At 44.5% G+C, this 144179-nt stretch overlaps 1 protein-coding gene across 1 annotated transcript; it reads left to right on the top strand.

The window, feature by feature from the left end:
- Positions 1-68152: 68152 nt before the first annotated feature.
- On the top strand, positions 68153-119606 carry LOC126427230 (uncharacterized). The gene is made up of 5 exons (XM_050089467.1): positions 68153-68258; positions 80582-80709; positions 91786-91961; positions 106217-106425; positions 117088-119606. The coding sequence occupies exons 1-5, from the start codon at positions 68201-68203 to the stop codon at positions 118563-118565; spliced, it is 2049 nt and encodes a 682-aa protein (XP_049945424.1). The 5' UTR covers positions 68153-68200; the 3' UTR covers positions 118566-119606.
- The last annotated feature ends 24573 nt before the right edge of the window (positions 119607-144179 follow it).

Below are 144179 nucleotides of genomic sequence, written 5' to 3'. Positions count from 1 at the left end.
CAGTGAAGAAATGACGCACTTCCCACACACACACACACACACACACACACACACACACACACACACGTAAACGCGTCGAGTATTCCTGGCGCACATCCGTAATGGTCCAAATACGCAAATACTACTTGGAGGCGAGAAATCGCGATCCTGCGTTAGTAGCTTCCAGCAGATCGAGAGATTTATACCAAATATATTAATAAGCGACGGTACTAATCTCCTATTGCACACAGGACATGTCACTATTCAAGAAGAAAGGAAAAAAATCACGGGAAACTTAAAACAATAGAATATCACCAAGATTGGCAATGTTTTATAAAAGCTCAAAATTTTGCGCGGACTTTAATGCGAGATGCTTTTAATAGTGTCCACAACGGAGTTTTGCCTACACATCTGGTAGAAAAACCCAGAGAGATTCTGGTCGTATGTAAAGTACGTCAGAGGCAATACACAATCTGTGCCACCTCAGTATGATGACAGTGTTTATGTTACTGATCAAAGTGCCGCTAAAGCGGAGTCACGAAGTGCGGTAAATATTACAAAATTCGGTCAATAACAGCAGCCGACTTGAGTAAGTTAGAAGTAGATATCCTCGATGTAGAGGAGCAACTGAAACCACTTAATACAGGCAACTTTTCCGGCCGAATTGTATACCAGTCACGTCCCCCTTACGCGTATGGTGGTATATATTTAGAAATCATCTACAACCACTAACTCGACAAAATACAAGCCCCTAATGAATGGAAAGTTCGACACGTCACACCAACAGTCACGAAAATAAACAGGAGTAATTCCCTGAATTATTGCCCCATACCAGTAACGTCGATCTGCAGTAAGATTTGGAACATTCACTGGGCTCGAACATTATGAATTGTGTCGAAGAAAACGGTCTATTGAGACACACTCACCAGCGATTCAGTAAATATCGTTCTTGTGAGGTACACCTAGCTTTCATAGTAACGAGTGCTATCGACAACGGACTTTGAACTGGTTCTTTTCTTGATTTCCAGAAGGCCTTTGATACCATTTCTCAGAAACGGCTTGTAATCATTTTGCAAACCCACTGAATTTTGTCCTAGTTGTGCGACTGGATCCGTCATTTCCTGGCGGAAGGGTCACTGGGCCTACTAACTGACGGAAAGTCATCGAGTAAAACAGAAATGGCATTAGGGGTACGAAAGGGAAGGGTTATAAACCGTCTGCCGTCCCTAATCTATATAAATTATTTAGGAGACAATTTGAACAGCTTTGTCAGAGTTTTTGCACATTATTCTGCCGTTAACCCTCTAGTAAAGTTGGCATAAGATCAAAACCAATCGCCAAATGCCAATTTATTTAGCCAAAAGTGACAACTGACTCCAAACAATGCACAGAGGTAGGTCATGCACATGAATACGAAAAGAAATCCTTCACGTACCGGATACGTAATAAATCACACAAATATAAAAACTGTCAGTTCAACTAAATACCTAGGAATTACAGTTACAAACTATTCGAATTTGAACGATGTTACAGAAAATGTTGTCGGAAAAGGAACCAAAGACTGCGTCTCGCTGGAGTCCCTAATCTTGTTAGTATTTTTGGTTCATCTACATTCTAACTTATATTTCTAATACCCAGTGTCAAATTGGAAGTGCTGTTACTGTTGATGAGATTTGATACACATGCCTGCCTGATCCTGGAGCGCGGCGGATCTCGGCCGTAACGGCGGCCGGCCATTCCGCGTCCGGCGGTATTGGGTAGGTGCCGCTCAGCCTTTGTTGGTTTGTTTGTTGACTATTTTGGTCCCTAATAAATTCCCTTATAATCTTGCGTGATACCTCGTTTGACAAACTATTTAGGCTACGATAGGTGTCAGCACGTCGTATCATGGAGAAGATGTCACCTAACTGTACCCCCATGACAGCCCTGGTCTTTTTGATCTTTCCTTTGTTTATCCAGTACCATGCTGCCTGCTCCTGTATATTGATGTCTAATGGATACAGCACCAGTAACACCAACAACGCCCCCCCCCTCCCCAGGAGGAGTTCGATAAGCCCAACAGAGAGTGACAGCATATTCCTCTGCACCCTTCTCACGGCCATGGCAGGCCTCATGAGCCTGTGTGCCCAGACCCCACACCCATATTCTACTATTGATGTTGAAATACTATTCTGATAGAGTTTAGTGAGATTGGGTTTCAGATGGAATCTTTTATGACCTATGTTGATGAGACTGTTTAAAACTTGTAGGGCTCATTGAGATATGGTGTCTATATCTGATGTATAATTCCACTTTTCATCAATTACAAGCCCTAGATATCTGGCCCCGCGGCGCCGAAGAAGTGATTCTTTCACTCTAACGGTTGGATTTCTAATCAGGCTACCTTTCAGCAATAGATACGTGGATCTGTGTGGTACAATCCTTATTTTCGCTTCGTGGCACCATTCTAAAAGTGATCTTATTGTTTTTTCCACTTTCGGTTCCAGGTCGTCACGGCTATGGCCACCAACAAGCAGGAGGTCATCTGCGTAGGCTGTCACGTCTAGTACGTCCTAGGTGAGATATAATTTCTGTAGCAGCGGTTCTATATTTACATTCCAAGAGAGTGTCCCCAGAACAGATCCATGGGGCAACCCTTCGTGATGGTTTTACTTATTTTCCCGCTAGGCGATGATAACCAAACCTCCCTGTCCTCTTAACAGCTCCTCAGAGAGCCACAGTGGGGCCCTGAGCACTCCTTCTCACACAAGGGGGAGAAGAGCGAGGGCCACCACAGGTTGTCGAAGGCGCCACTGATGTCCACCATGATGCCTGTCACATACTTGCGTGGGGCTGAGCTGCAGACCTCAACCGCCAGTGCAGTTGCGTCAGACACTGATCGCCCCAGCCAAAAGCTAAACTGCGTCTCACTCATCCCGCGCAGTATCCTGTGTATCGCCAGACTGTCAGCCAAAAACTTCTCTATTAATTTCCACAGGATATCTAGGAGACATATCGGCCTGTAGGAATTGGCTTCCTTATGGTCCTTATCTTTTCCTTTCTTTATAATTACCAAATTTGCCCTTTTCATAATTTTCGGAAATTTACCAAGCCTTAGGCATTCATTGAAGAGCCCTGTCAGAGGTCCTATTAGCTGAGGGGGGAGGAATTGTACAACCTCTGCTACTATGCCATCTGGGTTTGGAGCCTTCCCTCTTCTGGAAGATTTAGTTTGTACTGCCACTTCTTCCTTCTAACAGGGATACACGATGGTGTTGTTGCTCTACTCTACATGATGTTCCCTACAGATATGGCATTGAATCTCATTGTCCTCATTCTCTTCATCATCTGGTAACAGAATCTGTAGAACGACCTTGCAGACTCCTGCCAGGACTCTGTCATTTGGTCGCCATCTCTGATTGTCGAGAGTACCTTGAGAGATCTTTTTTTTTTTCTCTGATCAACTTATAGGGGCCTCCCCTACGGGCAGTGGCCAGTTGGTGCAGCACATATCTTTCCCAGTTTTTAACCCTAACCCCCTCAGTTCTTTATGGAAGACCTTTCTGGCTGCCCTGTATCGCTGCAGCCAGAACTGTTTTTCTTGCCAGACGACACTTCGCTGGTAATACTTCCTCGTCTGTCTCACAGACTGGTGCATACGTTGTAGTTCGGCAGTCCATGGTGATGGGAGGCCGCAATGGCTCTCCTCCTGGATGGTACAGCAGCTTTCACCGCTCTAACTACAGACCCCACCATCTTTTCAGCATACCTATCAACGTCTACATAACCCTCAGGCAACAGATGAATGTCACACTCCTGAGATAGGCATTACCAATATGTCTTATTGAAGTCGTATTGGATCTCCCACCCCAGGTCCCAGTGGCACTCCTTGCTACTAAGGCTAAACACAATCAGATTATGGTCGTTGTGACTTTATCTAGGACTCTCCAGTTCGATGTTGCGGATGGAACTGGGTGTTGACAGGATGACATCTTTTTTTTTTCCAAATCCACCTCCACCTCTATTGGTGTGGGGATTCCCTCATCTGTTTGCCACAACTAGTTCTGAGGCCATGATTAACTCTTCAGCCTTCTCCCCATTTGCATCTCTAGTGCCGCCCTAACATAGGGGCGATTTGGCATTCATATCGGCGGTTACAATAATCTTTTGCCCCCACAATGCCGTGGTGACTCAAGTGAGATGATCAAAGAAGTCGTCAAAATTACCTCTATATTGGAAGTACATGTTAATGATGTACACTAGTCCTACAGGTGATTATAATTCCACGATGTTGCAGTGGCTATTTGATAATTGTGCTACGGTAGCAACTCGTAAGGCCTTAATTGCTACAATTATAGCTGCTTTTGGCTCCTCCCCAGTGTACATTACGTGCCAAGTGGCAACAATAAAGGAGATTTGTCCAGCTTGGGAGTATGGCTCCTACAAGCAGCCTCCATTCCTTCACTGCCCTTGGCACTTCCTGAATGACCTAGCGACTATTGTGTGTGTTTATCTGTCCAATCATTATTTCACTTGACATTATGGAAAGTAAGTATGTACGTTACAATCAGGTCAGGTCTTTTTCCAATCTAACGCAATGTGTCCGTTTGCTAGGACACACTGTATTTAAATTTCCTCCAAATCAAATCTTTCATCTCGTCTTTCAAAAACCTTTTCAATGAGGTCACGCAGGGATCTGAAGTCAGTGGCGAGATTCATCGACTTGAGTTCTATCCTGTCTACAGACTCCATTGCCGAGAGGGTGACCTTTCTACCATATTTGTACCCTATGCATACGACGTGCATTTCAAGCTCTAAGTTTGGGTACACTCTTCTTGGGTCTGCTCCCATAGCTCTTTGTGCTGCCTGCAGCTGCATCGTGCTGGTAACAGTGCTTTCCTGTAGTATTTGTTATGAAAGTCCTTCTTGTACGGGCATGGCACTGTTTATTGTACTAGCATGTGGGCTGTTGTCTAATACTGGGCTGCGTTGGATTATGTCTGGTCAGCCACTGCCACTGGTCGCCCAACATATCTTTCCGCTTCATCAGTTTGCGTTGGCCCCCAGATGAGGGAGGCGGAGAAACCAGTGGGAGCCTGAGAGACTTTCTTTTTTTGGCTCTCCTGGTCTCAGTGACACCATCAGCCATAATCTATTCTGGAAATTAGGTGCTGTTCCAACATTTTATATGTTGGGCAATTTGTACCAAATGCACCACAGGTCTTTTTGCCCCTATGCATGCATGGTATACAGACGCCTGGTTTATTGTAGTTTTTTCTTAAGTGGTCCTCAGCTTTGACTTTGAGCATGCAGGCTTCCTGCTACAGTATTTGTGTATATGATCTATGTCTCCGCAATTGTGGCAATGAGGTACCACGAGGTATACCAAGAGGTAATTTTTGACGTGTATGGCATGGAACTCTACCTAATCCTTTTCCAGAGCTGTCAGTTTCTTCCACAGGGCCCCTGAGATTGGGAACCACTTCTCTTAACCTGGACCGACTCCTCTGGCATGGGCGGGGAGGACTAAACTGCAGCTCCACCGCCGGCCTCGCCCCTAGACCAGGACCCCATAGCTGCCGGGTTCAATGCCTCATTACCAGCACACTTGTCCCTTCAGTACTTGGTCACCGCCGATTTCACTCGTCCTGCATCGGCAAGTACAGCCCGCAGTCCGTAGAGGCGGACGCACCTCTCACCCTTCGACCCCTACTGGCCTGAGCTTCCACCTTGCGGCCAACGACCCACTCCTACTCAGGTGGTGGGCTTGTCACGCAGTCGTTCGGGGGTGTGGACCCATTTAGCCTAACCCTGGCTGTGTTACCACCGCGTGGGCTTGGCAGAACACGCCTGGGGACAGAGGAGTGGCAAGGCACACTTGCCGACTTGGGGTAAGATTTCACGACAGCAAACCAGGCCACCAGCAGCAGAGACACAGATGGTGGCACATCCCTGTGTACTGGGGAGCAGCAGCGCCGGGCGGGCGCAGCACGCCGCAGCCAAGGCCAGCAACGTGCCGCACCGGCCCTACGCTGCCACTCAGCCCAGAACCCAGAAGTGACAGATGTTGTGTCCCTTTTGCGCCGCTCCCCCAGTGCCACGGATCCTTTGCTTTCGCCTTTGGTTGGGAGACTCTTAACGTCGTCCGGGACGTGAGGAACGGCAGCAGCCAGGCCGCGGGGTTCCGGAATCGTCGTTACACTTACCCTCATATCCTCGCCCAACTGCCGCACTCAACTCAGGAGAGACAGTAGGTGTGCCTCTCGCAACGCAGCCTCCCCTCCATCACGCACCCTTTGCTTTCGCCTCAGGTTGGGGGCGCTTAACGTCCCACCATGACGGGAGTTTTACATCCTTCCTTGATATCTCCTGAAATTTTGCTCTGCGGTATGGGACCATCTGCTGACTGAGTTGGTGGAAGACATCGTAAAAGTTCAATGAAGGGCAGTTAGTGTTGTACTGTCGAAAAATAGTAGAGAGTGTCATGGATATGATCTACGAGTTGGGATGCCAGTAATTTGTACAAAGATGATTTTTCTTATGGCGAGAACTTCTCATAAAATTTCAGTCACCAACTTTCTCCTCTGAGTATAAAAATATGTGTATGATGCAGCTGTTTGCAATCCACAGAAATACACTAGGAAAAAGTAAAGAACGTTACAAAACTAAAATGTATTTAATACAGATGAAGAGAAAGGAACAGGTAATTCTCAGAAAACGGACGTAGATGTTCTACATAAAAATAAATGCGACACACCATTCATGTCTTACATTCTCTGCTGTGTAAGAGGCTATAGACATCAGAATGTAAAGCAATAACTTTCACCAGAATGACGGTTATTATCTTATTCCTAGGAGACGATAAAGGAATTCGCCAAATTATTGCCGGCCGCTTTGGCCGACCGGTTCTATGCGCTTAAGTTTGGAACCGCGTGACCGCTACGGTCGCAGGTTCGAATTCTGCCTCGGGCAAGGATGTGTGTGATGTCTTTAGGTTAGTAAGGTTTAAGTAGTTATAAGTTGTAGGGGACTGATGACCTCAGATGTTAAGTCCATTAATGCTCAGAGTTATTTAAACCATTTTTGAGCCAAATTATTAACATCACAACTTGTGGAAACAGCATTCGAGATAGGTCGGCAATGTACAGAGTGGGGCAGCCACCGATCCCTCGTCTGGTAGCACAGTGGTAGTCAGTTGCTTCTGAAAACGACGATGGAGATATTTCTTGTGAACTGGAACTTTTTTTTTCAAAAATGAACATGGACGAAATGTCGAGAACGTATGACACAAGAACGTCATCGTCAGGAACTTAGTTGCACGTTGTAACGGAGTTTGAGACCCAGAGCAGTTTTCATGGCACATCATCAACTTTCCATCACTTTAATTGTTAGGTATGTCATGCTGTCGACCTACAAACTAGTGATCTGAGGATAAATGTCGTTACGATGAGACTCGATGAAGAATTTAGCCTCCAAGATAGTTCAGCAGCTTATATGGTGAGACAAATAAAAGTGGTCCACAGAACGGAGTTCCAGGGTAAAAAGAAACACAGCAGGGGAAAGGAAATACAGCACTAACCAGACTGTGGCAGATACCACGAGTGGCCACCGTCCACCTCTTGGCACTTGTGGGTTCTGGTCATTCAGCTGCTGAAGGTGGACCGAAGCTGGACCGCTGGGATTGCTGCAGTATCATCCCAAATGCTCTGCTGCAGTTCTTGAAGACTATGACGGTTGTTGCAACACACCCTAGATCAGGTGAAATGGCTGACCTGCGCTAACAACTCTTTCACACGTGACTCCTAGAGCTGGATGGCTGTATGGGCAGCTGCTCCATCCTGTTGAAACAAACTGTGGGTGTTTACCTCCTACGTTAGTGCTGCCTGAAATGATTTCAAAATGTTGGCAATGTAACGCCCCGAAGTCAGACTCTGATGAAAGCAGATGGGGCCATAACGTGGCGTGCAGACACTGCACACCTAACCCCATCGTTGTGATGATGCAGCTGTGTTTTGTGGAAATTGTACGGATTCTCTGCTGCCTAGAACCTGTGATTCTGTGAGTTGACATAACCATTCGAGTGAAACTCGGCTTCGTCAGACATAAAGAACGGATCCATGTCCAAGTCGTTCATTGTTATCTCATCCAGTCACAAAACTGGAGGCACTAAGGAACGAGTGCTGGTTATCATGCGCGAGAAACAGATGCTCAGTAAGGATGCATGTGCCGAGGCAGGTAGAATATTCGTCAGCATGCTCGATGTGTCATTCCAGTCTCTTGCAACAGACGCCGGATTAATTTGGTAGACCATTAAAGTATTTTCTGGCGCATTAAAATCACATTTCCAGGTGTCCGGGCATCTTTCAGAATGTTTTTGTTACTGTCTGACGCCATTTTTGGACTATGCTTAGCGTGGCGTTTCTTGCTGGCACTTTGACACTATTAAAGTTCTCGACAAACCACTGACCACACCATTCCACCGCCTATTTTGTCACGTAACTTTCCACAACGGACACCAGCTGCTCTTCTGTGAGCACCGTCGTCTCTTCTGCACTGCTCCACTCGCACTGACCCAGCTCGCACTGCGCTCTTAACTGGTCTGGATCACATGGCCGGCATATACGTCACAGGGTGTTTTTATGTGACTCTTGAAGTTTTCCCGGCGTATCGAATGTTCCACAAGATTTCGGGATTGCAGCCGGATCTCATCGACTTCTTTCCACGATATTTCGGCTGACAACCTTACAGCCATCTTCAGGGGAGTGTTTGTGTCAAACGTGGAAAGAAGTCGATGAGATCCGGCTGCAATCCCGAAATCTTGTGGGGGTTTTTATGTTTACACATTCACGTCCAATCGCATCCATTTGTCCTTGCTATTTTAATTTGCACCTGCCTGTGTATTACTGCGCCTGCTAGCATTTCACGTATGATACGCAGACAGGAATGCAAATGACGTTAACTAGCGGCTTGAGGATGAAGTGAGATGGAACAGCTGGAAATTCACGGCCAGTGATTGAGAGAAGGACATATGGAGACCGCAATTTTATGTCGATTTCTTCCCCCAGGTTCCAGTTCTGGAAGTCATACCGTATTACTCGGTCTACCCCCATCCCAGCCACAGATATGTTACTTGCCGTACTTTTCCTATTGTGTGCGAGATTATTGACAATATTCGTTGCAAGAGTCTGATATAACTTTAAAGGTGAGAGTGAATATTATTAGTTTCTTTTTTAATTTTACTGTCAGATCAAGGGCAGTACTGCTGTTGGATAAAGGAAATGAAACAAATTTTACTTCTGTTTACTTATTGAATGGAAAGAACTTGCGTCCTCATGCGTGACCTTTTGTGTGACAATATCGTGGTGCTGTTTTCCAACAGGACAATGCTCGCCCACATGTTGCAAGTGTCCCTCTGAACGGGCAGTGTCGTGTTGAAGTATTCCCTGACCCCGACGGAATGTGTGTGGGGCAGCCTCGGACGCCGGCTTCGTCCCAGTGTAAGCATCAACAGCTGTGCACCTGCTGGCCCCAGGTGGGGACAGAGCGACTCCATGACACCCATCCCAGCAGACGCGGTGGGACTTCACGCTGATAACTGGGCTCATATGCCCACATCTCTGTGAATTTGACTCGATCTTGCAATTACGGAAGTTACACCGATTATCTCCCTCTACTACTGAAGTTTCAATTCGTTTTCTCCTCCCCTTCTCGACATTTAATGTTTTTTGTCAGGTAGCGTATTTTATTATAATTGTCATTATTAAAAGTGCAGGCTTCTGTGGCACATTAAAAGTGAGCTCAGATACGGCGTGATGCTAATGGCAAGTAATATATCCAGGGCTGTGGAGAGGGAGCTAGAGACAGTAGTAAAGCACGACCTTTAGAACTGAAACCTGGGGGATGTAATCGATATAAATTTTCTGTGGGAGAAACAAGGAATAGTTCAGGTAAAGCGCTAGTTATCGCCTTATTTATTTAAGTATCAAGAAACCGGGCATGGTGTATTTTAAAGTACTAATTAGACCTTAAGTCTTGGATATAACTGATTTGCATATTCAGGAAAAATTAGTAAGGTTAGCGAAATGTGGTGACATCTACAACTACATCTACATCTATACTGCAGAAGCCGGCTTGCGCTGTGTGGCGGAGGGTACTTTGCACAACGCTGTCACCTTCCCCTTTTCTGTTCCAGCCGTGTATGATTCGCAGGAAGAGCGACCACTAGTTACCCTCCTTCTGTGCTAAGATCTCTCTACTTTTATCTTCGTGGTCTTTTCGCGAGATGTATGTAGGAGGAAACAGTACGTTGGCTTCCAGCCAGTCTCACTCTGGCGTCTCCCTCACCCGAAAACTATTTTGTGTGTTGTTCCACTTCAAATCACTCCATAAACATAACTCCTAGATATGTTCGGAAATAACTGCTTCCGGTGATTGTTTCGCGCTCATGTCGTCATACAATAAAGAGTCTTTCTGTTTACGTATTGCCAGTACACTACATTCGTTTATGTTGAGCGTCAGCTGCCACTCCCTGCACCAGACGTCGATCCTCTCCAGGTCTTCCAGCATTTCGCAGTAATTGTTTGAATTCGCGACTTCTCTGTATACAACAGCATCATCCTTGGAAATCTCATGGAAATTCTGACGTTATCTACTAGGTCATTTATGTGATAAAAAATAAGTTATTTAGCACTCTTTTGGACCATACTCGAAATTGCTTTAACGTCTGACGAATTCTCTGTGTTTAGAGTGTCATGTTGTGTTCTGTTTGCTAGAAACTCTTCAGTCCAGACACACAGTTGGTCTGATAGTCTGTACGAACGTAAAGCGTGGTTATAACTACAGTGCAATTACTCGTAGAGGTCCAGTGTGGGCCGTAATTACCGTATGGTCACGAAAGTTGGCAGACATTCTAATGCCTTAACACAGAAATGATTTACACTGGCAAAAAAAAAGTAGTTCCAGTTTTGGCCATCAGGTGCAGCTCTGGTGCTGTGAATGCTAGAAAGAAGGATAGAAGTTTTTCTTTTATTTTCTTTAGGGCCAGCAGCATAATGAATGTGTGATAACGACATGATTATTAGAGCAGATGCACCGAATAGCTGCTTATAATGAGTAATCTTTATTTACGATAGACTGTTTCGGCTCTGTCGCATTTTCAAGTACGTCTAGATTGACGTGACGTCCATATTGCGTCGTTAGTGAACTGTTTTAACTGCAACTGTTTTAATAAGGTAATAAATGATGTCAACATGTTGAAAATAAAATGTTAATAGAGATGACAGTGGTTTGACATTTCCACTCTTACGTTGATATATTAGCCTCATACAAACAATGTAAAGCTGATTTGCACCGGGTGGGCAAAATCGGAATTCCGGAGGCAGCGTTAAGCAGATCTTTCATGGGTTCAACGACTTGAGTTGTTGTCCCATCTTGCATGAAAAGAGTGGTTTCCGCATTAATGCATTAGCATATCTACCAAATTTCGCTGCCATGGAATAATTACAGCCAGTACTCGCCTCCATGAGCAGATGCACGTCAATTATAATCCCCTGGGATATTAATTTCTACTGACACCCACTGTGCAGAACTGTGGTGCTGGAGCCAAGTGTGAAGTTTACAGGTTGTAATAAAACTCGCGAAATTATTCATTTTCGGCAATTTCGGCACAAATCGTCGAACCAAAACGTCAAGAAAAGCTGTTACGATGTTTGTTATTGTAATATATACTCTGAAACCATAAAAATTAAGTGATATGCATTACAAATTCATTCTATTATATCAAAAAATAATCGACCCACTATATTCATGCAGTACCCAAATGGCGAAAAATGCAAACATCTATAGAACACGCACGTGTATGTAACTTCATATGGTACTGATTATATATAACAAAAAAAATCATGTTGGCAAGAAAGAACAAAATTAAATATTTCACTTGTAATGCTGTATTATTGTGTTACATACTGTGGTGTTGCGTCACAAGTGGCACGTGTTCTTCCAGCAGCACCACGCTCGATCACTCACTGAACATGTCACACAGCTCCAACCTTCCACTGGTTATTCAGTTTCCTGGACCATGTACAAAACATAGAGGGGACACCACAAGCAAACGTAACCCAAAACAAGCCTTATCGTCTGTTGAGGGATCCTTATGGTGCATTCTGTTTCCTCATCCACTACGTCGTCGCTGGAACGTGTGCTTCCAGCAAGACACCGCGACTGTACTCACTGCTTTCCACGCTCTGCTCTCACAAGTGTTCATTACTTCGGCAGGCGATGACATACCCGACCAAGACTGAGTACTGTGCTGTGCGAAATCACAACCTAAAATTGCACCAGGCGAATGCTGAAGTGACACAGTAGTGTGCTGTATACATGCTGTCGGTTCTGCTGAAGATTCTGCAACACGTTTACTTTCAATAAGACGACGCGCTTTTACTAACATACTGCTTGAAACTGATTCTCCCTCCCACAATTTTGTAAGATTTTATGGCACGGAGATAAAAGATCAGTCTTTGGAATCAAATAGTCAGCACCTCTTAATATAAAATGTATACGTACTGATTGTGGATGAGACGGCAGGAACCTTACTGAGTGTATCTGTAACCGACAGTCACATATCGTGGTTGTTGAGGTAAAACGGAAGTTAGTAGGAGCATCCAGCCAGCCCTGTGGCCGTTGGTACATTATCAGCCTTACCCCATCTCCCATACTCTGTCGCAGTGATACAGCCGACGTAATGCTCATTATGCCCCACCCTGAAGACATGCAAGACCACTTTAATATATCATGCTGTGCGGAAATGTAAGGTCAAACGAAGCTTGGTGTTTATTAAGAAGAGGCTGAATTGTGGAGAACATAAGAAGCGTTAGCCTGTACTGACCCTGCCACACTGGTATCTACCAGCACGACAATGTGCTTCACTGATAGGCCCAGTCGCGCTGAAGTATCTCAGCAAACCTAAGAGCTAATCCAGGTAGCGTGTCTTGTTCAGTTGTAGCCACAGGTACCCATGAGGCTTGTTCAGGGCACCCAGAAGGGAGCAGGTTACACCAGACCTGTTCCAACTCCATTCCTACAAAACCAGCTGACTTAGTCTTTGAACAGGACGACACCCATCTGCTCAGTTATTGTGTTTCACAGATCTGCTCTCCAAGGAGTTCACCTGACCCAGACATACTGATATATTGGCGTTTCATGCTGGACAGAATCATAACCCAAAATAACCAGTGGTGTTTGGTAGGGAATCGCAGAATTTGCTAGATACAACAAGCCTGGTCTACTGTCTTTTGGACAACTATACTGGGATGTGTTGTTTCAACAGGACAGCGCTTACTGACTAACTTTTTGAATCACACAGCCACTCTAACGGAGATGTTTCTCATATCCTGTGTCACTGGTTAAAGGATCAGTTTCTAAATATCCTTTGTGGCCAACTGTAACTTAAAATAACCCACGTTGTTCTGTGAGGGAACACTAAACTGTGCTGGATTCCTCCAAGCTGTACTACTGTGCTACTTTTGGGGGTGATCTTTCAACAGGACAAGACATTTATACACTTTCACTACTCTCCATTACGTACCACAGTTCCCTCGGAAGTGACAAATCAGATACACTCTCAGTCCGTTGTCTTGGGGAACTTTAACATGAAACGATCCTCGTGTGTCTGAGGATTTACTGAACTCTGCAGGTGTCCAGAGTGTTGTCCTGCCTCTGCTGGGTGAGTAGGAGACGATGTTCCACAAGAACACCGGCCTTTCCGTCGCTTTCTGCGATAAGTGGCACAAGTTGTTCTGAAGTCCATCAGCTCCCCTGGCAGTGACATTCAACCTCACTTTTGAGTATCATGTTTTAGAGGAACCATTAAGCAAACAATCACTGATGATTGATCAATGAATAATAGAGCATGGTTAATGGTACTTGGTAACAACTTTAACGAAAGTATCCACTGTTTCTTTGCCATATTTACCGAGTGTATGTGACAGAATAGATAGCATTGTACGCACATTAATCTCTCTTACTTCGTTCTCGAGGTTCCTACTTGAGACGTGCAATAGTTTCAACGTAAATGTAGCACATTTTGCCTCGAATTCCTTTTCTGTAAATTTACCTAATAGAATTTCACGCCAGCCGCTGTGGCCGAGCTGTTCTAGCCATTTCAGCCCGGAACCGCGGTGCTGCTACGGTCGCAGGTTCTAATCCTGTCTCGGGCATGGATGTGTGTGATGTCCTTACGTTAGTTAGGTTTAAATAGTTCTCAGTCTAGGGGACTGATGACCTCAGATGTTGTCCCATAGTGCTGAGGGCCATTTGAACCATTTTTTTGAGAATTTCACGAAAACAACTTCGTCCTTCTTCCAAACACTGCGGTTTGAATTCCACCACGACCTCTGTTACTTCTGCGTATGCTCAGTCCTAGCACTTCTTTTGATCTTGCTCCATACCCGCTGTCATGCCGACTTGACCAGGCCTCCAGCAGAAGTCTACATCGACATCTATAGTTACATGGATACTCTGCAAATCCCATTTAAGTGCCTGTCAGAGGGTTCATGGAACCACCTTCACAATTCTCTGTTATTTCAATCAAGTATAGTGCATGGAAAAAACAGCGCTTCTTCATATTTAGGTCGGCGTAAGTTCAGGTTCTTCATGTCGTTCAAAATCAGCATATCTATACATTGAAACGTCGTGCATTTGTGTATCATCCCCATTACATTTCTGAATTGTTACGTTATACACTGAAGAGCCAAAGAAACTGCTACACCGGCCTAATATCATGTAGGGCCCCCGTGAGCTCACAGAAGTGCCGCAACACGACTCATGTCTGAATGAGTTCTGGGGAGAAATAACACCATGAATCCTGCAGGGCTGTCCATAAATCTGTGAGGGTACGAGCGGCTGGAGATCTCTTCTGAACAACACGTTGCAAGGCGCACCACATATTCTCAATAATGTTCGTGAGATTTTTGGGCCAGCGGAGGTGTTTAAACTCAGAAGAGTGTTCCTGGAACCACTCTGTAGCAATTGTGGACGTGTAGGGTGTTGCATTGTCCTGCTGGAATTGTCCAAATCCGTCGGAATGCACAATGGACGTGAATGAGGTGATCATATAGGATTCGTATGTACGTGTCACCTGTCAGAGTCGAATCTAGACGTATCAGGGGTCCCATATCAGCCAATAACTGCACACACCCAACACCATTACAGAGCCTCCACCAGCATGAACAGTCCCCTGCTGACATGCAGAGTCCTCGGATTCATGAGGTTGCCTCTATACCCGTACACGTCCATCCACTCGATACAACCCTTACCTTTCATTTTCTTTAGTTGATAATACTAAGTTTATGACACTAGTTAAGTCATTAGATGCGAGGTATTCTTCGGCTTCCTGGAGGACCCTGACAAAAAGACTTAAATTAAGGACGTTTTTAGCAACATACTGGCTGAAACAAAATATCAGTAAAATGAAAAACCAGACAATGTGGGATATTTCACTTTTTTATTCACTTGATAGCTAGTTTCGAGCCAGGACGCATTATCTTCCTTTTACGAGTGGCCACCCGCTCAGGATAGATGCGTTGCTTATAACGACTATGAGACAATAGAGCGACTGCTGTTAGGTACGTAGGTTGTTCTTGAACGTTAGCCAGATTATCTGAAAAACAATTAGAACCAGAGGCAATTCTGACCGGCACGCATGAGAGGAATCAGGCATCACATTTGGATAAATAGGTAGGACATCTTGGCCACCAATCGGCTTAATGGCAGTAACAGGAGAAGGTCGTTAAGAGGTCATCGGAAAGGGTGACTTAAATGGAACAGACACATTTAGAGGTGTCTCAGTTTTTCTTTTGTTAATCATTAAACCAGAAATCCCAAAGACTCCCCCACGCCTGTATGTTTCTGGAAGATGCTAGGACACACACCAGCTATCTCAACTTTCTTTTTCGCACCATCGATCCCACCAGTAGAGCAGGAGTCAGCACTACGGTATATAACAACCAACAGACTCACTTCAGGGGGCGCTGTGTGAGGAGTAGGTGTATCCAACTCCTCTCTGTCCTGTATACGGCATCTCTTGTGTTGCACTGCGGACACAGCTAGTTTACTAATAACAGTTTCACGACCCTGCAACGAAGTTCAAACTGAAAAGTCAGGAGCAGGTAGATGTGCATTCATCTGTTGCTCCATTCCACCTGGCTAAGATGTGGCAACAATCTCGCGGGCAGTAGAAACGAGATCACCTAACGACAATTTCGACGCTGTTCCAAGGAGGACTTCAACACAAATATCCCCCACTAGCATATTATATCAGAGGTGGCCACTTTAGCTGAGGAGAAAGCACGTCGCTAGTTCCTCATAACGTGATGTATGAATGCGGAACTCACAAAACTGTAGATGGGAAGGAGTGTTGTTCTTTACTACCATCTCCACTGAACAGATCCTACTGTAACTCCGTGAAAGATATTGAGTGGACTAGCGTTCACATCGTATACCCCTCACATCACTCTAAGAGACCAAAGTAATCTGTTGTTACACACAAGGACACGAAAACGCTGAGAGGAAGCTGTCCAGGTATGCACGTTCTGTGGTGAGGCAGTAAACTGGCGACCCTCCCACCTGGTGCTCGATGCGAAATACCCTTGGACCACGGCTGCAGAAATATCATAGAAGAATGAATACCTTATGATGTCGTATTTGCAAATCAGATTTCTCTGGTCAATGTGTTGCATTGGAACTGTTCACGAATTTCTGAGTGACTATTTACGCAACTTGCCTATAGAATGCGGCAGACGAATGCGTTGGCAACAAATTTCTCTGAACATTATTCGACAGTAGTCATTCATTTGATGTTCACAGGGGGCGTTCATAGGAAATACGAGCTCTGGAAAACGAGACAAGTCAATTCCCAGGTTTGAAGGTGTGGAGTACAGTAGAGGGATACAGTTCCCATGTTTGGTCAGTAAGTAGCTACAGAAGTATCCTTCTGTTGTACACTTTTCTTGTATGATTTGTACTTGCAGTTTTCACGTTTCTTTACAGTCGAGGCGTAGTTCTGTATATTTTAAAAAAATGGTTCAAATGGCTCTGAGCACTATGGGATTTAACATCTGTGGTCATCAGTCCCCTAGAACTTAGAACTACTTAAACCTAACTAACCTAAGGACATCACATACAACCATGTCCGAGGCAGGATTCGAACCTGCGACCGTAGCGGTCACGCGGTTCCAGACTGAAGCACCTAGAACCACACGGCCACACCGGCCGGCTCTGTGTATTTTAGTGAGTTAGTAATTTGGACAGCATATTTCCATGAGGCAGTAGTTATGAGGATGAAGAGTGGTTGTTTGTCTTATACAATTGCCTGGCTTTTGGAATGGCTAGATTCAAGGTGTGTCTGGTTAGCATGGTTGAGGTGTGATGGTCAACACATTGGAGGAAATGGACAGGATGTCTGAACCCGGCCGCTCCTAATGTTTCCATAAACAGCACATCTTCTTGTCAATAAGTGTAGGGTTCACTTGGAACTTCTCCTTCATTGACTATGTTCTGCAACTTATCCACTACCTCAATAAGAACAAATTTGTCGTCTTTGCAGCTCTTAACCTTCTGACTATGTGTGTGTGTGTGAGTGGAACAGGAAGTACGAGCTAGTCGCACAGGGAAAGAAATGAAAAAAATGTGAAGCTTCAGTCACAAACAAACACAGGAATAAACGCCAGTGTCCTACCAACTGTTTAATTGACATTCAAATAGTTATGAAAGATATGGCGCATAAAATCTTGTCCACTAGCGTAAATTCACTTGCTTTTTCTTCAAGACCAGACCATGATTTCCATATGTCGTCAACCATATGTCTGCAACCCCTTGCACTCGTACTGAGACTAAATATATTCCCCAACAGGTGAGACATGTTAATTGACAATCGACTGCCCGGTATTGGCGGATAAATGCAATACTGCAGTTCCTGTGTTGTTCATAAATACGATGGAATGTTTCCTCGGACGTGCATGCGTCCGTATTTGCATGCATGTCCGAAAGGACATTACAGTGTACTTCTGAAGAACACAGGTGGAGCAGTATAGTACTGGCCCACGAAAAGCTCTCGTGCGAAGCAAAAATGTTGACCAATATTTTAGTCACACTCTTTAGTTCGTTTACGTCCGTAGGACATGTTTGAATTGTGGTCTGAGGGAAAGTCTGTATAGTTCTTTGTCGTTAGCAGAACTGGAAATTATGAACAATGTGCCGCAAATTGACTTGCGTACCAGCGTGTAACGTATGGATGCCAATATCTGTATGTAATGCTTTCAGGTGTACCTAGTGACGTAAGGAATTTCTGATACCTCCAACCATTCATTGCTTGCTTTTCAGATTTTTTTGCACTACCTAACACATCCTTCGGTTACCTACTTAACGATTCCTTGATATCTGAGGATGTATCCTGTCAATCGGTTCCTTCTATTAGTCAGACAGTGGCTCTATTGTTTCCTATCAGTTCGATCCTGTACCTCTTCATTATATATTCTATTTCACCACCTTATCTTCAGAATTATTCTGTATCGCATTTCAGATTCTGCTACGATGGGAGCATGACACTTGTATTTTCTGGTTGCCATCATCCGCCCATAACACCAACGTATGGAGGGCCGGTGGGCTAATGTTGCAGGGCCAGTCCTTCTGAAACTCATCTGGACTGGCCCCCTCTAACTAAAGAACAGGCTGCCCTCCTGTTCGGGAACCACATGTTGGTCTGGCTGCTGTATAGACGCCCCTTCCACGTTGTTGCACCTGCAGTACGGCTGGCTGCTTCACTGAGGCACGCGCGCCACCCCAGTCTTGCATAGCCTTGCTGCTAAACAGTGGAGGTGGAGGTGGGTCTGGAGTATTGTAGCCTACGCTGTCCAATATTTTCCTTGGTTCGTAAATGACATGAGGGTATCACAGGCTCTCTATATTGTCCCTTGCACTGATAATCGTCGGGTAAGATTGTCTAGACGTCTACTGAATCCTTTTAGTCTTCTGGTCTTTCTTCATATTCTTATATAAAATTTATAAATTACGTATTTGTATCTCTAGGTATATAGATAAAACAGAATGAAGCGATTATCAGTGGCTGTAGATATTCCGTACGGAGCAAATTTATTTTAGATTCTTTATAGATATTTTGTATGAAGCCCTTGTCGACACAGACAGTATGTAAGCGAGAACATTTCGTATCATACATTTAGATGCGTCTGTGGATGAATTGTTGCATCAGAAATGAGCGATTTGTGTTGTGTAATGGTTTTAGACATAGGTATTTCACATAACCCCTGGAAAAGAAATGAGTTGGTGTCAGGGCCAGAACTCTAGCGGGCAGGGAACGCAGTACCGTCGTGGCAAGGGCGACGGATTCAACGTTTTGGGAGGTGCTGATTCTAAAGTGTGCAGCGGCTTCGGATTCGCAGCTCTTGCATAACGATGGAAATTCTGAAGTTAATTTTACATTCTCTGTACTGGCAAGTGTTAGCTGCAGTCATGTGTCACCGCTGTAGTGATTTTGGGTTGGCCCGTACGGTGGGCCCCAAACTGTACGGTCCCGGTCCGTGTCGCCAGCCTCCCACGCCCTGCATTATAACGCCCACAGCCGCGCTGTCGCAACCGGGACTCAGTTTGGGGCACAAACAGGATTTCAGCTGACCGCAAACCGCTAGCCGCCTGTGGTCACAGCTGGGATATGACGCCAGCACTCTTGCCTGCTCTTCCCACACACACGCACGAAAGAAGCTGGAGTATTCCCGGCGCACATCCGCAATGATCTCGTTACGCAAATATGCGTTCCTGCGTAAGTGGCTTCCCACTAAAGGATAAACGTGTCCTTAAAAGGCAAGTGCGTGTATACTGTATGGAAGCCTGTGTGTAACACATCCTGACACTTAACACTAGCTTTAAAATGGTTATGAATATTCCCAGCTAGGTTTGGAAAGTCATTTACCAGCTTCACTGACACATATATGAAAATGTGAAATATGCATTTGAGTATAATTAGTCCAGGACATTGTTCAGTTAAGCGAGTAGCAACAGTGTTTCTTGATCGCATCATACAATTGCAATCAGCACAAGTAAATTTTATAAGATTGTTTTGAGAAACATTGTACTCAGAAAATGGAAGCATTATATTATTATAATGATTTTTACTTGTTGCACCTTATCATATTTACCATGTTTTAAAATTTCACAAAGGTTCCAAAATTACTGTCAGTTTTATTTGTGTCCGTATCAAAATATCAAACCAGAACACACGAGGTTTTAACATATTCTACATCTGTTGACTCATCACCGAGAACACTGAATTCAGTGTGTCTCAGTTTTCTTCGAACTTCGTTCTACGTTGTTATGGCTCTCTCCTATCACATTGTTTACGATCTGGAAACATTCAGTTCAACGCAGTTGAGTAGCATCTGAAATTTTAGAAACAGGGAAACAACTCTCGACTACGTCCCGCAGCTGACTTACTACACTCAAAAGAAGACTGTTCTGCCACGAATCCTGTCAAGTAAACACTGGATGATTGAACAGTGGAAGCATGCTGTGTGGAGTGACGAATCACGGTACAGAATGTGGCGATCCGATGGCAGGGTGTGGGTATCGCGTATGCCCGGTGGACGTCATAGGCCGGCGTGTGTAGTGCCAACAGTAAAATTCGGAGGCAGTAGTCCTATGGTGCGGTCGTGTTTTTCATGAATGGGGCTTGCACGTCTTCTTCTTTTGCCTGGTACTATTATAGCACAGGCCTAAATTGATGTTTTAAGCTCCTTCTTGCTTCCCAATGTTGAAGAGCAATTCGGAGATGGTGATCGCATCTTTCAACACGATCGAGCACCTGTTCATAATGCACAGCCTTTGGCGGAGTGGTTGGACTAAAAAATCATCTCTGTAACGGACAGGCCTGCACAGAGTCCTGACCTGAATCCTACAGAACACCTCTGGGATGTTTTGGAACGCCGACTTCGTGCCAGGCCTCACCGACCGACATCGATACCTCTCCTCAGTGCAGCACTCCGTGAAGAATGGGCTGCCACTCCGCAAGAAACTTTCCAGAACATGATTCAACGTATGCCTGCGAGAGGTGTCATCAAGGCTAAGGAAGGGCTAATACCATATTTAATTCCAGCATTACCGATGGAGGGTGCCACGAACTTGTGAATCATTTTCAGCCAGGTGTTCAGATAGTTTCTTAATGGAAAAAATAAAAGTTATTCATATGATGTGGGCTATAAACTGAAAGTATATAGCGTATGCAGAAGAACATGGAAACAGAGCAGCTGAGTGGCATTTCGGCCATCCACCAATAGAAGTGGTGGCTGCGTCTTGGTGTGGGCTGTGTCTTCCATGGAACAGGCTGAGTTCTCTGGCGCAGCTGAATCAATCGTAGCTAGAGATGGTAATGCTCGGGTATTTGGTGAACATTTGCAGCCATTCAATGGACTTTATCTTCCCAAACAACAATGCGTCATGTCACCAGGACACAAGTGTTCGCTACGGATTTGAAGAACAATCTGGACAGTTAGAGCGGAGGATTTGGCCACCCGCACAGCCCGACAGGCGTCCCGCCCAACATTTATGGGACGAAATCACTCCGTGCCCAGAATCCTGTGCTGGGAACAAACACCATGGCTCAGTAGCAGTGCAGGGGCTTCCTACGTCCTGTTGAGTCCCGCCACGCCGACTCGGCGTACTACGCCAGGCAAGAGGAGGTCCGGCACGATGTTAGGAGGTGCCCCATGACTGTTACTGATGGTAAGTGGAAACCAACTGTTTAGCTGATTTACTTTCCGCTGGGCGACATTCCCTACATCTACACTTAATAATTACTGAGTAAGGCAGTGCATGGCGTAGGGAAAATCGTGTCTGTACTATTTATTTCCTTCCATACCCCATTCACGTAAAAATGACTGTCCGTAAGCCACCATACGCAGACTAACCTCTCTCATCTTATCCTCATTCTACCAACGCGAGATACACAATGAGGTGGGATACCTCATTACACCGTGTGGGGCCTGCTTTTGCCAGTGTAGTACAGCGACTTTATGTGGCATGGCCTCAGCAAGTCATTGGAAGTCCCCTCCAGAAGTACTGAGCCATGCTACCTCTAACAGCCGGACGCAGCGAGTCTGCTAACAACAGTTTCACGACCCTGCAACTGAGATCAAACTGAAAAGTCAGGAGCAGGTAGATGCGCTTCCCTCTGTTGCTCCATTGCACCTGGCCAAAACGTGGCAACAATCTCGTGAGCAGTAGAAACGAGATCAACACAAATATCCTCCACTAGCAATTACTTAATAGGCGGCCACTTTAGCTGATGAGAAAGCACGTCGCTAGTTCCTCATAATATGATGTATGAATGCGGTACGCACAAAACTGTAGATGGGAAGGAGTGTTGTATTTCACTACCATCTCCACTGAATGGATCCTAAGTCTGCGAAGGGTATTGAGTGGAATGGCGTTCACATCGTATACCCGTCACATCACTCTAAGAGACCAAAGTAAACTCTTCTGGCCAAGACGGTGTGTTACACACGAGGCCACGAAAACACTGAGGGAAAGCTGTCCAGGCATGCGCGTACTGTGGTGAGGCAGTAAACTGGCGACCCTCCCATCAGGCGCTCGATGCGGAACTACCCCTGGACCACGGCTGCAGAAATATCGTAGAAGAATCTATATCTTATGACATCACATTTCCAACTCAGATCCCGCTGGACACTATGCTCCATTGGAACAGGAATTCCTGAGTGACTGATTACGCAACTTGTCGATAGAATGCGGCAGACGAATGCTTTGGCAACAAATTTCTCTGAACATTATTCGACAGATACTCACTTTGTGCGCATTTGTGTGCGTGTTCCACGTGATGTGTACAGCTGGAGTGCCTGACATCCCCACGCTGTGGCCATACACGGAACGCCAGCAGAAACCAAAAATGTACAGGAAATGCTGTGGTACAGAGGTAATAATCAAATCACGGTCCATCTTCCCAGATTTAGGTTTTTTGTGGTTTCGCCAAACCACTGCAGAAACCAGTGCGGCCTTCCCTTGAATACGGGTACTGTTGATTTCTGCCCTCATTCTTCTGTAGTGAGAGTACATGTCCCTACTCGAATGGTCTCGACGTCAAGAGGAGTTGAAACTTTAAACATTCCTCCTATTCTTCGAGAGCAGAACTCGCCGCTTCCTGCGAAAACTTGCGTGTTCAGTACGGTTTCGCTGAAAAAGCAACAGACAGTGATCCGTATATCAGTTAGGGCACGTGCAGAGACTACATTCACAAAACCCTAGGTTATGTATGGGCGTATGCAGACATGTTAGCTGATGCTAACGACGATCTCATTTTCGTTAAAATGCATTCGTATCCAACAACGTTCACCTCCGTCTTAAGCGTTAATTTACGTCTGATGCATTCTATAGTAATTCGCTACTCGCCTGTTCTCTGTCAATATCACGAAAATGTAGTTGCAGTGGGTTGGAGCCTCGTCTTACGGCGCTAGGCAATCGACAGTAGTCATTCATTTGATGTCCACAGGGGGCGTCATAGAACATACCACCGACACTCCAGGCTCTGGAAAATGAGACAAGTCAATTCCCAGGTTTGTAGTTGTGGAGTACAGTAGAAGGATGCAATTCTCATGTTTGATCAGTAAGTAGCTACAGAGGTATTCTTATGTTGTACACTTTCCTTGTATAGTCTGTATGTGCAGCTTTCACATTAGTGTACAGTCTAAGGTTAGTCTTGGGTATTTTAATAAGTTAGTAAATTGGATAGGATGGTTTCTTAAGGCTGTAGTTACGAGTTTGAAAAGTGGTTGTTTGTTTTATACAATTGCGTGGGTCTAGGAATGGCTAGAGTCAAGGTGTGTCTGTTTGCACATGATTGAGGTGGGGTGGTCAACACATTGGAGGGAATGGACCTCTGAACACGGCTGCATTTAATGTTTCCATAACCAGTACATCTTCTTGTCAATAAGAGTGGGGTTCACTTGGAACTTCTGCTTCATCGACTATGTTCTGCAACTTATCCACTACCTCAATAAGAACAAATTCGTTGTCTTTGCAGCTCTTAACCTTCTGACTATGTGTGTGTGTGTGTGTGTGTGTGTGTGTGTGTGTGAGTGTTTGTATACACAGGGGCATGGACTGGTGCCCATACCACTGGTATAGACAGAACACTACCGCCTGTTACTGCTCTCACCCAGCGCAATGTATTAATTTTCATCGCTACAGCAGTCATTGCATTATCACACAATGGGTAAATAGTTCTTTATTTCTTTCTTTGTCAATGTGTTGTGTTTCTATCTAACTGCGGATGGTACACCGCTCTACTGTCTGCTGTTCTCATCTAAGAGTGTGTACCTGCCTTTAGTTTTTCGAACGAACGTGGAACGCCACATTCACGTTCAGCAGAAAGTGGAACAGGAAGTACGAGCTGGTCGCTCGGGGAAAGAAATGAAGAAAATGAAAACTTTAGCTCTCCAACAAACCCAGGAAAAAATGCAAGTGTTGTACCACCTACATAATTGACATTAGAAGACTTATGTGGCGAGATGGCGCATAAATTCATGCGCATTAGCGTAAATTCACCTGCATTTCTTCAAGACCAGACCACGATTTCCACATGTCGTCAACCACGTGTCTGCTACCCCTGCACTCTTAGATACATTATGTATATTCCCGTACAGGGGAGACATGTTGCCGGCCGGGGTGGCCGAGCGGTTCTAGGCGCTACAGTCTGGAACCGCGCGATAGCTACGGTCGCAGGGTCGAATCCTGCCTCGGACACGGATGTGTGTGATGTCCTTAGGTTAGTTAGGTTTAAGTAGTTCTAAGTTCTAGGGGACTGATGACCTTAGAAGTTAAGTCCCATAGTGCTCAGAGCCATTTGATTTGGAGACATGTTAACTGACAGTCGCTTGCCCGGTATCGGCGGATGAATGCGATGCTGCAGTGCCTGTGTTGTTCAGAAATACGACGCAATGTTTCTTCGGACATGCAAGCGTGCATATATGTATGCATGTCCGAAAGAACATTGCACTGTACTTCTGAAGAACACAGGTAGAATAGTAGGGGACTGACCGAAGAAAATCTCTGTCCCGAAGCAAAACTTTGACCATTATTTTAGTAATACTCTTTGCACAGTCGTTCGTAATGTACACGAGTGGATATCATGGGCAATGTGTCTCAAATTGCCCTGCGAGTCAGTACTAAACTTAGGGATGCTAATATCTGTAAGTAATGTTTTCAATTGTAGCTAATGACGTAAAGAATTCCTGATAGCTCCAACCATTCACTGTTAGGTTGTTTGCTTTTTCTGTACTACCGCACACTTTGTTCCGTTACCTGACCAACGATTCCTCGATACTTGAAGACGTTTGCAGTCAGTCGATTCCTTCTATATGTTTCATCCATTCGATTATGTAACTTTTCGTTAAGAACTGAATTTACCCATCATACGTTCAGCATTATTCTGTATAGGCTGCTGCCGCTCTACGGGAACCATATGTTGGTCTGGCTCCTGCTTAGACGCCCCTTCCACGTTGTTGGATCTGCAGTACGGCTGTGTGCATCACTGAGGCACGCACGCCACCCCACGGCGGCGAGGGTCTTTCCGCCAAACAGTGTAGGCGGAGGAGGCATTGGAGTAATTTAGTGTACATTGTCGAATATTTTACTTCGTACATAAACGACATGAGGGTACCACAGATTCTCTGTATTCTCCGTTGCACTGATAATCAACAGGTAAAATTTGCTACTCTTATATCTATATGTCTACTTAATCGATTTAATCTTCTCCTTATATTCTTATATAAAATTTATAAATCAGTTATTTATATCTGTAGATATACAGTTAAAACCTAATGAAGCGGTTACCAATGGGTGTAGCTATTCGGAACAGACGAAATTTATTTTAGATTATTTGTTGGTGTTTGGCATGATGCCCATGGAGAGACTCACATCATGTAAGTGACAAAGCGTGTCACGCCATACATTTAGGTTCAAAATCGCTCTGAGCACTATGGCACTTAACATCTGAGGTCATCAGTCCCGTAGAACTTAGAACTACTTAAACGTAACTAACCTAAGGACATCACACACATCCATGCCCGAGACAGCATTCGAACCTGCGACCGCAGCAGTCGCGCAGTTCCAGACTGAAGCGCCTAGAGCCGCTCGGCGACTCCGTTAGGTCTAGATGGCAGAGAGCGCAGTGGCGGCATGGCAAGGACGACGGATTCCGCGTTTTGGAAGGTGCCGATTCAAAAGTGTGCAGCACCTTCCAATTCACTGCTCCTGCACAACGATGGAAATTCTGAATTCCATTTTTCGTTTTCTGTACTGCTTCCTTCACTAATACAGTAAGGAAATAAGGTGAAAATAATACTGAATTGAGGCATCAACCCCGTATTGGGACTAAATATCTGAACAGCTATCATTTCTTTCCTTTTGGAACTTAGAATCAGTCAGACATAAATGCCCTTCCGCCACGTACTTTTAAACTTTGCAAGATTGTATCGACGCTGTTCACTTGATGAAACTTACTCAACACCGAATTCAGTACCTATGAAAGACAGAAAGGACAGACTAATGCTCTTCAAGTAATCAAAACGAATATTTTCATTAGAATGTTCATAGAACAAATCAAGGTCAAATATTTTCGTTGTGGAGTCCAAATATTTCCTCTACAGTCAGCCTTGAATCTAACTAGTCAGCTAGATAATTTCTGCCTGACTGTCTGTTGACCATCTCTTGCTTTTTTTTACCAGACCAGGATGTTTCGTAATATTAACCAACCAAAAATCTTATATTCTTTTCACAAAACTCAATTTATCCCCAATCATGTTCATAACTATTTCATATATTAGTACACCTGGAAGGGGTCAAATTGTCGTCCTTTCACAGAACTGCCGCATAAGCTGCACGTGCTGCGCCACTCTGTGCGGCTGTCAGTGGTCACGTGATCACTCTCGCACTCGCAGACGAGCTCCTGCACGCCCACGCAGCCCTGACGCCCGCCAGAATCGTCTTATTCCAGGGGCAGCGGCGACAGGGCGTACAGCTACCACAGCACAGGTAACACAGCTCGTGAGACCAGACACAAACTGTTGCGAGCCACCTATTAGCAGTGAGACTGTGGGCACCCACACTTCTAGCTCCTTTCCCCTCCCCCCCTCCCACACACACCACAGCATCGACGTGGAGAGGTCGACTGCTGCCGCCAGGGCTTCCTTCGCCTCGAAGAAGGAATGGCGCGCCCTGGTCTTCAGCGACGGCAGCAGATACTGCCTGCATCCAAGTGACGGCCGTTTGTGCATACGACGAAGAGCTGGTGAGTGCTACCTCAAAGAGTGAACACACTGGCCTTACTGTGCCGTTCCTGGAGAGGACATGCAGAATGTTGTTAAACCTGCTCTTTTCCTTTTCTTGTAACAGGAAGATGGTGTGTTGTTCCAAGAGGATAATGCTCGCCGACATACTGCTCATCGAGCTCAATGTGCAACTTCCCTGGCTGGCAAGACCTCTGGGCTCCTCTCCAGTCCAGCAGGTGTGGGCTATGATGGGACGACAAGTGACAGGTGCGACGTGTAAAGCGAGGACTCTTACACAACGACGTGACATCAGGTATCCCAGGGCTGTATTCGCCAGCTGTACGACCCACTGGATCACAGAGTCAGCGCCTGTGTTGCCGCCCGTGGTGGCTACGCCACGTGCTAGTATGGATGTCTCAGGTTGGGTCGATGCCTGGTTCGTCCAACCGCGTGTGCTATTCGTCCGTATGTGTTACCACTTCACGTACTGCATATGCACCATTGCAACAATAAATCTTGAGTGACCTATTAACCTCCAAAAGCACCATTTTTTTTCTGGCAGTGTATTAGCAACCATGAGCGGCAACATTTGCAGACAATAATCCTATACTATGAGATCATCAGCGTCGATCTTCCACCTCTAGTCCACGCTCGCCATAGACATTAAATCACGAGTAACTTGTAGTTAAAATAGACAACTTCACACAGAAATGTCCGTGGAAGCCCTGTAGGCTTGTTATAGCTCTACTACTGATGTGGCGACAATGGTTTGCAACTCAAACAGGGTGTGGGGTTACAAGCTCAGACGTCTAGGTTATAATTAATATGTATTAAGGAAGAATATTTAGAAAATGGCAGTTCAGATTTGCTGAAACTAGTCATCACTGTACCATCAATTGTGATTTCGGCAAATAAAGTTTTCGAATCAGAACACTTCATCATTTAAAGCTACAAGACTCTCTCTGTGCCACGTAATCCAATAGATGTGACTTGAATTATAATGAATGTAATCCAAACAGAGATCTACAGGGCGAGTCAAAAAGGAATTTGCTACTTTAGAATGATATAGAGATGTATGGAGATAACTTATAGAATCGGTAGGTGTATGATTATGCAGCAAACAACCTGCATGTACTTCAGTCCATCAGTGCCCCATTCCACCACCAGGAACGCCAGCGTTGTGCACAGTTAAGATGGCTGCTTTCACTGGTATGGAGCGTGCCCGCTGTGTGTCCTGGTACCATGAAACGAACTCTGCAAAAACTGTTCGGTGGTTTCATTAAAGACCGCGCGTATGTTCCTCCCGTAGCAAACAATTCGGCCGACTCGAAAATCGAATCTACGCTGCTGTTGCACAAGTTTCGTAATTTTTGCTACAGTGAATGTGGGAAGGGGAAGTCGACTACCAGTGGGATGTGTCCCGCATCACAGATGGTATTCACATCGAAATGAAATGAGACTTTTAGGTGAAAGTTGAGGTTCTCTGCTACAAACTAACACGTCAATCGACTCTGCAAGATATCTCAATGTATTTCTGTATTTCGAAAGCTACAAAGTCCTTTTTGACACACTCTTTATTTTTAGCGTCATCAGTACGCAGTTTTTCAGAATCCTACTGTTGACCAAAATAAGCTCCGTCCAAATGCAACATCTTTGAACCTTAGCCTCAGCCACACTCTTTGGTTTATTTACACCCTGCAGAACAAGTGGGAGTTGTTGGCTGTGCCAAAGTTTGTGTATTGCTGTGTGATCAGTCCAACTGGAGAACATGAACTACGTTCTCCAGTGTGGCTTGTGAGCAATGGATAAATTGGTGGATGGTAATTACTGCAAGTAATACCATCAAGCCGACCTTGGAGGGTAAGTAATTTTGGATACCTTGCCACATTCTGTGCTTCTTTCTATCGTCTTTTCTGTCCTTCCTTGGACTACATTTAGACTTTAGAACAGCTATGCCAGAGATGACTGGTCTCGTGACATTTTGCGAAATATCTCATGCGGTAAACTTATAATGGGAGGCGCCGCCCAGGGAGGTCGGGCTCGAGGACACGATCTGAGACCACATTCCTCACCAGCGTTGTTGAGGCCACAACTACCAATCATTCCTACTTTGCTTTTTTTCTCTTCTCAAAAGTTAAAAATGTTATAATTTTCGATTTGGAAATTTCATGTATTGTAATTTCGAGAAGTGATTACAGCTGTATCTTACACAAAAAATGACAAAAGACCTCCACGCGGCAGTGCACGGGCAGCGCTGCCCGTGACGTCAGCTGCGCAGCCAGACACCGCGGTGAGGCGGGGGCCGAGTGCACTGACAAGGGGAGGCCGCCAATTGTGAAATTCAGATTCGATTCATACTGCGCATAATAAAAGCTCATGGCCAGAGGTGTAATGTGGCAAAGCACCAAGATGCACTTCTCAGCCGTTGTCGAGAAAATCGACAGTTAAAAGAAACCGTTCCCGTGAAATACTCTCTAAGATTAGTAATGTTCTACATCGTTGTGGCAGAGCGGTTAGCGCTCGGGTTCGTAATCCGAAGGTCGCCGGATCGAGTCTCGAGCCATACAACCTTTTTTTTTTTAGTATTTGTTTTTTGTAATTCAAATGTGTGTATACACACACAGACACACACACACACTCAGTTGCAACAATTGTGCATATAATAAATCGTTGAAAGTCGTTTGTCGTGGAAAAACAAAGTTGTATTTCACAAACGTTATTAATTGTTTCATAATGTTAACCACGTATAGTTAACGGAAGACGTAGAAAGGGTATTCCGAAACGAGTACGTATAGCGTAAGTCAAACGTTCGAATTAGAACAGAAACCCCACGAACACAAACTTGCTGTGGCAAGTATGAAATATAAACTCCGTTACTCGCTCGTTACACTTGAAGGACAGATGTTGAATGGGCCGAAACGAGCCGCCGCATAACAGCGTAGTTGCCTGCTAACTTCGAAGGAAGGTGGATGCGGTCCCTAGCGCAACTTATAACATCGTCGAAAATCAGTGCGGACGTGAGAGCTTTGGTACATCCTGTTAAACAAACGCAAAAATGGAGGCGGTACAATTGGAGAGCGATCCGCCTTCACCAACATGCATAAGCAATTCATTAATAGTTTATGTGTGTGTATATATATATATATATATATATATATATATATATATATATATATATGTGTGTGTGCGTGTGTGTGTGTGTGTGTGTTTGTGTGTGTGTGTGTGTGTGTGTGTGTATATTTGAATTACCAAAAACTAATAATAAAAAAATTTTGCATGGCGCGAGATTCGATCCGGCGACCTTCGGATTACGAACCCCAGCACCTACCGCTGCGCCACGACGCTCTAGAACGTTAGTAATCGAAGAGAGTATTTCACCGCAACGGTTTCTTTTAACTGTCGATTTTCTCGACAACGGCTGAGAAGTGCATCTTGGTGCTTTGCCACATTACACCTCTGGCCATGAGCTTTTATTATGCGCAGTATGAATCGAATTTGAATTTCACAATTGGTGGCCTCCCCTTGTGAGTGGAGCACTGAGGTCCGCAGAAAGTTATCAGACGGCGGACCCTGTCTGTGCAAATGCGGGCTCGGAAAAGAAAGAAAGTGCAGCCTTTGCTGCAGTCACTGATAGCTCGGTTAGCTCGCGCCGGTATTCCAGGACGCTTAGCACGATGCCGCAGCCGTGGCGGCTACCTCGGCAGTGAGCGCTCAGCCCCCACTGCCTGAGAGGACAGCGCCGGCCGCCACCGTCAGCTGCCGTCAGCCTCCGAGGCTCCCACTACGTGTTTTCACACAGACAAGTTGTTGTACTGCATTTGCGGCATTCTTAGTGGCCTTCCCTGCACCGAAAGCGAGCTGCCAGTAGCTCGTACCGCTCAGAAGCCGGTGAGTCGGCAGTTTGGCGCCAACCAGCTTTTCAAAGGCTTTTTACAGAACATCCAGGAAACAAATAGATCTATCGGACTTCCTTGATTATAACTACCTCCGCGATTTTCCACGGCCAATTTCTAGAGATCGATTATAAACGAGACATAAACATGCAGCTACCTTTGGCGCCAAAAGTTATATAATTTCTTCTCATAATCCATTAGGACATTGACCTGTGCCTCAAACAAAACTATTTAAGGGTATGGAGACAGCCTTATGAATCCATGTCAGCAGGGGACCGACCGTTTGAGGGGCTGGAGGCTCAGGAATGGTGTGGAGCGTTTTCGGTTGCAGTGACACGGGACTCCTGATATGTCTATATACAATTCTGATAGCTGACACGTACATAAGCATCCTGTTTCATCATCTGCATCCATTCATGTCCATTGTAAAGTCCGACTGATTCGGGCAATTCCAGCGGGGCAATGCGGCAACCCACATGTCCAGAATTATTACAGAGTAACTCCAGGAACTTTCTTCTGAATTTAAAAACTGCCGCTAGCCACCAAACTCCCCAGACGTGAGCATTATTGAGCATATCTTGGACGCCTTGCAACGTGCTGTTCAGAAGAGATGTCCACCCTCTGGTTCTCTTACGGATTTATGGAGAGTCGTGCAGGATTGAAGGTGTCAGCTCCCTCCAGCACTACTTCAGACATTAGTCAAGTCTGTGCCACATGAACCAATTTCTTTTACTCTTCAGTGCCTACATGTGTGCACGTGTATATGTGTGGTTCTTTTTTCACCTACGCATATTATGTACAGACAAAAACAAATTAGAAACGAAAAAGTGGTTGACTGGGAAAACAGAGTGCTTATTATTAGTTTTTAATTTGTACATGGAATTAAATGCAAATATGGCACATAATTAAACGGAAAAACCAGGTAGTTTATTAATTTAAAAATGTATATGGAATTAAACGTGAAATTATATATGTGATTAAATGGTATAAATGGTTCAAATCGCTCTGAGCACTATGGGACTTAACTTCTGAGGTCATCATGCCCTAGAACTACCTAAACCTAACTAACCTAAGGACATCACCCACATCCATGCCCGAGGCAGGATTCGAACCTGCGACCATAGCGGTCGCCCGGTTTCAGACTGAAGCGCCAGAACCGCTCGGCCACACCGGCTGGCTTAAATGGTATAGAATATGAATATATTAAAAAATACACATCGATCATTTTTTTTACAAAAAAAGATTCTTAACAATATCGTTGTTATTCCATAGAAAAGAATCTAATCACTACAAATGACTAGCCAGATGTAAATGATGTAAAAGGAGGATTTCCTTAAATCAGTACTGTAACATGTGGCTTGTTATTTACAGTGTGCTGCATTACACATGTCTTTTTTTTTTTCAAAAATAGACACCTTACATATCAGCACAAAGTAAACTTCAAGGTAAAACAATAGGAACTAAGAGAAATATGTACAGTCACAGCAGCTTCGCAAAACATTACCCCTGAGTTACAGTAACTGTGTATAATTCAGCATTAACTTCGAAGTGCTGACTGCTGGGGCGTGCCACCCCTCTGGCTGCCCTCACCATCTGTGGAGGCCGTGGCTGGCTGGCTGGCTGGCTGGGTGGGGACCCGGCTGCTGGCTGCTGGCTGCGGCCCCGCCTCTGGAGGCGGGCTGGCGGCTCCCCGCCCAGCCAGCCAGTGGCCACGTGGGGCCCGCGACGGCAGCTGCCACAGCACTGCCCGGCCGACACGTGCGCCGCTGCCCCGTCTCGCGCACGCTGCTGCAGACTCCCGAGTAAGCACTGGCTCATGGCACGTTTGTGTGCAGTACAATGGTGCGGATTGGTACGCAGTGAGGCTGGAAGAACAATTTATTCTGCATTTTCTTTATTTACATATGCACGTTTTATACTCATTGTGGCTCGCTGGGGTTGCCAAGCGGTTCTGGCGCTACAGTCTGGAACCGCGCGACCGCTACGGTCGCAGGTTCGAATCCTGCCTCGGGCATGGATGTGTGTCATGTCCTTAGGTTAGTTAGGTTTAAGTAGTTCTAAGTTCTAGGGGACTGATGACCTTAGAAGTTAAGCCCCATAGTGCTAGAGTCGTTTGAACCATACTCGTTGTGTAGGGCAATGTTTTTCGAGAAGTTGCTTCATATGAGCCTTAAATTCAGCTTGTATAGTATTCTGTCCAACAGGTGCCTCAACACATATATGAGTAGACATACAATACCTAAATTCTGCTCGAATACACCTCATACTAATAGACTCTCCTGGCACAGCGACAATACATGCATTCATACACTGCTCCTCTTAAGCTCAGATAGCAGCACGTCTGTCAGTCTGTAGCAGTCGCTAAGATGCAGTATAAATCATCCAAATTCTCCACACTCGAATGTTTTATTTAAATGCGCATATCCCCTGAAGTTCATTCAGTCATAGCTTCCCTGTACATATGCACTGTTGAAACCCTCCTCCCATACATTTTAATGTCGGTTGGTGATTGAAATGCAACTTCATATGTTGTCATCTACTTCTGGGTACACTCCATCATGCTACGCACCACGTCTGTCTGTCTGTAGCCATCCCAAACTCACTGTCGCGTTCTGGACCTACATTCACGCATTTGAGTAGACTAACAGTAAAATTATATGTCTTGGTGATAAGCAGTACACTTAACTGATACTTGCCGCCTTGAGGAAGCTCTGATGTCTAAAAGTAGAAAGACTGCAGGTCTGATAAATGTGGAAGGTAGGCCGTGGCTTGCTGCTGCATTTCAGCTGGAGTTCATTGGCCTGGTGTAAAAATACATAGGTATAATCCAATATATCTGTTTTTTGGCCCATCCCTGGTGACAGCACTTTGCGACGTTCTTTTCACTACTCTATACTGACCTGAAATGATACTTATTGGGCGAAAGCAGTGTTGGGAGGGGAATGGAGGGGTATTGGAGTGGGGAGGGAGGGGTGAGCGGATGGAAGGCGACATAAGCAACTGTGTCTGCTGTAAAACAAAACAAAAAAAATATTGACAGATCGTGAGGCAACGATTTGCTCGCAGGCCACAGTGATCCCGTGGTATGGTCCCTCTCTGCAGTCTGTTAACGAACGAACAAGCATACAGAATAGGTTTCTAGATATGTGAGTGGTTGGAAAATTTCTTAATAACAAAACCCCTTACATTGTTGAGTGTTCACGAGAGACAGACATATCGCCAGGAGTGCCCCAGAACATAATCTGACACACAGGATGAGCTGATGATGCTGTGGTGTACAGGGAGATGTAATTGTTGAATTACTGTAGGAGAGTGCAAGTTGACTTAAGCAAAATTTGTTGGTAAGATGAATGGTAGTTAGGTCTAAATGTAGAAACATTCAAATACAGCAGTAGCCGTGCGCTACTTGACAGTCACGTCGATTACATGTCTAGCTGTGACGTTGCAAAGCGATATGGAATGGAATGAGCATGTAAGGGTACAGCACAGAAGGTGAATGCTCGGCTTCGATTGGGGGAATTATAGGAAAGTACGGTGAATGTGTAGAAGACATAGGACACTAGTAGAACCCATTCCTGAGTACTGTTTGGGTGTTTTGGATCTACACAAGGCCGTATTCAAGCAAGACGTCGGAGCAATCGAGAACTGTGCAGCCAGATTTGTTACCTCTAGGTTCGAACTCCATGCTAGTGTTATGAAGGTGGTTTGGGAGCCCAAATAGGAACCCCTGCAGGGAAGACGATGTTATTTTGGAGGAACACTACTGAGCAAATTTAGAGAAGCGACATTCGAAGCTGACTGCAGTACGATTTCACTGGCGTCAAAGTCCATTTGCTATAAGGAGCACTAAGATAGACGAATTAGGGTGTCTGTGGAGGCATACATATAGTCGCTGTATATACGAGCGTCATACGAAAGGAAATGACCGGCGGTGGTGCAGGGCAACTTCCGCCATGCACCATATTGTGACTTATAGAATATGTATGTAGATGCATATGTACCAGTACTCAGCATGCCACCTGGCGGTGTGTGGCGGAAGGTTCTTCAAGCATCCCCAAGTGACAGTCTCTTTACTGGGCTTGCCGCATCGTCTACGTGTTGTGCAAACAAAACAAAGTGTTTGGCTCGTCTTCCCTAGAAGATTTTCTATTTGATCGTTCCTATTTAAGTTGGTCCTAATTGTAATACCTTGGCATTTAGGTGAAACGGCACCCTTTCGATTTGTGTGACTTGTCGAGTAAAAGAAATATAACGGGTTCCTTCTAGTTCTCCTGTGGATGACGTAACAATTTTCATTATTTAGAACCAACTGCCACTTAACGGACCCCGCCGGTAACCTCTCTATATCATTTTGCCATTGCGTCTGATCTTCCGATGACTTTACTAGATGCTAAAAGACAGCATCACCTGCAAACAATGGCTGCTCAGATTGCCTCCTAAATCGTTTTTATAGATTAGGAACAGCACAATGACTACAACACTTCCTTGTTTTACTCGACGACTTTCGCGAACTCTCACCAGGCAAACAGGAATACGGCGGTCATCCGGAGGAGAGGCGTCACGTCACGCTTCCCGTGGTTTGGCCGTCCTGCGGCAGACTTCCGCTGCGCCCGCCGTCATATTGAGCGCGCGCTCCCTGCGGCGCGCAGTGCTTCTGTTTGCTCCCCAGTGTCGACAGCGGACAATGCAGCCGGCGGGCGTAATTGCCACAGTGGCAGCTCTGCTTGCAGGAAATGCGACATCGGTGCTGGATTGCCTCTGCTGGCACCTCACCAATGTTACTGACTCTGGCAGAATCTATCAATTGAGCCCCGTTGAAGATTTGGTGCGATGGAACTACTGTGCTGATAAATGTAAGTGCTTTTTCGTGCAGTACAGACTGACAATATGTTATGCACAGGGCAGTTTTCACTCACACAGAGGCGCCTTGGCTTTCATATGCTCTTATCAAAGGTTATACGTTTTCTCCCTGACAGTGAAGGACCGCCTTGGGGACAAATTGCACTTCATTTTCACCCTTTTCGGTCAATGTACTTTGTAATAACCTTCTGCATGTGAAAAATATCATAAAGTACGATTTGGAAAGACGGTAAATTAAGCATATATATTTGCGAATTGAGCCCAAAACGTTTTTCATATGTGTGAGAATAGATAGAAGTAAGATGTTGTGAAATACAACGAGTAGATTCTTTAAAACCAAAGCACCTTCTTGCATAATTTCTGCTGTACCTCGTCATAATAGCACCCTTTACGTATTTTCCATAGTTCTGTATTCTACATAATCGTGGACATTGATATTACAATAAAAAACAATTCACAATGAATATAGTGATGTCAAACGGATCTTAACTACTTAACGTACAGCGATACATCGATAAGAAAGAAAATGAAATACAAACTAAGAACAAAATTTCGATCGTTGCTAAGCACAATGAGGAGTGGAAAGTTCCGAGTGATAAGAGAAAATGGTGGGCTGCATTCTGCGCTTCAGAAATTAACATTCGCCATTGTGTCATCGCGGTGCAGAGGACGTATCGTTAGCGGTACAGCACAGACATCGGTGGCTGACGCCTGACGTGGCTGGGACGGAGTTCACTACCTTCACTGCAATGTTTAATTTCCTAAATTAAGTAAAATATTTTTGTAGTTGTAAAATTACCTTACAATGAGCCTGACAACGTTCGTAGGGTTGAATCGCCTGTAGACGTATAGAAAAAGACCATCCTCCTTTCCTTTTTCGTGATGGATCTATGACTCTGTCGTTGAAATTTGGAAACGTGTGAATCGTTTTCTTTGCAATAGATAGCATGGCAAGATGAGACAGCCTATCTTCATCTCTGGTACTTCTAAGAAACTGTTTGATCCGCGACAACGTGCGGAAACACGTCTCTGCTTCACAGCTTCTCATGGGACAGCAGCCGCTAATTTCAGCAGATTCCTGACGTCGCCAAAAGGTTCTTGCAGATTGTTTTCAATGACAAACTTTATAAGGGCTCCTGCGCTTTTTTTTCTTGAAACCTATTTCGAGAATAAATGGTCTGTAGCTCTGTTTTTAACTCAGCTTTACTTAAAAAATTGATAGGACTGCGTAACAGCAGATAGCACATTTTCAGGATACTAATTTTTCAATGAAAGAAAGAAGCGGTGTTTGAGTAAATTAGAGGGCAACAAGTGGCTGCAGAATTCAAACCTCTGTTTCTTCTGTGATATCATTAACATTGTTTCTGATTTTAAAAATTTCGTTTCGGAATGATGCTGCTGCTTGCTTTATTGAGACGCGACCAGTGGTATATTTTTGGAATTGGCTGTACTAGATGTTCACGTAGGGCATACATACATATTATAAAAATGGATGTGTGTGTGTGTGTGTGTGTGGTTTGCAGATGTACCACATCCCCTCCTGAACCGATTTCAACCAAACTTGCTACATACATCTCTTACTGCCAGCAATGAATTGCTGTGGGCGTAATAACTACTCATCTATCATAGTTCAGGACACATAACGTCGTAAACAGAGAGATGCACGACAGATTGCCTCACAGTGCATGACGTCTAAATTTACTGCTTCTCCCCTACCACCTCTGTTCGCAGCACATTCTGCACACAGTACCGTCGTACACCAGGGAATGTACCTGCAAAGTCGTGCCATTGCATGACGCAAGGATCAGGAGATGTGGCGTCATGTATGAATTTTTAATACATTTATTCGTTAGAGCTGAGACACACACAGAGTCGAGTCCACTTAAGAGAAATCCCCGATACCTGGCAGAGATTTCATCATCTTTCAGCTGCGAAGCGCAAACGGCTGTAGGCGAAAACAGCCACCTGTAGGGCTGTGAAGAGTCTATGCAGACGTTTACAGAATCGCGGTCCAGACATGAAAATAAGCTGTGCTTACACTTCTGGAAATTATGCATATTTCGTTTCGTAATTTTAAGTGTTTTCATGAATACATATAAATGAATTTTTTTCGATATTACAGAAAAACGCAGTTCAATTTTTGTTTTCATTTCTCATAGAAAATTGCCAAATGAACACCTGTACATTGCTGGGTTTGTCAGCTAGTTATTTTTATAAGATATCCCTAACCGAAAGGAAAATTTTGTGTGATAGAGTTTTACCCTTAGACCACATGTTTGATTCACATTTGTTGTCTGGCTGCTGGTATCTTCAATGTGTTTAAGACATTCTGGAGTGTCCTCTCTGTTCTCATTAACTATGAGCACTTTTCACGATTTAAAGTTCCATGTAATGGCTGATCCGTGTGGGATTGTTTGTTTCACAACTGCATCTGGAACAGCCACTTTTCGAGGTGAATGACAGAAAAGTATTGCTACCTCCGCAGTAGTCCTGAAAAACGGTTTCATTTTTTTTGTTTCGATTTGTCGCTTGGGCAAAAATTAAGTTCAGTGAGTGTTCATAACAATGTACGTAATACACGAAATTATGCCCTTATATTACAGTTGATTGGATTTCTGTATGATGGTCACGCATGACGCTGGCGCCATCATAAATTTCAGATATTACGTTTTATTTCGTTTCTTGGACAACATCGGCGAGTACATCTTTAATTGAATCAGCCAAGGAGGTACCACTGATAAGCGATTGATTTGAAAACATGCAAAATCTTTCAACCGGCTCTTCAGCAGATAACAGAAAACGAAATACTACCAGTAACTGAAATTTAGAAGCTACATCAGATGTTTCATCTGCTAACAGAGACACAAAATCTGTCTTCGTCCTGACACACATGTAACGTACAGTCCAATAAATTCTTCTGTATACCCCTGGGTGCACCTAAAGACAGCAGAATTGTTCACGTGCTCTTTCACATCCGCAGCTGACGCGGAAGTGAAATTTACCCGTTCCCTAAGTATTCTAGGACTGTTAGATTCTACTGTTTCATCATGTACACGTAGCGCAAGTTCAGACTCACTGCAGAACTTTATCTTGGAAAGAACATAGCGAGTTTGTCTTATATCGCCGTTCTGTCTTTCTGTATTTTTCCTGAAAGCTAAGATGTTGCATAATTTCTGTTTTTCCAGCGACTGATAAAGCTAAAAAAGCATTCTTATGTCCAGTAGATTCCCCACGCTTCTTAAACTTCTCTGTTAGATGACTTACAAGGAAACTGTTAAGTCCGACGTCGCAGGAACAGTCTTTAGTAAGGCTTACTCGAAAGTGAAAATTATGACCAGAAAAATATTAACTGGTGATGACGCACCATGTCCACAGAAAACGAGAGTCTGGGATGCGCAGAGATCAACCTTCTATGGGGTGCATGTATTACACCTCACAAAATGGACATCGTCGACATCCAAGAAATGTTAGAGAGAAACCATTAACTTGGACCATGGAAACCGAATAAAAATGGCGCGTCTCAATGATCACAAAGGTTCGCACCATCGAGATCAAAGACGAGCTCCTTGGCAGCTACGAAGCGTGCAAGGCATCCACTCTTGAAGAATGCATTCAGAAATCACATTGGAGTAACAGGGTGACGAGAACTGATGGAAAGTGATGGCGTGCAACCGAATGCGAAACAGCTTACCGTGAAACTGGCTGTCCTTTAAGGCGTTGATGCAGATAGTGCAATAATTTGTACGCACAGAAAAGACAAACATGTGGAGGTTGAATTAATCTGGTGGTTCCAGGTGGTATGAACTGCAATGTCACACACTTTCCAGGAGCGATAGTTTGTTCTTTAGGAGTATGACTTTTATACGCAGACTACGAATGAAACAAAAGCAACTTATTTTGACGAGCTATTAGCCAAATGCAGTGTTCATACTATAGTTGCAGTTATCTAACGCCCGTTCTCCCACTCTTGCTTGCTATGATGTAAATATCCCCTACTGCCCTTACCAAAGTCACTCACATGAGAAAGAATCGAGGGGCGCAAAGCAACTCTTAGTTCTTGCAGAGCAATGAATAGCGTTCCAGCATATATACCATCCGGTTAAAGAGTCAGTTAATTGTATACGAATTGATATTCCATGATCTTGACAGAATTCTCTTGATACCTTTAATTTCCAGGGTCCCTTTCATATGTGTTTCCTCTTCAAATGCAGACTGGTTGCAGTTGAAAACAAATTCCTTACTCAACGATAGGGTAAGTTTGAATACGCCCCTACAAATTTCTGGGCCGATTCCGTAGTATGCTGTGCATCGTTAAGTTTCGTTTGAAATTTCATTGTCCTACAATTCTGTAGCACAGTTTGACGTTAAGCAAGCATCCACTGCTCCTCTTGAAATCACTATATGTATGTCGCGCGCAGTTTGATGTGGATGACGTAGTAGGTCACCAGCATCTTCATCCCGTAAATTGTATCGAGCATCCTTGAAACGCGAAAACACCAGTTTTTGTGACAAGTGCGTCTTGTCTGTTCAATAACCGTAGTTTTTCTTATGCACTAACGGTCATATTTCTGCGAACTTCTTCAAAATACACTACTGGCCATTAAAATTGCTACACCGCGAAGATGGCGTGCTACAGACGCGAAATTTAACCGACAGGAAGAAGATGTTGTGATATGCAAATGATGAGCTTTTCAGAGCATTCACACAAGGTTGGCGCCGGTGGCGACACCTACAACGTGCTGACATGAGGAAAGATTCCAACCGATTTTCATACACAAACCGCAGTTGACTGGCGTTGCCTGGTGAAACGTTGTTATGATGCCTCGTGTAAGGAGGAGAAATGTGTACCATCACGTTTCCAACTTTGATAAAGGTCGGATTGTAGCCTACCGCAATTGCGGTTTATCGTATCGCGACATTGTTGCTCGCGTTGGTAGAGATCCAATGACTGTTAGCAGAATATGGAATCGGTGGGTTCCGGAGGGTTATACGGAACGCCGTGCTGGATCCCAATGGCCTCGAATCACTAGCAGTCGATATGACAGGCATGGCTGTAACGGATCGTGCAGCCACGTCTCCATCCCTGAGACAACAGGTGGGGACGTTTGCAATACAACAACCATATGCACGAACAAATCGACGACGTTTGCAGCAGCATGGACTATCAGCTCGGAGACCATGGCTGCGGTTACCCTTGACGCTGCATCACAGACAGGAGCACCTGCGATGGTGTACTCGACGACGAACCAGGGTGCACGAATGGCAAAACGTAATTTTTTCGGATGAATCCAGGTTCTGTTTACAGCATCATGATGGTCGCATACGTGTTTGGCGACATCGCGCTGAACGCACACTGGAAGTGTGTATTCGTCATGACCATACTGGCGTATCACCTGGCGTGATGGTATGGGCTGCCATTGGTTACACGTCTCAGTCACCTCTTGTTCGCATTGACGGCAGTTTGAAAAGTGGACGTTACATTTGAGATGTGTTACGACCCGTGGCTCTACCCTTCATTCGATGCCTGCGAAACTCTACATTTCAGCAGGATAATGCACGACCGTATGTTGCTGGTCCCATATGGGCCTTTCTGGATACAAAAAATGTTCGACTGCTGCCCTGGCCAGCACATTCTCCTGATCTCTCACCAATTGAAAACGTCTGGTGAATGGTGGCCGAGCAACTGGCTCGTCACAATACGCCAGTCACTACTCTCGATGAACTGTGGTATCGTGTTGAAGCTGCATGGGCAGCTGTACGTGTACACGCCATCCACGCTCTGTTTGACTCAATGCCCAGGCGTATCGAGGCCGTTATTACGGCCAGAGTTGGTTTTTCTGGGTACTGATTTCTCAGGATCTATGCACAGAGATTCCGTGAAAATGTAATCACTGTCAGTTCTAGTATAATCTATTTGTCCAGTGAATACCCGTTTATCATCTGCATTTCTTCTTGGTGTAGCAATTTTAATGGCCAGTAGTGTATATTCGTGATTGTTGTTTTCGTATGCCACGGATGATTGTCCAAATACAAAATTACGTTTAGTACCAACTCCTAGGACAGCGACTGTCCTTCAGTACGTTTCACTGGAAACGGCAACTGGGGCTCCCTGTCCGACAGTGTCGATGAAGTGCGCCACACCTGTTTCAGTAACACTTTCTTTCTATTGCCGTGCACGTATCATCAACACTATATGCCTTTTGTACATTGTTCGCACAACACCACCTATTCCACTGACTCATTTCCAGAAAGGCTAATCCCTCATCCGCCACTTCTTTCTCACTCAGCGAAATTTCTTGGGTTTCTTTCTGACGGAATCTCAACTTGGGCTACTGTTACTGGAGATATAACGCAATGTTTGCTTTGTTTATCGTTGCCATTGCTCTGCTTTGTATCAACACCATTAGCACTGTAGCACTACCGTGAGTTACTCGTCGACTAAGCAGTTCAGCTACGCTCCGTAGCCTCGTGCTGTCGACATCATTTGATAGCTCCAGTCCCACCCCCTGTTGGCATCTGCAGCCAGTGTTGTGTTAGCACGGTAGGCAAAATGTGGGGCGTCGAATGACGTTAGATCTGACATGCCAAAGCATGTACAGCTTGTGCCTTTACCCTTAGCTAACAGCAAACACGGAAAACAAAATGGGCTATTGGTAGGAGTGAAGCAGGCAATGCAAATGTTGCTTTTACGTCCATTTACATTAACACGGCTGGAGGATGCCTTACCTCGGCTTGTTTACGGTTGCCTTAACTCGAGCTGAGGCGGCGGCCTCTGAATTTCATAATTCCCTTCGAAGCTTTAAGGTGTTTCATCTAGAGATATGTACTCCCGCAATTTCATTACTTCACACTAATTATATTTTTTGCGCTGCTATTTTTTTCCGCCAGTATATTACTGGCGATCTTTCCCATCACTCCTGCCTGCTGTAGGAATGCCCATAAACTTCCTCGCGGAGGTTCAGAAGACGAAGTGAACCTTAACAGTCCCCGCGTAATGCTTTCAGACATACGCTTGCTATCTGAACAACTTAAAGTTTATCATACGATAAAAACTGAAAATGGAGATAAAATGGTCTCACACGAGGCAGAAACGGTGGACGATTGTTACATTCATTTGTAATTTGCACAACCAGCTCTTTTCTGGGGCTTGTAGAGTTTCCAGACTTACGGAGGTTCAAGGCTGTGGCGGAGTGTGTTCCCGCGGCGCGAGTCGCCCAGTGCGGGGGTGGGGCCCGTGGCCCGCTGCGTGGGAGGCCGGCCTGCCTGCAGCCAGAAGCACAGGCCGGGGAGTACGTGGAGGAGGCGCGCCAGTCGGCCGTAAACACACTTTCGCTTAATCACAATAGGAGTAGTTTCCTTTCGTTACAGAAATTGTCAGGGAAAGTCCCTGAGGCATTGGCCGTAACTGTAGCCTTATTCCAGTACGGGAAGCTTCAGGTATCGCTACACAGTTGGCGGGGACAGGCTCTCGCGAGAATATACGAGAAACACCGAGTCATACAATTGTACGTCGCAGGTTACGGAGAGCGCCAAGTGAGTCAGTCGGCCCTCAGACACGACGAGGCGGAGGTCTCCGTGTTGGGTCAGGAGCGTGGACTTCCCTCTGTACGAGTCAATTACGTTCATTGATATCAGGTGTGCATTACTCGAACGTTCGCAGTGGTTAATTACAATAGGCATACAGCAATGGCATCCCGATTTTTCGGTTAACAGTAGCAGCTGCCCACAGTCCTATCAGAAGCGACTGTTTGTATGTTTACAGTGCGGTAGCCACACCGACAGCGAGAGACGTGATCAGAATTAGCAGTCTCACTGGGCAGGTACGGAACTTTCAGAATGTTTACCGGCGAGGTCAGCTCACCGCCGAGGTAGCCTCAGCTGGGCTGCCTTAGCGAAGCGGATCTGACGAGTGAAGCTGCGCGGGCTAACCGTCTGTTCCTTCACAGAGACATTACGCTTTCTTCTTTCCTTTTGCTTCATTTTGCAGTCTAGCTCACTGCAGGTTTTATCACGCATTTGCTCAAAAAGACGTGAGCCTCGTGAGGGAATGAGCAGGCAGAATATCTTTTGTGTGTCCAGAGATTCTGCCGTAACCTTTCTGGCAGGTGAGAACAGATCAGCGCTTTTTAGTGCAAAGCCACTCTCTGCCACTCAGTGCCTTCATTGCTGCTTTATTTGCGGCGAGGAACCGTATGTCAACCGCACTTGCATATCGGTCGACAATTTCAGTTCGATTATTTCAAAAATGATCTCGACATTTGATGGGTACTTAGCCATTACATTTGTACATTTGTTTTCTCCCTGCTCCGTAAGCGCTGAACGTTCCCACACAAGTACAAAGAGACAGAAGTGCAACTACGGCCTCGGAAGTTTACAGAACAACGAATGGCAGCGCCTCTGCTGCTTACCTAACGAGATACCCTGGGTAAACTCGGCTACAGCTAAGAGGAAAATACAGCTCAGAGGCGGATCCCAGAGATTAAAGCGAGAGGAGAGTGGTATGCCGATTACATTATTGGGAATTCCTGCTTTTCTGGCTGCAGTTACTTGACTGTGACGCAGTACTTGGCGGGTAGTCTGTGATGAGACAGGCTAAGTGTCCGGCGCTCCAGGAGATGAGAGTACAGAATGTCCGGGGTCGTCATTCACGGCCCAGCCTGGACTGGAGATCTGAAGTCGCCAGGAAAGGCTCCCACCGGCTGCCGCTCCAGTCTGGAGCGCCCTGCCGCCTGCAGCCCAGCTGCCTCTCGGCCAGCCTGGAGTCCCCTCTCCAGCCCCGCACTGCCAGCTCTGACACCAACGTGAGACCATATGTCTTATTCCCAATCTCGCCAATCAAACCAGTTAACGATAAGTGTGATTTCGACTTAAATATTACTGTCAGCGCCTAGCCAGGTACATCGTACGCTCCTGTGGTAGCGGTGCTAACTCTGTCAAGCTGGGGCAGAACAGCATGGCTGACATGCGACATTAAATTATTTTGTTGAAAGGATGTCGAAAATATCGCAAGCGAGCTGTCTCAAGGACTCAGAAATGTAACAGCTGCGACCAGTGTAACCAATCACGTATTGTATACCGAGTGGCTCCCCGTGAGATGGGCGAGAGTGCAACGTGGCATTCTCCGCTCTGCTCAGGGCGTCGATGCACGGACCGCCCACACCGATGCTGCAGTCAGAACTTGGGCTCATACGGAATGACGGCACAGTGTCCAGTGTTGTACTGTCGGCGCAGCTCTGCCCGCTTCCTCGTCAAGGGGAGCCGCAGCAGTGGCCGCCGTGCAGACAGTCGGCTGACTTGTTGACCTTTTGCTTGTAGAAGTGTGCAGCACACCTCTCGCCGTGTCCATTATCGTTCGCTGCAGCTCTCTTAGTGTTTCACTTTCAGTAGCTGCTAGTAGTGATGAGCATATGAGTAGCCCGTGGAAGCTCGTGAGTCAGAGTGCAGACCTCGAGGTGACTGAAGAACGTTTTGCAGATTGGCCACCGCGGCTCTCAACGTGCGACAGCCCGGAGCAGCCGCCCCCCGCGCTCTCAGCTGCGCGGCGCCTGGCAGACCGCCTCAGGGACTCCGGACTGCCGCCGCCGCCAGCAGCTGGAGCGGCGGAGGGAGGGGGGTGCGCCGGCGCCCTGGCGCAGCTCCGCCGCCTCACGTTGGCCCAATCCTTGCAACTCGTTGAGGAGCTCGACTGCCAAATCGTTGACGACTGTATCGACTCCTGCTCTGTACCGAGGTATGTAGACCACTCGACGCCATTACTACTAACCGTACAACTAATTCTTTCCATAAATTTATTCTCAATGCTGTCACCTACTTTTCCTATTTTACGATACTAACTATCTGTCAATAAGGGCACGTTAGTGAGACCCAAAGAGGAAGCGCGGTAATACCTTATGCCGCCGCCTGTTCTGTTGACACTTTCCACCGAGCAGTCAATGGAATGTGCCTCGTGGCATACGTCTCTCTCCGCTCTCTGTCTCCGCATGTCGCTACAGCAGACAGTAAATGATCTGATGATGACAGTCAAAGACGGAAAGCGGTGACTAACAATAAAACCTTTTCATCGAGACTGCTTGCCTTACTAAAATTGAATTTATATTCCTATTTCCGAACCGTATTATCAAAAATCAATAAAAGTACAGCGTCGTTTGAGATGACAACAGCTGTAGCTCGGTATCGTTGTTAGTTGTAAATTAGTTCAAAAGTGAACCATAAACACTGCAAGTGGCTAAATTAATTACTTTTCGAAAGAAGCAATTATAGAGTCAACACCCTGCACCACCAGATTACAGTAATACTCCACAACATTTGCTGTACATACGTAATTAAAATCTCTAACATGGCAGCAGTCAGCAACAGTAAAATTATGGAAGCCATAGGAATTGAACAGCCAACCAGTGGCACGTCAGATGTTTATTCACACTTTTACCTTGCTTTACTGTTCATTAAGCCATGTGGCTATACCTTAGCATTTATATGGGTCATTTTAGTGTTGACTGAGCTTTATGACCTGTTTTCTCTTTTCACACAATAAGTTTACACACGTTACTACTTCTTCCAATGAAGAAAGGCTTATACCCGTTTAAACCTAGGTAAGGATTCGAATAAACTTGTCAAGTACAACTAGCTGGTGCATGATTCCCATTCTTTCCGTACGTCATTAAGTTATAGTAAGACAGTCACATTCAAGCCACCTTTTGCTTCAAAGATCATGAAATGGCATCACGGTATTGCCGCCTCTAGCCTCGAAGACTTCGTCAACTCGGCGGGGAAGAGAGTTCCGGAAGTTTCTTCAGATACGCAGCATCTGCCCGAGGCCTCCCACTGCTGCATCAGATCCCGCAGAGCTACCAGTGTGTGGGGATGTCGGCTGCCACGTCTCAGCTGCTGTTCCAGACAGTACCGTACAACGTCTGCGGCTCTGAGACCGGGTTGTCTAGTGGTCGCCTCGAGGTGCTGTAGGGCGCCCGAGTGTTCGTGAAACCGGGAGTGTATGCACGCAGCCCTGGGAACACGACTGTGTGTGTCATCTTCTACATCGCAAGTGTCCAGAGAATAGGGCAACACTTCGTCACCGACAATGTTGAAATAAACGTGCTGCTTCAGGTTCACATTAACCTTGGTGACTGAATCCAAGTCACGGCGACAGCAACACCCCTATGACACCATGCAACCACCAGTGGCTTGAACTGCATCCTCTATAGGCCGTCGGTCCCATCGCCACCTCCATAATTTCAGAAGAGGCGAAATCGCGCGGCTCGCGTGACGCACCTCCACCCAGCCACTGTCCGTCTCTGCGTGGTTTGGCCCACTCAAGACGCGCAGCTGTGTGTGTCTGTGTGAACGACGGCCGCCGACTCCAAATGTCTAGTCTGTGCAGCCGCCTTCCGAACGATTGCTAGGCGGCTGGTTCAGATGGAGCTGCTTTGCCAGGCATTGGCAATTTGCGTCTGGTTTGAAAGCGATCGCCAGTCACTTGGAGTGACAGTCGTCAACAGCCCTGTCAGCTAGAATCTTTTTACGCCACTGCCTCACATCACTACGAGTGGTTCACCATTCGTTGCAGATACTTGGACAGTCCACATTGGTAGACCAACAGATCGTGTAAGCCAGCAGTCTGGCTTTAGCTGTCGCCGCGGTCGCACGCTCCTCGAGTTTGCTCCGTGAACGTTCAGTGTTTACGCCAGTGTTTTCGTGTTTCGTGACTGTTTATTGGCTATTGGTCTTCGTTCATGTTATCTTTCTACGTAGTGCTGTTGGGATTTCGGCGTTGTCCGAAATTTCTTCGCTGCAGAACACCATGGCAAACTCCGTGAGAAAAAACACCGTGATTTTCACCTTCGACAAGTACACCCGTCGAGTACAGCCCTCTGCACTGGAAATACACGACTAGATTACCGAGGTATTTGGGCTTCATCCTGAATCTGCTCATACCATGCAGCTAGACCCTGATGAATACTGCATGTTTGTAAAGTTTAACGATTCCGTGAGTGTAGACCACTTTCTGGAAAAATTTGGTTATGAAACGGAATTTATACACCGTGATGGTACTACAAGTACTGTAAAACTCAGGAATTCCGAGTTTGTAATTAGAAATGTTAGGGTTTTGAATATTCCGGTAGAAGTAGACAACTCGAAAATTAAAGATGTCCTTTCAAAGTGTGGGGTTGTCAGGCAAATAGTCAACGAAAGGTGGGCTTCGCATTTCAAGCTGCAGTGCTTTAACGGCATTCGCTCCATGGAGATGGAAGTGAAGGCAAACATTCCCTCCCACATCGTTGTTGACGGGCACAAGGCGCATGTTATTTACTCAGGGCGAACCCCTACATGTCATGTATGTAACGAGTCAGGACTGCCCTCGCCGTGTTTTTGTGCTAACAAATAACCTTACGCAACGCCGGAAATTAACACTCAACGATTTGTTGCCAGCCAGTAATACAACAGAGGCGGCGGCTGTCGTCGATCCTGTTACTACCTCTGAAAATGTTGTACTTAATGTTAATGACTTTCCGCCTTCAAAACCTGCATTAACTGCTGAAATTCCGTCCCGTGACAGCGAGACTCCCACTAAAAAGCGTCCTCTAGAGGACACTGAAAAAAATGTTGATGAGGACTCTTCCTGTGAAACACCCGTTGCCAGGAAGCCGAAGCCAAGTCCTGTTGGAAGTGGTAAAAGGAGATGAAATGCAGGTCGATTTGGCTCCCACTCCCGCACAAGGAATTATACCGCCACGAGCAGATAGTGACGCAGCTGGTAGTGGCCTTTCACAGAAATGTGACCCTGAGCCTGAGGTCACAGCTGCAATAACCGTATCGAGTGCACAGCCCATACAGTGCGAACAGTACGAGGAAGTACCAAGTAAACAACCTGCTAGCTCCGAAGCGCAACACCGCGCCGAAGGAGGAAATAAACAAGCATCACCGCCTCGCCAGCAAGACAACGCAACTGACAACACCCCGGAGCCAAATATTGACGACTCGCAAGCCACAGCCGTTGCGCAAGACGGCCACCGTCGGAGGCTGCGACCGAAACAAGGTCTTGCTGTCACGCGTCATCGAGCGAAAACCACACCACAGAAGAAAGACGTCAAGAAAAAGAATATTAAATATGAAGTCATCAGGGCCACCACTGACGAGAAGAAAGAGAAAGACCACAGTGACTTATAGCAATGCATTGTCAGGATTTCAGGATAATTTTCTTTTCAAGCACTTTGTTTAAAAGCAGTAAAATTTTTTCTATGAAGTTAGTGCATGTAATGGGCACACAGCTTGTAAGGATCGTGACTTGTAGAGAAGGTCGTTGCTGCTATAATCATACCGATCCTCATCCCAAATACCTTCTTCTGGTATGTCTGTGATGCAAGTTTATAGCACTACTACTATTAACATTAATAAATACAGTCACCCTTCAAATTGGCATGATCAGAAGAATTCTTGTACTAGTCTGAGACAGATATCGCGTTGCTACAAGAAGTTGCGATGACGGCATTTCGGATCCCAGGCTTTTTTGGAATTGTTAGTGTTTCTACGGAAGCCATATCGGTACAGCCATTCTTATAAGGGAAGGCATTCCGGTGACTGAAATCGAACGACTAGAATCAGGAAGAGCCGTAGGCATAAAAATTTTCGATATGACCGTGCTTAACCTTTACGCCCCATCAGGAAATTCCCATAAATTGGATGGTGCGATGTTTTTTCAAGATGAACTAATTTATTTATTGAGGAAAAATCCGTGTTCTCTTATATTAGGTGGACATATTAACTGTGTTTTAAACCAGAAAGATCAACAACCCAATTTCAACTACTCGCCACAGTTAAAAAAGTTAGTAAGTGATCTACAACTCAAAGATGTATAGGAACTTCAGCACCCGACATCAGTCGAGTTCACGTATATAACCAGCCACTCCCGCAGCAGGCTACATAGAATTTACGTGTCACCAAATTTGCAAAATTTTTTATTAAACGTTGAAACTGTTCCCGTGTATTTTAGCGATCACAGTACACTTTTAACTTGCTTTAATTTAAGTGTACAGCCAACCCGTCGATTCAGAGGGCAATGGAATTTGAGTATGTCTGTTTTAACTGACGAAGAACTGGAACAGAAAATAAGAGTAGCGTGGACTATGTGCCTCCGCACAGCAGACAAGCACCCAACAGTCACTGACTGGTGGACTAGGAGGGCTAAACCAAGGTTGCTGAAAGTTGTCGTGCAGTATAGTGTAGCGAGGCGCAGGGAGTTGAGGAATACAATGGAGTTTTATTATAAAGTTTTAAGAGACTTTTATCAAGAGGCAAATTATGACGTAATTCGTCTGAATGATGTCAAAAAACAAAAGCCAAGTTATTAAGCATTAAACAGCAACAGATGGAGGGACTAAAAATTAAATAGAAAGCCACATCAGTAGCAGCTGGTGAAACTGCTTCTCTGTATCACTTGGTGCGGCATGCTGAAAACAGACGTCAAACTTTTATTGATGAAGTCCAGACGCACACTGGTACAAGATTCACATACCAGAAAGAAATACTGGACCAAGTCCACAGGTACTATGACAACTTATATGCCCCTACCACAGTGGACGATGCAGCTCTCGAGGACTTTCTCACTATTTTAGGTCCACAGTTGTCGGGAACAGAAAACGCTGACATCCTGTCACCTATTACTAAAGATGAAGTGCATGAGGCAGTGCGTAACTCACCTCTCAAAAAATCTCCGGGACTTGCTGGCCTCCCTGTGGATTTTTATGCCCGCTACTGGTCTGTAATTGGGGACAAGATCACTTCCATGGCGAACGTGGTCCTGACCGGAAAAGCGGTCCCTGCAGAGTTTAAGGAAAGTAAAATAGTACTGATTCCTAAGAGTAAAGGCAAAACCAACTTAAACAATTTTCGGCCTCTTTCGCTACTAAATTCTAATTACAAAATAATTTCGCGTATTATCAACAAAAGATTCCCTGCCTTTTCCAACAAAATATTGAGTCATCATTAATCTTGTTCTCCAACCAGAACGATATTCGAAAGTCTATCTGCATACAGAGACGTCATTGCAATTACATCAGTGGCAAGTATAAAATGTGCTTTAATCTTTATAGATTTCAACAAAGCTTTTGACCGCGTTAGTCATAGATACCTCTTTGCGACGTTGTCAAGAATGGCTTTCCACCCTCAGATTGTCAACATGCTAAGAAATATTGCAACAGGTATAAATGCGAAAATAGCAATCAATGGCCAAACATCTAAACCCATACAGATAAGGCGAGGGGTTCCACAGGGCAGTCCCTTATCTATGTTTTTATTTTCCGTACCTTTAGAGCCCTTTCTCCGCAGTGTCCACGCAAGACTAACAGGCATAGCATTGAGTGGTGAGAAAACCGTCATACGAGCTTATGCTGATGACGTGGGTGTTGTAATAAGGAATAAGGAGGAGACAGTTACACTGGAAAGATAAATCCAAAAGTATTGTCTAGCGTCGGGAACGACAACCAATGAGAACAAAAGTAAAATATTGAATCTGCGGGGCCTAGATCACCTCCGACTGTCATGGGCAAAACAAGACAACAAACACAAAACTTTGGCAATAACCTTAATGGCATGTCCGATGAGGATGGCTGCTTTTAACTGGACGGAAGCTAGGAGGAAAGTTCATGGTGCTGTAATGGAGAACATCCATCGAACTGTGGACCAGGTGCGAAAAGTCAGATTCATGAACTCCTGCATTTTGTCTAAAACGTATTTCACTGCACAGGTATTTCCAATCCCCAAACTAGTATCGAAAGGGATCATGTCCACTGTTACCAATTATTTATGGCGAGGAGATATATGTTAGTTATGTCATCAACAAACTTGGGTCGGACAACGAGATAGAATTCCGCGTTTACATGGAGTGTGAATACGCAAAAATCAGCACGTATCGCAACCACAAGAAGCACTACGGCAACATGCTGGAGATCATTTTTGAAAGAATGGGTGTCGGTTAAATATGTGGAACCACGACAACACCTTGGACGAGAACGAACAGAAGAAAATTAAAAGTCAGTTGTGTTATTATTATTTACTATTACCTTGCTTCCGAATCTTCTATGTTACACGAAGAGTTTTCTCAAAACATTTTGTTCAGAATTACTCGTGTTCGACTTCCAAAGTATTTGTGTGATTCAAGAAGAATTGTTAAGTTTTTATAAGTGTTCAGTTTCTACTCAGAGAAGAGGTTCCTTTGTGTTTCTTACATCGGAGAATGGGAATTTTGCGTTAAGATTTCTGCACACTTAGTGCTATGACCCAACTGGGGACGTGAGAAAAGGGGTGGGAGGAGGGGTTTGGGCCTCGACGCACACGCCCTGTGACCTTCTTAAAAAAAAAAAAAAAAAAAAAAAAAAAGTAGTTAGCGCGCGGGAATAGGACACGGAAGCTCATGGGTTCGCGCGTGGGTGGATGCGAAAAATTTTCTTTTCCTCTTCATAAAAAAAGAAAATAAAAAAGAGTTGGTAGAGCACTTGCCCGCAAAAGGAAAAAGTCTTGAGTTCGAGTCTCGGTGCGGCACACAGTTTTAATCTGCCAGGAAGTTTCATATCAGCGCACACTCCGCTGTAGAGAGAAAATTTCATACTATAAAGAATATATTGTTACACTGGGAAACGTATAATTTTAGAATTGTACATTTGCATTCAAAACGCTCTCAGAAAGATGTATGCGTTAATGGCACATGCTGTTGCTGATGTCCGTGTCTGCTATTTCCAGTTTGGCTGGTATCTCGGTATTGCAGATCACATGCAGCGACATGAACAACGGCATGTGCTACTATGGTTTACATGTCTGTTATAACGTTCTGAGCAAAAATAACACATTCCCAAAAATATGCGTATCCCAATGCGATAGTTTACTCTGCAAAAGAATAAAGGAAACCCGCTGGTGATAATGTAATATGGCCGAAATACGTATCGGTAAAAAGAGAAGAAACCGTGTTTGTTCAAGGTTGAATCTTTTCAAATTTTTGTTCTTAAATCAAAGACGAGATAAAAAGTGAGATTTCATGTCGAGAAATCACCTCAAGATGAATACCTACTCACAACATTCCAAGAAGCTGTATGAAGCGAAGAACCTGAGGATACAAGACGGACGCCTGGCTGTCGCTCTCGTAGGGCCGGCAAAGACGAGGTCACACTAATTACAGGGCGCACAGGAGCAAAGTGGCCGGGGAGACGGTCCAGTATGTGCTACTGCAGGAAAAACCCTCTACCACGCACTTCGCAGGGGTTTGTGGAGTATGGAAGTGGAAGTTGATTTAGATATTACCAGCATGTTATTTTTACAGCCTTTGACTGGGAGATGACTGAATATTTACTTTCGCACAGAAAAAAATAAATTTCACGAGCTAGGTGACTGATGCAAAAGCGGTAGTGCATGATATAGAAAAATATACTGTCCCAAATAATATATGATCTCAACCACATGCACTCTTATTTATTCTGTAATTACTGCTTCCATTTCCTTACAGTTTGCATCCTTCAGCTTTACCTTTAATTGCCCACATTAAAAATGGTGTTACAAGCAATTTGAGTGAGTGAGGCGCAGGAGTTTGACCTTTTTTCGACGTACAAGACTTTATTATTTAAACGTTTGCAAATCCCGTTAACGTTAGTAACGTCTTCACACTACGACATTCAGTAAGCAGATAACCGAAGATTTCCGCAGCTCGCCTGGCATTGTCCTAGTTGCATACCAGCGTAATTTGATGTTATTTTCAGATATGTACATACTACTCACACAGCTGATACAATCAGCTGGTCTAATGACATTTCTCAGTATATTGCAGTGTTCTCTGTAATTATCTCTAGTTGATGGCTCTTGATACTGCTGTATTCCTCGGCAATATTATGCTTTTAATATGTGTTATTCTGATGCGTTGTGTTTTACACGCTTGCTGTTTGTCACTTTTAAAAATGGACATATTTTTCCTGGAAAATATGAAACGAACATATGTGATCTTACATCCAACCTGTGGCCACCGGTGACGCCTCAGGAGTTGACTGAGTGACTTCGCCGCAGCTGGGTAGGGGCTCATAATGACGGCCGGCCGCAAGTCACGCGTGCAGAGTGTCTGGCCCACGGGCCCGGCCTGCCTGCCGCTCGGCTCCGCTCGGTCCTTGTCGGAGGCGCCCGGAAGAGCGCCGCGCTTCGTCCGGCGTCGCGGTGCGGCGTCTTCCGGCCGGCACAAGTCTCTCGAGTCCGGCAGACTCGCGCTGTCAGCGCTGTCTACCCTTCGCTGTGTGACCTCGGTACGATGGAGGTTCACTGGGCCAGTGGCTGTTTGCACGAAGGAGGCAGTCGAGCGGTCTACCGTCGCGATTCTTAAAATGAGTGGCAGTGACAGAAGAGAGCGAAGAGGTTTCTCAATTCATATACAATACAGGTAGTGCATATCTACTGTGAAACGACATTAGATGTACATGTACACGGATGCTCTGCAGATCACACCTAAGTGCCTGGCGGAGGGTTCATCGAATGACCTTCACAACGATTCTCGATTATTCCAATATCGAACAGTGCGAGGAAAAAACGAATGCCTATACCTTTCCCTGATAGCTCCCGTTTCCTTTATTTTATCACGACGATCGTTTCTCCCTAAGTATGTCTGCGTTAGCAAAATATTTTCGCATTCGAAGGAGAAAGTTGGTGACTGAAATTTCGTGAGATGATTCTGCCACAATGAAAAACGCCTTTTTGATGTCCATCCCAAATCCTGTATCATGTCAGTAACACTGTTTCCCCTATTTCGGGGTAATACAGAACGTACAGCTCTTCTTTGAACTTTCTCAACGTACTCCGTTAACCCTATCTGGCGAGGATCCCACACTGTGCAGCGGTACTCCAAAAGAGGGCATACAAGCATCTGTTTAGTAGATCTTACATTTTCTAAATATTCTGCTAATGAATCGCAGTCTTTGGGTTGCCTCCCCCTCAACATTATGTGTTCTTTCCAATTTAAGTCGCGTCTGCCCATTCTGATTTAGGTTTTCCGTGATTTCCCTAAATCGCTCCAGGCAAATGCTGGGATGGTTCCTTTGAAAGGGCACGACCGACTTCCTGCCCCATCCTTCCCTAATCCAATGATACTGATGACCTCGCTGTTTGGTCTCTTTCCCCCAAACAACCCAACCCAACCGCAACCCCCAATCTAAGTGGCTCGTAATTATAATTCCTAGGGTTTTAGTTGAATCTGCGGGCTTTAGATTTAGTGATTTATCGTGTAACCGAAGTTTAACAGATTCCTTTTAGCACTCATATGGAGGACTTCATTATCTAGGATCAATTGCCACTTTCCAAAATATACAGATATATTTTTTAAATCGTTTTACATTTTTTGATCTCAGATTGTTCCTCAGATTGTTACGAAATCATTTATATAGATAAGGAACAGCAGAGGGCCTATAACACTACGTTGGGGAACGCCAGAAATCACTTCTGTTTCACTCGATGACTGTCAGTTATAAGGAACTGTGACCTCTCTGACAGGATACCACGAACCCAATTAGCTAACTTAGATGATATTCCATAAGCACCCAATTTCAGTACAAGCCGCTTGTGTGGTACAGTGTCAAAGGCCTTTTCGAAATCCTTGTCGATAGCACTCAACACTTCACGCTTCACAAGAATGATGTTTTCTGAATCCGCCTTTACTGTGTGTCAATAGACCGTTTTCTTCGAGGTAATTCATAGTCCTCACACGCAATATATGTTCCAAAATCCTACTGGATATCTACGTTAATAATATGGACCTGTAATTTACTGGATTACTCCTTCCACCGTTCTTGAATATTGGTGTAACCTGTCCAGGTTTCCAATCTTTTCATACGGATCTTTCGTCCAGCGGACGGTTGTATAAGGTTGTTATGTATGGAGCTGTTGCATCAGCATACTCTGAAGGAAACGTAATTGGTATACAGTACGGACCGGAAGACTTGCTGTTATTAAGTGATTTAAGTTGCCTCACAAATCAGAGGATATCTGCCTCTAGGTTACTCACGTGGAGAAGTGTTCTTGATTCGGATTCTGGAATATGCAGAAAGAGTTTAAAGATTTGATTGACAATGAAACAGGATAAAATCACGAATGTCGACAGACAAGATTCCTTGTTTTGTACATCAAAAAGCACTTTGTGCTAAATTTGCAGGCCTTTGGCACATGGCGAAATTGGAAGAAAGCATAGTATAATTGCTGAAGTCACACGCATCTTCCGTTTTCAGCTGCAACGGTTTTCAGTGAAACTGAACGATTCCTATGGAGACTTCATATCGTACTGCAAAGTACGTATGTTATATCGAGACACATACCTGGAACGACTTAAAACTTGCTACAGTTTAATTTTTTGACAAAAAAAGCAATGCAGGAACGAAAATGAAAACATGTGTAATCTAGTGCAGATTTCACATTTTAACTGGACTTGACTGTACACTGCCCACAGTAATGCACTGCAAGGTAACTTTTTCCTCATTTGATGGGGATGCATTTAAAAAGAAAATCGCGTTTCTGGAACGGACACATTCTGACAAAGACAGTGAAGTTCCCTAAGATCACTCGTGTTAAAGGAAATACGGAGTTTGAAGAATACGTTGTGGCCTAGAAAGAATTACAAGGGTAGTTTTATGAAGTTTTTGAGATTTTTAAAAGTTTGTTTGCATTAGCGCTTCATTGCGTATTAATACATGTTACGTAACATCAGTGCTCTTGTGCCAAGTTATCCTCTCCCTTTGTGTAAATTTTTCTGTCAAAACATGTCTAGCAAATGTGATGTTTGCTGTAGGAATCTGAAGGCGGGGGTGTGAAGACTGTGTAGGTTATGGTTTATTGGGGCGAATGTAGCGGCGAGGAAACTGGGTAGATAAGACGCTCTCCATGGCAACGTACGTTATGTAGAAAGGACAGAAAAGTCGCTGAAAAGGAGGTAAAAATTTGTGCCATTGAGGCTGAATTACAAAATGAGGACTTGGAATTATGTAGGCTAAGGGAAGAAACAGGGACAGGAAAGGTAGAAGCAAAAAGAGAAACTTGAAAAAACTTCGAAATTCAGTTAGTAAATCAGTTTGGCTTGCTATCTGAAGTAATGGAGGAAGGGCCTCATCCAGATGTAGTTGAATGTATTTTGAAGCAGAATATTAGCCTCAAGAAAAAAAGACACGTAGGGATCAAATCAGAATAGGAAAAGAAGAATATTGCTTCTAGTTAACAGTCAAGGCCAGGAGCGTCAGGAGGAGTTAGGTGCAGCGTACCAGCTCACAAGTTTTGTGAAAACAAATGCTAGGGAGACCAGGAAATTACAGTTGGGGCAGCAGGAAACAGCCTGCGGTATGAATCCAAGCTGTACTATTGCGAGAGACTTGGATGAAATAGGAACATGAACTGGCCACACAAATGTGGTGTCTGTGGAGGTCTTTCAGCGCCGTGTTCGGTCCTGCGTAAACACTCCTGCAAGGCGTGTTAACACTCTGGTTTGCTATCTGAAGTAGTGGAGGAACGGGATGTTCCAGATACCCCCAAAACCTCACACACGCGACGTTCCTGTTGACACTACTGGTAGGTGAGGATACACTACGCATGGCCTGCACCTAAATAGGAAGGGGAAAGATAAGTCAGCTGTGGTTAATGGCACCAGGCAGACACGTTTTTTATGTCAAGGTCAAAGTCAAAACAGGCAACACTCAAGAAAAATAGAATAACAGAAGCTTCATGTACAGTAAATAGGGATGAAGCTAAGGGTAGTATCAACTTACCAGTTTCTCATTCTGGAAACATCCCCCAGGCTGTGGCTAAGCCATGTCTCCGCAATATCCTTTCGTTCAGGAGTGCTAGTTCTGCAAGATTCGCAGCAGAGCTTCTGTAAAGTTTGGAAGGTAGGAGACGAGGTACTGGCAGAAGTAAAGCTGTGAGTACCGGACGTGAGTCGTGCTTCGGTAGCTCAGTTGGTAGAGCACTTGCCCGCGTAACGCAAAGGTCCCGAGTTCGAGTCTCGGTCGGGCACACAGTTTTAATCTGCCAGGAAGTTTCAGTATCAACTTACTTCATCAGAATATCAGGGGAATAAAAATAAAGTAGATGATCTGTTAACATCTACATCTACATTTATACTCCGCAAGCCACCCAACGGTGTGTGGCGGAGGGCACTTTACGTGCCACTGTCATTACCTCCCTTTCCTGTTCCAGTCGCGCATGGTTCGCGGCAAGAACGACTGCCGGAAAGCCTCCGTGCGCGCTCGAATCTCTCTAATTTTACATTCGTGATCTCCTCGGGAGGTATAAGTAGGGGGAAGCAATATATTCGATACCTCATCCAGAAACGCACCCTCTCGAAACCTGGCGAGCAAGCTACACCGCGATGCAGAGCGCCTCTCTTGCAGAGTCTGCCACTTGAGTTTGCTAAACATCTCCGTAACGCTATCACGCTTACCAAATAACCCTGTGACGAAACGCGTCGCTCTTCTTTGGATCTTCTCTATCTCCTCCGTCAACCCGATCTGGTACGGATTCCACACTGTTGAGCAATACTCGAGTATAGTTCGAACGAGTGTTTTGTAAGCCACCTCCTTTGTTCATGGACTACATTTTCTAAGGACTCTCCCAATGAATCTCAACCTGGTACCCGCCTTACCAACAATTAACTTTATATGATCATTCCACTTCAAATCGTTCCGCACGCATACTCCCAGATATTTTACAGAAGTAACTGCTACCAGTGTTTGTTCCGCTATCATATAATCCTACAATAAAGGATCCTTCTTTCTATGTATTCGCAATACATTACATTTGTCTATGTTAAGGGTCAGTTGCCACTCCCAGCACCAAGTGCCTATCCGCTGCAGATCTTCCTGCATCGCCGGCCGAAGTGGCCGTGCGGTTAAAGGCGCTGCAGTCTGGAACCGCAAGACCGCTACGGTCGCAGGTTCGAATCCTGCCTCGGGCATGGATGTTTGTGATGTCCTTAGGTTAGTTAGGTTTAACTAGTTCTAAGTTCTAGGGGACTAATGACCTCAGCAGTTGAGTCCCATAGTGCTCAGAGCCATTTGAACCATCTTCCTGCATTTCGCTACAATTTTCTAATGCTGCAACTTCTCTGTATACTACAGCATCATCCACGACAAGCCGCATGGAACTTCCTACACTATCTACTAGGTCATTTATATATATTGTGAAAAGCAGTTGTCCCATAACACTCCCCTGTGGCACGCCAGAGGTTACTTTAACGTCTGTAGACGTCTCTCCATTGATAACAACATGCTGTGTTCTGTTTGCTAAAAATTCTTCAATCCAGCCACACAGCTGGTCTGATATTCCGTAGGCTCTTACTTTGTTTATCAGGCGACAGTGGGGAACTGTATCGAACGCCTTCCGGAAGTCAAGGAAAACAGCATCTACCTGGGAGCCTGTATCTAATATTTTCTGGATCTCACGAACAAATAAAGCGAGTTGGGTCTCACACGATCGCTGTTTCCGGAATCCATGTTGATTCCTACAGATTACATTCTGGGTTTCCAAAAACGACACGATACGCGAGCAAAAAACATGTTTTAAAATTCTACATTAGATCGACGTCAGAGATATAGGTCTATAGTTTTGCGCATCTGCTCGACGACCCTTCTTGAAGACTGGGACTACCTGTGCTCTTTTCCAATCATTTGGAACCTTCCGTTCCTCTAGAGACTTGCGGTACACGGCTGTTAGAAGGGGGGCAAGTTCTTTCGCGTACTCTGTGTAGAATCGAATTGGTATCCCGTCAGACCCAGTGGACTTTCCTCTGTTGAGTGATTTCAGTTGCTTTTCTATTCCTTGAACACTTATTTCGATGTCAGCCATTTTTTTCGTTCGTGCGAGGATTTAGAGAAGGAACTGCAGTGCGGTCTTCCTCTGTGAAACAGCTTTGGAAAAAGGAGTTTAGTATTTCAGCTTTACTCGTGTCATCCTCTGTTTCAATGCCATCATCATCCCGGAGTGTCTGGATATGCTGTTTCGAGCCACTTACTGATTTAACGTAAGACCAGAACTTCCTAGGATTTTCTGTCAAGTCGGTACATAGAATTTTACTTTCGAATTCACTGAGCGCTTCACGCATAGCCCTCCTTACGCTAACTTTGACATCGTTTAGGTTCTGTTTGTCTGAGAGGTTTTCACTGCGTTTAAACTTGGAGTGAAGCTCTCTTTGTAGATGACCTCACAAATAACAGTGGGATTGATATACTTTGTCTGAACGCCATGTAACTGTGGTGATGGATAGTGTCAGGATAAATTAGTATAATTTAGCATCTTACACTTCCAGATATAGCATGGATAAAGGAGGGGTTGCCGTTTACAAAAAAAAAAGGATGTAAGTACAAAACTGTAGAAGTACGCAAATTCTGTATTGATCAGCACTTTGAAGTTTGTGCATGTAAACTAGAGATAGATAATGTAGTGTTGATGTTAGCAACAGTGTACAGGTCCCCATTAGGAGATTGGGAGCTAGTAAAAAAGTTTGACTACCTATTACGCTGTCTGTCAGCCAAAAACAGGAAGTTGTTAATCTGTGATGATTTCTATGTAACCTTTCTAACCAGTTCAGATGGGAAAAGTGTAAGTGTTATTAATTGCATATAACATAGAATCAGTTATCAATTTCCCTACACATATAGCTCAAGGCAGTAGCGCTCTAATAGATAATGTATTTGTACAGCAAGAGGGTGTAAAACTAACACATGCTTTCACATTGATAAATGGATTATCAGCCCATGATCTACAATTGATTAAATTAGAAAACACAGCAAGGTGTACAGTTCAGAAACCATGAAATAGAACTGTACGGTTGCTCAACCCAGTGTTTATTGAGCACTTCAGAGAAAATTTAAGAAATGTTAATTGGGGAGATGTGTATAACGAGCCAAATGCACTTGTGCCCGGGCGTGGCCCGTGAGCTGATGTCTTGGCCACCCCATTTCTACACTCCTCGTTTCTTTCGTAATGCCTACAAACACTAACACATGTACTCGTACTGATAAATAATTAAAATACAACCTACTGGTCAATTTTGATTAATGGGTATTAGGCCACGTTCCATAGCGTATTTCTGTGCCAAAGACTTCGTCCCCTAAATGTGGAGGCCCCACCAGAGGCAATAAACAATGACACAACACTTAACTTGTGGAGAGAGACGTATCCGAGATTTCAATTCTGATGTATTCTAGAGCTTCCAGCAGATAAGGGCAACGCTACAATGCTCATGAAATAATGAACCTACTGCGGAAAAACTTGCGTTGTATTACAACCACGAAGGTACAGTGAGATTAAAAGCAATCTCTCAAGATCAGTACTTAGGGTAACGCATCAGCTAGTAAAAGCCTCTTCGATTTCTCTCACCAACTAGAAATGTCTTACTACATCAGAACTGGTCCCATCAAGATTGTATGGTATACCAAAAATTCACAAACCTGTCATTCCATTAAGACCAGTTGTTAGCGCTATGGACTGTTCGACAAGCGTGACTGCCAAATACCTGGACAGTCTTCTACAGACCTCTGTAGCAAAAAACGACGTATAAAAGGTTCAGTTCATTATACAAAAAATAGAATCCTTCATGTCCATCAGATATTAGGCCATTTAGACGTTCTATTACTGCTTACTATAGTTGCTCTTAATAAAACGATCTCACATATGGAATTTACACTCTTAGACAAAAAAAAGGAACACTCCGTGAAGGAAATATCCAGAAGGTACAGAAAGTAGTAGTTGTGCTGTACATGAGCACACAAACAAGTGAATGACTTATTCAAGAGGGAAGCTTAACAAGTTAAGTAAGTAAATAATGCGTCCTTATGTAAGCAATTTTTCATCTTGATATTTATTGACAGAGTTGTTGGATGTCTCCCTGAGGAACATCATGCCATATTTTGTCCAAATGCTGCGGTAGATCGTCAAAATCCCGACCTGGTAGGACGTCCCTGCCTATATCGCTCCAATTATTCTCAATTGGGAAGAAGTCTGGTCACCTTGCTGGCCAAGGTAGGGTTTGGAAAGTCTAAAAACAAATAGTAAAAACTCTCCCCATATGCAAGAGGGCATTATTTTGGAAAAAAAGTTAGCCAAGTATGGCTTACCTTGAAGGCAGCAAAACGGGGTGTAGAACAGCATAGACGAACTGCTGTGCTGTAAGGGTACCACAGATTAAAACCAAAGAAATCCTGCTGTGAAGAAAAATGACACACCACACCATCACTCGAGGTTGTCAGACCATATGGCGGACGACAGTAAGATTGGTATACCATGACCATCTGGGGCATCTCCAGATGCGACTTCGGCCAGGAATCTCATTGACTGGAAGAGTCTTCTATGATGAGCCTCGCTTCTAATTGAGCCCCAATGTCCAGCAAAGATGTGTCTGGAAACGCCTTGGAGACTTGGGGGAGGGGGGGGGGGGGTTCCAACCTGACTGTCGCCCGCCATGAAGCCCAACAACCGAGAGTGATGGTCTGGGGTGCCGTTCACTTTCATAGCAGGACCACTTTAGTAGTCACCCACACAGCAGAGCGGTACGTCGACGATATTCGATGTTCCACGTCCAGCTTTGTTGTCCTTCATGGCAAGCCATACTGACATTACATATCAGCAAGGTAATGCCCGCCCACACACACAACGAGTGTTTCTATTGCTCGCCAAACATACCTTGACTAGGAAGGGCGCCAAACCTCTCCCCAACTGACAACGTTTGGGGCACACCGGGCAGGGCACTCGAACCATCTCGGGGTTTTCATGACTTAAGCTGCCAGCTGGACATGATTTCGGACGATGTCCCTCAGGAGGACATTCAACAGCTCTGCCAGTAAATGCGAAGCCGAATAACTGAGGCGGACCAAAGTGTTACTGACTTCGCTCAGTTTGTGAGGCTCTCGAATAAATCATCCAGTTTTCTGAAACTGTATTCATTACAGGAAACACACTCAGCACAGTTACAACGGAGCTCTATATGTAAAACTGGAAGGAATAGCTCATCAGCCCAACAAGAAAAATTACTATCGTTGGTTTTGTTATATTGATGACACTCATACTTCGTTATATAGCCTCATGGACAAAAAGAACTCAGACTTTCTAAACTTTCCGAATGATATTAGTTATAATATAAAATCCAGTATAGAAAAAGAGAAAGAAGAAATATTTTAAAATGTACGGCTACTTAGAAAATCCACAGATGTTAGGCACAGAAGGTCTGCAAAAACCTCACTCATACATGTGGATACATTCACAAAAATTCCAGTCATTGTCACAAACTGAAAAGAGCGGTAACGAGAACATTGGTGGGCTTGGCTTAAATAATGTGTCACCAGAGGAGTTGGAGGAACGCTCCGACCATTTAAACACTGCTTTCAGAATAAATGATTAATCTGAGAAAGAGATAAATAGGGCAATAAGTCCATAAAGGTATGGAGCTTCTCACGAAGAAGAAACAAAGATTTACTCCCATTCGTAAAAGCAGTCATGGTTCACATGATCAGAGTACGAGGAATACATAGTATTGATGCAGTGTTTATACCAATTATGAAGGAGCGTGAATGTTTCGAACACTATAAAGAATGTACGGCCAGCACTTGCCACAGGAGGAATATATAAATTGTCTTGCACACACAGTGAACCACACATGTGTAGTACAAACAGAATAGCAGTTGTCATCTGCGAAATAGCAATAAATCGGCAGTTGCAGAATATCCACTCGGACCAGGGAAACTAAAAATTCGTCTCTGCAATACAGAACCAATATTACTGTGCTTGAATTTACAGAGAGGGTATTCAAATTCCAAAGCACGAGAGCAACTTTAACGGAAAGAAGAATGAGAGAAATTAGACGAGCTGCTGGCCTCAGTGCTGAATACAGAAACCAGCGCCAAGTGTTCCCCGGCAGAAGCTCGACAACGCACGCACTCGTGACTCTGCGCTCTTAAGCAGCCGTCTGATGACGTCACAGGGATCCGGACAAACAGTTCAGCTTGTTCAGTTTATAGAAGTTTCAAACTGCTGCCTGAGCCTTTTTAGCCTCTGAAGATGTCTCCAGCATTTGGAGACGGAACGTTAGAGACCTTTCCATTTTTTTTTTTGAGCCATCTGTCTTCTCATTCGTTTGATGTGGTCCACTACAAATTCCTCTCCTATGCCAACCTCTTCACCTCAGAACAGCACTTGCGACCTACGTCCTCAATTATTTGCTGGATGTATTCTCCAATTTCGTACCATGGAAGTCATTCCCTGATGTCTTAGCAGATGTCCTATCATCGTGTCCCTTCCACATATTCCTTTCCTCTTCCATTTTGCGCAGAACCTCCTCATTCCTTACTTTGTAAGTTGACCTAATTTTCAGCATTCGTCTGTAGTACATCATCTCAAATGCGTTGATTCTCTCATTTTCCGGTTTTCCTACAATCCATGTTTCGCTACCATTCTAGGTTCTGCTCCAAACATACATTCTCAGAACATTCTTCCTAAAATTAAGGCCTATCTTTGATACTAATGGACTTCTCTTCGTCAGGAATGCCTTTTTTGCCGGTGCAAATCTGCTTTCGATGTCCTCCTTGCTCCATGTGTCATTGGTTATTTTGCTGCCTAGGTAGTAGAATTCCTTAATTTGATATACTTCGTGACAATTAATCCTGATGTTATGTTTATCTCTGTTCTCATTCCTCCTACTTCCAATTCCTTTCGTCTTTCTTCGATTTATTCTCAACCCATATTTTGTACTCATTAGACTGTCCATTCCATTCAGCCCATCGTGTAATTCTTCTTCACTTTCACTTTCAGGATAGCAATGTCATCAGCAAATCGTATCATTCATGCCCTTTTACCTTCAATTTTAATCCCACTCCTGAACCTTTCTTGTATTTCCATAATTGCTTCATTGATGTACATATTGAAAATATGGGCGAAACACTACATCCCTGCCTACAACCTTTTTAATCAGAGCACTTCATTCTTGGTCATCCACTCTTATTATTTTCCTCTTGGCTTTTGTACATATTGTGTATTACCTGTCTCTTTCTACAGCTTACCCCTATTTGTCTCAGAATTTCTAACACTTTGCGCCATTTTACATTGCTCAACATCTTGTCCAAGTCGACAAATCCTATAAACGTAACTTTATTGTTCTTTAGTCTTGCTTCTATCACGGACAGCAACGTCGGAATTGCCTCTCTGTTGCATCTACCTTTCCTAAGGCCAAATTGATAGTCATCTAACTCATCCTCAATTTTCTTTTCCATTCTCCAATATGTTATTCTTGTCAGCAATTTGGATGCATGAGATGTTAAGCAGACTGTTCGATAATTGTCGCACTTTTCAGTTCTTGCAGTCTTAGGAATTGTGTGGATGATATTTTTTCGAAAGCTAGATGGTATGTCGGCGGACTCATATATTTTACACACCAACATGAATAGTCGCTTTGTCGCCAGTTCCCCCCAATGGTTTTAGACATCCTGATGGAAAGTTATCTACCCCTTCTGCCTTATTTGATCTTAAGTCCTCCAAGCTCTTTTAAATTCTATTACTGGATCTCCTATCTCTTCCAAATCGACTCTTCTTTCTTCTTCTATCACATCAGACAAATCTTCCCTCCTCATGGAGGCCTTCAATGTACTCATTCCATATATCCACTTCCTCCTCCTTTTTTGACGGTGAAATTCCCACTGCACTCTTAATACTACCACCCTTTGCTAACAATTTCACTCAAGGTTGCTTTGACTTTCTTATGCGTTGACTCAGTCCTTCCAACAATCATTTCTTTTTCGATTTCTTCACATTTTTCAGGCAGCTATTTCGTCTTGGCTTTCCTACACATCCTGTCTATTTCATCCCTCAGTGACTAGCCTTTCTGTATTCCTGAATTTCCCTGAACATTTTTGAACTTCCTTCTTTCATCATGGGTAATAAAAGAAATACTTCAGTTATTTGTTTTAATTCCCATGGTTTCTTTGCAGTTACTTTCTTTGCATCTATATTTTTCTTTCCAACTTCTATTATTGTCCTTTTCAGAGATATCCATTCCTCTTGAAGTGGACTGCCTACTGGATTATTCCTTGTTGCTGTATCCATAGCCTTGCAGATCTTCAAGAGTATCTCGTCATTCCTTAGTACTTCTGTATCTGACACATTTGCGTATCGATTCTTTCTGACTTATCTCTTAACCTTCAACGTACTGTTTATCATTACTACATTGTGATATGAGTCTATATCTGCTCCTGCGTATGCCTTACAATCCACTATATCATTTCAGAATCTCCTTCGGACCATGATGTAATCTAACTGTTGTTCCCCATATCACCCAGCCTTTTCCAATTATACATCCTTCTCTTGTGATTAAGAGTATTCGCTATTACTAGCCGAAGTTTATTACAGGACTGAGTTAGTCTTTCTTCTCTCTCATTCCCTGTCCCAACCCCATATTCTCCAGTAACCATTTCTTCCACGTTTTCTCCTACAACTGCATTCCAGTCTCCCACGAGTAATGGAGTTTCATCTCCCTTTACTTACTGTATTACCCTTTCAATACCTTCATATACTTTTTCTGTCATCTTAAGTTTCCGACGTCGGCATGTACTATCTGAACTATCGTTGTGGGTATTGGTTTGCTGTCGATTGTGATAAGCTTAACTGTATCACTGAACTGTTCACTGTAACACACTCTCTGCTCTACCTTCCTAAAGAATCCTGCTTCCGTTATACTGTTTTCTGCTACTGTTGGTATTACCATAATAGCAGCCCAAACTACGACAGTCCCGCCCCACAGCAGAACCCATGGATAGAGACCTGCACCGGGCCTGGTCCCCTACACAGCCTTGTACGACGATCCCCAGTCGACGTTCTAAATCTGTACTCGCCGGTGAACATAAGCCCACTCCACTGATCCAGGTTCCGTTTCACGTGTCCCCTTAGGCAATTTCTTCGCACTCCAAGGTCCCAGGTAGTTGTTTATTGTTGTTCGTAGTGGTCGCCTAGTGACCACATTCATCGTGTGAAACTGGCTACTTACTGACTGTGTCGACGAGCCTCCGAGTTGACACCAAACTGAGGGAGTACTTTTACAGATAGAGGCTCCAGCAAAACACAAGTGGAACTGAGACCACAGAGTTCTACCTCCATGATACAGAGGCACACAGGCAGTCATATGAGCCCCTGGATAGGACCAAAATTTCCTGCAGCTACTTCCTTAATTACCTTAGTGTCCCCCTCTTCCTGTCACTGTCATTTATGCAGCACTGCGCGGACCTGTGAAAGTCGTTTGGTTCTATTCTAAATCAACTGCACTACATTCCTGCAAAAAACTGGGGAGCAAATGTAGACAAACAAAACAACACTGCAATTTCTGTTGGTTATTGGGCTGTTGTATATTGTGCTAAAGCGTTAAGGAGCCATGTTGACTCTTAATGACATTGCTACAACAGCTCCCACTTAGGGGTTGCATGTTCTGTCCAATTTTGTCCCTGGTAATCTCACAATCAAGGATGCCAATGTGCTAATTCCTAAGACAGAGTGCTATAAGAATTCAGTCCAACTGAGTAAGGTAGCGCAGTATGGTCTTTCTTGTCACGAAAGATCAAGATTCAGCCTCATCTAGACGGCACAGGAGAGACATGGCAACGTCTTGAAAACGTGGTATTACAGTGGAAGTGCTGCTCGTGACTATGGCGCCCAGGAGCAGACGGTGAGCCATGTTGTGGGGGAGCGGCCACTCCATGCCTTTGAAGGCGGTCTGCCGTGCTTGTCCAATCATAGTTCTGGCTGCATGTTTGTATGCGAATTCTTGTATTTCATCAGAAATGATCAGTTCACCAGAATATGTTAGCAGACTCGCATACCAGCCGTAATGTACGCAACAATTCCTGCCTGACACCTCGATTCGTCTATAATGGGCTGTCGACCTCTATCAATGGGAAACGTACAATCTGGAGAGGGGAAAGTTCAGTTTAGTTTTGACTATTCTAGTCTACAAAATACAGTCAAGTTTCAGAATACCATCTGTCACATAAGCTGACTCCATTTTATTTTGAAAGGTTGAACAACATGGAATGGAACATGACAACGCTGCAAGCGGATGATCTGAGGCATCATATCCTGTCCCAGTCCGTGCATGCTGTTCGGCGCATCACAAGAGCCGTGGTCATGAGGGTGAAGTGTGAGTGGTGGCATTATTTTCAGTTTGAGTGGAGGAATATACCTGGTGAGTATATTATTTAGAAGTTCGTTATTGTTAAATAAAGTGTAATGTGCTCATTTAGGTATTCCATAAAAACTCTCGTCGATGCTTATGGACACATGATGATGGAGTTGCACCACATTTGAAAAATCAGTCCTAATAACAGTGCATAGAAATAAAAACATCAGAAGTAAATAATAATCACACTGGAGAAAAGAAACTGTTCTCTAATCACAACCGATTGCATCTAACAAGAGAAGATGACCAACCTGGTCTCACATACAAAACGCTCACTTGCAAGGTGTGAGCCCCAGCTGTCTATGTCGCGCGGAGATTTGGACGATTGTACGCAGTTAAGACCTTCTCAACACATAGCTTTTCAACGCTCGTGTACCACTTGTTTCTGGCACGCTCCGCTGCGTTCGCCCATCGTCGGAGCTCGAACTACTGTACGGTACGGTGAGTAAGAGGTTCGCGTTTATAGTGCCGATGAACCGACAAGCGACAGTGTGGCACGTCCAGGAGCAGTATACAGTGACGGTCAAATTGCCACGTTTAAACGTCAAAGCTCGCGACAGTTGTGACCGGTAAGCGTCGTTATATGTGGCTATTCGACTAACTCTTACACGAGGCAAAAGAAACTCTATGAGCGTTTCTTTGTGCTACTATTTGTACCTTGCGATTTAGTTGCGGCAGTCATACAGAAGACCCGTTAAATGGAGAGAAGAATAGTTGATTCACGTTAGACTATTCTTTATGAGAGGATGGTGGTGACAATGATGACGATACCCTTTCACCACGATCATTTTCGTCAAACAACTTCATTGGCACAACGCGACGGAGACGTCAAATCACCAACTGACTGTTTAGGAAGCTTGCTTGGAAGAAGTAATATTGTCAGATTTCACCTTGCCTCTGTCCGTAACGGAGATCTGTGTATGTGTGTGTGTGTGTGTGTGTGTGTGTGTGTGTGTGTGTGTGTGTTTTACAAAAAACTGCTGCAGAATATGTCCTAAAATATTGCTAAACAGTGTTGACCATATATGCGCATGGCATTGAAATACTATCTGCTCATATTGCTTACCCGTTTTTCATGTTAAATAACGTGTGTTCTACTTGAAGAACAAAGTTTCGAAACACATGGGGCAGACGTGACCGCCTCCACGCACGTCTTCCCACACTTGCGACATGAAGCGGGTATGAGGGCTCTGGACGTCACCCCGCTGCACAGTGCTCTGCACTCGTGCATCAGGCAGCTGCAGTGGGGCGCAGCCAGTGGCAGGCAACCTGCACCTACAGAACTGTAAAAACTCTGCATTCAAGACGTCTAAAATGAGTATTATCTTAAGTATGGCCATTTATTTTAAGAGAGGGCGGGTGTTTGGTATCTAGGGTTGAGATCTTGCAAGTGTATGCTTTTCTCCTTACAAAACAAGGTCCAGTTAGTTATGTTTGTGTGGAAGGTTACAAGTAATAAACATGAAGGTTGAGAACAGATTTCATTCGATGTCAGATAAGGAGAGATCATGCTGACACAGGAGTAGAGCACACTGCCTCTAGCCTCGACAAGGGCCTGAGTTGGCCGACAAAGAGAGTCCACGAGTCTCTCCAGTTGTGTCGTGTCCTGCTGACGTCACTCAACAGGTCCCGTAGAGCCGCCAGACCGCAGCGACGTTGAGACCGCCGCTGTCCACACACTGGAGCCAGACATCTGCTGTGAAGCTGAGACCGGATGGCTTAGCGGGCATGTCGGGATGCGGCAGGACGGCTGAGTGTTCGGTCTTCCAGCCAGGAGCGTGTCCACGTGGCCCTGTGAACACGGCTGCCGTCTTGGGAGCGTCCCCAGGGCACTCAGCATGAAGGTAGAGCACAGGTCCTGATTAAAAAATCACTATGCGATGTGATGCGATCTAGACTGCTCGCTCACTAAACTTCAGCACAGATCTCTGACACGTGACGTTTTAAGACTCCCGTTCATTGTCGTTGCGATAAAAGTGACAATGCAGGAAGGTACTGTAACTTTTACGAAATTTTTAGACCTTTAATGCCATACGCTACAGAGCGTACAGGGATCCACTACACGATGCCAACCCCAGCAGAACAGACACTAAGAGTCGCAAGAAACGAAAGAGCCCGTGTCCTTAGAAATAGTGTAAAGTGCGTTATAAAAAGTAGCGGAATTTGGCACATTGTGTACATTTATTTACTTCTTTATGCGTTTATTCCACCTGATAAAATTAAGGTATTCGTGCACTCTCTTATATATAACCTGACATTTCAATGAGTCAACATTACGGCATGCGAAGTACACGGGCAGCACACGGTAGTGATAATTATACTACTTCTGCTAATAACAACAACAACAATGGAGACACATATGAACACACGTTTCTCTTGATGGGACATGCACAACTGTTGATACACATCCCAGTGATAAAATCAACTGCTGATGTACAATTTTGCAACTGTAGCATGTTATGCTTTATATCAGAATACACATACTACAAAAATTGTAGCTCTGCATCTTTAAGTTGACGTAGATGTAAAACAGTGTAACTGTTTCAAACTGTGGATGCATTACTTTTACATGTTTGTTCGCCTTTCTTTTAACAAATTACATGATAAAAATATCAAAACTTCACGTACTGCAGTTACATAACATTATTGCTTCAGTACAAACAGTCATGATTGCACACGACGTTTCACGCTGAAGCGGAGTGGAAGAGAGGGGAGTCCCTTTCTCTCTCCCTCTGTCGCTCTTTGCTTTAACTCGCAACCGTCGGTAGCTACAGAAAACTCTCGCTTCCCCACGGGAGGTATGCTTCGAAAAGGATGGAGGCACAGGAAAGTTCCATGTGAGGTAACGTCGTGGTGAGGCTCTTGTTAATACTCGTACTTCTGTATTTATGGGAAGAATTGTCCGATTATCTACGTCTAGAAGTCGAAATCTATCGTTTTGTAAATCCTGCTCGTAAATTGTGTGGCACGCGTAGGGCCAGACATAAGCTCAGATCTCAATTGAATTGCGATGAAGAGTGGATAGGAGTTTAAGAGAATTGTCTGGAAGAATAAATGCGGGAAGCAGTGGGACACTGAAGTGGAGGGCATTCATGAAATGCCTCTGAATTTCTCTTGGGCTGTAGATACTACGTTGATGAATACCACACAGGCAGTTAATCTGAAGAGGAATGGACATCTATCAGAAGGGCATCACAGAAGTTGGACAAACAAAGAACTGGCAACCAATGCTGTACAATCGCAATAAAGTCATGAGATGTTCAATTGAATCTTTTACGAGTATTAGAACACGCTACGCGTTTCGGGATTACACCCATTTTCAGACATATGTTACAAACAAGTACAAAACATAAGCAAACAGCATACTCAACACGTCTCAACGTTACAGAAAATGAGATGTGCTCATATGAGTTACATACCTCAAACTTCAACTTCTTCTTACCCAACCATGCGTACATCCTTGACAATTCAAAGAAAGTGTCGAATAATATATGACTGCGGCACGAGCAGTCTTGAAGCAGAGCGTATACTGACGCTAAACAAGTCAACCAGCAGCGAAGTGCCCTCGGTAGGGGGTACTGTATGGTCATGTGCTCCATGTGTTTGCATGTAATTTAAGGATAATATACTCATCATATAAATCTAACAGGGTGTAATTACGACTAGCAGTCGGAATAGTACTTCTGTACACGTTAACACTAAAAGTTTTTTTAATTTTTTTTTAAAACTCCAAATTTTTTTACATTGCCATACTATGCCTATACCCAGTAGTGGCACTAAACACAACTCAAACCATATGTCAATATAAAATAAATAATAGGGAGAGGGGGGGGGGAGTTTCTTGGTGAATAAACGTTTCAACCTCTCTAATCTCTAAAAGAATACCACCAAATTAAATATAACCAACATTATCCATCATAAACTAAATCCCTGTGATCAGCTCGCGCACACAAACGTCTTAGGCGCCATCTGTTATAGCCAACGGCAACCACATCGGCGGAAGACATCCGCCTATCGAGTTACAGCCAAGTGATACTCATGGGCCATGATTGCCCAAACAGAAGCCAGCAAACAGCAACTTACACCCCTCTACCACATGGAAAAAGTTTAATGGTGAGAGGAAGAGCATTTTCATAAAATCCCAAAAGATACGTGGGCTATACCTCATACATTCCTTATATAAACTAGTGGCACGACAATTGCCCCAGTCCTACCTATGCTATCCGGATACCGGAGAGCTATAGATTTTTAAAAAACAAATACAAAACATTAAAAGTGTTAAAACTTTAGTCTAAAATCAATAAAATAAACCATGGTGTCACCAAAGAGCACCCAAAGGGCACGGTGGTGAAAAAATCTGTAAATGCCAACCTATATGCCCATCTAACGTTCCCTGTATGACGTTAAACTAGCCAACCACTCGGCAAAAAACCTAGCTTATCATAACGGTACGTGGACAGAACACCACCAGCTCCTATAAAATACACAATCATACTTCTAATGAGGGGATAATAGATACCAAGTTCAAAACAGTATCCGTTCAAACAAGCCAGAAAACAAGTTGTTCCCACCGGAAGCCTGTTTATTAAATACTGGGTGTGCAGCGTGCTGTATACGCGCGTAGATCTCCAGATCTTCAAAGTTATCTAAAATCTTCCCTTTAGGTTATAAATGCTGAATTCTTAGGCTATCTTCTATCAGGGCCCGCTTTTGGCCAGTCTCCCTCATATGACACCCCAGCCCACTATTATTACTATAGTTATGCTCTCTAAACCTTGTGGCAAAATTCCTACCCGTCTGACCAATGTATGTCCCAGCACATCCCCCACACTTAAATTGGTATATACCGGATTGCTGAAACTTATCTGTTTTCCCTTCGTCCTTATGTAGTAATATTCCTCCCAACTTCTTCCTTGTATGGAAGCCTACGCGAACGCCAGCCTCCCTGAATGCTCTAGTTATTTTTTGACAACATGGTCCAACATATTCCATTGACACAATATTACTATTTAATTTTTGGCGGCCTGACTGCCGCGTCTTGTTAACAATTTTAGCTCCAAACTCTCGTATGAATTTTTCCTAGTACCCGTTAGCCCGTCGTAATTACACCCTGTTAGATTTATATTCTGAGTATATTATTATTGAATAATATGTGAATGCAGCGCCCCGACACTTTCTTTGCGTTGTCAAGACTGTACGCCTGGTAGGGTAGGAAGGAGTTCAAGTTTGAGGTATGTAACTCATATGACCAGATCTCATTTTATGTAACGTTGAAACGTGTTGAGTGTGCTGTTCACTTATGTTTTGTACTTGTTTGTAACATATGTCTGAAGATGGGTGTAATCCCGAAACGCGTAACATGTTCTAATAAAAGATTCAATTGAACATCTCATGACTTTATTGCGATTGTACAGCATTGGTGGCAAAATTTTTAACATAAAAATTATCGCAGGCCTCAGACGGGATTTTATGTTCTATATATCAAACAAAGATAGATGTAAGGAGCTAACGGAAAAGAAACCTTGGCAAACAGAAAAAACACTGCAACTGATCGGTAAATGTAGAAGGTGCAAAAACGTTCAGAGGAACACAGGAATACAGCAGTATAAGTCACTTGGGGACGAAGTAACTAGGGGTAGATGTGAAACCAAAGCGAAATGGCTTTTGGAAAAATGTGAAGAGAAAGAATAACACATGGGCGTCTGAAAGATTTATTCATTGTACACATTACTCAAAAGAACATTTGACGTAATCTTTAAGAGTGCATCGGGAATTCCACTGTCAAATGCAGAGGAGAGTGCAGGTAGGTGGAGAGAGTAAACTGAAGGCATCTACGAGGGGAGAGACCCGTCTGATGACTTGACAGAAGAAGAAATGAGAATCACAGTGGAAGACACTGGAGATCCCACATAAGAGTCAGAGCTTAACACAGCTTTGGAAGGCAGAAGCGATAGGTAACATACCTTCGGAGTTTCCGAAATCATTGGCGAAAGTGTCAACCAAGAACTACTGAAGTTGTCGTCTAGAATATACGAGAATGGCGCTATACCGTTAGATACAACCCTGAAGATATAAGCACATACTTGCGAGGCCTATCGCACAATCAGCTTAACACCTCATGTATGGAATTTGTCGACAGGAATAATATATACAGAGGAATGGAAAGGATAGTAGAGGATACGATAGATGACGATCATTTTGACTGTCAGAAGGCTATTAGCACGTCTGACATTGTAACTGATGAGGGAAGCAAAACTTGGAAAATAAAATGGACACATTCATAGGCCCTGTAGACCTAAAAAAAGCATCCGGAAATGTAAAAGTCTGCAAAATGTTCGAAATATTGAGAAAAATAAGAGTAAGTTGCAAAGAAAGACGGGTAATACGTACAAGAACCAAGAGGGAACAATAAGGTTGCATGACCAAGAACAAAATGCAGTCCCATCGTCCTACCAACGTATTTGGAATGTTCCATTCTTCACCGATTCTGATGAGAAACTCATCATTTCTTTTCTTATCAGTCAATCTAATTTTCGACATTCTTCTCGAGCACCACATATCAAACGCTTCAGTTCTCTTCTGTCGCGGTTTTCCCACTGTCCATGATTCACTTTCATAGAATACTGTGCTCCAAACTTACACTATGAGTTACTCGTATCGCAACTAAAACCGACATTTAATTGGATAGATAAAAAAACTACTCACCAAGCGGCAGCAGAGCACACACATAAAAGACTGTTGTGATTGACAAGCTTTCTGGCCAGTGGCTCCTTCTTTAGGTAGGAGGGTTGAAAGGGAAGGAAGAAGGGTGAAGGAAAAGGACTGGAGAGGTCTAGGAAAAGAGGTAGATTTTGGAAAAGTCACCCAGAACCGCAGGTAAGGGGAGACTTACCGTACGAGATGAGAAGGGAAGACTAATTGTTGGGGACTGCATCGGACGAGATTTGAAAACCTAAGAGCTTAAAGGTAGAAGACGTGGTGATATGTACGACAGAGATTACTGCTAAGACATTTATCACAAGTTATAAAGAGTGAGAAGCTAAGTGCATTGTACATAACAGAGGTGGGATGGGGCGGTGTAAAATAGATGGGAAAGACAATGAAAGATGCAGGAAACTGAAACGGAGTGAAGCAAAGAGCAATTAAAGTGATAAAAAGCTGGGTGGCGAGAACCAAGGACATGTTGTAGAGGTAGTTCCCACCTACGGAGTTCTGGGAAACTGGTGTCTGGGGGAAGAATCCAGATGGTGAAACAGGCGCTGGTGTCACGAATGTCATGCTGTAGAGCACGCTCTGCCACAGGATATTGTGAGTTGGCAGTGTATACCCTCACCCTATACCCATTCATGCTAACTGATAATCTGATGGTAGTAATGCCTATGTAGAAGGCTGAACAGTGTTATAATAGCTGGGATATGACTTGTGTCGTTTCGCAGCTGGCTCTCCCTTTGATAGAATATGTTTTCCTAGTTACAGGGCTATTATATGTGGTGATAGCAGGACACACTCTTATTAACTTGTGATCACTGTTTTAGCAGTAATCTCTGTCTTGCATGTTACCCTGTGTTCTTTAAGCTCTCAGGTTTCCAAATCCTGTCCGATGCAGTCCCCAACAATCAGTCTTTCATTCTCATCTTGTACGGTAAGACTACCTGACCCGCTGTTCTGGGTGACTTTCCCAAAATCTACCCCTTTTCCTAGACTTCTTCAGTCCTTTTCCTTCACCCTTCTTCTTTCCCCTTCAACCCTTCTGTCTGAAGAAGGTGCCACTGGTTCCAAAAGCTTGCCAATCACAACAGTCTTTCATGTGTGTTCTGCCGCTGCTTCGTGAGTAGATTCTTTTATCTATCCTATTAAATAATTTTATCGATAATTGTTTGTTTTCGTTGTTACAAAACTGACATTTGATGTTGGTTGACTTCGTTTGGCCAGGAACATCCTCTTTGGATGTTCTTCTCTGCTTTTCATGTTCTCTTTAACTGGGCCATTATGAGTTACTTTATTCTCAAGGTAGCAGAATCTTTCAGTTGGTCTAGATCCTCGGCTACAGTTCTGACCTTAAGTTCAACACTGATCCCATTTCTGCTAGACTTCATTCATTTAGTCTTTCTTCGGTTTAGTCTTAATTCATAGAGTGTACACATCTGATTGTTCATTCTATTCAACACTTCCTACAGTTACCTCTCCCTTCCACTGAGAACTGCAATGACATCAGCTATTCCTGTCATTGATAGCCTTTCAACACGAATTTTAATTCCATTTCTGAACCCCTCGTTTATGTCTGTCATTGCTTCTTCGATGTACAAATCGAATGGTAGGGGCGATTACATGTATGTCTTTCGCCTTTCCTAATCTGAGCAGTTATTGGTCTTCCTATTTTTTCCTCTTGTTTGATTCTACAGACGCTTCTAGATTTTCCTTAAGTCTCGCTTTAATCATCAATCGCCAACCCAGAAGTCCTTCTCTGATGCCTTTACCTTTCCTAAAACCAAATTGATCGTAATCTAACACTTCCTCAATCTTCTTTTTCCTCTTATACACATATTCTTGTCAGCAACTTGAGTGTGAGAGCTCTTTAGGTAATTGTGCGGATGTCCTCGCACTTATGTGCCCTTGCGACATACAGAACTATGTGAATGATATTTTCCAGAGATACTGATTGTTTATCTCGAGAACCAATTTGAATAATAATTTGGCTTCCAAATTTCTCAAGAATTTTCGAAATTCCGAAGAACTCTTCCATATGCCTTCCACATGATTTGATCATGAGTCTTCCTAACCCCTGTTTGTTTCTGTGGGCTGGAGAGGTAGGCAGCTCGACGGCCGCTGCTTCCCGTGACGTCTCACGAGGCCACCTGAGGACAGAGCAGCGTCGACCTGACCGCCACAGGCAAAAGCGACTCCCGCCGCTGAACACCACAGAACGCCCTATGCTATGCTGCTTGTGGTGTGGTGTCAGTGGTAGCCACAGATCTCAACCCGGGTTACATCGGTCTGTCTGTGATGGCTGGTGAACTTCTCACCACTCTGTTGTCTCCACCCCAACCCGTGGCTATACATTCTGCAGTCGTTGCCCTACAGCCAGATGCCAGTGTAATGTGTCGGTACGATGCTCTCAAGTCCCTCATGCCGAAGATTCGTTTTTTTTACAAAGTCGTAAAGATGCACGTTCCTTGGACTTTCTCTTTTGCGATTTGCCGCTGAATAATTCCAGTAGCATTAGGAACGCAATAAACATCGTGTACATACATGATTCTCCATCTTTAGCAATGTCTTTTCTGTACTGAAAATAAGCTCTCATAAGGACGAAATGCGAAAAATAATGCAGTATTTTTCTTAAAGACCTCGTATCTGCTATTAACTATAACATTATTTGTTTCCACGACTACAGTTTCGATCCTATGCCCTTTATACATGTATACAGCAATAACCGAAAAGTGAAGGGCAGATGGCATGTATAGAACGCCACTATCATCCCATACATGAGGCAGTTATATTGCAACCAATGCTAAAAACTGTACGTCACTTGCATTTGGCCACTGGAGGTGTCAAAATTTACGAATCTTCTGACGTGTGCATATCTCACTGTTGTCTCTGTATGTTGAGTCTCCTAACTCAGAGTGCACATCAATTTAGATGAGTGTAAGGATCATAGTTATGGCATAAGGTAAATTTATTGTTACTGATGTTAACTTCACTAGCATGAATCCCCTCAAACCACTGTTCATGTTGTTTATATGACAACTGAGGCGGTTGGTGGGGAACATATTCACAAATCATTTCTTCTTTGTTCTTAGCAGTGATTATACATCCCACAGTAAACGTTTTATATCAGAGTATCTTAACATCGTGTTTACATTCGTTAACGGAATTTGCCATTCTGTTTACGATACAATCATTTGATGTAAAGAAATAAAATAAGACATTTCTTTATTATGATAGGGCGTAATAGTACATATGGTATCCATCGTATTCACAACAACTTTCGTACATGAATTGATCTACTGGACAAATAAAAAGAAAAAGGAGTACAAAAATGAGATAAAAACATGTGATGGGATACTTGTCACAAATTACAGAACATTATGTGTATCATCATGTAATTGTAAAATGTACTGTTAACATGTAAGGTACTGTACCAGTACAAATGTAGTCATACATTACCATGCTCCTTAGAACGTTTAGGCCGAGAATGGCTTTTTCAGCTACACTTACAAAACACTTTATTCATTTTTTTACTGAATTATTAAAATACACTCCTGGAAATTGAAATAAGAACACCGTGAATTCATTGTCCCAGGAAGGGGAAACTTTATTGACACATTCCTGGGGTCAGATACATCACATGATCACACTGACAGAACCACAGGCACATAGACACAGGCAACAGAGCATGCACAATGTCGGCACTAGTACAGTGTATATCCACCTTTCGCAGCAATGCAGGCTGCTGTTGTCCCATGGAGACGATCGTAGAGATGCTGGATGTAGTCCTGTGGAACGGCTTGCCATGCCATTTCCACCTGGCGCCTCAGTTGGACCAGCGTTCGTGCTGGACGTGCAGACCGCGTGAGACGACGCTTCATCCAGTCCCAAACATGCTCAATGGGGGACAGATCCGGAGATCTTGCTGGCCAGGGTAGTTGACTTACACCTTCTAGAGCACGTTGGGTGGCACGGGATACATGCGGACGTGCATTGTCCTGTTGGAACAGCAAGTTCCCTTGCCGGTCTAGGAATGGTAGAACTATGGGTTCGATGACGGTTTGGATGTACCGTGCACTATTCAGTGTCCCCTCGACGATCACCAGTGGTGTACGGCCAGTGTAGGAGATCGCTCCCCACACCATGATGCCGGGTGTTGGCCCTGTGTGCCTCGGTCGTATGCAGTCCTGATTGTGGCGCTCACCTGCACGGCGCCAAGCACGCATACGACCATCATTGGCACCAAGGCAGAAGCGACTCTCATCGCTGAAGACGAAACGTCTCCATTCGTCCCTCCATTCACACCTGTCGCGACACCACTGGAGGCGGGCTGCACGATGTTGGGGCGTGAGCGAAAGACGGCCTAACGGTGTGCGGGACCGTAGCCCAGCTTCATGGAGACGGTTGCGAATGGTCCTCGCCGATACCCCAGGAGCAACAGTGTCCCTAATTTGCTGGGAAGTGGCGGTGCGGTCCCCTACGGCACTGCGTAGGATCCTACGGTCTTGGCGTGCATCCGTGCGTCGCTGCGGTCCGGTCCCAGGTCGACGGGCACGTGCACCTTCCGCCGACCACTGGCGACAACATCGATGTACTGTGGAGACCTCACGCCCCACGTGTTGAGCAATTCGGCGGTACGTCCACCCGGCCTCCCGCATGCCCACTATACGCCCTCGCTCAAAGTCCGTCAACTGCACATACGGTTCACGTCCACGCTGTCGCGGCATGCTACCAGTGTTAAAGACTGCGATGGAGCTCCGTATGCCACGGCAAACTGGCTGACACTGACGGCGGCGGTGCACAAATGCTGCGCAGCTAGCGCCATTCGACGGCTAACACCGCGGTTCCTGGTGTGTCCGCTGTGCCGTGCGTGTGATCATTGCTTGTACAGCCCTCTCGCAGTGTCCGGAGCAAGTATGGTGGGTCTGACACACCGGTGTCAATGTGTTCTGTTTTCCATTTCCAGGAGTGTATATTACTTATGTTAAAATAAATACACCCTAATTACAAAAAAGTGAATGAGTGGACATAATTCTTCCTCATTTCCATAAAAATCATACAACTCACGGGAAACGTCGTAAAGACTACTCATATTGTAAAACCAGCATATACACGATCCTGTGCAAATCGTTACGTCCTATGCTTGTCAGCAAGTCAAAGTCAAATAGCCAAACTATACATCCTCATTAATGTTACTTTCTATTATTAGCACATAAAACAGACTCGAATTTATCTCAAGATCTCTTATTTCTTAAATCTGTCTTATTGCTGGGCAAGCCGTGTGGATGATTTTTGAAATAGTTGTATATTTGCACTTCTTCAGGTATTTTGATACTTCTACCATTAGGTTAATTTTTATTACTGGATCTACGTTAGGTGATGGTACTCCTCTCTGTTTGCTTGATGTGCTCTTTAAATTTGTCGCTGGAATATGAGCTTTGTAACGTCCGGTCAAGGTGTCCATGCTGTAACTCATACGATTGCTGACATTGTATATTGATCTACTTTCAAAAGGTAAATGCTACCTGCATACACTTTGTGGGGGCAGAAAGTGAAAGCTGTGCTTCTACAGAAGTCTGATCCACTGGCTTGTTCACCAGTCCGTCGTCTCCCGTCTTGTGCAGAGCTGCAGGCCCAGGCGGCTGTTTTCCGGGAACGCTTCTCCAGCTACTTGCGGGACTTCGCGCAGCTGCTCTCACACGGTGCGGCGCACTTCTCACAGCTGTTGGTTCCCCTCGCATTCAAAAGTATGGTAAGTGGAGTTTTTTCCTCCTCTTATAACGTACAGGGGGTGAGAAAATGACACACACCATCTGGCCAGTTCTTGGAGACTGTTTCCCAGTTTACCTTCTTCACACTGTAGCTATCTTTCGTTCTCGAGTTCTAATACTAACCATCTGGAAGAATTCTGAACCAACCTCTACTTCTGTGAGCCTTTTGGGGCTATGATACAGGGAGGCTAAGCTCGGAATGGTTAGAGATAGGGAAGAAAACCGTCTATATCTTTCTTTTCTCGTATTTGCTAGCTACTTCTCTTACAGATTCAGATAACTTTGTATACAGTCCTGCTTTACAAGCTGAAGCATGTTAGCTTCATATTTAGTCGAGAGTGGTCTAGAGTCTCAGTGTGGCATTTCAAGTTTCCATCAGCATCTTCTCTTCCTAAGAATCTCTACTCCATATTGAAGGCCTATAAAATTACTTCTGCTCAACATGGAGGTTCGTCAACTTCAAATCTCCTTATTAACCTGTATACGTGCCACATAATTCATACATTTCGAGACAACTGCTCAAACTCTTCCCACCTTAACATTCACGTGACCATTTCCCAGGACTCCATGACCAGACGATAGCGCAGCTGACACTTGTGGCCCGACGCCATTGGTGACCCCCTGTGCTCACCACTGCCAGCCAGCACTGTCCGTGTGACACGGCAATGCCCCAGCCGCCGCAGCCACAGAGGACGCGCGTCAATAACGAAACCCTGCAGCTGGGGTCCACCAGGTAGCGCGTGTTGCGTCTGCGAGTGGCTTTGTTAAAGGCACTGTGCTACTACAGTCACAACCAGAACATTTTATGAATATGTCAAGGCCAAAGAAAACGTCTGTCAGACTAACCTGAAACCGGATGCTGCTTTCTTAGAGCATTCATCTCAGTCGTTATCCTTTCTGCACATGTCTCGTGGCCTAACTCGAACCATTATCGAGTCTGAATTCTCTGTCTATGATTTATGAACACTACCACCAGTGATTTTCCCACTACCGAGAATAACAGCTATGTGGTCTTAACACATACACTGGACTCGCATTCGGGAGGACGACGGTTCAATCCCGTGTCCGGCCATTCTGATTTAGGGCACGGCCGACTTCCTTCCCCATCCTTCTCTAATCCGATGAGACCGATGACCTCGCTGTCTGGTCTCCTTCCCCAAACAACCCAGCCTTAACACATAGAATGGCCACTGTGCATTATGACTGTTTGCATTCCGACAGTAGTATACATGGCAAGTAAAAGGACGCAGTATGATCTGTGTCTTTGTGTAACTTTTTGTGGCGTATGTAGCAACGTGCCAGTCCCTAAAATATCGTGTGAGCCTCATTTTGGATCCTTTGAGAAGAGAATTAGGCGATACCTTAGTGAACTGAAAAGGTTCTGAGTAGATTAAATCTTTTTCGTATAAATATTACGGATGTTTGCTGGATGGTAATTTCAAAGATTGATAGTTGCAGGTTCCGTATTCAAGAATGGTTTCTGCCTACATCGTATCATGTCCTGTCATTGCATCTTGTTTTCGTTACCATCATCCATGCATTTCACTGTAGCAAAGGCAATTTACCTGATACGTATCCAATATTTTGTAGAGTTAGTACCTCACAGCTTGCGAGAACATTTAAAGTACGACTTCTTTATTACATTTGCGGTGCAGTTACGCTTCGTTGATGATACACTGCACCTGCTTAGGAAAAGTGTAATTGCGAAAAGTTATTCAGTGAAACCAATGTTGTACAGATAGATTCCATTTAAAGACACACTTTGCTTTCTCATTGAAACTTAAGTCTTCAGACAGCTGCAGTAGTCTTGAGGTATTCGTATTCGAGATAATTCCTCTCGTGGTTCTTCACTACAGCCCTGCAGAGTAGTACGGCAAAGCGTGCTGTGGCCCAGGTAACGAGGCAGCTCACGATTTTGACCCTGTGCCCCTGGTAACTGGGCTCTCACATAATACTGTGTACAAATATGTATGTATGTATGTTCAGAATAGTTCAAATGGCTCTGAGCACTATGGGACTTAAATTGTGAGGTCATCAGTCCCCTAGAACGTGGAACTATTTAAACCTAACTAACCTAAAGACATCACACACATCCATGCCCGAGGCAGTATTCGAACATGCGACCGTAGCAGTCGCGCGGTTCCAGATTGTATCGCCTAAAACTGGTCGGCCATGTATGTAGGTAAATTTAAAAAATATTGTATTCGAAAAGGATTTCTTTTTTCTCTGGCACCTCCCATCAATATAAAACTGATAGTCTTAAAGAGGTATTTTATTAAAAAAATATGAAGAAGAAGAACAACTGCATTGCGAAAACAACTGAAAGTTTTTTAATTTCGATTTTTTCTCGTATTTGTGATATACCTAACAGTTTTGTTATTTCGTAATTGATTCATATTTGTTACAATATACACATTCTTTTGTGAATAAGGTAATTTTTTAATTTCCAATATCTATGAAACACTTATTAGTAACAGAGAGAGAGAGAGAGAGAGAGAGAGAGAGAGAGAGACAGAAGTTTTCATTGTGAACATACTTTTAATTTCCAATATCTATTAAACACTTGTTAGTACCACAGAGAGAGAGAAAGAGAAGTTTTGAGTGTGTACATACTTAGAACAGCAACAGCAATGGCAGCACAAAAACAACACACACACACACACACACACACACACACACACACACACACGCACCATAAACATATAAAATACTTTCTTTACACGGATGCATATTGTACATGTTCCACACGAAATATATACTCTGTCTCTCTCTCTCTCTCTCTCTCTCTCTCTCTCTCTCAGACACACACACACACACACACACACACACACACACACACATGGACGCACACAGTGTGCAATGAAATATTCATAATCTCAAACATGCAGTCAGAACTGTGTCAAACAGTTCATCAAACTATTCCACACACACCCAGTCAAGTGGAACACCTTTTTATCTTTTTACTAACAAATAAGCCCATCCAGACACATCAGTAAATAGTCTGGGTGCAGCAGATTTCCACACCTATGCCCCCCGATGAACCACTTGTGATCGCGATAGGACACCCCTGCTTCCAGCTGGAATTGCAGTATATACCTCAGTATATAACCTCGATCGAAAGGTCTCCTGATAAGCATTTGTGGCGCAGCGCCAATGCCGGAGAGGAGGCACCTGTTGAGGTCCCTGAACGTGAAAGTCTTTCAGGCTGTGCAAATCACCGTGTCTGTCATGCAGACTTGTGGGATAGTCCAGCTCTACCTCTAGGACATATCCCTCACCAGCGTCAGCAGCCACATATTTGATCTCTTTCCTCAGTCTGGTGATTTCACCTTTGGACATCCATGAGAGCCCTTGAAAAGGTACACTTTGTTGCATGGTTTGCCTGTAGAGACAGTTTACATCCAGGTAAAGGATGAAACTGAAATCGTCAGACAACCTGTACTCTCCCTCGAACATTTGCAGGTTATTTGCCTTGGCGTACCTGCTCACACATCGGCAAAGTCACTAGTGAATCTCATGTTCCAGGAAGACAACCATCTCAACGTTGGTCAAGAATTCGATGCTGGCTTGTGTCTTTCTTAACATGGCATCCCAAGAAATCTCAGCCATATGCTACAGAACTTCTCGAAGATGTTGGTGGTCAAATATACATTGGCGTTCATCATTTTACATGTTCTGATAAATCAGAGATGCCGAAGTCCTGCTGTTCATTCACCAAGTGCCCGTTCTTTCCATTCATTATGGAAATGCCTCTTAGTTTACTAGAGAATCCAGATATTCGTATGGAAAGACCCCTTCTCCGTCACAAGTTGAAACTCTTGAAACTCTACATCATCGAGATATGTGGCTCCCTTTGCTAAGAATATCTCCAGGACGCGTTGGTTCAGCAAATTTCTAAAGAGACGTGAGCATGAAGCGTTGTGAATCCAGGAAGTGGTGTGATCCTCTTTGAAGCGGCATATATTTGTGAACGGTGTCAGCAATGACACTGATCTCATCATCCTACTACCCAGACTCGTCAAAGTGCTGAACTAGAAAGTGGGCATCATGCTCACTGAAATTGTGGAAAAGATGGCTGTGTGCTGTGGCAGTTGGTACTTACAGTTACATGGGTTGTCAGCTGCACTCTGGGACTTCCCCGTTACGTGGCCACAGTCTCTACAGGGAGCTTCCTCACCTCTGTCCAGTCACAGTCCCCAGGTATAACGATCAGCTGCCTGCTTGTACAGTGCATCATTTCCTTCACGTTGGTCATGAGGACGTTTTCACTATAAATGTTATAAACATCCCGGACAAGACTTTCAAGCTCAGTGAGCAGCCATCTCGCCCTTTCCCCTTGACATAAGATTTTAATTTTAGTGCACAGAACTTGATGGGTAGCCACATATCGTATGCATCATTTTGTGACAGTGATATGGGAGGCGGAGGCACCACGTTCACATTGTACCACAGGAGCTAGGAGGCGCTCTAAATCGACGTAAACGACGAAGGGACAGAAGTGTTGGTGAGAGGCATTCTTAAACTTCGAGAACCGTTTATCCTTGATAAGCATTTCCACACCTATTGTTTCCTGGCTCTAGCAGTCAATCAGGTGTCTTTCAAGATACATGATCTTGGTAAACGACTTGAGACATCTACAGCAAAAATATCTTGCACCTTTTTTGTTTTCATTTCAGAGGAACGTAGGTGGAACATGCATTTGATCCACCTAATTTACACTTGACTTCTTTGTCGATGTGCCACACAGTGTGTTAATGTTTGCCTTCTTCTTATGGCTTTCCTACATCCGGCCATAAACCAGAAATTAGAACGTCAGGGGACATCTGGTGTTTGTTGTATTCCCTGTATTTTTCGGGTAATTTCTATCGCTAGCGAGAAGCAACTATGGAAATCAATTTAAACTCTCATCATGATTCTGGGCATTAGGACATGCTTTTTTTTAGCAATATATACTTCTGAAGAGAGATGTAACTGGACCCCACAATAAGTTGATCAAAATCTTATGAATATAAATCAAGGTAGTATATACAGCTGAGTGTCTTACAGGACTCCCTTTCCTGCACCTCAGAAAAGTGACTCAGTATGACCGCTGTGGTATCGACTCACCCCATGATGTCACGACAGCTATCCCCCTAACTTGGACAATGCTCTTCCCCTCAACGACACGTCGAACTCCTAAGAGGAGAAAGAGACGCAGTTGATAAGTATCTAAGGAAGGAGAAATAAAAATCCGTATTCGTATAATAATAATAATAAATTCTGAGTACTTACAGGTAAAACTGTTGTTGTGTTCATTACTGGAACATACTTCCAACAACTCATCATCAGTGGGCATGTTTGTCATTAAGGGCATATCCAGCAAGGGAACTAGAAGAGGTGTATGACGTCGGTAGGGGAGTGTGTCTGAAAGAATATGGACAAACCCAAACGAAAACACAGGTGCAAAAGCACTAATAGCTGGTAGTAGTGTCAAAACGATATTCGCATTGAGCACATCTACAAACAAGAGAATCTCAAAAATAACAACAAAAAATTAAATACTGTAGAATAGGCGATATCTACCTCTGAACAATCGAAGTCGTTCCCTAGACATCGTCATTATCATTATCAGCTGCTGGGTTCAGATCCCACAGCGAGTAACGCCTGCTCGCACCTAGAAAAGAAGAGGTAGAACCCATAACAATCACTTACACTACTGGCGATTAAAATTGCTACACCAAGAAGAAATTCAGATCATAAACGGGTATTCATTGGACAAATATATTATTCTAGAACTGACATGTGATTACGTTTTCACGCAATTTGGGTTCAGAGATCCTGAGAAATGAGTACCCAGAACAATCACCTCTGGCCGTAATAACGGCGTTGATACGCCTGGGCATTGAGTCAAACAGAGCTTTGATGGCGTGTACAGGTACAGCTGCCCATGCAGCCTCAACGCGATACCACAGTTCATCGAGAGTAGTGACTGGCGTATTGTGACGAGCCAGTTGCTCGGCCACCGTTGACCAGACGTTTTCAATTGGTGACAGATCTAGAGAATGTGCTGGCCAGGGCAGCAGTAGAATAATTTCTGTATCCAGATAGGCCCGCACAGGACCTGCAACATGCGGTCGTGCATTATCCTGATGAAATGTAGTGTTTCGCAGGGATCGAGCCACGGGTCGTAACGCATCTGAAATGTAGCGTCCACAGTTCAAAGTGCCGTCAATGCGAACAAGAGGTGACCGAGACGTGTAACCAATGGCACCCCATACGATCACTCCGGGTGTTACGCCAGTATGGCGATGACGAATACACGCTTCCAATGTGCGTTCACCGCGATGTCGCCAAACACGGATGCGACCATCATGATGCTGTAAACAGAACCTGGAGTCATCCGAAAAAGTGACGTTTTGCCATTCGTGCACCCAGGTTCGTCTTTGACTACACCATAGCAGGCGCTCCTGTGTATGATGCAGCGTCAAGGGTAACCGCAGCCACGGTGTCCGAGCTGATAGTCCATGCTGCTGCAAACGTCATCAAACTGTTCGTGCAGATGATTGTTGTCTTGCAAATGTCCCCATCTGGACATGGCTGCACGATCCATTACAGCCATGCGGATAAGATGCCTGTCATCTCGACTGCTAGTGATACGAGGCCGTCGGGATACAGCACGGCGTTCCGTATTACCTTCCAGAACCCACCGATTCCATATTCTGCTAACAGTCATTGGATCTCGACCAAAGCGAGCAGCAATGTCGCGATACGACAAACCGCAATCGCGATAGGCAACAATCGGACCGTTATCAAAGTCGGAAACGTGATGGTGCGCATTTCTCCTCCTTACACGAGGCATCACAACAACGTTTCACCAGGCAACGCCGGTCAACTGCTGTTTGTGTATGAGACATCGGTTGGAAACTTTGCTCATGTCAGCACGTTGTAGGTGTCGCCACTGGGGCCAACCTTGTGTGAATGCTGCGAAAAGCTAATCATTTGCGTATCACAGCATCTTCTTCCTGTCGGTTAAATTTCGCGTCTGTAACACATCGTCTTCGTGGTGTAGCAATTTTAATGGCCAGTAGTGTATAAACAAAAACACTATAGAAAATATGTATACTTGCTTTCATCCTCAGCCAAGGTGACCATGATGAATGACGTCACACCGTCGTCGGTAAACAGTGACAACAGTGCGGCGTCATCATTGTTATCCAACGTGCGTGGCGATGACTGCAGTCACCATGGTCGTCACGCATACCGCACGAGCGCTTGACTCCGATATCAGGGCTGGCTGGCAGTCGGAGAGAGAGCAAGACTCGGGTCGCCCTCCGCAGGGCTGTTTACAAACCCCTTCGGCCACGCAGCGTGCGCTGATCAGCAATTCAAGTGGCAATCCATCACGCTTCTTCTCTCCCCACTAACATTACTTACACATAGCGCACTGCGACAGTGCCCAGCGTGTTGGTACACATTTGAACACGCCTCTCTCAACTTGCTACTACTCTCACTACTTACCAAGCGTGGACGCAAGGCAGCACAAACGGGTTTATTTCTCGTAAGAAGAAGAACTTCCACATATTAAACGAGTGGGATTGTGCTGTGACAGAAACGCACGAAATGGAATATGCTGGCTGCAAGTAGCTGCTGATCGGCTACTTTTGAGCGACACATTGCAGAAACTTGGGAAATCATCTCGACAGTTCTCCAAAAAGAGTGTAGACGTCACCTGGTAAATAAACACAGCTGACAAAAGAACTGTAAAAAATGAGCTCGGGAGTATCTAAACAAGTACAAAAGTTTTATTAAGAAAATAATATTTGCACATATCTGCAACACAAGTAAATCCGTTTTTCTCTCCACCACCGTACTCTTGCCTAAGGTGTCGGACTGACATACACTTGAATGATTCCAAATTCAGGATGGCAGTGTTCTTGAAAATATCCCACATTCACACCACCACCTCACCACCTTTGACGTGCATGACGCTCTCTCTGTGATCACAGTTTCGGAGTGACGTCAGCATATCCTCACAGGTCATTCCTGTATCGTGGCGGCTACTGCGATAGTGGAATCGAGTCAATCACGCTACTGTCTTCCAAGACATGTCACACTTTATTGTTCTGAGCAGCTGGGCAGAAGTGACAACTGTGTAGAAACTTGCCGAAACACAGACTGAGTCGATGCGTGTGACAACAGCCACACCTTTAATCATCTTTAAACATGAAGCGGCCGCACTCGTCGTGGAGGCCTCGCCCGTGAGCAACAATGTTGTACCAGGAGGCGGGCAGCTTGGACCCTGGCAAGCAGGTCTTCAGCTGTATCTACAGGTGTTTTGTACATAACCTCAGAGAATGAGGTCTAGGGTTGTAAGATCCAGCGGTCGCAATGGCCATCAGAGGGGACCCCCCCTTTCCAGTCCTACAATGAGTGTATTCTTCTGGTGCTTGGTGCTTGCAAACATTAACATTAAAGTGGAATGATCTTGGATAATGCCCTAAAATACCTTGACTGAGAATCTTCGCTGTTGGCCTCCGAGATGGGTGGCGTGGGTGTTGTCCTCATTCTAGATCTGCCTGTTTGGCTTTTGAAAACAACATCACGGATGAATGAGGCCTCATCCACAAACAATACAAACTGTATGAAGTTGGACAGTACAGCGCTGTGAAAGATACTGGATTGACACAAGCAGACATAGGGCTCAAAATCCGTTCGTCGCAGTGCTTGCACATTTCATCTTTGATTACTCATTGTGCGCTGTACACAGCAACACACCTCACCATGAACACGACACAAGCTATCTGATGCGATGGACAGCTGACAGCAGGGTCAGTGGTGTGCTTGCGGCACAGGTTAATGCGCCACTGCGGTGCTCGAGTGCTACGAGCCTAGTTGTGCACAGTAGGTCCGTTTGGTGGTCAGGTGTCTACACTGTTTATCAGCTGCTACTGTTCCAGTGCACAGCGGACACCCGAGACCTTTGCCAGAGGGTGAAGAGCTGCAGGCCTCATTGCAATACACGCACTCATTCAGACTGACAGTCGTTGCTTTGAAGAATTGCTATGAGCTACATTGTTGTCAGGTGGTGTATGCTGTGTATGTCCTTAACACAATAAATATGCACTTTCGAGTATTGGTTCCCTATCTCAATATTATCTATTGTGGAACCACTGTCACCTGTTTCAGTGTGACCCAAAAGGATTGGGGACCCCACGTACAGAGAACGAGAGCAGTTCTGTCCCACTTCCCTCAGACACTCCCGACGGCACCCATGTCTGTGGTGAGCACTCACCTTCCAGAACAACATACTGGGTGATGCTAGGGTAGATAGAAGAAAGGAAAACAGAATGGAAAAGTGCGAGCGGAACTCACGCACTAAGGGTTCTGTACAAACTCCCCATCCTGGGAATCGAGATTCCCAACAATTTTTGCCTGTTATCGACACTTTGTAGCTTTACTGGCAAGATACTGGTCCCAGAAATACCAAGATCGATTCAGAAATTCTACGTTATTTCCTCAGCCCACCCCAAACAAACAAGAACAAGCAAGCATAGGACTTTAGTTTATGTATGTAGGGAGAGAAGATTTAATAACACATTTCCGTTTACGTACTAAATCATGAATACAACATACATTTTATGTTTCGATGCAGTAATGTTCGTATGTTATACTTTCAACAGGTCATGAATACAATGTATGTCCAAATCGAAAACGACATTTGTATGTGATATAATTACAAGTTAACAAGTTTCAGATTTTTTGCTTTACTTGTACCGGAAAACTTAGTTGTTGCCAAATCTCACGATTCCAAGTCAATGGAGAGCACCCTATAGGTTTCGATGACTGAGTTTTCGATTATCAAAACACGAGACATAAACGGCCGTATCTGTTGACTGGAGTCAGTTATAAGCTTACAGATTTTACGCCGCCAAGGGTCCGTATACCTTTGTATGTGACATAATTTGAACATGATACCCACAACGTATCCAGAGAAAAAGATTCCCAACAGATGGACAGACAAATAGACAGACTGTTAAAAAATAATACGAAAAGTATTTTCTAGAGTTATATAGTTACCAATTATGGATTTTAAGATTTTTTTCCTTTATTTGCACTGTGAAATCTGGCTTCTTCCAAAATGTCATGATTCTAAATCAACAGGGAGCGCCTTATAGATTTTTGTGAGTGACTTTTCAAGTATGAAAATGTGTAATTAAATGGCCATATCTTTACTGCATTGACTTAGAAGCTTACGATTTTTACAACGCCAAAGTAACATAGACCTTAATATGTGACACAAATGTGAGCTTCTTACCCGAAAATGGTCCAGAAAAAATGATCTTAACACTCGGACAGTCAATACATTCCTTAAAATCTGCAATATTCGAGACGTGTTCAGATACAGACGACATCGTGTTAGACGACGAGCTACAAACGCAAATTTTCGGCAAAAGCGATCAGCCAGGCAACAGACAAACGCTACAACATTTTGAGTCAAACTGACATTTCGTGTGTGCACAATTACCTCAGATAATGTTTCAGATATGGAGCGGCTGATGTCTATCGTTGCGTTTGTAGAAGGTCATAACATGTGTTCAGGTTTCTCACAGCGTTGGTAACGAGTAGGATTTTGACGGATTTGTCAACAGTCTGGCCATTCTATTTTCGAAAATCGTTCAAAAGTTTGAATAGAATCTCGTCAGAGTTCCAGCTACGCCATGTGGCTTTACACGTAGGAACTCGACGCTGCTGGCAGCTCCAGAACATTTCAGTTGGATACATCGTCACGGGAGTATACACTCATACATTCAGACGTCTGTAATGTCAACTACCAAGAAATATCTGCACCTGTCTTATCTGATGTCACAGTTTGAGAAATGTATTTATTTAATAAAACCCCACCAGGCATCTGCTGTGCATTAATGTTTTTATGCCTGTACAAAACTGAATGTACTACACTCATGCGCTGGCAGTAATTTCAGTGTCATGTAATAGTGCTACATGTAACTGTATATTAAGACAGGCTGCTGCTTGTGGATGTTATGAAAGTAATTTGAACTATTTTCTGTGTGTCTCAGGGTAACCACACGAGTGATCAGCAACTCCACGGTTGGATTAAGGACATGGAACGTGTGAAAGACATGCTGCGCACGAAATTAACCGGATGGTTACAGGACTTGCAATTAGCCAGCAAACAGGTGGAGCACTACGAGGTGGAAGAAGACAAGGACGAGCCAGGGGACTTGATACTCAGGTATAAGCCAGTGTACACTCAAATGTCTGTCGTATTCACTATGATTTATTGGAGTTTATCTCACTTTTATCCATGGAAGTATTCATTAAAGTTATAGAAAACACAGGGGTCATTTAATTGAAAATGGAGTAAAGAACTAGCACTAAGAGACTGTAGTGAAGGACATGGTTAAAGATACTCGTGATTTACAAAGGTTTTTGACTTCTTTTAGTCTTCGATTTTTTGATTCGTATTGTGTCATAAAATGTGCCACGTATTACGTAACAGACCAGCGGAGAAAACTGACACAATAAACGATGTTACTGCATTTACTAGAGAAAGTATTGATGGTTACAGATACTTCCGAAGTTTTCATAATTTGTGGAAACAATGATGTGGAACCTGACACGAAAAGTGAGTGTGTCCTCGTCTAATTCGGGACAAAAAAAAGGAAAACAAAAAACCACTTCGGGAGAAATTACGGTAATACCATGTAGTAGCGACTCTAGTCCAGATACTGGCATCCAGTCGGCGAGGAAAAGAGGCCTCAAGTCATGTTCATCTCAATAGATGGAGGAATAATTTAAGCAGCGATGAGGGAAGGAAGCGGATAGCCATCGTTCTTATATTTTGTCCTGTGGTTGGTGTGTTTAAATCAGTGCGTAGCATAGAGCGTAAATAGTGGAGGTTGCGAGCGGGAGGAAAGCGGAATAGTCTCTCGAGTGGTTGACATATGGGGCCGTGGAATGGAGTGTTGTAGGAGATATGTTGGCTCTATGGAGGGTGACCAGGTGGCTTCCTGTGTGGGAATGGGCAAGCTCCCAGCAGGCACCCCAGGTCTTGTGGCTTTGTTGTTGGATTCTTTTAGGTGGCTTATTGTGAGGTAGCTATGGAGATGGAGAACATGGATTAGGATGGACAATTAGACTCAGTCGTGATTGCTATCAATTAGATGAAAGACTTTTGCAGTTATATCTGAAGATGTCGGTAGGGGAGCTACTTTACGATGAGTGTGTCTGGGAAATGGACTAGGTCTTTTGAAATGAAGGTGATCATCTGACATCTACAGTTAAGTTCATCATGGGAACTGATGTGGGTAAACAGCTGTGGAGAGGCAGTGGTCAGTGTGAGGAACGAAATTATGTGCTATAGGATTTCTCGGACGGAGACAGGCAGTAGGACGGATCACGGCCAGGGTGGTAAAATACACACTCAGGATAAAGTATTATGCAGGATGATTGAACATGATTTGTAGCCAACTGGAGCTGTTTTTGAGGAACGGTATTGTTACTCCACAATGTTTCTTGTGTGGGGATTTTTGGTTTGCTACTCCACATCTGTCATCAGGATTGCGAGTGGGTTACCGGTTCACTGTGTACGGAGACATGCAGATAGTGTGACGGGATAAAACCATCGATATTGTGTCAGGCAGTGGGAATGAAGGTAACAGTGGTTGGGAAGGTGAACTGAAAATCGGAGATGGGTAGATTTCAAGACAGGGGTGCACTACACAAAGGAAGCAGCTGATCGGATAGCAGAGTACTTGTGGAGTGCACATGGGGGGTTTCAGGGTAGCCAGTAGTTTGAGGTACTCTCATGAACACTCGCCAGTTGGTACACATTTAGGGAAATCAGATAGCTTTCAGAGTAAAGTCAGTTCGACTCTGAAACTTTTATCAGTCAACTTTCGAAGTATTTGTAACATAGTTCCTGATGTGTCGGCAGCTGGGCCAACACCTTGTAGATCGAGATGGCTGAAAATGCACGCTAGACTAACGCAGACGGGCGTGAAGTACTGGAACAGGCTACGTAATTAATGCTATGAAGAAAAGTACGTAGCTGGATTAATACTTATCTTTAATCAATCATTGTGGTACATCGCTCTTGACGATACACAGGAGACTTTAATTACAATCACTGTAAGGCTAATGGCGCCTTGCTAGTTCGTAGCCATTAACTTAGCTGAAGGCTATTCTGTCTCTCGGCTAATGAGAGAGAAAGGCTTCATACATCTAGTCGCTAGCTAGGTCGTCCGTACAACTGGGGCGAGTGCTTGTTCGTATCACGAGACCTGCCTTGTGGTGGCGCTAGGTCTGCGATTACACAGTGGCGACACGCGGGTCCGACATGTACTAAATGGACCGCGGCCGATTTAATCTACCACCTAGCAAGTGTGGTGTCTGGCGGTGACACCACATTCCTCCCCCGCAAATCGGCGAACGGTCGTGAGATAAGGCTTCCGCCCGCCGTGGGGAGGACCCCATGTTGACGTATGCGATGAGGTGGGGAGCCTAACAACAGGCGAGACTGTGCCACCCGCACCCGGCCATTCGGTCCGAGGGGAGCTAGGAAACGCCTGAAAACCTAGTCCAGGGTGCACGTCAACATGCGGTGTATGCGCCCGTAAAGAAACAGGAGGGGCCGAAGGGGCGACCTCCATTGCGTCGGGGTAGCCGACGCACGATGACGTCATGTGGTCCGGAGCGGGCGGGAGTTCCATGGCGGAGGACAGCTGGTCACGGGAAGCGATCGGCGGCGCGTGACCCTGGGAGGCGCATGGTGGCTGCAGCGAAGCGTCGAATGCGGGCGGCGCCGGCGGGAGTACCGGCGGCTGCGGCGGCGGCGGCGGCGGCGGCTGCTGCGGCGGCGCGCCGCCATGGGGCAAAATGGAAGGCATTGTCGGTAACACCTGGGGATGAGGCGAGCCAGTAGATGGGTCCCCAGGGCGCTGACCGGACGGCACCGTTGCTGAAAGCAGACGGGGAGCGGCAGAACCCGTGCGACGACAGAGGCGCAGCTGATTGAGATGCCGACGCACTTCACCAGAGGCCCCCAAAACCAAATACATCGCGCGGCCGAGGCAGCGAAGAATGCGCCCTGCGAGCCAACGCCGTGAACCTCGATAGTTGCGATAAAATACAACGTCGCCTGGAGCAAAAGCAGGAGTCTGCCGCTGCACAGGAACCTGATGCGGCGGATGCAGCAAAGACATCAAGGTGCGATGAGGACGACCGTGGAGCAACTCAGCCGGCGAGCGACCATCTCGGGGCTGAGAGCGATACGAAGACAAAAAGAGCAACAATGCGTCCTCCCGAGAATGCGACTCTTTCAATTTCAACATCTGTGACTTGAAAGTCCGGACCAATCGTTCAGCGGCACCGTTTGACTGAGGCGAAAACGGCGCGGATGTCAGATGTTGAATACCATTGGCCTGGCAGAATGACTGAAATTCTGCGGACATGAATTGTGGGCCATTGTCGGAAACAATAGTCTGTGGAAGACCTTCAATACAAAAGATAGCAGACAAGGATTGGATGGTGGCGGAGGACGTCGTGGAAGACATCCGGACAACAAATGGAAAATTACTGAAGGAGTCGACCAGAACCAACCATCGAGCATTCCAGAATGTACCAGCAAAATCAATGTGCAAGCGTTGCCAAGGGGAAGTGGCTTTCGGCCATGCAAAGACTTTCCGCGGCGGTGCGGATTGTTGTTCGGCACACGCCATGCAAGAAGAACACATATTCGTAATCGCAGCATCGATTCCGAACCAAGTGCAGTGCTGACGAGCTAGTTGTTTCGTTCGCACTATACCCCAATGTCCTTGGTGAAGAAGCCGTAAGACAGAGGACTGTAACGAACGTGGGACCACGACTCTTGACTGATCATTATCAGAACGCAACAACAAAACACCACGTCGAACAAAAAGTCTCTCCTTGTGAGCAAAAAATCGGCGTTTCCGTGCTTAGCAGTGGACCGATACAAGATATCGTAGCGGTACTGCGAGAGGAAAATAGACCAGCGAATGAATTTCTGCGCTGTACGCGGAGGTACAGGCTTGTTCGGATGAAAAAGCGATGTCAAAGGTTTGTGGTCTGTGATGATGGTGAAGTGACGACCATACAAGAAATCATGGAACTTAGTAACACCAAACACGAGAGCCAAAGCTTCTTTCTCTATCTGCGAGTAATTTCTTTGCGCAGACGAGAGCAATTTGGACGCAAAGGCAATAGGGCGATCATGGGAGCCAACTTTGTGCGCAAGCACAGCACCGATCCCGAAATCCGATGCATCTACCATCAACAAAAGGGTTTTCTGGGGATCGAAAGGCGTGAGGCAAGTATTAGAAAGCAACGCCGATTTCAACTGGCCAAAGGCGCGTTCGCATTCCGTCGTCCAGACGAACGGAACACCTTTACGGCATAAGCGATGAAGCGGAGCTGAAATGGAAGAGGCATTGCGCATATATTTGTGATAATAGTTAATTTTACCCAACACACTCTGTAGCTGTTTCACATTGCGAGGAGAAGGTAAATCTTGTATGGCACGGAGGTGCTCTGGACTCGGATGTATGCCTTGGGCATTGATGACATGGCCCAGGTATGGTAAGTCACGAGCAAAAAACACACATTTGTCCTTCCTCAAGCGAAGACCATTGTGTCGCAAGACCTGAAATAACGTTCGTAGGTTCGCAAGATGATCTTCTTCTGTCAGTCCGGAGATCACTATATCGTCCAGATAGTTTGCTGCAGTAGGGACCGACGCACAAATAGTTTGTAAATACTGCTGAAACAATGCAGGGGCGGATGCACACCCGAATGGCAGTCTTTTGAACCTGTACAATCCAAGATGCGTGTTAACCACCAATACGCGCTGGGATTCGTCGTCCACAGGTATTTGCAAGTACGCATCGGCTAGATCCAACTTCGAAAAATATTTTCCCGGGCACAGTTCAGCAAAAAGATCTTCCGGGCGGGGCAAAGGAAAAGTAGCAGTCACTAGTTGTGGATTCACTGTGGCCTTGAAGTCCACGCAAAGTCTCAAGTTGCCGGAAGGTTTTGACAAAATTACTAACGGTGAGGCCCAGAGAGAAGCTTGCACACGTTCAATTACACCCTGTGATTCTAGATCGTTTAATGTTCTTGCGACCTCATCACGCAATGCGTGGGGAACATTGCACGCTCTGAAAAATTTCGGTTGCGCGTTGACCTTCAGTTCCAAATATGCTTCATAGTTTTTAGCGCAACCTAAGCCCGGTGTAAAAATGTCTGCAAATTCGTCACATAAGCGAGAAACACTGTCTGAAGGCACAGTCTGATTGACTGATAGGATCTGATTTACAATAGACATGTTAAACAACTGAAATAAATCTAAGCCAAACAAGTTCACTGCAGAAGAAGAACGAAGAACGTAAAACGACACAAGTTTTGTTTGTCCCTTGTATGTTGCAAGAAGAGTGCACTGTCCTAACACAGGAAGTGTCTGTCCGGAATATGTAGTGAGCTTAACATTTGCGGCACACAACGGAGGTGCGCCCAGTTGTTTGTACGTGTCGTGATTGAGCAATGAAACTGCAGCTCCGGTATCGAGCTGGAATGGTATCACTTTGCCTTCAAAGTCTAAGTCCACAAAAAGTTTATTGTCCTGCTGACGACAAGAGCGACTGTTTTGTGCAATAGGAATAGACACTGGTACAGAATCACTTGCTAATTGACGTGATTTCCGGCGACGTCGACGCACAGTTTGTGTGGGACGAACACAGTCACTGTTAGAGAAAGTGGCACTGGACGAATCGGAATTAACTACATGAATGTCCATGGGCGAAGGTCCACGATCCTGAGTGTCCTTGGTTCGATTCCGGCGCGAAGCAAAGGGCCTGGAATGATTGTGATTGTCTGATCGGAGCTTTTTCTGGCAAACACTTTGAACATGTCCTTTCCTATTGCAGAAAAAGCAAAAAGCTTGGCGTGACGGGCAATGTTCACGCGAATGTCTAGTAGCACACCGCGGGCACGATTTCACTGCATTTGTGGGCTGGCGCGGCACACCTGGTTTATAACGCGGCGGCAGCTGCGTTTGTGTGCGCGAGGGCAGTTGACCGGGCCGCGCAGCTCGCCCGGCGGGCCGGTTAATGTTACACACTGCTGGCGAAGTTTCAAAAGATTGCTGAGCACAGTCAAGTGTGTCTTGTCTATCTAATATGTCGATCACTTGTTGAAGGGAGGGATTAACTAGTTTCAATATTTGCTCCCGTATGCGAACATCAGAAACGTTCTGTGCAATTGCATCACGTACCATTGTATCTGAATAAGAAAGACCACAGCCACAGTCAAAAGAACACTCCCTAGTAAGTCCTTGCAATGTTGCTACCCACTCCCTATTAGTTTGACCGGCCGTACGTTTTGTACGAAAGAACGTATACCGTTTTGCAACCACATTAACTGTTTCTTTGAAATAGGCATCTAAAGCAGACAAAATTTCCTCGTAAGACAGAGTTGCTACGTTGCGTCGGGGAAACAATTTCACTATCACACGGTAGGTGGACACACCGACACAAGAAAGCAAAAACGGCTGCCGCTCATTACCTTGAATTCTGTAGGCGGCGAGGTGGAAGGCAAACTGGCGGGACCATTCCCGCCAAGTCTCGTGGGTTTCATCAAAACTTCGAAATGGTGGTGCAACGGCAGGTTGTGGCTGCTGTACCGGTGAAGCGGCGGCGGCCGCATCGGTTTGAATGGCACGTTGACCCTGTACGAGCTGTCCAAGGGCATCCAATAACGCCTGCGTCTGCTGATTCTGCAAGCGATAAAATTCGGACAGTACATCTGGAGAATGTGGTGAAGCCATGACACACATAAATTAGGGCAAAGTAAAACACAAGATCCTTTGTAGACTCATCGCCATGTGATGTGTTGGCAGCTGGGCCAACACCTTGTAGATCGAGATGGCTGAAAATGCACGCTAGACTAACGCAGACGGGCGTGAAGTACTGGAACAGGCTACGTAATTAATGCTATGAAGAAAAGTACGTAGCTGGATTAATACTTATCTTTAATCAATCATTGTGGTACATCGCTCTTGACGATACACAGGAGACTTTAATTACAATCACTGTAAGGCTAATGGCGCCTTGCTAGTTCGTAGCCATTAACTTAGCTGAAGGCTATTCTGTCTCTCGGCTAATGAGAGAGAAAGGCTTCGTACATCTAGTCGCTAGCTAGGTCGTCCGTACAACTGGGGCGAGTGCTTGTTCGTATCACGAGACCTGCCTTGTGGTGGCGCTAGGTCTGCGATTACACAGTGGCGACACGCGGGTCCGACATGTACTAAATGGACCGCGGCCGATTTAATCTACCACCTAGCAAGTGTGGCGTCTGGCGGTGACACCACAGTTCCCAAATTTGCTCTCCTCCATGAACGTTCTCAGCCTCAAATTATTCTTGAATTGAGAGCTGGCTAAGACCCAAAGTAAAAAAACTCTGAGATATTTAGCGAGTCTTGGAATGTTTATCGGAAAGACATATTCGACGCCGTAGGAGGGGAAGTGTTTATTGCAGTTGACAAAAAATATTCTCTTTACTGAGGTTGAATTTGAGTGCAATAGTGAAGTTACGTGGTCGCACATAACAGGACTAGGTGAAACCATATCAGTTGTTGGATGTTTTTACCACGCACCTGACTCCGCTGGGACAGATGTGGAGCCATGCAAAGAATCAGCATTGCATAAATATCCAGATCACGCGACACTAGCTGGCGGTGACCTTAACCTACCGAGCATAGACTGGGACGTCTATGGATTCACTGCAGCTCGTGCAGACAGACAGTCTTGTGAAGGACTTTTGAACACATTTTCCGAAAACTGTGTTGAGCAGCTAGTTCGTCAGCCAGCACAAACAGGCAGGACCTTATCGATGGCGTCAGCATAGAGATGGGGATTAGTGAACATGATGTCATCATAGCGACTATGGTTACGAAAGTCAGTAAATCAGTCAAGAACGCTAGGAGAGTTGATATGCAGTTGTCAGCGTCTCACTTGGACAATAAAATACAATCATTTAATTCCAGAATTATGGTCATAGAGGAATTATGGCTAAAGTTTAAAGAGATTGTAAATCGTGATCCGGAAAAGTATGCGCCTACTAAGTGGATCAAAGGCGGAAAAGACTCATCGCGCTTTAATAACAAAATTCGGAAAATGTTGAGGAACGAAATGCTGTTACATTCTCGGTTCAAAAGAGAACGCGCAAATGAGGACAGCAAGATTTGTAGAGATTCGTGCGTCTGTGAAAAGATCTGTGCGCGAAGCATACAACAGCTACCACCGGAGAACCGGAAAAAGTTTTCGTCCTCTGCAAAATCGTTAAGCGGATCTAACGCTTCCATTACAGTCACACGTTGACCAGTCTGCTTTGGCGCTAGAATATTCCAAAAGGAAGGCCGAAGTTAAAAATTCCTCGTTTAAGGAATCGTTCACGCAGGAGAATGGTACAAACGTGCCGTCTTTTGACCATCGCATAGTAATGAGTACCGCTGGCGTAGAGAAACAGCTGAAACAGCTGAAAATAAATAAGTGGCAATGCCTAGGTGGAATGCCAGTTTGGTTTTACAAAGAGTAGTGTACGGCATTGGCCCCTTACTTAGCTTGCATTTACCGCGAATCTTGCGATCAGCGCTAAGAACCAAGCGAATGGAAAAAAGTGCAAGTAAAGAAAGGTAAAACAACGGACCCAGAAAATTGCAGACTAATATCCCTAACACCTGTTTCCTGCAGAATCCTTGAACATATTCTCAGTTCGAACATAATCAACTTTCTTTAGACTAAGGAGCTTATGTGCACAAATCAACACGGTTTTGGTAAGCATCGCTTCTGTGAAACTCACCTTTTCCTTTTCTCGCATGATGCACTGAGAGCTATGGATGAAGGGCAACAGGCAGATTCCATATTTCTAGATTTCTCGAAAGCATTTGACACGGTGTCCCATTGTTGGGTGCTAACGCAAGAACGAGCATATGGAATAAGTTCAGGGACTGCAGGTTGACACAAGGTGACGTCGACAAAATTTCTAGTTGGTGTGATGAATGGCAGGTGGCTCTTGCTGTAGAAGACAGTGGATGAGTAGCAAAAACGAACTCGTAATATCCGGATACGGCATTGCAAGTGTCCTGCTTACGACAGTCACTTCGTTGAAATATCTGGGCGTAATGTTGAGAAGCGAGATGAAATGGAATAAGCATGGGAGGATTCTGGTAGGGAAGGGGAACGGTGGACTTCGGTTTATTGGGAGAGTTTTGTGAAAGTGTGGTTCGTGTGTGAGGGAGACCCCGTTTAGGACGCCAGAGCGACTTCTTGTTCAGTATTGCTCGAGTGTTTGGGATCTGCACCAGGTCGGATTGAAAGAAGGCATCGAAACAATTCAGGGGGAGCAGGTAGATTTCTTACCGGAGTTTCGATCAGTATGCAAGTGTTACGTATATGCTTCGGGAGCTCTGGAGGGAATTGCTGCAGTGAAGAAGACACTAAAAAGAAAATGGCTCTGAGCACTATGGGACTTAACATCTTAGGTCATCAGTCCCCTAGAACTTAGAACTACTTAAACCTAACTAACCTAAGGACATCACACACATTCATGCCCGAGGCAGGATTCGAACCTGCGACCATAGCGGTCCCACGGTTCCGGACTGCAGCGCCTAGAACCGTACGGCCACCGCGGCCAGCGAAGACACTCATTTCGAAGAAAACAACTGAGGAAGTGCAGAGAACCGGCACTTGAAGCTGGCTGCAGAACGATCCTAATGACGCCAGCATACATTTCTGGTAGGGACCACGGAAGACAAGATACGAGGAATTACGGCTCCTAAGGAAGCATATAGACAGACGTCTGTCCCTCGCTCTGTCAGCGGGCGGAACAGGAAAGAAAACGACTAGTCGTGGAACAGGGTACCCTCCGCCACGCACCGCACGGTGGCTTGCGGATTATGTATGTAGGTGTAGATACAAAGGACGATAGTTGAGAGGAATTATTGGTTTCATGTCCGTAAATTCAGTGAAATCATTTTTGGCTTGGTTTCATTTGGAATCGTGAGGTTTTATCTATTCTATTTCATTTGTTTGGTCTTATGACTGCATGCATGAGGGTTGTGGTGTAATAGGTGGCCCCAGTTGTGTGTAGGTAAGGACATTGACAGGAGTTTATGACGGCGGTGACGAATGTGGATGTGGTTGGAACTTCTGGCTCCGGCAGTGGTGGGGGCGATGGGGCGGGCCGCGGTGTGGGGCTGGCGACGGTGTTGGCGACAGAGCCAGCGGCAGAGGCTGCTGGAGAGGGAGTCGACGGTGGCGCAGGTGGCGGCGACGGTGGTGGAGCATTTGACGCAGGCAGTGGCGAAGGAGCTGCCGGACTACGGCTCTCTGTGAGTGGTGAAGCAATGAAGACGACGACGAAGGGTGGGAGATGATCGGCGAAGAACCACTAGCAGAGTCCATGTGAGAGCTGAGGTGCTGGCGAAGTGTAGTGGGGCGTGTCAGTAAAGCGGAGGATATACTTCGTACTGGAAATTTTGGGAGGACATTTTGAGGTTAACATGAGTAAAGCGAGTCAGAGAATATACTCCAGCCGAGAATGTGCTCATCGCGAGTAAAAGGGTGAGGGATGTTGCTCAAAACAAAGAACGTTCTCCGATTTCGTGTGAACAAAACTAGAGGAGCTTCTCACAACCGGAAAATATTGAAACGATCTCTTTAGCATTCTTCGGGCTGAGTAAGTTCTGCTAAGTTTTACCTACATTTTGGCAATGATGGCAGAATTCATATTTTTTGGGAGGCAAAAAAAGAAATATATAGCCCAACGAAGTGCTGAATTGAGGAGCTGTAGAAGTTTATATCGCTTTGACAATAAGAACATCGTCTGCGGACGACCTCTCAAAAGAAGTGAAAATTGAAACATTTTTAGTGCTATTTAGTAGACCCAAGTTTTCAGACTGACGTACGAGAACATTTAGCTGTAGGCCTACACCAAACAACCGTGTCGCTGACTTTTACAGACGTTCATCATCATGCGTTCTCACAGCATAAGTCTTATATAGTGTGATGTTAGAAATAAGTAGGGTTACCAGAAAAATTAATAACTGGTTTATCGCAAGCCTAGCTACCTGTTACTCGTAACAAACGCATGGTGGGGCGCTTACGTGCTTGCCAAGCGCGCAGACAGTTGTGGGCCGTATTTAACCAAAATTATCTCGTGTTAGAGAACTCTGACAGAGTTCCGGCTTGGAGTAGATAAAGAGTCATGTAATCTTAAGATTTCGTCCGCATAATGTTCGCCCAACTTCTATAACTGAAAACTTTTCCGCATGTTGTAAATTCGGTAACATCTCAAGAAAATGCATTTTCGTAAGCTGTACGTAATTGTCTTAATAATTTGTTGCCGCACATAAAATAAACAAAATGAAACGTAGTGCAACTCTGCCTGAACACACTGGTGCCGGTTCCAGACATGTCGCCCGTTTGAGCGAGCTGAATGACACGTGACACTGCGAGTGCTTTCTGTGCCGGACACGGCAGACCACACACACCGAGAACTCAGCAGGGAGCAGAGGTAGTGAGAAAAAGGAAGACTCTCGTCAGAGAATATGGCTTAGAATGTTTTCCTCCTAAGAGCTTTCCCAGAGAATGTCCTTTTGCTCGGAGAATCTTCTCCAGAGAACGTCGTCTTGTTTATTCATACGACCCAGCGTGTTTACCTTCTGTTGGATGTCTGTACAAAGTCGAAAACCGGAGATGCAAGAGGGGAGGGGGTCACAGGCCTCCAGCGGCTGTGGTGGATATTCGGTACCGCCCTCGTAGTTCACGCAGCGCACCATTTCGTGTCTCTTCTGTAGTTCACGTATCGCCATTTACAGTCGGTCATTTCTAAATTCCGCCAATCCACTTCATTACTGGACTCGCATGATACCTTCAGTAATGGCTCCAGCACTACAGGCCAAAGCCGCCTATGTCACACTGACCCTGCCTCTGCACCCTAATTGACGACGATTGCCTTCCGTGGCAGCGGTCTGCCCCGCTTGTCGACACTCCAGCTCCATGTGGCGAGTATGTATTGCGTCCTCTGTTGATTTGCCACTTTGTGTTGCAACGCACTTGCTCCTAAACTGAATATGGCAGTCAGTTTTGTATCATTATAGCTGTCCAGAAGTTTCGAGATTTTCTTTAGAGCTTGTTTCAGTGGATATTGTTTGTTCACCTCCTTGCTGCATTTAAATCCGTTCCTTCGTTGCCTTATGGAATGAACGGCTCCATTACGTTAAAAACAGCCCTTTCCCGAAATTCTTCCCCAACCAAATTTCCGTATAATGTTTATTCAGATCATAGTCAGTGTGCACGTACATCCTGCATCTGGGGCGTAGAAATGATGATTTTCATCACGGCACGGATTCTGAGTCCCAGCTTGTCAGTGGAGTAGGTGTGGTACTGTACCTCCAAGCAGAACAGCGTGCTGGTGTACGTAGCGTGGAAATGATTTGCGAGCCTTAGCACCATGGCACCACATTTCTTATGGGAGGGACTGCTTTCCAGTCAAACTGGGGACCCAGACATCACACGGAACTCATTATGATGCAGCTTCATGTTTTAATTGACATCGTCGTTTTCAAGTAACAGTGATAACCAAGGACCATACTACAAGGAGTAGAGGGAGTACGGATTGTTCTGCATTGTATCTGTCAGTATGGAAACTTTCCATCGTCGATGGGCTATAGGGAATGCAGTCGTAGATTAATCAGGAAAAAATTGTCTCATACCAGATTCTGACGGCTCCATTCTCATGATAAGATGTACCTGACACAGATGCATCGAATCGATGTACGGAACACTGACCTTAGGACAGAGTTTTACGGCCAACAATTTCTGTATGATAATTTCCACTGCCAAACGAGAGACCCGCACCAACCACTCACGAAACGAGACGGAGCGAATGCTTCAGAGCCAAGTAAACAAACATTTGTATGCAATACTGAAGCGTCATTTTGTCAAGTTTTACGTCAGCAGACATGTACTTCTGCACGTCAAGCATACAAGTGTGAGATGGTGGGCTGCGCACTGCCGGATGTAAGCGGAAACATTATAAAAATGCCACAACTGATAAGGGTATAATGAGTAAAGCAAAACACGTATTGAGAAATAAAAACACCTGTTTGGTATTTGCAAAGACGGATTTGAAATAGTTTAAGTCATCGTATCGCGCTGTCCTTAGAAGTTGGATTAGGTGAAAGGGACTGAATAAGTGGACCAGCTTGACGGTACACTCACGATTGTCCATAGAGCTCTTCTTCCTGTGGGAGTTCTGCTTTCAGCTGTCATACAGTCTTTACGGAAAATTATCGCAGATGCCACATCACCTAAAGCAGGTAGGAAACTCCCTGGCAGGTCAGAGCAGTGTGTCGGATCCGCGACGTTTCAAGTGACTGCACTCTCCACTGCAGAGTGACGATTCGCCCAGGAAGCAACTCCCGAGGCCTCTGGTCACTGCAGTGCCCATCCTTCCGGGAGCGCTGGTCCCGCCAGCCGTGCAGGGGAGCTTCTGTGACGGCTGGAAGGCAGCGGCTGAGCTACTGGCGGAAGTAAGGCTGTGACGGCGGTTCTCGGTTCCTGCCTGCCCAGCTCTAAGTCTATTTTTTTAAGGACGTCATATTCGCCATTGACTTTAAAAATTATTTGTTTTACTATTGCAGTTTCGGCCTTTTGAGCCATTTTCAAGTGGTAATGTGTGCTTCAGCTCATGACAGACATGTGTACATGTCAGCGTCTAAAATCATCTATAACAAATTCGAACAAGTCATTCATACCCTTAACATAAATATCACATGTTCACTCTCTTGCAATGCATACGAAATTCTTCTTTAAAGAAAAGAGGTATTCTGCAGGAAGCGCTGCAGTTCTGCTGTTTGATGTGCCTGAAACCTGTTAAAACGATATAGCAGCACAGAACGGAGTGGATGATCTGCAAGAAATATAATCGGTGTCTCACTGAAGTGCTCCGAAATCTAAAGATGAAATCTCGATGCGCTAAAATGCTAAGAAGACCAATGGATTTGCGATTGTTTGCTGTGTTACTATGCATCCTTTAAAGAATGAAAAAGTTCCACGTTTGTGTCCCAGTCTGCCACACAGTACTCATCTACCAGGAAGTATCTTATGCACTGCTGAGTGGAAATCCATTCTGGATACTTTTAGCCGCGCGGGATTAGCCGAGCGGTCTCAGGCGCTGCAGTCATGGGGTGCGCGGCTGGTCCCGGCGGAGGTTCGAGTCCTCCCTCGGCCATGGGTGTGTGTGTTTGTCCTTAGGATAATTTAGGTTAAGTAGTGTGCAAGCTTAGGGACTGATGGCCTTAGCAGTTAAGTCCCATAAAATTTCACACACATTTTTGGATACTTGTACGTTCTTGCATAAACTATACATGCTAGGTTTTCAACTTTTAACCTGGCACCTTGTGTGCTACAGGCGGCCGCTGTTGAGTGTACGCCTGCTGCGCTATCAGCCGTGGAGCCCCTCCTTTGACGACGACTTCAGTGCGCTGTGCGAGGAGCGGCAGCCAGAGGCGTCGCAAATGTTCAGCCTCGCTCACGAACTGTACGCCTTCCATCGTGTCTACTGGTACACTACAGCTGAGTCCATCGATTCATCCTACGGAAATCGTTTCAAGATTGTAGGTAAGTTTAATACTGGGACCCGGCCACTTCATGGTTATGCGCTGACAAGTGTTCAAGTTGTTCGAGGAATGAGATTCAAATACCCTTCTGAATATGTAGTTTTAGCTCTTGCGTGATTTTGCACGCCACGCAACGTAATCTCTGGTGCTCTTTCCAAAGTCAGTGTTTAGATTCCTCGGCAACTCTCCGTCTGGATCTATGACAAGTTTATGTGACACAAAGGTCAAAGGTGTACCCCCAGCTGCTCGTGGCCCGTGAAGGTTTCGATGCCGGCGATGTACAGAGGCTGTGTGATGTTCTGGAGACGTTACTCAAGTGCCAGCTGGCTGCTAATGATAGTGCAACACACTCGAAACAAGTGGGTGTCTCACAAATAATGTTTGCAGCCTCAGCCTAAAAGGCGACCACCTCACCTGGTGTGTCCGCCAGTGTCTGGTACACTGAACAACTCATCTCCCTCCTGTAGGAGGCCCGCAGCACCTCTAAAACGGTGCCCATCCCACAGCACTTTGAACTCCGTCTCTGAACGCCAGTGCAGATAAGACCTTCATACATGTGCGACACGTGCCTCACATAAAAAAAGTGTTCCTTCTTATGTTCTATAAACGCTCTAAAATTCTGTACACGTAGTTTTTTTTTCAGACCTAGTCTAAGGCTTGTTTTGAAAATGGCGAATGGTTTCTGCAACTTAACGGCTACAGACAAGCTAATGTTTTGTCAGTACTGTAACTTGTGTAGTGTTCTACATTTCTCATCTATGATCCTGGCATGATACTGTTCGTATTTACTAATTTTCTTTGACGAATAATATTTCGATTTGTAACTGAACAGTTAATTGTACGAAATACACAGTTAATATTATACTTAGAAATGTTGATACTATGAACTGTAGTAGGACTGAGGAAACACAGCTATCGCACCTGTCTGCTAAACAACTCTATTTGTTTGAATCACTAAATTTTTTAAATTTATTATTTTATTCTCGTTGCTGGACTTTATCTCTTACTCGATCATCTATCTATCTTGCACCAGACATGAAACGAGTTGTAATCGTTCATTTCTCTCTTTGTAACTGCCTGATAGCTTCTTGTTCGGCAGGGAGTAACTCCATTTAGATGAGAGGAAAGGAGGACAGTGGGCTTGTGCTCTCTCAGCGGAAAAATTATTTATGCCAGCCGTTGTCACTCTTGACCGCTTCAGGCAATCGAACTTGCAGGGTTTTCATTGGTAGTAAGCCGACAAATTAAGAAACTAAGGTGGTCGAAAAGGGTTACAACAGATAAGGAAGTAAGTTATCATAAGAATATCCGTATATTAGAACCAGGAACTGTAATACTGAGAAAAAAGGCCTTTCCAAAATTTCGGCTGTCGCCGATAATTTACTGCAGACACTCACAAGAATAATACTGGCACATAAAAGGAAATACGCATTGTTAGCAAGTTACTAAACAAGCAGACTTTTACCCCATCTGTTGCTAGACTGAGCTGCACTCTGCAGCATGTCTATAATCATGACTGAAACTGTTATGGACACCGAGAACAAACGTGTGAGCTGTAGTTGATGTTTCAATTCCTCGCGAGTGGCAACAAGATATTAAAGAATGAGCAGCGACAAGACCTTACAGAGTTGTGGACCACTAGCTGTTTGTCTGGAAGCTAACTTTAAGCCCGACGGTGTGGCCGTACGGTTCTAGGCGCTTCAGTCTGGAACCGCGTGACCGCTACGGTCGCAGGTTCGAATCCTGCCTGGGGCATGGATGTGTGTGATGTCCTTAGGTTAGTTAGGTTTAATTAGTTCTAACTTCTAGAGGACTGATGACCTCAGATGTTAAGCCCCATCGTGCTCAGAGCCATTTTATCTTCAGGGGAAAGTTGACGTCAAAATCCAGAGAGATCGGAGAGGTCGTGGCAGTTCGGTCGAGATGGGGGGGAAGGGGGGGGGGGGAGGGAAAGAAGAAAGTCGTGCGAACCTCTTCTGAGCACGTGGCGATGTTCGAAATGGTTTGCACCATCCAGCAGGCTGCTGCAACGCCCCTGTCTGAAAGAGTTGCCCTCGCCACTATTAAAACCGTGGCGCTTCTCTGCCGGCTTCCTTACGCATCACTGTCCGGCAGAACTAGATGCTTGCCCACAACATACCAACGTTTCAAGAACTGAGCCCTGATCTGTTGTCGCTGCCATTGTGTAAAATCACCTAAATCGCAAATCCAAGCCTACAGATCTCACAAATACTTCCTGTGTGACGACTATGTGACCCAGTATCGCAGAACCACCTGACCTATCCCAGTTACAAACGAGACCACCCATCAGTAGGACGAAAAACCAGTCCAAGTTGCAAATTTTTATTTCTTATTCATTCGATGATTTGTTTCGGACCGAGACCCATTTTCAAATCACCATAACATAGTCGAAAATGGCATTTCCGAATATCTCAAAAACGTGCAATGAACATTTACAGGGCATACAAGTAACTCATCGAATGAAAAAAAACTTGGAACGTTTTTTCGTTCACTGATTACCAGGAGTTGCTGACCCAAACTACTGCATCATACTGGAAGTTCGTAAAACCATCCATTTTAACTGTGCCCAAATGTAAAATCCTTGCACAACTGCATCATTTACACAGCCTCAACTCGAATGATCTCATAAGTATTAAGAAAACTCATTATTCACGATACTAAACTTACATTCCGCATCCCAACAACTACATGCATTGAATCCTCACCATCAAAGATATTGAGTTCAGATCCACAGTTTTCTACACCGTCAGTCGACCTCACCGTCATCATCCCAACAGTTTTTTAGTGTCGCATCCCTAACATGAAAGACATCCAGTTTAGAACCACTGTTTTCCACAACGTTCACTCTCTTTCAACGTCCACATATCGTCCAACAGATGACGATAACAGCCACAGCCACCTTCCATTTTAACATCCAAGTCACCTATTCCAAAAAGCAATCCAACTTTATCTTCAGCCACACCAAAACATCAACTTAAAACCTATACCTAACCTTGTTTCGCCACATAAAACATGAAGACAAAGTAGCAGCTTAGCATTCCATCCATATGTCTGTTCCCTCAGCTCCAACGAGATCATCACTCACGTGTTATCTCAATGCTACAACTATACTTTAATGAAAATTGTTACAGTCACTTAACACAGTCCCAGTCACTATACACTCTACAAAGCACAGATAATTGCTACAACATACAATCAGATGGTACTGCCAATGGGTGCTTGTGAGATATCCTGATACCAGCACCTCATTCTGTAGATCAGAAACCCTGGGATTGGTGATACACATGAACAAAAACACTGCCACATTTTCCATAAACTGAACAATCTATTGAAAAAGGATTCATTCTCCTCTCATCCATAACAACCACACATTACCAAACAACCTCAACAAGCCAGACTCAGTGCTTCATATCTTAAAGATATACTCACTGTATCTAATGACTGCTCGACAATTCGGGACATACAATGTCACACAAATACGACCACCATATCTCTTGGTCCCAGTTTAAAATACCTGTCTATAACGCCACAAAACGAATTAAATATAGCATTTACAACACAAGACTATAAAGCCACACATTTTGTGAGCGTGTGGGTTGGTGCTTTTCTGTCATTCTGCGCAACAGATTAATCTGAGATGTACCCTTTACCCTTTGGCCCCTGCAAGATGCAATTTCCACCCCCACACTACTACAGAAGTCAGACGGACACTCCTAAAGTTCTAAAGAGAAATTCCTGAAAAACTTTCAGCAATAAATACCTTCCGGAGTCGTCCACTGAAAGGAAATGACACAAAAATTCACAAAATGTCTTACGTAACTAGTGGGATACTTGGGTACTGGAGTAGTGCTAGTTAGTGTAAGATAAACATGAAAGTAACGAAAATTATTATTTATTTTGCAAAAATTCTGAGAAATCACAATAGCACTTTTAGTTATGAATTGAACACGTTATTTGTGGGTTCTTTTCAGAATGTGAAGTTACCTCTTAAGGGTAGGATTCGGTAATGAAATTTCTATACAAAGTTTAAGATTGTTATTGACTTGGCAGAATGGCTGAGAGCCGCACCTACTCAACTTGAATAATTATCGGTTAGAATGTTGCTAGGTACAGTCGAGGCTGTCACGTGTGATATGCAGTGAAGGGTACTGTTGTGGAGGAAATGTGGGGGTCGCAAGAGCTGTAGCTGCGATGACTGCTGTCTGCGCCGCTCGCTGCCGACAAATAAGACAACTCTCGTTCTATCTGGATTGACCTTCGCCAATCAAACTCTCCCTACGCCTTGATGAAGTCAAGGACTCCTATTCGCCCCTAGTCTAACTATTGGCGTGGTACACAGGTCAGATAACCAGTCCACCGCGATGCCACTCAAAAATTCGCTCGCAGGCGTTTAACTATTACTCAGTCCGTTCACACCGCACAATAAGTGTGGCGGCCAACACAGTGAACAACGCTTAATCGCAAGGACTCAATATACAGTTGCACTTCAATTCGCTCTCGACAGAGGTGCTCTCCCTGTGAAGTACTGAGGAGAGACTTGTTCCTCGCTCTTTGAGCACACGTACGAGCGCGCACGCTCTCGTTATGTGTTCTCGCTCCAAGAGCGACAACGGAACGGCCCCTCTGCACGCCAGACGTGAAGGGGTATATCTTTCGATCTCTTCCATTACTCCTTCAGCTCAAGGCGTCAGAAATATCCTCTGCCAGTCAGCATTGCTCTTCTAAAACGGGAGGATGACGTTTTGTTTAAGGTGACCAATCCGGAAATCTGTAGTATCGGTGTTTGGCGTTTGCTGTCTCCCTGTGAAAATCTCTGAAACTGCGTGCTATGTGTAAAGAATGCGTAGGCTGGCCGCTCCCACACAATGTAGCGGAATTTGCTTTTAAGCCGAACACGGGGTCGTCCTTTCACTAGGGCTAACGCTGTCTGCTCTACAGGCGGTCACTGGCCGACGTAGATAGCTTGGGACCGGCCTCCTGGGGTGCAGTTGCCTCTCTCGAGCTAAAAGCTCCTGAGACCGTCGAGTCTGGAACGTATGTGTGTACGCCAGCCTCGAGTATTTCAACCACGGTGCGCACTTGCGATTTATTAGTTATTTGCATATCGTTTACATGAATTCCTACAATACTGACTTTATCTTATCGAGTTTGGGCTCGAATGAAGCGCCTTGATGTGCAGAGTATGATTGTGAGGGCGGAATATGGAAGCAATGAAGGAGACCACGACGTCTTACAATTGCAGGAAATTCTTATGAGAGGCTGCTCATGACTCCATTACTTTCGACCTCCTTAAAAAAAAAAAAAAAAAAAAAAAAAAAAAAAAAAAAAAAAAAAAGAGAGAGAGAGAGAGAGAGAGAGAAGCAAAACTGTTATTTCCTACTAGCTCTAGTCAAGTTGTGTGATATCATACTGTACGCAAGTTTACATCCGACGGCTCCCCTACGATTTAAGGGTAGTGTCTTTGTATACTAATCAAAACGTGATGGAACCCAGGTTCGAACCTCGCTACTGCTTAAATTTAGAACAAAAATCGTCAGTAATGATGGATGGGAGGATAGAGCTTCAAGGCACTTTTTTCCCCTGCTCCTAAAACCCTGAAGAGTCAGCAGTGCTCAAAGGCATGAGAATGCAGAAGGTAATGGGAACCACTGGTGTGTGTCCACAGGACATGTGGCCTACAATTGAAAAGTGGTATGATGACTCCTCCATTAGCGAAATATTCCGCAGTAGTCGCACATTCAGATCTCTGGGAGGAAACTGGCAAGTGCCAGGTGTCCCAATGAATTATGTTTACTGTATAGCTCCTTGTCTGGCACACCATGCTTCTTTTGTCACTGTAAATCTTACTCAACAGCATATCTCCATCTGCCTCGATAACTTCACCTCTTGGTGTAGCCTCTGCTACATCAAAAACACTTTTGTTAAAAACCCAAGGAATTATTACAATAAATACCACCAATCATTTCTCTCTCCCTAACTTCCACCATGGCACACATAAACATGACTGTGTGGTGGTACTCTCTTGAAAGGTAAGCTGGTTCGAATCCAGGTAATGGAAGAAATTTGCATTGCTGGTATTTCCCCAGTAATGGGAGGGGGAATTGAAGCATAAAGTTTCTCATCACCAGACCTCGTGTCAGTGTTCTACATTACATTACCTCTCCTCAGTGTATCATGATACACTGATGCCTGTGACACTGTTGAAGGTGACACATGTGGTGTCGACGATAATCGCCTGCAGCAAATCGACAATCGACCACCGCAGAGATGCTGTACACGTAAGCAGCATCGCCACCGCCTATGAGAAAGAAGCAGTAAGCCACGCCTCCTGTAGCTTCGAGGCGCCACACACGACAAGTATTTCCAGCTCTGCCAGTGCCTGGTACGAGTTCTGCCAGAGTCCAGCCTGACTTCTGTTCTGTCTACGAGGGTATCAACAGTTCCATGACGACTGCAGAGAAGCGACGAATTTCTGCCTTCAGAGTGCAGTGTCGGCGTAACGTCACTCAGTCAAGCCTAGGCCAAGCATGCACATACAGAGAGTCGAGGGCCAACAACAGACACATATTTGGCACAGTTGTAGTAAACGTTCAGTGCTCATCATGTGCAGACTTGCACTGTAATGCCGCTCAGTGTTTTCAGCAGCTCCTGTGTATCTGAACCCCAATTAATACCACACGTGCTCCTGCAGTCACAGCTGCGAGGAGCTAAAAATAAGTTTATCGCTTTCCAAACAAAAAGGCGTTCTTTTGACTGTTTCATTTATGTACTTGTAAATTTATTAAAAGCAAGACACAACAACATGTGTGTCGGATGTGGATGTTAAGTTCCTAACGCATCCATTACAGTCATGTACATTCAATAGATAACTCCGAGTCACAGTTCTCTCACAATGCAAGGACAGTGCCCAATTACGTGGAGGAAGCTAAGCGCTCGCAGTAAGGCCGCGGATCTGTTGCTCCATTTCTCTCTGCTGACATGGGCAGAGGACTCTCACTTTCTTGTATCTTGGAATAATCACGGAACCACAGCCTACAACAAACTCAAATTAAGAAAACAGCAAACTCGACAATGTGGGGATTCCATCATCCAGCCATCCTCTGTACTTGGAAACAACCAACTGAACGAGGCGATGCTGTGGTAAGCTGGTGGCTACAAACTTGATTTTCGACCAAATTTAGTTTCTCTGTGATGTCCCTACACAGCGTAAGGTGAATGACACGACGGTTCCTATTGATGGACGCAGCTGTCCTGCTTCCCCGTTCTTCCCAATTCTGGGTTATGCTCTAATAGCTGTTTCACCAACAGGACGTTAACCCCTGATCTTGTCTCTTCCTTCGTCTTTCCAAAAGCCTTAGTGGCCCCAGTGTTACTTCCGCCAATATAGCTTGGATCTCAGCACTCTCAAAAATTTGCCATTCCTTACAGTCTTAGAACACCTTGCATTCTGTATCATATTTGCAGTCTCAGACGCAACCTCTACCAGCTGATTAGATTGCCCTCTCTTCTGAGATTCCTCAAACTTTGTCACAAATTGCAAACGTTCCATAAACGTGGGAAACAAAAGCAATTTTTCTCGCCTATCCTCTGGATACCTAGGCTTCTGGTGCGCCCTCCACTTGCCACCCTTCTGTATCCTATTCGAGCGGAACTTCAGCTGGCTGGTTCTTCCTGTTCCAGAATAGTATGTAGACACTTACTCCTCCAACCAGCTATAATCCTAGCGTCTACGCCTCTTCAATATGTAGATGATCCCGCTTCCAGCCTCCTGACCACTGTCATCCCTCCCTCACACCTCCCTCTACCCACATCAACTTGTCAATCATACTTCCCAGCCCACTCCAACACCTTGAATACATACACCCTTTCTGGCCGGCACCTGCATCATACTGTATTACCCTCGTAGTAGTTATTGGGAACTGACTGCCAGTGACTTGCCAGAAGCAAGAGCCTTATCTTCCCCATAGCACCATCATCAACTTCAATGTACATGTGTTTATGTAGAGACGCTATGGCTTTTATTTTTTTGAAACCTATCATTTTATTCATTCTCCCCAAAAAGCAGCAAAGTGTCCGAACCTTGCGCACCACACGATAATGTGGTGGGAATGGAATGAATAACAAAGAAAATGGAGTGTTTACGTCAAAGTGGTGCATTCGGCCTTCCACAGGATGTGCCTGTGTATAAGAATCTTTCAGAACTTATTCGTCTTACTGGGTATACATTTGCGCTCAACACTCCAATGAGGTATACATTGGATGACGTGTAGCATATATAACTCTCCTTTGATTTGTACTCTGAACAGGAATAGTGCTCGAGGAAAACGACCATCAGGACTTCTCAGAATGCAGTAGGTAAAGCCGTCATCAAGCTGAGGCCTGGTTTGGTCACCACAGTGCTTCGCGAGCCATTGTCCTACTGCAGGTTGTGGTCACTCGCCGTCTTCCTACTTTTGAACTAACTTACCCAGTTAATAATTGTGGGACACAGTTAATTATTGGGTCTCCGAACAATTCTACAGTTCCATCATTTTCGTTTCCCATAAATCAGTGTCAGAGGTGAAAGAAAAGATAAGTGAGAGAAGGAATCTCGGGAGCAATGCCTGAATCCCAAATCTCTGGAGTTGCAATCCCACATTCATCCACTCAGCAGCTGAGGCATATATGTCCCAATTGCATTTATTGCTACATTATTATCATTACACAAGGTACGAGTGAGACGAAGTAATTACATTTTTCTGCGTGTTTTTGAATGTATGCAAACAGACTATTAACAGTAAATCGTTCATTGTGGTAAAGGTACTTCCTAAGTCGTCAGTTACTGTATTTTGTTGTCCTTTTTCTCGACAATCTCGTGCTAACGAAACAAACTGGTGACAAATATGCTCCATCACTTTTTTTTACGCTGCGTGATGGGGTCACTAAGTTCACGGAGGAAAGTGAAATATCACACAGACGAGAATTCAGCCTGCATCCTATTTCTTTGTACAGGACGCCTATGGAGTTATGTCAAAAGAGTATATTCTATATGGACGTAGTTAGATATTTAAAAAAATACGTATCCAACGGATCAGTGTATGGACGATCACACCTTCCTCAGATATCTATGTGTCTCGCTGTCCCCCTTGCTTTATTGCGGATCGTTCTAGTAATTCTGCTTTGAAAGACTTCCTCAACACTTGTGTCAATTTTCCATTAATCTTTCAACGTTGAGCCACATGAGGCTTTATTATTCTTCATATTCTGTTATTTGCGTGGTAAGATCAAAAGTTTGTCATGACGATTTCAAAAGGTTGTTGAGGTGGTAATGTTGGGATTTCGTGGTAACGATCTTAATGTGGCTTTAAATGCTGCAGAACCAAATACAATCCGAGAATAAGTTGTTCATTAAGAAACCCACACATCTGAACAACAAAACGAGACTCAACCTCCTTCCTTCTACAACCACACAAGATCCGTGACTGCCTTGTCATGGAGCTGAGATACTGAAAACTTCTGTTGTACTGAGAAATATGAAATTCCCATTCATGTAAGCTTCAAAAGAATGTGGTCCTAACAGGTATTCTGATCACACAATATCCCACATAAGGTGAGGTAGGTTCCTTTCCAACTCTTGCTGGTAATGGGTAATTTCCTTAGACAAGAAAACAATTTTTTCCTGATCAAATAGTGGTATATGGCACATTTATACATAAACAACACTCTTGAGCGAGACATGGCAGAAGTCGCCACAAGGAAGTACGGTAGGTTACAAATCGTTGCTCCACACTAACGTCAGATAATTCAGTAACAAACATGGGCCTAAATCCTTTCGTATTCATATTTTTTCAATATGGTCGTGCATTGTTGAACAAGATGCTTGAAGTCGAACTGCTCTCTTGCAAATGATTTTCATTGGAGACTGCTCATCTGATTAAGAGTGGGTGACACACGTTTCCTGTCACTTTTTATTGCTTACAATACGTGGCCTGTCTTTGAGACAGCCTGAAAATACAGGACAAAATGGTTCAAATGGCTCTGAGCACTATGGGACTTAACATCTATGGTCATCAGTCCCCTAGAACTTAGAACTACTTAAACCTAACTAACCTAAGGACAGCACACAACACCCAGCCATCACGAGGCAGAGAAAATCCCTGACCCCGCCGGGAATCGAACAAAATACAGGACATTTATCTCAATCAGGCATGGCTACTTTACGAGGGGGACTGAGGCAAATGGTCTCATCATGTATTACATAGTTTTTCCTATCTGCGGATATTCATGCACCGACGAATCCTCCACTAATCTCTCCTTTACAAGATGGATTCGGAACTCAAAGACTGCAGTGCTGGAACAAAAATATAATTCTGATAACATTGTTTTTTGTCATCTTCAGTGCAGGACTATCAATAAAACCTATTTACTTCCTCATTTTTACTATGTCAAGAGCGATACAGGGACTTCTTGGACACCCTGTAGATGAAATAGACGTCTTTTTTAATACTCTTACTTTGTGTTGACATGCCGCCTTACATAGCTCTGGGTAACTGAACCTGGATAATGTGGGTAAACAACGCCCAGGCTAATGATCCAGAGAAGACTTTGGATTCAGCTGCCTGCAGTGTACGGCCACCACCTACTTGCTGTCGTTTTCTTGCAGACGAGGAGTGGCAGCTGGAGGACAGAAGCCACGATACGCTCTCCGTGGACACTGACTGCGTGCAGCTGTTGGTGAACGCCCTGGACCACCCCACGTGTCCGCTGGAAGACCTGCCACTGGAAGCCGTGAAGCAGCGCGAGCGTTGCCGCGAGCAGCTGTGGGACGACGTGGTGCAGAGGTCGCCCCACGTACCCGTCACCAGCTACCTGGCCTACACGCAGAGGATAAACGTCAACCTCTGTCTGCTGGCCTGGATGGCTGTCAACTCGTACGGCATTTGTCAGGACGTCCCGTTTAGTACGATACGGTCCGTGCACGATGCTCGCTGCTATTTCGATAGTCCTGATGATCAATCATGTCTGCAATCGAACGCTACAGACGCCATCTGCTCTGTTTCCAGAGCTATTCTGTTGCTAAAGTGTCGCAACTTTTCCTCCATCAGGACTTCCCATAATTGTACGTCAAGTAGTTTCGGACTTGGATTATTCCGTAGTAGAAGCAGTGTACTGTATCAAAAGCTAACAGAAGAAACACTGAACTACAAAAACAGTTTAAACAACGCCACCTTGAAGTACAAGGATTTCAAAATCGACAGCTTGAAGCCTTTAGAAATCTCATTTATACTGATAAATATCATTTTCCGTTTTTCGACTGCCGGAGTATACATGTACCTTCCCCAGTTACGCAACTTGCCTGGAAAGATACTCTTGTCGTTTCAGATCACGTGCATAGTCCAGATCCTGTGTTCTGAGGTCGTGTATCGTATGGCAGGCGTCCCTGACTTACCAACAGCAGTGCTGATAGACAGCGCCCTCACACTTCTCAGCTGTTTCTGGCTGAACTCATTCTGCTACCAGATGTATTCTTGTGTTCGCCATCTCAGGCTTCCTAACCAGCTACTACCTGCTGAAGTAAGCCAGTTATTCCGTCGTGAGGTGCTGTGTGTGCTTATACCGTGGAGTATAGTATGTGTGGCAGCTGTTGCTTTGGAAAAGACGAGTAAATATTACCTGATCCACAGTCGCATAGTAGTCCTTGCAGGGATTTCAGTGTCTGTGACATTCAATTTGGTTTGTCTCGGACTGCTTGGATACATGTACCTGCGTAATCGGTGCTCCATGCGGCAACTCGAAATTGTTGATAACAAGAAATTTGCCTCAAAGAAGGAATGTCTTTTTATGTCAGTTAAGGCCATTATATTAAGTGGAACAGGAATTATTATTAGAATTGGGTTCCACCAGGCTCAGGGAATAGCGCAGTTAGTGTACTATATGCATCTAGCTACGATGGTGCAAGGACCAGTGCTCTTCGTCTGTTTCGTTTGCAATGGAACGACGCTCCCCATACTGAAGAACAGGATACTTCTTTGGTGGAACCCAACCAACATCCCTGCAGCTCTAGAGCTGTGTTCGGCAGCCGAGAGGAATCTGGCCAGGAGAAACAATGAACAGTCTCCCTTTTCAGAATCCTCGCTGTAGCCTCCTTCAGTATTTTTCGCAAATAACTGTCTCCACACTACACTGCATTAAACCCAGCAATAAAATGGACTCTACCTGGTATGACAATATTAAATGTCATTAAATCTGATATCGTACAGCCAGTACTTCTCTGTCCATAACGTCTCCTTCATTTATAACTGTGTGCTTATTTGTGAGTGGTAGCCTCTGTCTACCTATTCTAATGCACTGAGACTACTCACTAAAATTGTTGGGAAATGCTTCGTGTATACAATAGGCTGCGTTAATCACACGGCCTGTTATATACAAGGAAAACGCAGCACGTTGTCGGAGGAATTCCCTTCGTCAGTGTCATCTACCGTGGCGATGATGCATTTCTGGACATATGTTCGTATGACGTTTTTTCTCCGTTTTCCGTCGAGGATCTCTCTTTGCAGTTTGTCGATTTTATTAATGTATAATGTATGATATTAGTATATATCATATTATGTCTGAAACAGAGAAATTTTCCATATGTGTGTGAAAGATGTACTTTTACATGATTTGTAATTCAAGTACCATGACAAGAGACATTCAGATACTTATAAAATCAAAAGAGAGGGGCGAATGACTGAAGTGGTGTGTGCATGAAAGTGTAAATGGGTTTGTTGAGCTTATTAGTGGTTTGATTACATAGAGTGGCTCAAACAGGTATAGTAAGAAAGTAACACATGACTTGTTGTGCGAAATGTGGCTTGAAGTGAACGCAAAATGTCGAATGGCAGAGTTATATGAGATTAGCATTATTGGGTTTGTGAGACAAGACGGTGATTTGTTAAGCTAGAGGTTTGTAAGGGTACTATGGCAGATGTTAAAAGTTAATGTTCCATGTGCCACTCTTGGGCAAGGAAGAACATTACTTAAAGGCGTATTTACAGAAACAGTACTGTGGAAGGATAAACTTGTGCCAGTACTGTGAGTCCTGGAAAACATGTGCCATAGTAGCTTCACTAGAAGCGCACAGTACGCCGAAATTGTTGTGATTCGTAATCAATAGACGATCTCCCATTTGTTCAAATAAAACCTGAGTGGGCAAAGTAAAGGAGTGTCTGTGTGAATTTAGTATCCAGCCCAACTGAAAATCCTGTGATAAATAGTACTACCTGGAGTGATCTTCGTGAATTTCGCACTTAGCAGGCACCCGCAGTGTTAACCGCGATTTCCGTTTGGACGCAGTGGAACCAGAGGGAGGCAGGTGCCGGGTGCAGCCCGGCTGGCCGCAGGGGGGCGCCGGCAGCTCAACACATTCTGTAGAACCGTTTGACGAAGATTTGCAGGCCGTGCGCCTCGATTCTGTCAGCGCAGCGCCAAGCCAACCCTGGCCCGCTCTGCGTGACGTCACGAGAGCGCGCCGCGGCCTTCTCTTTAGGTGGTGGCGGCCAGAGCCGACACGGGGCGCACTGGGGGCGCTTAGCGGCCCACCCACACAAGCGTCCTGCACCACCGGGACACGCGTAAAGTCGGTCCGACACAGTGGTCGCCAGCCGAGCCTCGACCCGCTGGAAAGTATCGAACCTCATCGCTCGAAAGCCAGTAGGGAACGGCCCTCGTGCTACCTACTTACCCCCAGGCAGGATCCCGAGTTACGACCGCAGTACTGGGAACATTCACAGCCGAGCCCAGGAAATTACTTTCGACTGCCTGTACGAAATACACAGTTCAAACTCAACAGAAAGACGGTCACTCAATTTGGATAACAAACTGAGATTATCGCTATCCAATTACCCCAGCCAAGTCAGTCATTTGAGTCGGAGCACCACTGCCACTTAGCTAACATCACCGAGTTTTCCCTGAGCTACAATTCGCCGTAAACGCCCACACTAATTACTATTTCAACATTCGCAGATAACGACAGGAAAGTTCTTAAGCGGTAATAGATGCGCGCAAACGAGAAGGCGTTTGGAAACTCGGGAACACTGTGCGTCGCGACACAGAACTCCGCTCCAGAGCGACCGCGACCCGCCACGTCGGCCACACGGGCGCCGACGGCCAGCTTTCGATTCCCCGAGCTCCGAGCCTCTCCACGAAATCCTTCTACACGTGGGCCTTTCAGCCAATCAGGAGCAGCAGAGGACTGCAAGCCCCACCACTGGCCACTCCCTGCTGCTGCTTACAGCCGCTGCTGTCACGTTCTGGTCTTCAAAAAGGCGAACCAGCGAGCAGATATGGGTGGTCAGGGAATCAGCTGTTACAACCCTTTGACTCGTGGGGTATCAAGCATTAACGTCTGCAACCGATATACCTACTAAGGGCTTTCCTCTGATATATCTGGAGACAAGCATTCTCGCAGCCGAAACTGCTTGAACTGTTGTTACATGTACGTAGTTGTTCGACAGCACACGTGTTACTCGGACGATGTCCCCTGCAAAGTGCATCATGCGTAACTCGCGCCACTGCCGTCAAATGCAGCATTGTCAGAGCGACTCAGACTTGGGATCGGCAGTCTGCACAACCGCCACACTTGAGACAGGGACGACCAACTCGCATCTGCCGAGGCTAAAGGCACAGGACTCAACGCTGACTGCGAGCGCTCTCAAGCAGAGCGGGGGGGACTATGGATCGTCCTGTTTCCGATATGCAACAACAGTTTTCACCGCACCAGACTGAAGCAGGGAACTCTGTCTCCACCAGATCTCCAGAAACGCAACGCTACGCGAACTAGCCGAAAACCCGGACAAGAAACCCGAAGTAAACAGGCAAAGCCGCCAATTACAAAAAGTTTACACTCATCCAAATACATCTCACGAAGAACAATGTTTACAACTGGTTGGATGCAGATTGAATTAAAGCACATCTAACACAACTTATGGCACTTTAGCAAACCCTACAATAAACTATAAACTAAGAAGGTGGCAAAGAAACCGCCAAATCGTTGTAACCTGCACTAAAACAGTTGCCTGGGCCACCAAGTCGTTCACAAAAAAATCCGAAAAAATTTGCCAACATCACAACACACCCATAAGATATCGAAACCCGTGAGAACAGTTTGAGTTACTTACCGATCTGAAGCAACAGTAACAGAAATCACATCGCACGCCAAACACTAAGCAAAAGAGAAACTACACAGACTCACGCTCGCCTTTGTGATAACCAATTTTGACCGTGATACAACAAACGAAAAAACTGAAGGGGACCTAAAGGTACCGGGAAACTAAATGAAAATTCCCCGCTATTCCTTCCAGTCATCTATAGTTACAAAGAACCAACTAACAAGCTACTTGTCCACCATATCAGAATGCACTGTGTACCTCACAAGGTTGGACTATTTAAACACTACCTCCTCAATAACAGCTACGTCCGTATTGCAACACTTTCGAATAAGCCACGAAAAGCTGCGATATAAAGAGAAATGTGAAGAACGCAGTCGAGCACATCGAATTTTTAATGGCAAAGTAGACCCGAAACAAGAAGCACCAAAATACACGAGCTGCTACACTGATAACGTTAATAGTGATGAGAGTCGCAAAGAAAGACCAAAACAGCCTATCTCAGCAAACAAAACTGAATACATTAAGCGCATTGATGAAACTATCACGGTCTTCGTCCAAGAATGTCACGAAAACAATCAAACGGAAAACATACTCTGAGTCTTCACTACAGCCCTTCACAACCTGATATTTGTAAGAAGGGAAATAATAACAGCAGCTTCTAAAAAGCTCCTACTACGTTCTTTGGCGAACACGGATCCACGTCTATATCGCCATATTGATAGACAAGGAGGCCTATGCCCAACCTAGGAAACAAGAATTAACCTTCACATTCAAGCCTAAGAAAGATGTTGCCAATATCTGCATTGTCAACACACTGGGTTTCTGCTCTAAAAACAAACTCCCTAAAGGCATAGTAAGAGAAAAAGAAGTTGGTATTATAGTCGCAGCACATACCTCATGAGCAGGTAGAGAAATCAATCTAGATAACTGTATCTGTCACGGAAACCAGACCGTAGTAGAAGCTGAAATAGATGCTTCAGAGTCTTTCATATAAAACACCACAAGGATGTATCCTGCCGAGGAACCGCCAACTGATCTCGTTAATTATATACCCTCATTGTGCCCAGCTAAAGGAACAGGAGACTCAGTGTTAGATCTGCGATATTTGCTGAAAAATTGAACAAGAAAGATATTAAACTTGTCGTAGCCATTTTGAATCACGCTAGACTCAGAAATGACTCGCCGCCTTTTATCAATCACTATGGCACTTCTATCTTAGGACATATACTACGTACAACATAGCTACCCAGATTCTGAAGCTACACTGAATTTGGCGACTGCATAGCTAACGAATACCTATCATTTATTATGCTGTGAATCACAAAAACTAGGAAAAAACTTAAAACGATGATAAACTCACGAAATTGGATAGTCGAAAAAATCAGATTGATACGTTTTAACACAAAACCTAACCAATCAACTATTCAAACCACTCCTTAAGACTCCTGACGTACATAAGAAACAAAATTAAACAGTAGGGAAATTCTGTAGACCATACGGCACTAACCAAATGGATATGCTACGATTGGCTTCAACGTTTTCAATGACCTAATAAGAAGAGAAACCCACCAAATGATGCGCGAGGTAATCACAAGAATTAGGTCCCACAATAAAAAGTAGTTTTTGGAAAAAAGGTTCCAACAGGTCATAGCACACCATTTGCGAACAACCATCCTTAATAGCAGATGAGAATGTCATTGATTACTGACGACCTCAAAAAAGTTCCTCAAAGTGCTACAAAAACATTCACGGTCATCCGTGGTATCCAAAATTCGATGAAACCGACGAGGAAATAATATTCGAAAATCCGAATGCAACCGCTTAACATCCACTACTTTATAAGATTGACGAATATGAAATGGAAAGAAAGCAGCTCAGAGACTGGAAGCACTGGAAGATAACAAAATAAATCACTCCTTTCACAAGACACCTGCCTCAAACACATCAGACGTTTCTTCATCGCGGCCATGAAACTGAAAATAGTCTCTCTAAAATAGAAGCAAGCTAAAATCAAGATGATTTCCCAACCCGAAAGACCAAAAAACAACACCACATCACAGGTTACCGTGCTCTCAGTGACAGGGAAAGCTTTCGAGACAGACTAAAAATATTCAAGGAATAGAGCAACATAATGGCACAAGAACAAGCCGGGTTCAGCGGCAACCACAGCACAGGTGACCCGGTCCCAGGACTGAGCAGCAGAGCGACGCAGGCTGAACGCAACACGGCAGGCGCGACGCCGGCACGCTTTCTAGTGGACGGCGAACGCGCCTTCCATTGGTTGTGGCATGCTGGGCTGCTCTTTGAAACGTTACTTTTGAACTTCGGATGCCAAAGTGTGCAGCTTACTAAAAATGTTGCTGGAAATAGGTAAGTACAAGCGCTGCTTGGTGATCACCATTGGACAGGTATTAAGCCAGCTGCAGCGACGCCACGTGGGACAGTCACGTCTCCACTGCTACACACCAACAACACGACTGACATCGCTAAAGGTCGAGGATCCAAACAACAGCCCTGTACACAGACGACACTGCGTACTGTTGTCGCGGCCCGACATGCGGCAGAATTAACGAGCAGGTCAGCCCCTTCACAAACAAGCAGGAATCATCGCTAAGCAAGTTGAGTAGATTAAAATACAGTGGATCCACGAAATCTATTATTCAGCACCAACCTGTCATCTTCAACTACCCCTACTTTAAATAAATATGTATTCCTCACGTCATCTTCAGAGGTACTCTGACAGTCAGTTATAAACAATGAAGAAATACACCAACTGGAAAATAAGCTGTTATAACAGAGAGATGTTGTTCCGCCCCTCAGTGTGAAGACTGGTTTTAAAAATAGCTCTCCATTCTACTGTATAACTTGCAGGCCTCTTCATCTCCAAGTACATACTGCAGCCCACATCCATCCCAATCTCCTTACTGTATCCACCACCTGGTCTTACTCTACGATTTTCACCCACACTTCACTTCAAAACTAAATTGGTTACCTGTCGACGTCTCGGAACGTGTCCTACCAACCGCCCCTCCATTTGGTCAGGTTGCGCCTCGCATGTTCCCACGTTTCTCGGGAATCCAAACTTATCTTCCCTGAGGTCGACGTCTACCAGTTTTTTCATTCTTCTGTAAAGAACTTGTGTTAGTATTTTACAACGACGAGTTATTAAACCGATAGTTCAGTAATTGTCACACCTACGAGCAACTGCTTTCTTTGGAATTGATAACATTACATTCTTCGCCTGTCTCATACGCCGGGCACAACAGGTGGGAGAGCTCCGCCGTGGCCGGCTCTCCCGAGGCTGCCTGTAATCCTGCCAGAAGACTGTTTACTCCCTGGACCTCGTTTCCACTTAAAATTTTCAGAACACTGTCAAATTTGATCTCGCACAGTTACATCTCCCACCTCATTTACATCCATGACCACTTCCCTATCTGTAATATTACCTTCAGTGAGATATAACTGACATAACTACATTAGCAAAAAACAAAACCTATGTGATGTCATGACAGTAGATATTCTAAATATGTTGTGGCTATGCTATTGACTATACAAAGACATATATGACTACACCATTCAGACAGCAGTTTCTCCTACATAACATGGCACTTACCTCCGACTTACAAAGTTATCTTACAAATCCTTCGTATCATACTAGAGATTAGTTCCTAAGCATTTGTCTTAAGATGAACAGCGTCACTACATCATTAAGCGCATTTCCGTTCAAAGAGTAACACGTTTGCTAGGGCACATTGCTGCTTGTACTAAACTTAAATATTTTCATTTTCACCTCTCCCCTGTCAACAGTGACTGTAATTGGGATCAGCAACTCAGAAACAGACATTCTTTAACAAAGTCAGTCTGAAGTAGTCGACGAATGATCTTGACATTAATCACGTGTTATTAAGACCTGACTTATCAGGTGCTGCAGATAAGTGATCTTATGTATTTCTGAAACATTAAAACTTAATTACGAAACCTTTTAATTTTCTTGATCGCAAAAACACATTGCTTTACCATTCATTACACGTTTTGGTTGCCAGTCAACTATTGTTAGCTTGTAAAAGAAACAATAAACAGGGAATTGCCTTAGATTTAACCAAATTTAACAAAGTTACGTAGTATTGCGTGATGATATGCCAGTCATGGTAAGTACAATGTGGCTATGAATTCTGTAGGCTTGAACGCCATCATCTAATAGCATATCTTGGAACTGAGTAAGTAATTGGAAAGTACCTATCGGGTGAATGTGAATAGTAAACTGTTTTCAGATATTAAAGAAATAAGCAAATAGAAATAATGAAAACATACCATGCTGACTAATGAACCACATTTTCCATAGACTATTGGTTACACCAACGAAGATACAGAGTGCAACTCTCAACATATAGTAACAATTGAAACACACTCTTTCGTTAAGAATAAAGGCGCTAGCCCAGCTTAAGAAGCGAAAGTAATTTAAGAAAGAGACACTCTCTCTAGTTACTTATATCGGAAATGAGTATGAGCAGAAATCAGTAAGTGTAGCTGCCTTTTTGGCCCTATCAGCTGTTCTCGACACTGCTTGGTGAGAAGCACTTCTTTAGAAATTCACGATTGTGTCGTAAATTTAAGGACTTACTTAACAACATGCTAAACAATAGAGCATTTCATATCCATTCTCACAATGACAGATGCAGGGTAATTAAACCAAATGATAGTTTACTTCAAATGTCTGTTCTGAGTCCACTACCACTTTGGTCTGTACATGCACAGCTTACCAAAAGTCTTCAAAAAATTGATTTATACTGATGACATTTGCTTGGTGGCCCAGAGCCTCAACGTTTATGATGCTGAAACCTCTTTATCCACTGATATGGAAGTCTTAGATGCATACATCAAGAAATAGTGGCTCCACCTAAATCCACAGAAAATAATTGTATCTACATTACATCTGTGCAGAAGACAGTCAGAGTGCACACCAGAAGACAGATTCAGAGACCAAGTCTCGTTGTACTGCATTACACCATAATACACAGGAACAGCGCTAGATAGAACTCTTGACTTACAAGTAGCACCTGAACTCAAAACGAGAAACAACAGTCTTAAAAATTTGGTGGTATCTTATGGGGAGCTAATGCTCGTGTTTTGAGATCCATAGCTCTAACCCTATCATAGGTGCTCTGTTGCTGAAGCTTACTGCTCGACCAGAATCAATAGTGCTCATACTAAGAAGATAGATGTCCAACTGAATCAGGTATTACGGGATGTATTCAAAGTACAATCGCTCTAACACTTCCTGTTCTCAGCATCATCCCACCCCCAGCTCTAAGAAACCAGCTCTCCTAAAGGTCTGGAAGAACATTCTGAAGAATCCTCAGCTGGCCAGTCATCGAGATGTTCCACAGGCAGAACATCAACACTTGAAATCAAGGAAACCCTCATCATGCACAGTAGAAAACCTCGTTGTGTTCTCTTTGATTGTCAACCATTTACGGAAAATTCAGTGGAATCCGTCACCAATAGTCAACAAGCATCTAGTCAAGGACCCATTCATGCAGACAGGATTCGATATCCCCAGACATCAGTAGAGGATCTTGAAATGGATTAGCAGTGGAGAAGGCTGATGTGTTTATCTTAAGTATGGGGTAAGTGTTATTTTTACAGACAATTCAATGCCGCTTTCTAAATATTCCAGTTTTAATGGCCTCAGTATTATCATAACAGAAACAGGGTCACATGTTGCAATACGCTTGAGGCAGGTACATGTCCTGCCCGCTGCTGTGACGCCACATGATGATCAAATCGTGCTAATTCCAGAGATCTCTTTACCCTCACATGTGCTGATTCGATTATGTGCATGCTTAATTAACAAGATATATAATTACTCAGGGGCTGACTTCTGGATCCTGAGGTGTATGTCATAATTTCATCAAATAATTACATATGATTTATCAGTTATGCTTCTCCCATGGTCTTGGTCTCTGTGTCCTGAAGTGAACTGGACTGTGGATACTGAAATAGTACTTACCGACGAGAGTCGTTGCACAGTGTCATTTTCACTATGTCGTCACTGCTTAAAAAGTGTGTTAATTGCCCTGTCGTCGTGCAATATAATTTTTGCATGTTATTGCATTAAGTCTTGGGATTTCGAGGTCATCTATACTGCAGAGAGGTATATAAACCATACAGCTCTATGATATTATCAGTTCATTTCAGAATGCTACTATTTAGCAGTACATACATGTTAGCTTATGGTTCAAAACATGTAAATGTAGGATTAGCATGAGATCGTGAGTGTGAAGTTACAGTAGAAACTGAGGATGTCCGTCGTAATGTAAAACACAATTTACAGATACGAGTTAGGGGGAGCATTGTTTGCCGATGAAGCACACTGAGAAGTTGATGACAACAGACTACGATCCTTTTCAACTTCCTCTTCACATGAACATCTGTAGCAATAAGGCAACCATCATCGACCTGTACAAAAGTGTCGTGAAGTTGTATTGGTTATGCAGTGCGCTACGGATTGCAACAGACAATACGGTGGCAAGTATATGTGAAAGCGTTGCTAAACGATGTTGTATGTTATGTAAGTGAATGTTGCATACAAGATGATTTAGAACAATATGTAAACATATGTATGGTTGCAGCACCAAGGGCTGCTACTATAATCCTATAAACATTGAAACTGTACAGCCTGGTTTACAGACAGACGACGGAGATACGACGTTGCTCCTGTTGCATTGAACACAATGGAAGCAGAATTTATAGCATAAAAAAACCAGTTATTTAAAGAATAATACAGAGATATAAGACAGAGCGAATATTAAGAAATGAGTCAACAATTGTTTTTTTTTATTTTGTGAATGTAAAAAAGTTAATAAACGAAGTTATTTAAAATGTGTATTTGTCTTTCATTGAAAGAGCACCAGTGCAAAACAAATATTATGCAAGATATTTACAGATATGATAAACACGTCATACTATTCTGCAAACCCTCAATCATACATACAGCAAATATATTCACTCATTGAGTGAATAGGGGCAGTATGGTACAGTGTGAAAAAATTTTGACGATATAAACATACATTTAAAACAGCTTAAGAAGGGTTCAAGTTACTTGCAAATACCCACATACTTAAAACAGAGATATGAGCAACTGAAGACGGTATTGACTTTGTAAGTGGAGGTCCAATAGTACTACCTTCAGGCTTTCTGTTAGGACAATGCTTAGCATTTGATGCTAAAAAGGTTTGCAAATCCTGTCTGCCTGTAGAAACACACATCCAAATGTATTACATCACATCGGTTCCGAGAGATCCAGAACCTGTACAGAAACCTGGAATAGAATCAAGATAATCATCATTTCCGCCCTTTTTATTGGTCATGAAAACCACACACTGCATATTGTTCCACCATACAGCGAGACCTTCAGAGGTGGTGGTCTACATTGCTGTACACAACGGTATCTCAAATACGCAGTAGCACGTCCTCTTGCAATGATGCATGCCTGTATTCATCGTGGCATGCTATCCACAAGTTCATCAAGGCACTGTTGGTCCAGATTGTCCCACTCCTCAACAGCGAATCGGCGTAGATCCCTCAGAGTGGTTGGTGTGACACGTCGCACATTAACAGCCCTTTTCAATCTGTCCCAGCCATGTTCGATAGGGCTTATGTCTGCAGAACATGCTGGCCGAGAGATACAGGAGGATTCCAGTTACATTACGTTATAGTCAGGCAGAGGTTCCGAAATCAGGTATTGGATTGTAACGCATACCCAGGGAGTAGTTATAGACTCAGCTCACAATTTAATAGTGGTGAAGAGTAGATTGAGTTTGAAACATTAGTCAGGAAGAAACGATACGGAAAAAAGTGGAATACGTAAGTACTAAGTAATGGAGAGGCAAGCTTAAATGTCTCCGAAGCTACTGATACTGCAATACAGCGCATTATCCAGTTCAGTAGAATAAGAAGGACACTTCTATAAAGGGCGATCAGAGAGAAAGGGTCCAGTAAACGAAGTTCTAAAATGCATACCTTATGAGCTATGAGCACTTTTTCACGTTCGATACTGTGGAACGAGCACTAAATAATTTACCTCTCACTCTTTTTGACGTGTCAGTCCTTTTGTATTTCGTTCTTTGTACCTTACGAATATGTCTATAGTAGTGGAAAAGGCCAGTTACTCGTGTGCTGATAGCAAAGTTTAAGCATCCTCCACTCGACCGTCATTTCAGCATCGTCAGAGTTCTGAGGTGCAGCGATCATGGTTCATTAAGTTACTTCCTCAGTTTGCACACATACCTGCAAATCCATCGCTATCCTCCGGTGGAAATGATGAAAGTAACTGTGACTGTTCACATGTATGAGCTACGCGTGGGCATTATCGAGGCATTTCGAGCCATGGAACAGAGAATAATTTTAGGAACTGGAAAATATATTTTATAAAATGCTGCTTGTTCCAGATATAGGCACAGAAGCTCAGGACGACTCGCGAGAAATATGCACAGACAGTCCAGTTACGCTGGATTCCCTGAAAAATTACAGCAATCTTAGATAAATAAGGGCATAAATGAGTACTGCGCAAGGGGGAGTGGCACCTCATCTTGGAATGATCAGAAGTAAAAGTCTGCAGTCCTGTGAATGAATTAGGACACAAGCTGGCCAAAGAGCGAGCCCGAGAAAGTGCAACAGGAAACTAGAGCGGAAATTTTGCGTCAGTGAGGAAATGACAGATGCAGCGCGAAAGAGAAGTGAGAAAGAGTGGTCTGAAACCATGAAAGAGACTATGGCAAAAAAAATTTTTTCAGCTGTTCAACATCGCCATTCTCCCATTTACCACTGTCGCCTAGTCTTACAGCTGTGTCGGCTGTGCAGGGGAGATTAAAGGCTCTCTCCAGCTTGCTGAGACAGTTGAGTCTGGTTGGCCTGGAGGAGGGGCGCGCGCCCGGAAACCGAGGCGTCACTCGACGAATTCTCCTCGGGTTATCAGCCGAGTGGCGGCGTCGTCTCGTCCCAACACTCTCTTATACTATGGCTAGCAACTCGCGATCGCGTAAAAGCAGTGGAACTTGGGGTTTCTTCGCCGATTTAGGTGATGGGAAATCAAAGTGCAGCTGTCGTTCTAAGTGTGTTTCATATAAAGGAGGAAATACGTGTAATCTAGCGCGTCATGTTCGAGTGCTGCATCCGACAGTGTCATTGTCAGTCAGGCGCTTAGCGCCGCCTGCTCCTGAATCTTCCGATATTTCTTGCACAAATAACGCGGACAATCCGGAACAAACACCAGCAATTGTCAGAAGCGAACAGCAGTCGGTGCCAGAAAATAACAGTATCACTTCATTATCAGACAGCAGGCATCAATAACACAGGACATTACCGACGTATTTTTCGAAACCTCTTTCGAACAGAAGAAATCAAGAGATAGATTTCACACTTCAGGAGATTGTTGTAAAGGATTATTTGCCCTTCAACATAGTGGAAAGCAAACATTTCCAAAGATTTGTAGGCAAACTAAATGGTGCGTACAGAATGCCAGCTCGGAGGACAATTTCCAATACACTACTAAAACAACAGTACGCCATGATGAAAGAAATAGTAAGAGTCAAAATAAATTCTGCGGTAGCGGTTGTGCTGACAATGGATGGGTGGACCTCAACCACAAATGAGAGTTATTTGTTGGTGACAGCACTCTACGTTAAAGACCTGGAGCTGGCATCTACCCTCCTAGAGTGCTTTAAATACGACGAAAGGCACACGTCAGGAAAACTCTCCGAAGAACTGCGACATGTCACAAGGGAATGGGGCAGTCCAGAAAAAGTCGTGTGTGTTGTTAGTTACAATGCTGCTAATATTGTGGCAGCTATAAGACTCACAGCCTGGAAACACATCCCCTGCTTTGCGCACACACTCAATTTAATTGTTCAGAATGGGCTTCTGCACATTCAACCCATTCTGAATAAAGTAAAAAAAAAATTGTTCAATTTTTTAAAAGAATTTCATAGGCCTGCACGAAACTGAAAATGATGCAGGAATTTTAAACATAAAACGTGTTATGCTGTAGTTGCCCTCTTTTATGCTACCTTTTTGTATTTTAGATCTGAAGAAGTCTGGCCAATGATCTGAAACTAGTAATCAGTAGAGGAGCTTTAGCGATCTTGAAATACGACTTTTATCCACACATTTTAACATAACAGATCGCCCATCATCCCTTTTGAAAATGGGAAATAATAACGAAAAAAAACTTTAACTTTTGTGCCCAAGGGCATATTTTGCACTGGGTTGACGCCACCTGCGACCGCAATTCTAATTCGGTCTAAATTTATTTTGGCAACCCAGAATGCAAGTTTGATGGCGCATTGTTGAATGTCTAGTTGCTTAGTTTCATTTTCATGGTTGATTTATAGACTAACCATTATTATTAGCAGTTTGTCACAGTTGAGCAAACGTGTTTCTTTTGAGGAAGATTTTCTACAATGAGTCATAGAGACCTGAACGAGGCGGAAATTTTCGCTTAACATCTAATAGACGAACAAGTATCAGAGTTAAGGGATTTCGAGTCGAATTATATAGACATTGAAGAGAATAAAAATAAAGAAGATACGGGGAGGGGTGGGGGCAATGAAGAAACAATGCACACGACAACACTCCCAATATGCTACGAGTTCTGGTAGAGTGTATCCGGAAGCAGCTCCAAGAATACGTAAAAGTGGTTCTGCGAACTTGGCCCATAAACCTCAGCGAAGAAGTCCAGCTGGGAAAGAAGTATCTGAATCAATCAAAAAAATTTTCGCTCCTGAAATGGTTAGGAAAGTAACTGACGATACAATTGTGTCATGTGAATGCAAAAAATGGATCTCTTGTTAGCGATTCTGAACTACGCGCTGTACAGTAACACATACTACAATATACTGCCCTACTTAACGTACTCTGTTATATTAGTTTGCTTTTAGCATCTAAGGTGTACGTACTCACTTTGCATTTGACGATGTATTCGTTGTGACGCCTGATTTGAAACCAACAATCTGCAGAAATCGAATGTTTGAAAATAAGAGTTACCTCCCCAAATAAGCGACAAAAAAAACTAACATTGGATCTTACAGCCGATAAATTTGTCCGAAAATGGGGCAAAAATACGTAGTTTTATTCGGTAAGTCGCAAAAAGAGACGTCCTAAGGGACTTTATAAATACAGCGTTCATATAGGGTTTAGATGGGACCATTAGATTCCTGTGTTATAGCCTAAATGCAGCATTCATGTACGGTTTAGATAGAACCATTAGATTTCGATGTTATAGCCAATAAGTCGTTAAAAGTGATGTCGCTACGAACGGTCTCGACTGAATGTATCCACAGGACGTGTGGCGTGTAATTGAAAAAGTGGCGTGCCAACGCGTCTCCTCGAGGCTTTCAGGCTTGCAGCGAAATGGCCACGACGAGAAAAAATGAGGAATTGCAGCCAATATAAGAGGCCCTGCCGAGGATCGCCCCAACCACGCGACATTCGCGAGCGGAACAGGAGTAGACGGCTGACAGTGTGAGGAGAAATGTTGTTGAGAATAGGTTCTGGGTTCGAACCCCAGTCCAACACAAAGCTTCACGTCACGGCATTTCAAATAAGTTACATGTGAAGAAGCAATATTTAACATCTCTCGTAGTTCGTTAACAAGGACGATAGATGCTGGGTAGGAATCCGCGTCCGTTAAAAATGTTTACGTTATGTAATTTATAGTTGATATTTGCTAACTGAAACTGTCTAAAATCGAGGTATATCACTCTCTGTATGCCTAGTCAGGAATGACTGTAGGTTTCCGTCAGTCACGAAATCTTTGCTTAGTCTACATGACCTGGGTTTGAATCCATATGCAGAACGAGACGGTTCGTCGTGTCATTTGAAGTCCATAGATATTCTCAACTAGCTGCTCGTGAATTACTTAAATTTTTAATGGCATTTTGCGTTAAATAATAAGTACGGTATGTTACTTTCAAGAAAAAAATCATGAATATGACGAACTTACTACGTGCATTACCTATCCGACGTAACAATGAGAGTGGTAACATTTGAGGTATGTCATTTATTGTAATAAATGTGAGCTTACAAGCGTTAAGGACAGTTTATATGTGATAAGGGGTTCCCTGATATTTGTAGTGTCGTGGTATTACTTTACATCTTGAGTTACTGCGATACAGAGCAGTGTTTCTAGTGATGACTTGTTGGAACCATTTTCAATAGTCAAACGACTGTTCGCATTCGGGAGGACGACGGTTCAATCCCGCGACCGGCCATCCTGATTTAGGTTTTCCGTGATTTCCCTAAATCGCTCCAGGCAAATGCCGGGATGGTCCCTTTCAAAGGGCACGGCCGACTTCCTTCCCTAATCCGATGAGACTGATGACCTCGCTGTCTGGTCTCCTTCCCCGAAAACAACCAACCAATCAAACGACTGTACTGAGGGGCAATTAGAGGACCTGCTAAACAGCTGCGTTATGTGGGTTGCATGCGATTCAGGCAAAATGCAATTCGATTCGTTCGGATACTTTTGAGCATGACTGTACGTACATAAGTTGTGTACCAGAAAGGAGTATTGTGGGTCCGATACAAGTAGACTATTCTCACCATTTACGTACGTAATCGTTCATTGCTTACGGAAAGATTCCGGACAGTAACGTACACAGTGTAAGTACTGGCATCAGAGGCGGTACCTTCAGTGTCGGCGCTGTGTGGTCAGGAAGGGGCAAAGTGCCAGCACGTTCTGTGAAAGAAATATTAGGCGCTGCAGTCATTAGTAGTAAGGGCACAGAAGTATTTTGTTTGTAAACATTTTCGAGGGTGTTGTTGGAGGCAGATTATCTGTAAAAATATTCCTACGTTACTAAAAGAATTCGTAAATACAATATTGTCAACCGATCTGACTAAAAATTGAACTAACTTTGGGCATAACATAAAACCAGCAAGCGGATCGAAAGCATGAGTTGAGTCGCTCAGTGACCATACTGTTACAGAAACGGAAGATGACAGACAGAACGCGAAATACAGAGCTGCCATGAATCATTCACTCGTTTCCAGAATTCTAAATTTTCGGAAATATTGCTTGTACAAATATGATTGGAGCATGAATATAACAGCAAACTCAGCGAGTTTAAACTGTGCTGACCACCTCACATTAACAATGCAGCGCCTTGCCAAAATGCCGACAAAGCGAGATAACACTTTTCTCGTGTTGTAATATGCGGCATATTTGACCAAATGTGGCAGCTGAAATCGTGTAGGGGGGTGAACGAGATTTCTGTACGCGGTCCACAGAAGTCAACAGCAGGCGCAAGCCGCGAACTCTAAGATATCGGAGCAAAGTGTGTGGAACACCGTGCGTCGGCGGTCACACATCGAACCGCGCCGTCTGCATTTCTCACAACTATTAAAAGCAGAAGGTTGCGGCCGGCGCCTTCAGATTTGCGCCACAATGCACGGACCGGTTGATGGACATTTCGTCCCCATGCTCATACTTAGCAACGAAGCAACTTTGCATTTATCTGAAAATGTGTTGTCTCCGCAATGTGAGAGTGTGGCGTACTGTGGATCGTCGTAGTTCCTTCACAGAATAAAAACGGCCCATTCAAGCTTTGTCTGTGACACTGGACAGAAAACATTAACTATCTGCGAATCTGGTTCGTGCGCCGCAATTTCATGAGGATTTTCAGTAGCCCACACTCATATTGCGGAGATTAAGTTTTTCAGATAAATTCTAGGTTGCTTCGTCGCTGAAGATCAGGATGGAGGTTCAGCATGGAGGTTCACCCTCCAGTGATCCCTCCGTTGTGGCGCGAATCTGAAGGCGCCGGCCGCAACCTTCCGGGCTGCAGACGGCACGGTTCGAAGTGTAACAGCCGACGCACGGTCTTCTACACACCTTGCTGCGGTATTCAGAGTTCGCGGCTTGTCGCTGCTGTTGACTTCTTTGTACAAAAATCTCGCTCACCCTCCTCCACGGCCGCAGCTGCCACATTTGGTCAAACATCCCGCACATTCCAACACACGAAAACTCTTCTCTCGCCTTGTCGGCATTTTCGCAAGGCGCTACATTGTTAATATGAGGTGGTCGGCACAGTCTAAACTCGCCGAGGTGAAACATATTTCGAAAAATGTAGAATTCTGGAAACCAGTGAATGATTTATTGGTAGCCCTGTATTTCGCCTCCTGTGTCGTCTTGCGTTGCTGTGACGGTATGGTCACTGAGCGACTCAACTCATGATTTCGATCCCATTGTTATTTTCACGTGAGGCCAAAAGTTCTCTTAATTATTAGTCGGAAAGGTTGACAATGTTGTATTTACAAATTCTTTTAATAATATAGATAATATTTGCACACAAAACCTGCCTCCAAGGATTCTCCTGATAATGTTAGGAATCAAAGTACTTCTGTGCATCTCCAATTAATCACCGCAGCGCCTAATACTTCATTCACAGAATGTACTAGCACTTCTGTACTAACTAATCACATACTGCCAAAACTATGTAGTGACTTCAATGCTACTATTTATACGGCGTACATTAGTATCTGCCATCTTGCCGTAAGCAGTCAACGATGAGGTACGTAAATGGTGAGTATATGCCTACTTGTACCCGAGTTTTATTACTCCTTTCCAGTACACTATTCATTAAGTACGATCATGCAACCCAACGCAATTTCGCACCTGACTGACGAACTCATAGACCAAGACACAGGTATCGTTAATAGGTATCGTGTGTTTGAATTCCGTAATTAAGTCTAGACCTTCTTTCTGTGCAGTCTCAAGAATGAAAAATTAATACCCCAATGGCTTTATTCTTCCCGCAAAACAATGATGAGAAATTTATGTATGATAGTGTTTTCTAACAGGTATGGTGAGCTATCAGTGCTGCTATTCATTAACTTTTAATTCACGTCTTGCTGACAATTTACTTATAGAATCAGTGACGAGTGGCTGCTTTCCTTACCTGAAATAGCGATTACAAGATACGAAGTGCCACAGTACCTGACCTAACGTTCTTTAAAGGGCAGATGGACCTGTACTGTATCACTGGCTTGTACAGATAATGTACATCATTTTCGTTACCACTCACGAATGATCCTGCTTCCTGTTTATTTTTCATTTAAGGCATACTGAATTTGTAGCTGGGTTCACTGTTGCCTTTCATCTAGTAATGCAGTGTCCGAACACAAAGCTCCGACGTCATTTGCATGGGAAAATTTAGTCAATAATTTCACATCTCCAGACAAAAACCGATCGTGAAGGTTTGATATTTTGCACAGAAACGAATATTCTTTTAAATGGCGGTTAAAGCAAGTACTGATCAGCTTTTGAAAGCCACCTAACAACTTTTTTTTGAAAATCGGCAACCGGCAATGGTTTTGTGTAAATAAACTTTGCTTATCATATTCGTCGTTGACTGCTCTAATAAAGTTGTAACCTTTATAATTTTACTACAGCCTAGTTTCTCATGCTGTTTTCGAGAATGCAGCGATAGATAGCAGGCACGATATAGTGTGTCTCAAATCAACATGAATATTATTCAAAAGGCCATTAGTAAACGATACGCGTTACCACTGCATTGGAAAGCACGTTTCCTCATAACATTATCACTAAAAAGTTCAACTCGGTTATCCATTATACCATTCAGAAGACACACTATATGTTACCGATAACTCGCGCCATAAGTATGCACGATAATATTCTTCAGATCCGTTTCTTCCTTTTTAGGCCACTCGGCCAATGGGTTAACAAAAATTTGAAAGCGCACGAAAGACTGGAACTTAATAGTGCGACGCAGCAAAACGGAGCAAACGAAACAAAACCGTGGACGGGACAGCAAGGTCTGTATTCGCCTGGGACGTGTTGACTGCCCGCGCCCACGTGTCAACAGGCGTACGAGGCTGGCTGCACCGATGCCTCTTTGTGCGAAGGCTGCGTCCGTCTTGTGCACACGCAAATTTACACAGGTGTAAACGTACGTTTGTTTACACTAGCTACGAACTGTGCCCAATGCTGAAAAATACTGAACCTGCCGTTCCAACTGTGTTTCGATCCATGACGACATCAAAACGGACAAAAAACACTCGTCGAAATCTAACGTGCATAAAATATCTGATACAGCAATAATTATCGTTACTGTAACACTCCATTTCTTTGGCTCCGCTAACTGACAGCCGTACTGTAACCTGTCAACCCAGCCTGGACCTCGGGCTATGCAACACGTCACTTTTCCACCACAACCTATATTAGAAAAAACACGTAATATAGCAGCCATGTAAACATCACCGCGTTCTGTTGTATCCGTAAGTATATATGACGTCACAGAGTACGTCATTACGCCACGGGGCAATGTCGACGCCCCCTATTGGTAGCTGCGACCTGCTCCAGTTTAGACAGTCGCCTGTACTGGGAAGACGGGTATTTGCAGAAGGAGTGTTGATGCTTCAAAAAGGTGAAACAAGACGGAAGTCCGACAACTGCAGACTTTTTTTAACTGGCTAACTACTAAATGGTTTATGAACAAATGGGCCAGAAATGCGACAGCGAAATCTTCGCGAATCGCATTTTTCTTCAGCAGAGCCATAGAAGTACCGGGTGGTCGTAAGTAAAATGTAGCCACTCACCGAGGTCCATTGTGGTCTGTAATTACCGTATGGCAACGAAACTTGGCACGTATGCTAAGGCGTTAATTCGAAACCAGTTTGCGCCGGAGGAAATCAGTTCCGATTTAGGTTACCAGGTGCGAATCTGTCGTTGTGCAACGTCTCGCAGAAGTCTTCGGTTCTCATACTGAACAAATTTTTCAACTAACAAGATCAACAGTCTGCCTTTCTCACTTGTTTGACCCTTCCTGCCCACGTTCCGTTGCCAATCCATTACATATGGAAACATTTCTATACGTCTTTCTTCCGTTGATAGAGCCATTTGGTGGCCAAAATCGAAAATAATTCCTTTCCAGTGTAAATCGGTTCCGCAAGGGGGCTTTAGTATACCAAGCTTCGCTGCCATACAATAGTTGCAGTCCACACTGGACCCCTGTGAGTGGCTCAACTTCAGATTATGAGCACCCAGTGGTACAGTACCGTTACTGCCAGCCCAAGTATCGTGTGAGACACTACACTGTCAAAGATTCTGCTGGTGGACAGAACACGTGAAGAATTAAAAGCACCCAGAAACATTGTACACATTCGTAAGTCACCAGCGATCTTAATCCGTTGTTATGGGCAATCGATGTGTGCCTCAGAGAGCGAATTCCACACATTCTCGATTAAATGGCGGCCTTTTTCTGAAACTGTTTTGGCTCCGGCCACTCTTCATCCGTCAACGTCACATTTCCCGACAATTCAGCCAACTGATCTCGCTACCCACGAGACGTTTTGGACAGGTCTTCATTACGGTGCTCCAATTGCGTTGCATATTTTGTCATAGACGAGTATAAAAACGGTAACCACCACACAGACACACACTTCAGTGCCACGAAAGTGAGAGCCATTTGGAGCTCAGATTTCGGGTTACGCATTATTCATAAAATTCGTGGAACTTTTATTTAATCATCCCGTCCCTCACGTGTGAAGACAGTCACTTTTATGTGACATCACGCGTCCTGTGCTGCGATTGGATGCGGGGAGCAAACTGGACAGTTGCTGTGCTGATCTACCTGTTTGCGAAGTTAATGTTAGCAATTTCACAGTTTTGGTACTCAAATTTGCGTTTTATGACGATATGTAGTCTAAATGATACACGACATTTCAGAAGTCTTCAAGATTTTCAGTACTTTATCATGCTAAAATGTCGGTAAATCTGACGTCAGTGGCTACCGATAATTCCCAAACAGTGACTTACCATCAGTAAAGGGTAAGGCTTCTGTAGCAGTATTTGCCTAAACGAAATAATATTTGCTATAGGTTTCAGTCAAATATAATTAGCAAATGCCGCCACAAATGTAATTCCGACGTGATTCAGTGCTCTGACGGAAACTAATAAGAAATCTACCTCGATTCTCGCAAATATTGCACAGGAAATGGCACAAATTAAATCTAGATGCTGCCGTCGTTATAGGCCGCATATAAAAATTTACACTGCACTTTAATTGTGTCATTTGAACGTCAGATAAAGAAGTTGCCAAGTGACAGTCAATCACCATCATTCATTCTTTGGTCACGTAAGATACAACTAATTCGCGAGCACGATTGTGACATCTTTTCTGCACAACAAGCCGCACAGAACACGACGCGTCTCAAAGACCTCTCATGCGTTGCTTTGTCTCTTATAAGGCAAATAATAACACGTGACAGCCAGACAAAGCAGTGCAGGGTTGGGTTCAAATGGCTCTGCGCACTATGGGATTTAACTTCTGTGGTCATCAGTCCCCTAGAACTTAGAACTACTTAAACCTGGCTAACCTAAGGACATCAGACACATCCATGCCTGAGGGAGGATTCGAACCTGCGACCGCAGCGGTCGCGCGGTTCCAGACTGTAGCGCCTAGAACCGCTCGGCCACTCCGGCGGCGCTGCAGACTTGTACAGAGCAAAAAAATTGTAGTGTGTGATCGCTTCTCTTTGATAAGCAAATCACAAACGAAACGTGACGTCACAGAACGATAAAAAAGAATAAGGAAGTTTTATTTCATGAAACGCAAACATTACGATAAATTTTCAAGAATTCGCCAACAAGCAACCAAATCTTCGCCTCAGTCTAACGTAGGTTGGGGAAAGCAACAGATTGCTCATGCATCACAACCTAAATTCCAGAAAACTGTAAAAATACTGAAATAAACACAAGTGCTGCGTTTCATCGTCAGAAACATGTCGGCATGACGCCACGAGTTCTGATTCGCGAGTGGAGTACAGGATTCGGAATGCATATGCACTAAACAACTTCGGAAGTCTGATTACTTTGCAGATGAGTTAACGCCTGTAATATCTGACGTTAAGCATGTAAGCGAGCAAAAGTTTAGGACCGGTTTGAAATTATTCTTAGAGTGTGTTCGAAGTTACCAAGTGCTCAAATGGTGGGTGAATAACGTTCGCGTATTTCAGCGCCGTGCGTTACGTTCCCTCACGACACGCCAAGTTTACAACTGTGATACTTTTGTTACTGTGTGAAAGCCGTAACGTCTGGTTATACCTCTGAATGAGTAGCTTACATTTTGGATGTTTAAATCCGGCCAAATTAAGCGAAATATTAAGAAATAAACTTCTGTCAGCCCTGCAAGCCGCTAGATAGGCAACCTGCAGTCCTTCTCGGCTGGCGGTTCAGAATTACAGACAACCACGGCTGCTGGAGTCAGTGGCAGAAGACGCCGTGTCGCCATAAAACTCACTCAGCCCGAAGTGCTGACTGTTTGCTGGTTTTCGCATACTTGCGTCCTCTACGAACAATGGTTATTTCGTTGCAGTGACGTAACCAGGAAGGCGTGGTTTACGTTTCCAACAACTGTGGTACGAGAAATCTGCAGGAATCGACACTGATACATCGAAACACCGCCCGACTGCATGTGGCACTATTTTCCGTTCGTTGCACGCTATTGTCGCTCAAGGTATCAGCGGTTAAACCACTGTAACAAGGTGATAAATAACGAGTAATAAATTATTAAACACTCGACGCGCTAATTTAACAAACTATTCGCCATCCCTTTGTTCGTATCGATCCTAATTTTTAAAGTAAGACAATGTATTAAACAAGAGCAGTTCCGTCGTGAGTTACGCGACAAGCCACACAAAAGCGAGCAAAACGACAGCCGCAGCTTCCAAGTACCCCAGTGGAGGCCGGCTGCCCGCCTCACCTGTCTCTGGTGTTCTCGCCGAGAGGCGGGACTGCGCCGCACACCGCCACACGCCTGGCCCCTCCGCCACAGCTGGGCCGCACAGACAGCCGGGGCGCGCGGCTGCCCCATTCCTCCCCCCCTCCCCCCCCCCCCCCCCAAACAACTCGCTGACGTCATGGGGCTGAGTTGCTAGCTCGGCCCGCGGCATGCGAGGGAACGGCTGCAGCAGAGAGAGCGAGGCGTCTACGTCCGTGTCGGCACTGCCGGACCGCCTGCGTCCACCCACGCCACAGTCCGTTCATCTCGTTCCGTGCTATGCAGCTAGTAACAAAGGCCCCGCCCCCCCTCCTACATGGGGCTCCCAAAACCGGATTTCGTAAACCGATTTCCCAGTACCACTTCTGGTGAACGCAACGATGGAACTAAGACGCTGTATTTTGGTCACGGGACCAGGAGAGGTGTGAACAGAACATTGTATTCGTACTTACGCAGTAGCTATTCACTATCGTATGACAGATTTGTAGTAGATGCAACCGAGGTGGTGGTGTTAAGTCCCAAACTGCTGAGGTCATCAGTCCCTAGGCTTACACACAACTGAATCTAACTGAAACTAAATTACGCCAAGGACAACAGACACACCCATGCCTGAGGGAGGACTCGGGACTCGAAACTCTGACTGCGCGGGGGGGGGGGGGGGGGGGGGAGCAGCGCAGATGCAACCGACGCGATGTCTTCGGACTGGGCAGTTGCAACACAGGTTTCGGCGAGCTCGCTTTAGTGCGTCCCATTGTCTGTTGGCTGCTCTGTGTAAAACTAACTCGTGCCCCTTAATACGAGGAGGAGAAAGTGTTATTCCTCTAAAACGATGAGACAAGAGTTCCCTTTCTCGAAGTAAACCACAATCATACACTGTGTCGTTCGGTGTTTTTCATTGAACATGCCGTACATGTCGATGAAACACAACTCACAAAGAAAAACAAGCACCTGTTGACAGTTTTTGCATTAATTTCTAGCAGCGTGTATGTATCAATAAACTACTAAAAGAAAAACAGAGGAAGACTTTGGCGTATCAGGTTGAAAAGTATGTCACATTCTAGCTTCGATGGCGCGATGGCAGTGGAAACGTTTTGTGCTTGTAGCTGAAGCCAGGGAAAAGTTACGGCCACTTATGTGACACGCTTGAACAGTCGAAACGACAAGCGGTGAAGAACGTCTTTTAGATCTGACGACCGACATGCATCCATAGTTTCAACGCATGCAAGGATTTTTAAACAGGTTTGTACAGTCATTTGGGTTAAAATTGTTTCTTTTGAAACAGAGTGTTCAAGCATTCCTCATTGCTTCCTGACTGGGCAAACTATAACGACTTTTGTTCCACGTGTCAGTCTGCAACCACTGGCATATTAAGCACTGCCGATAATTCACTGCCGTCCATCCAGCCCGGGAAACGCATAATGTGCAGATCTAGACGCCTACTTTAGAAAATGTACACATATTCTGTACTGATCGCGGCCGGCCACGTTCCATGATACACAGCTGTGATGTAATAACATGGACACACTCGTGTCGGACTCTGCAGCACCACATATACAGCCCCTACCATCGACAGAGCTTGGCCTTACAGTCTTCTTACTCACGATGATACGCTTAGTATTGCAAAAGATTTGTCCTATTATTAAGTTTTAGCATTTGAATCGTGTAATTTTTGTCCTGCTACAGCTTTAATATACTCTCAGTACATGCAAATGGCGTACATCTTATCGATCGTTACGAAAACGATGATCACAAGTGCCAAACGCACAAATTTACATTTTCTTTTCTGCATCGACAATAGAATCATACAACCTTTGTTGTCAGAGGGTTTTTGTTGGAGTTTGCTTCCTCCTCCGCCAAGTAGTGCTGTGATTTCTTACACATTCCAGCCACGTATCAAATCAGCATGAAAGTTGCCTGATGAGAATAGAGAAGAAATTTATCATTACTAGGTGCTCGTACGAAGTTTGCTGTCCGCTCTCCGACGTGTCCGAAAAGTCCATGGCGGGAAACTGCACTACAAAATGGCACTCATCGTACATGTACCTAATCTTTGAAAACCATCTCCCAATTACGGCAAACACAGTTGCTAAGCTAAAACCACTGTGTACTACTAGAATCTTTAATTAGTTTTTAATACACTGACTTTGCATAAGCAAGCGTGTCAGGTGCTCAGCACATTTCTGAGAATGACGCATACTGCTTTTGTTTCGTTCAACCCGACGCTTCGAAGTAAATGTCGAAACTAGCAGTTACTGTTTTGGAGTTTATCCACATATGGTTCAAGAGGCAATATTAGCAGCTTTCAGTCTAATCAAGATTTCTAACAACTGAAGCTATGTTGTCTTCTCATCTTAAGAAACTGATAGCACCTCTTAGTTCCGACAGATTATGTTTAACCGTTCCTCTACGTGGACCACAACGTCACACACGCTATGAAACTGTTGTGCCGCAGGTATATATTGAGACCAGAAAGAAAAAAATACGATGAAATCATTATAAATAAGTTCCTCCCATTGATTACTGTGTATGTTATTCAGCTTTCTGTGTATGCAGTGCTTTATTTGAGAAGTAAGGATGCGTCTCTAGTTACTAACGGTAGCAAACTTTTACCCACAGCTGAAACTCCGGTTGCAAACCAGAGACGCCATGAAATGACGACGCCCTTACTAACGAGGCGATGAGGCGAGTTGATAAATTCTGGGTTAATTTTCTGTTTTTCAGTTTCATCGCTTGCGGGAATAGACTGAAAGAGCATAGTGTTCTCTCCCTTAACCCACAGAAAACGCGATAAGAAATTTTACGCTCTC

Source organism: Schistocerca serialis, chromosome 11 (assembly GCF_023864345.2).
Source record: "Schistocerca serialis cubense isolate TAMUIC-IGC-003099 chromosome 11, iqSchSeri2.2, whole genome shotgun sequence".
NCBI classification, from domain to species: domain Eukaryota; kingdom Metazoa; phylum Arthropoda; class Insecta; order Orthoptera; family Acrididae; genus Schistocerca; species Schistocerca serialis.
Note: the sequence above shows the minus strand (reverse complement) of the source record. Positions and strands in the feature narration are given on the sequence as shown.

What these genes read in the sequence shown, in the direction of transcription:
- LOC126427230 (XM_050089467.1), top strand. Translation starts at nt 68,201, where the DNA reads ATGAGGGTGAAGTGTGAGTGGTGGCATTATTTTCAGTTTGAGTGGAGG. An exon ending in CCAGGGGACTTGATACTCAG is followed by an intron (nt 91,962 to 106,216) that starts GTATAAGCCAGT and finishes TGTGTGCTACAG; the next exon opens with GCGGCCGCTGTTGAGTGTAC. An exon ending in AAATCGTTTCAAGATTGTAG is followed by an intron (nt 106,426 to 117,087) that starts GTAAGTTTAATA and finishes GTTTTCTTGCAG; the next exon opens with ACGAGGAGTGGCAGCTGGAG.